General features: G+C 44.6%; 1 protein-coding gene across 6 annotated transcripts; it reads left to right on the top strand.

Annotated features, from left to right (window-relative positions):
- Positions 1-6,043: 6,043 nt before the first annotated feature.
- On the top strand, positions 6,044-122,320 carry cic (Putative transcription factor capicua). 6 transcript variants are annotated; one of them, XM_065448479.2, is made up of 21 exons: positions 6,044-6,339; positions 9,354-11,590; positions 30,025-30,171; positions 34,053-34,189; positions 35,917-36,102; positions 37,780-37,951; positions 47,793-47,842; positions 49,183-49,315; positions 55,546-55,853; positions 63,854-64,157; positions 68,202-68,292; positions 71,769-71,924; positions 75,389-75,453; positions 82,938-83,096; positions 85,190-85,345; positions 89,035-89,123; positions 92,875-93,641; positions 97,552-97,712; positions 99,292-99,453; positions 111,580-111,726; positions 113,750-122,320. In XM_065448479.2, the coding sequence occupies exons 2-21, from the start codon at positions 9,586-9,588 to the stop codon at positions 113,971-113,973; spliced, it is 5,619 nt and encodes a 1,872-aa protein (XP_065304551.1). In that variant the 5' UTR covers positions 6,044-6,339; positions 9,354-9,585; the 3' UTR covers positions 113,974-122,320. The 6 variants fall into 6 exon arrangements, with proteins under 6 accessions (XP_065304551.1, XP_065304553.1, XP_065304556.1 ...); XM_065448481.2 differs by lacking the exon at positions 6,044-6,339 and adding an exon at positions 6,365-6,584; XM_065448484.1 differs by lacking the exon at positions 6,044-6,339 and adding an exon at positions 6,596-6,731 and having other exon boundaries at positions 97,552-97,688.
- The last annotated feature ends 762 nt before the right edge of the window (positions 122,321-123,082 follow it).

The raw sequence follows: 123,082 nt of genomic DNA, 5'->3' as shown, positions 1-123,082 counted from the left end.
TGAATAAGCAGAAGTAATGGACATGGGCCTGTGATTTGTCATGTTAAGCTTATCACCTTTCTTAAGAACCGAAGCAATGTGCACCGTCTTCCAGTCTGTAGGAAGCTCACTGTGTTTAAATAATTATTTAAAATATTAGGCAAGTATTCTGCAATCTGCGCAACAAAATGTTTCAAGAACACATTAGGGATACCATCTATGTCTGTGCTTTTTTTGTCGTTCAATTTACGTATCATAGACAGCACCCCTTCACTTATTATCACTGGTATATCCGACATGGAAGCTTCCATGGTTTTCAAACCAACGTGGAAAAACACTGTGAAAGTATATATCAAATGCACAGCTGCATTAGTTATAAGCTGCGTTATTTTTAAGCTGATCATTTATTGTAATTTTTTGCATGGATTCCTTTGTCTGTCTGAGAAATGCCAAAATTTTGACGGATGTGTTTTAAGAAATTCAGGAAGTGAAAAATTGAAATAACGATGCTTGGCATGTTGCAGTTTAGTTGCCAGATCATTTTTCAGTTCCATGTAAGTTTTCTTGCACATATTCTGTTTCTTTCTCATTCGTTTTAATTTCCATTTAGTGTGTACGTTTTCACTGCTAACCCATGGGTTATTGCAATTTTTTGTAACCTTTCTCATAGGTATTTGGTACCCTTCATCGACGCTACAGATGTGTTCTCTTCGAAATAATTCTGAATGTGCCCAATTGCAACATTGTTTGATATTATAGTGGCACCATTTACAGGGACAGAAAAATAGTGCTTTCGTCACTTTTCCATTGCTACAGTCAATGCATATCGGTCTGACAAGCCAGTCATTTAAACCTTCATTCTGCTAATTCATCATCATGCATGTTCCGAAAAATTCAGCTTGTTTAAAATGCTCCTTTTGAGCTTTTTATAAACTGCACTTCATAATGGGCAGTATAAGGAGGGAAACTTGCAAATTTAGGAAATACTGGGATGTCAACACTGTTTTGTATTATTGGTGAAAAAGGCTGTCCATTACTTGGAAACTATCGGAGAAATAGTCAATATTCGGTTTGATTAGCTTTTGGCACTATTTGATTCATAGTCGATACAATCTCAAAAATTACTATTCGCACATCCCTGCTGTGCAGTGCTTACTCCGGTTTGTCACCGATACATCGCCAACATGACCACCACAGGATTTATTCCAGGGAAGCAGTAAATGAGCAGCCAAATTGGATCAGATGCTTTGTGGTGCGGTTGCCTTTACTTGCCCCACTGATTACACTACCAGGCCCTGCAAATTTGCTTTTCTTTGAGGGAGAGGGGAGTGCAGAAAACATCACAGGAATACCACATCAGCTTGCCACATCTTTTATTCATTCATTCATTTATCCATCATTTTCTCTCTTTACAGAAGAAGAAAAGGCAATTGCCAGTACAAAAGCAGACAGCCACTGGTTCAGCATTTTTACAAAGGTTCATGCCCTAAATTTATCTGCCAACAACATTCCAAGATCACAAACACACGATGACACCATTTATACATTGATTATTGCACTATACGACACAAATCACAAATGTGAATTGAGGTGGGAACATCTTGGTGGACGCCCAAAATGATCACTGGCTTCCTTCTCTGCTGGTTTCTGAAGGTGTGCAGTTAGGCAGGAGTATTCTAATCCTGTGCTCACAGCTTTACCCAATTCCTGGCACCTTTTATTTTCCTCGCATAGCTAAGCCTGCAATACACTGAGGCTTGAAGTCCCCTTACAAATTTACATGGCCACATACTCTCCCCGAGCTTTTACCTACGTGGGTTTCTTCATAACAAACAACCACCAGCTTGGCATTATTGTAACCTCATCTTGACTTCCATGACGAAGGCTTCTAATACAAGTGTGACTTTTTAGAAAGGGAAACACTGCACCACTAAACACCTGTGACTGCACATAACGATTAACTTTGTGCTCATGCGACACATATGCTGCATGTCTTTCAGTTGGCCATGCACAACCCTTACGATGAACTAATGTGTTGGGCACACATGTATTCTAGAAGCTGATCACCACCGCCAGATGTGCAGAAAAGGTGACGATGGCAGATGCTATCCTAGTATCGGAACATTTTGAGTGCCCTTTTATACATATTTCTTGAATACTGCTTCCAAATAGATTTGGCGGACTGGAGCAAACAACATACACAGGAGTTTAGATCCCATAAGTAAGGTGTGCAGGTTTTTCTACTAGTTTTCTGCACTTGGTGCGTAAACTAAACACAAAACTACAAATAAGGCACCTGCAATAACCCTCCTATAAATAAGGCACCTCGATTCTCATATGCCTCCTTTTATGTTCCCGTGGTTCATGATCTACAGAGGCAGACACCCTACTTTTTGTCTTTAGAGGCATATATGCATAGGTAGTCATGGAGGCATCGAATAATCAAGGAGTACAGGAGGCATATGTGAATACCTTGGGAGGTATCTACAAAGATTCCACATCTACCTTGCTTCTCCACAAGAAAACTAGAAAATTATCTTTCAATAAAGGGGTCGAGCAAAGAGGCACAATCTCTCCAATGATATTTCCTGCATGCTTAGAAATAGTATTCAAGCCATTAGACTTGGAAGGCTTAAGAGTGAGGATCAACATCAAATATCTCGACAACCACAGGTTTGCAGACAACATTGTCTAGTTCAGCAACACTGGGGATGAATTGCAACAAATTGCTGAGGTCCTTCACCGAGAAAGGTTAAAAGGGTTGAAGATTAGTATCCAGATGACAAAGGTATTGTCCAATAACTTGGCAAGGAAACAAGAATTCATGATTGTCAGTCAGCCTCTAGAGTCAGTGCAGGAGTATGTTTATCTCACAGGGGACCTTGATTATGAGAAAGAAATCTACAGAATAAAAATGGGTTGGAGTGCATATTGCAGGCATTACCAAATCTATACTGGGAGCTTAACACTATCGTTGAAAAGAAACATGTACAATAATTGCATTCTACTGGTGTTAACATATGGGGCAGAAACTTGAAGGTTCACAAAGAAGCTCAAGAACAAGTGAAGGACTGCACAAAGAACAATGTAACGAAAAATGCTAGGCATAACGTTGAGCAGTGTGGATCAGAGAGCAAACAGGGATAGCCGATATTCAAGTTGACATTAGGTGAAAAACATAGAGCTGGGAAGGCCATGCAAGATGTAGGGCAGATAATCGGCAGACCATCAGAGTTGCAGTATGGGTGCTGAGGGAAGGGAAGTGCAGTCGAGGACGGCATAAAATTGGGTAGGGCGATTAAATTAGGAGATTTGCAGGCACAAGTTGGAATCTGCTAGCGAAAGACAGATGTAATTGGAGATTACTAAGAGAGGCTGTCGTCTTGCAGTGCACATAAAAATAAGCTGCTGATGATGATGCATAGGTAGATATAACCAAGTCTTGAGAGCTTACCGATGCTGCTCCTGGTATCGATTGGAGATGTAGTACAATTCATTACATCACAAGTAATACATAGAACACAGCCTCAGGTGCATGCAATGCTCATACACTGTCTTGAGCACAAAAACTGCCACATTCAAATCTTTTGCTACACAATGCCCCCCACAAAGAGTGCACATCAGGCTTTTTCTTTTATGCCAAAGCCACTAATGTCTGAAGATAAATTTCCTGTAGGAATTTAGTTTATAAAATGACTGCCCTTACAGCTCATCTTGTGCATACATGTCAATGCACAGTCGCTGAAATGTTAGTGCCGAGGCATTCACTTCTAGCATGCAGTCATGTCAAGCATTCAATAAAGTTTGACGGGAAAATTGGGAAGTCTTTAGTGAACTTCAATCTGGACGCCACACTAGGCCTACCTGCCCTAACTTTTAACCCTGCAGTGGCAAATAAATTTGTTTCTCTGTCTCTCTCATAAGGTTACACGTAATTCTGTTACTTAGCTCACCTCGCATAAAACAAAAGGAAATTTCAGTTTCCAAAGAATCTTTGAGAAACAGTTTTGAGTCCGCAGCAAGCTGGAACTGCAATACAAGCTGTCCTCACGAGGCTAACAGCTTACTTGATGGATGTATCTCACAGGGGAACTCGATACATCCATCCAGTAACCTGTTATGCTCGTGAGGACAGCTTAGCATTGCAGTTCCAGTTTGCTGCATGCTAAAAACTGCTCCTCAAAGATACTTTGCAAACTGAAATTTCCTTTTGTTTTATGCCAGGTGAGCTAAGTAACAGAACTACATTTTCAGTACAACCATTCTAAGCCATTGCTGCTTGAGGTGCATCAATTTCAAACATTCATCACCATCAGCCTGTTTTATGTCCACTGCAGGACGAAGGCCTCTCCCTGCGATCTCCAATTACCTCTCTCCTGCGCCAATCAATTCCAACTAGCGCCCGCGAATTTCCTAATTTCATCACTCCACCTAGTCTTCTGCCATCCTTGACTGCGTTTCCCCTCTCCTAGTACCCATTCTGTAACCCTAATGGTCCAACGGTTATCTAACCAGCGCATTACATGACCTGCCCAGCTCCATTTTTTCTCCTGATGTCCATTAGAATATCGTCTATACCCGTTTGCTCTCTGACCCAAACCGCTCTCTTTCAGTCTTTTAACGTTCTGCCTAGCGATCTTTGGTCCATCGCTCTTTGCACGGTCCTCAACTTGTTCCCAAGCTTTCTTGTCAGTCTCTGCCCCATATATCAGCACTGGTAAAATGCACTGATTGTACACCTTCCTTTTCAATGATAATGGTAAGCTTCCAGTCACAAGCTGACAATGTATGCCATATGTGTTCCAACCAATTTTTATTCTTCTATGAATTTTCTTCTCATGATCAGGGTTCCCTGTGATTAATTGATCTAGGTAAACATACTCCTTCACTGACTCTAGAGCTGACTGGCGATCTTGAACTCTTGTTCCCTTTACCGGCTATTCATCATTATCTTTGTCTTCTGCATAATAATCTTCAACCCCACTCTTACATGTACTCTCTTCGTTAAGGTCCTCAATCATTTGTTGCAACTTGTCTGCATTGTTGCCTTTTTGTAATCTATGAAAGCCATATAAAGAGGTTTATTGTACTCTGCAGATTTCCCGATAATCTGGTTAGTGACATGGATGTGATCCATATTGTAGAGTATCCCTTCCTGAAGCCAGCCTGTTCCCTTGGTTGACTAAAGTCCAGTGTTGCTTTTATTCTATTGGAGATTATTTTGGTAAATATTTTATATAATACTGGGAGTAAGCTAATGGGCCTACAATTTAGTATTTATCTACTTATGTAACAACTGCATACTATGTGCAACCTTATAATAGCGACCCATTATATATCTTTAATTGTACAGGATTCACCCTGGTCAGGTGAAGGGAAGGGTACATCACTATTATTATTGGCATCGGGGGCCAGTGTCTTCGACAAACTACATGCAGTACCTTAACAGACGGGTCACTTTTGGTATTTACTTCCAGATTTACAAGCTACAAAACGTACTGTACTGTGCAATTTCCGGCAGTTTTGGTATTAACACTACTAATAATGCAACGTTTAATGAAAACTTTGCACGAAAGTTACTTTTCAGTGTCGAGGATTTTGCGAGACGACGGATTTCTCCGAGAAAAGATCGAACCATGTTGTTTGTAAGATTAATGAGGGAAACTCAATCCGCTTGACTGTTGGCAGCTACTGTGCTGCTATCTCGCCCCAACGGCTCCAAAGTGCAGCTAATATTTAATACTAAGGGCCACCAACTAGCACACTTTCGCAGATAAACGCTGAACGATAGGCATCTAGGTTATTTCCCACTGTAGGGCCCGAAGGTGCGCGCTGATCCCCTTCGGCAAATACGTCCTCGAGTTTCCGCCGCCTCTTAAGAAACAAGACTGGGGTGTAATGAAATCCCCTGCTCAGATGAAACAATGCTGTCTAGGAGCGATCGTCTTCTGTCGGCTGGATCCCCCCCCCCCCCCCCCCTTCCATATTCAACTCAACAACACACATTTACCCAGATTGTTGCTGTGCGGGCATCGAGGTTTAAATTTAGCCTTTACATATGGACGTGCGGGCACATCGCTGACTGTCGGCGTTTAGCACGCGGATGCGAGAAGCTAGCGTCGTCTACGTCACCGCGGACGTAGAGTCGTAGTAAACGAAACACTAAAGAGAAAAGGGCAATTGCTTTTACCCTTGGAAGGAAGTTCATGATATCATCAACGCACACCACTCCGCAGCCAAATATCGCCCATATGGCATTTCTTCTCGCCCATTGGCCGTAGTAGATGACGTCAGTGTTTCCTGTGTGCACATGCTGTAAACGCACAGGCCCTGGGCTAGACGGACCCGCGAGCTGCCAAGGTGAGTCCGATACGTGCTTTTAGTCGCTCGCTTGGGAGTCCGATGCTCTTGCAACACAATATGTGCAGCGGTCACTATTTGTTGCACTCGCATAAACATTCATAGCATTTGCGAGCACTGCACCTATTAAGGTTATTTTTCGGCCTCCGAGAATAAACAATGTGAAAGACCCGTGGGTGCACGACTCGCCAATCGGATGACAGAAATTCTTTCTATGGGTGGCACGTGACCTGTGTGAACCAATGGTGAGCAAGCACAGTACTAGGTAACCACTCATTCACCATTTTTACAGGGCTTGGTTATGCCGTGCACAATTGAAGTAATTTTGTTTCGTCCTGTTTTACAAGCACAGTGACATGCTTGGATAGTAGCCTTCATTACTCTTCGCGAAGGTAAGCCTAGGCAATTTTCGCCAGTTCGAAGGATTGTCATCCGGCGGTGGTCTGTGTGTCATTGTGCGTGGTTGCTGCTTGTGATGACATTTGTGCCGTGTTTACGGCATTATATCTATGAGTAATTGCATTCGAATTATGCTCTTCCCTGCTTGCGCAGCGGTTACTAGTTTAGTGATCTTGAGTGTGCACTGGTAGCATTTGCATCTGCAGCGCGGCAAGCGTGCAATTGCGACTTGTTCTAGCGTGCCCCCTCAGCTCTCGGAGAGTGCATGCAGCGGCAGCTTGGGAGAAACCCATATCGCATCGCGACAACTTTCGTGGCGTTTAAGCTACTTTCTCCGCTTGCATTTGGATGACACCACCGTAAGCTTCGTTAGGTGCGAATAAACAATGTTCTAATGTCACAGCACGGCGTGCAAGGATGTTTTGTCAGCTCAGCTGGCAGTTCCTATCGCTGCTGTAGCCCTTGTGTTTTATTTGTTTGTTTCCTGCGTGCGGATATGGGCCCGTTGTATAACACCTTGTAGCGTAGACACAATGCCGCTTCTAGGAACGTCGCATCTGCTGTTTTTTCGCCGTGAACGTTTAGTCAGTGGCCTGAACTGTGATTTTCGTGCGCGAGGGAATAGATGGACGCTGCAAAAAAAAAAAAAAAAGCGCAGGAATAGTTTTTGAATAGCTCGCGCACGCGCAACGATATCGTTAACCTGTAGAGCTGGTTCCCCCTTTGCACGAAGCTCTCTTGTATCTTTTGCACGCCTGCTTCGTGCCCGTGAAAGAAAACTTTTGCACGCGCTGGTTTGCAGGAGAGCTCGCAGCATAGTTCAGAGCCTCGAAGTGTGCTCGGAGTTGGTACGTCTGCCTTTTGCGGTCGCAATCGTTGTATTCCTGTCGCGTGCTGTGCGCACGTTTATGGTGAACAGCAGCCGTAAATGTTTTACAGAATAGCTTTGGCGTAATAATGCAAACTTTAACCGATCAAGCTCGGTTAAAGCGTTGCAACTGTAGAATTACTGCAGTTGGAGTTAGTAGAGTTTCGTTTATAGAATGCACGTAGCAGCGTTTGCCTGATTTTGGTTATGCAATAAGAATGCTTGTGTTAACTCAAATGCGTGCTTTCCTGCATATACCTGATACGAGTTGGTTGTTGTAAATAGCCTGAACATTAAGTTTGCCTCTGTAATGGAGATATTTTTGAGGTGGTTGTAATAGTCGTCGCAGTATAACTTGCGGTGACTTTGTGCTCTTGCAAAGTCTAGCGAGCACACACAATAAATGACTTAAATGTGCAGGTTGGTTTTGAGAGCTCTATTTGCGGCGATCTCGTAAAGAGCGTGCATCCATGTCGACATTACGACGCACGAGTGGCTTTTATTTTTATTTCTCTTGCAACAGGTGCGCTATCTTTTAGTGTCGAGCCTTTTATCAGTCGTGCGTAAAAGGCGCCTGTAATATTGTATGTCCAAATTAATTACAGACTGCGAGCACACTTTGCACATGTGCTTGGCATTTACAACTTTTGCATGTGCGCACACGTAGCACTTATTTACGATAGCTTTGCAACAGACTTCGAAGACGGGATGATCCCCGTCTTGGTGTGTTTTGCGTGGCACTTTAAAAATATTGTAATGTTCCTTTTTTGTGTCTATTCCTCTGCACTGTAATTACACCTGTTTTTAATAACACCACCCGTAGTAAGTAGTTACACTTTCCTGTGTGACTGAAATAATTTGTATTATTTCTGAGACTGTTCATAAGATGAGTCAATATTTTCCAGATGACGTATTTCTCTACCTTGCTTCGCTGCTTCTCTTATGCACAATGCCAGCTTTTAATGGCAAGGTTGACACCTGTGCAGAAGCAAAAGCCAATGTAGTTTCTTGCATTTTGTTTGGTTTTTATATGTTGTCACAAGTGTAGCCTCATTAAAAGACAAAATTATGCAGGAAGCCAAAGGCTTGAAGTGATGAACGTTAGTAGAACAAGGAATGTTGCTGGCGTCAGCATTTCAGCAAAAAGTCTTTGTTTTCATTAGGGCAGCAAATGATTACCCTAGTGTTTTTTATAAAGCACCGCTAAGGAGAGCAGTTGCAGCCCTGACGAAGACAAGAGTCCCCTTGTCAAAATGTTGGCCCAAGCAATATTTCTTTGTTGTGCAATTGTCCATCAAGTATTCCTCCTTGTAATTTAGGTAGACAGATATACATTGCTAGTGACATTGCATTGACGACACCAGCCGTGGTTGCTTAGTGGCTATGGTGTTGGGCTGCTGAGCATGAGGTCGCAGGATCGAATCCCAGCCACGGCAGCCGCATTTCGATGGGGACAAAATGTGAAAACACCCGTGTACTTAGATTTAGTTGCACATAAAAAAAAAAACAGGTGTTAAAAATTTCCAGAGTCCCCCACTATGGCATGCCTCATAATTGGATGGGGGTCTTGGCATGTAAAAGTTCATATTTTTTTACATTGACGATGTCAATACTTCACAAAGAAGCTGGGAATCAGTCTTAGTCGACAGTTCCCCCTATATAAGATGCTCCCCTAATTTCTCTGTCTGCTCTTGTTTATTCTCTAAGTTGTACTTTTTTGCTTAGTACCTGTTCTGTGTTCATACAGGTGAAAGCGGCCATGCCTCAAGAACTTCATGGCATCATCAGGAACTAAGCAGCCACCATGAAAGGCCACCAGCTTGAGTGCAAGGTCTGCAGCCCTGGATGCCTTAAGGCTACTCAACTGTGTTCCTTCAAGTCTTTCAGGAGAAAGGTCATACCCCATGTGGGAAAGTTTCCAGAGATGAGTGCAAGTTGTACTGGTCCATTGTAACGAAGTGTCCAAAAGCCCCGCAACCATGGAGAGAGACCTGAGTACATATCAGGGCTCACTTGACTTGAAGCGAAAAGCTGAAGAGAAGCTCCTTTTGGAAGGGCCTACAGTGGTGCAGAATATTGACCCTTCTTACTACCGCAAAAAGTCGGCAGAGTCGGGCTTTGATGAGGAAGAATCGAGGCTAGACGAAGAGTTGAAGAAGGCAGCCAGCAAATTGCCCAAGAAAAGGAAGTTTGACTTCGACTTCAGTGATGCAGACCCTACCTTTGGTAGCAGAAACTGCAGCAGCACAGCAGAACCCGTGCCTGGTGTAGATCTTCGTGACTGGAAAAGCCACCGAGTTTTAGTGCGGCTCAATGACTTGTATGTGCCAGCTGTGATCAAGGATGTTGCTAGTGACCGCGATGTGGTTGTTCAACTGGACAGCAGTCAGCATCAGTTGTTTCGTGTTCGCGATGTATTTGACACAGCACGTCTAGATGTGATCGGTGACCACAGTCCCTCGCCAGGCCAGGTGACAATGGGTATGCAGTTGTGTGTACGTGTGGAAGACAATGTGTATGCTGAAGGGATTGTTGCAGAAATTCGGTCGCGCCCTCCTGTTCAGTACTTTGTGCGCTTCATCAAGAGGCCCAGTGGTGTGTCATGTGATGGCGTGTGGGTGACGCGTGCAGGCTTGCGACTTAGGCAACCTCCCTGGTGGGAGGACATGGAACTTGCCTCTTCTGTGTCGTCGTCTCCCATGTTTCAGCGAGAACCGGTGCCTCTCCTCACACCACACCTAGTTGAATCCAACTTGGCATCTCTTCCACCGCAGCAGCCCATCATTCAGCCACACAGTGTGTCGGTCATCACAGATGGCATTCACAGGGTCATGCCAGTGAATCTGGCAGCCAACCTTGAGGTGGACAGAGCACTTGATTCGGTGGGTGCACCAAGGGCTCGCAAACTTACTGTGGGCAGTTCTCCCACTGCCGTTGGTGATGAGGATTCTTCAGATGATGACCTTAAGACAGGTCGTATTGAGTTTGATCCCAATCCCAGCCCATCACGTCTCAGTTTCTGTCAGGATAACCTTACTCCTCGCTCACGGCTGGCTACGTCATCTTCTGCAGAGTTGCGTGTGCTGACTCCACGTTCGCCTGCTGCGCAGCAGAAATACAAGAAGGGAGACATTGTATCTACCCCCAACGGCATAAGGAAAAAATTCAATGGCAAGCAGTGGCGACGTCTCTGCTCCAAGGAAGGGTGTACAAAGGAGTCGCAGCGACGTGGCTACTGCTCACGGCACCTCTCTCTCAAGGGCAAATCTGGCACAGCCATGCGCAAAGGCAGTGCACCAGCTGCGACATCATCATCAACTCAGCAGCCACCATTTCCCACTGGGGCAATGCGTACAGGCACAGGGAGGGAGTGGGAGGAGTCATCACGGGAAAGCATCAGCGGTAGCCCTGGTGACAGGGCAAGCAGGGTACAAGGCCGTTTTGACTTGGATGAGACGGAGGCTGCAAACATGCTTGTTTCGCTGGGAAACTCTCGGTCAGCCACACCATCTTCTTCAGCAAGCCCACCGGGCAGACCTGAGCTCTTTGCACCCATTCGTCATGCCGCTTGGCCCCCCGATACCCATTCTCCCGAGGGTGCCTTCCGGCCAACTACAGTGGTTGTGCACAGGCCGAGGGTGGTAAAGACCTCCGAGCCTGTCTCTGTGATTCAGCACTCACTGCCTCCAGAAAAACTGATTGGTGAGCCTCAGACGACTGCAGCCCAGATGGTCTTACTCCAGCAGGCACTGCAGCAGGGTCGGAGCTCACTCAGCGAAGCACTGCCTACGTACAGTGCCATACAGGTGGCACCACCAAAGGATTTGCATGCTGGTATCAATGGGCAGGTGGCAGTGGTTTTACAAACACCACAGCAGCAGCAGCAGCATCCAAGTCCAGCCCATCTCTTGCCTGTCATGCCTGTGGTAACCTCCAATGGAGAAGCACAAAAAGGCGAACCTGCCTTGGATGCATCCGGAAGCGGTGAGTCCTAAATATTTTGTGAAATTATTCTTTTAACATATTGCATCATAGCATGGTACCACTCATAACTTCATTTGGGCCCTGCATTGCAAACCTAGAATTGCGTAATGTGACTCAAATTCTGCTTGGTCTATTCTTGCCATTTGCCATGTGCACTGAGTGAACCTAGTCTTATGTGACAAGCTGCTTAAACCAGCTATAAAACAAAAATTTTATAGAATTGAATCCTGCTGCCCTGGTCTTGCTACACATTTCATGGGTGTTCTCATGTCTGTCACAGACTCGCTGAAAAGGTCCCCCTGAAACATGTTCTGAGCATAGTAAGGAAAGGTTGTTGATTTGTTAACAAGGCTCCTGTGAACATGTGAGCGAAATATTATTGAACTGCATGCATCAGGGAACTTAAAATATCGGGTCAGAATCGGTGAAAATGTGTTTGCCCTTTCCTTCACAATGTCATAATGTAGCTTCCTTGCAAGCAGCTAAACCCATAACTGCTATCTTGTGGTTGTGAGAACATTCTCGGTAATGCGATTATTGCTCATTTGAAATAAATTAAAAAATATATATGCCTGTGATCTCAAAAAGACAGAAAAGCAATTTGAGCTTTGCACTACTGCATATGTGAGTAGTTCTTTATCCGCTTTCCCTGTTCTACCTCCCCCCCCCCCCCACCCATCTTTTCCATTGCTGAACTAGGTTCAGGTGTCGGCAGACTGTGCTAGACAGTTACTGTGGCCAGTAGCAATTCCCGGTTCCTTCCTTTTTCTTTATCTATCTAATTATTCACATAAACAACCAATTACTGCTACTGCTGCACATGGCCTCAGTGATGAAGTGTAGCATAGATAATGCGGCCGCCACAGTATGCTGCCACGAGCCATCTAGCATTCAACCTTTTCGTGGGGCCAGCAGGGCATTGCTCCCTTGCGCCACTTTCCCATCTCACCTGTGTAGTTTCCAGCATGCTAATGGAAATGAAAGGAGGGAGAGAAAACCGCTGATCAGCCCGAGAACTGCGTCTATCTTCACTTGTGCTTGAAAGACTAGAAAATTTTTCCGGCAGGAGATTCGTTAAGTGACATGATTTAATAGCGATGTAATTCTATGATTAGTGCTTAAGGGCCCCTTTAATGAAAGAGTAGGTGATTATGACTTGGCTTAAATTTACAGCAAGCATGAACATTGATTAGCAGACTTAATGTCTGTTCATGGTTAAAAATGCTATGTATTTGTATGCATCACAAAATAAGGATTGCACTGCTTAGCAAAGGCAGCGCTGACATTAAATGTTTCATTTTATCTTCTCATTTTGTTTCAAGAATTGCTGAGTACAACGGTCAGACAAGATGTCCTGCACAGGAGAAAGAAAAGATATTGCAATGGCAATTTTTTATCTATGCAAGGTGAACTTTTTTCCCTTTATAACCATCAATTAAGTGCCAACTGTATACTTAATTTTTTTATTCAACCCCACCATAAAATATCTATATGAGAAGCGACCCCTTCTGACAGTGGCCACAAACATCAGGCTGGACGGCAAGCTTCAAGCGCTCTGTGCTGGGTTTATTACTGCGATTTATAATCTGTTTTGAAGGAATTAACATTGTGTAACGTCCATGTAGATATATAGGAAAAATTGCAGCAGCGAAGATTTGGGTACCCAAGTTCAAAAAGGGACACTAGTCTGTTGCAGTCTTACACTGTTCCGGTTTCCCAGATCTGTAACAACGAAAGATACAGTGCCTCAACATTCTAGATCATCATGTGAAACTGATGTCTAGCTGAACATCACATGAATTAGGGAGTGCCATTCCATCATGCGCTCTGAAGTTGCATGTGTGGAACATTACTATAAGACAGGTACCCCTAATTAGGACAGCTTATCAAATGTAACAGTGGGCGTGTTTTACTGATATTCCTTTTTCAGTTGTGCCCATAATGGTGAACTGACTGTCCTTTTGCTGAATGCATTGGTCACTTGAACGAAGAGATGCACTTTAACCATCAGTTGAATGCACGTCCCAAAAGACATCTTGTTTAGATAGGTTCAGAAAGCTTGTTCAGAGGAAGAAAAGGTGTCTCAAAGATCAGGACAGATGTGCTAAAGAGTTAAATTCCGTGTCTTGGGCAGATGCATAGTATGTCTGTGCAAGACCCTTGAACCAATCATCAGGTCTAAAATGGCATAAAAGGTTATTGCTTATTAAGTTGATTCAGTTCTACTCAATCTACTGAGAACAGTGCATGTGGCAAACACACTTTAGGTTAGGTTCTTTTACTCTTTGGAATTTGTGCACTTTACTGCAGCAGTTAATCTGGAACCTTGGAAGCAATTGGATAAAGGTAATTTTCATTGGCGTGGCTGTGCATGGTGAATTGAGGTGCACTTTGTGGCCCACTGGCTCAAGGGTGACATTAAAGTTCTAACTGTGTGCTTATGCTGCAAGGGAATTTTACTTTTCAGTGCCTTCCTTGTTCCAACAACTTCATTGAGCCTGCTTGCCATGCAGAAATTCAGACAAAATCAAAAAATAATATTTGCTGGCTACAGTTCCAATCCTTGGAGCTCTATTGTATTGCAACAGTGTTACTATTTTGTTGTTACCCTTTTTTTCCGTCGTGTACTCCTGATCTTTTCTGTGGCTATGAATCCATTGCATCCTCCATCCATGAATTAATCATGCATGTGCAGACATTGTTCACGGTCACATTGTGCTTCTGAAAGGCTAGTGCTAATAAGGTACGATATAGCGTGATTTGTGGTGCTTCAACTTTTTACTGCACTCCAGTGCATCATTTTCGCCACAACGTCTTGTAATTATACAGTTTGTGACAAGTTTGGTTTGATAATATGAATGATATGTTTTACCAGGAACTAGGCTCTGCTAGTTTCTGCTACTTGTTTGTGCTACATAGTAAAAAACACTGTGACTTTCTGGAGTGTCAAGTAGGCCACAGTAACTGTGGCAGACAATAAATGTCCAGCATTACTTATACAATTTGGACCATTCACAGCAATGCAAGAAGGGCTAGATGTAAAACAGATACATTTTGATAATTCAGTTGGCTTTGATGATGCTCACTAGAGCCTGTAGATAACTTTTACTAGTAGTAGTGTGCATGGATGGGTTCAGTGCCAGGTTCTAGAAAATAATTGATTGGCTTTGCACTTTCCAGCCCTTGCATTCAGCTTTCTCTTAAAAGCTTTGCGTGGCTGTTTTTGTGTGTTTTATGCTTTGCTTTCAACACTCAACAAAAACACGGGAATGTTATGAGAACAAAAGGAGCATTAGTGGTACAGTCGCAAGTAAAACTTTGTAAACCATGGCATCAGCAAAAAACTAAAATATATTAGAGTGCAGCTCCGTGGCCTGGAATTGGTTTAATAAATTGTATTTGTCAAACACATGTATGCAGGCATGTGTTCTTGATTTCAGCCGCAATATCCAGCTGCGAAAAAAAAAAAAAAATGCGGCACCTCTGGTCCCCAAACTTTTGCTCGTGACTGTATATCTGCATATTTGGCACAATGCATGACGGCGTTCCCGCTTTTTCTCGAAAGTGCTTATGACATTAAGCTGTTGTATTAACTAGCATGTTGTGTGCCATCGTTCTCTCTCCTTAACCAGAAAGTTCAAAAGTTTTCAGCAGGCATCTTTGCTGTAAACATGGCAATTGATACGCATGGGTCAGTATGCTGTGCCTCATCACTTGAATGCGTTGCAATAGGCGCTTCATAGTTTTTTTTCCATTTCATTGTTCATTGCTTCCCGCCTTCTATAGTACGGAGGTGTGTGCATTTGTGATGAACGTAGCATTTGCCATTTGCCCACACTTACTTGAGCTTGAAAGCATGTGTTCCACGCACTGTAATGGCAGATTTTCTTTCCTTGTTTTTTCTTTTTTGAAGCACAGAATATGAGCTACCTTTAATTTGTCACTGTTGCGTACACTGTTTCTTTCTGCTGTGTGCGTAGCTTGAGAAGGCCCTTTTGTCAGAGCTGCCATAGGCACTAGCAGTGACGCATGTTGGGTTCTGCGTGTTATTGTATTAATTTCATTTATTTGTCGAGTCTTTGAAAATGCGGTGTCGTGGCCATTGCTGTCAAAGGGCAATCCATTTCCCGCAGCACAGACAATGAAAAGTGCTCTATTTGCTTCGTTGCCTCTGCATTAGTTGGTTTTGTGTGCACCTATTTTGCCTCGTTTGTAGTGGCTACTGCTTTTCTGCGTATTATCCGATAGCCTAAAACATGCTAACTGCGTGGAGTGCTGTATTTACACTTGCACACTGCATTTGTTTTAATGATTGGCAGTGGTAAACTGTGTAGATTGCGTAGCATAATTTTTAATAACATATCTACCAACATTTGTTTTATCAGCATCTTTCATTCTTCTTTTCTAGTTTTCTCCTTTGTTATTTAAGTCGGCCACAAGTAACATGTGTCAAGAAACAGATGTCAGCCAAATCTTAAAAGCGAAACAGGAAATGGCCTTAATCTATTACTGTTGTTTTTTATGAGTGTTGGGCACATGCAGGGACAGCATGACTGTGCTGCAATCAGCCAGGGTCTGTTTGCCTTTTCAGACAAGTAACGCAGCTGCAGCATGTTGTAAAGCTGTGTAAGTTGCTAGATATTAGATCACTTTGGTTACATTTTATGAACTGATTCTTGAGGGTGCTGTGCATGGTGCCACACAAGTTCACATGATGTGAATGCAGTGCAGTGCCTATGCACTTTGCACCCCTTGCAAATGTCAGAGAAAAGTGCAGCAATGAGCGAGCTGCGTTTGCTAATCTGGGTGGTTAAGCTAAGGCTTTTTGACAGATGCGTGCATTGTAATGGGAAGGGTTGTCTTTTCATTATCACAATAATCTCCGAAATGGAAGTGGTATACGGTGGAAGCAGAGTGCTAAGTGCAGATGCAACTTCTTTTGTTGAAAATCAGAAGAAAGACGAAAGTAATTCAAATATAAGGACTTTAGCACATTGCAAGCTCACACCATGTGCTGACAACAAGACAGTCATCGAACTTGCTTTCTTATGCCAGAGTGACTTGTCGCCGAAGTGGAAGACATTCCATCTGCGTGCAACACTGAATAACTAGCACTGCGCCATGTCTGCTGCCAAAAGCTTGCGCAATGGCTGCACTTTCAAAGTATTGAATGCAGGAGAACCATGATAGCAGGCTGAACTGCCTCCTGCAAGATACCATATTGAGGCGCACAACACTGGCACAACTCCAGAATTATCTCTAATGGTAGTTGGTACTCTCGAGGCAAGATCAAAGTACTACATGCTTGCTAGTTTGCAACACCGCATGGTGTATGTCTCTTCTAGTGTCTTTTGCCTTCCTTATAGGCTGCATAATCATTCTAGGTGCATGGGAGTGAGTGAGCAGTTGAGCACCATATTTTTTCATGTTGAAGGGGTCTTGACCCACTTTTTATGAAAGTGGAGAAAGGCATTTGAAGTGAAAATAGGCTATTTCAAAAATACTTTGCCTCAAAAAGTACTTCAGTACGTTCAACAGAAGCAGAGTTATTGGCAATCAAACATGGCCTCCGCTGTGCTCTTGTTCCTTCTTCAGTGCCTTGCACTACGAAGGCTATGGCGGAGTGAGACGTGCCCACAATGCTCCACCTTCTAAATCTCACTGGGGCATGCAGTTCAATTTTCGTTTTGGATGTTAATGTAGACGCCACGATTTCCGATTTTGGTGCCTACAATGCATTAAACATAAGCCAAACGTGGTGTTGCTCAGCGAGCTGCAGTGCGCTTAGCCAGTTGACTCGTAGCAGCACCTCGGGGCGGCCACGGTATCTACGCTACGTAGCAGACCGCAGCTACCAACAGCAGCTGCATATGGGAATCCGCTTTATTACGAAATAAAGCATCCTGAAGAGAATGAGGAGCACGCTTTCGTTGAAAAGAGAGTCTTTGAGAGAAAAGTGACTTGACACTCCACTTACAAGCTCTATGCGCCACATACAACAGCAAAACTTGGCTGAGATGTTCACTGCAGCATATGCTACCTGCGGACTATGCTATTTCACCAAGTCTGGGCCGCTATCTTGTACACGTTCGAAATGACGACGCTCGATTTCGCCTTGTGCAATTGTCCAGGCGGCGCCGATATCGCGGCCTAGGCCAATCTAGTCCAATCGCGTGAGGTGAAATTGAACGGCGGCTTTTCGAATGTGTACAAGATAGCGGCCCTAATAGGTGTTTCGGGCCCTTTAAGAAGCAAAGGGGGTAGGAAGGCTGCCTTGTTATATATGCTGGTTATATAACTACACATTTTGAACTTATATTTAGTGAATAAGAGTGGATGCCATGTGTTTACTGGTTGGACACAGTACAGCAACAATCCTTTACTCTGCTGTAGGTGCATGGGAAACAACCTAAGATGGTCTTAACTACTTGGTACCTTTCACTACAACATTCTGCATAGCCCACCATGCAGCTTTGGGATGTTGCACATTAATATCAGGGGTGTGTGAACATTCAACATTTCAAATGTGAATCTCTTTAGTTTTTGTTATTCAAGCCATATTCTGTTTAGGAACTTGATATCATTGCCATGAATAAGATAAGAACTGGAATGAAAGAGACAGAAGTTGTGTGTCTTGGGTTAGGGGCTTCTGGTGACATGTTTCAAAAGGGTTCAACCTCAACCTTCCATGTTGTTCAGGTTGCTTTCACCTAGAAACATTATTAGAAAGCTTCAAATTTGGTCTGTTCCCATATTACAAACAGTTTATAGTGACTACCAGGTAAAAAGAAAAAAAGGCCACAGAGCCACTTCATATGTTTTGTTAACCTATCTGTGCCAGAACTACTGAGTTAATACTCGGAGGCACTGGTTTGAGAGGTAACATATGGAGAAGCACCCTTCCTTTTCCTTTTTTCCGCCACAATATCTTGCAAGTGTTTACCTGATGGACGTTTGTTTTGGGGGGGGGAGGGGGGGTGCGCTTCAGGATTGTTGCAGCAATTTAAGGCAAATAATCTTTATTGAAGGTCCCTATGTTTGCACTGAAGCAGCATGTTCTTTTTTATTTCTAGCTTTAATGAAATATTCTGTATTCGATTCGACTAGAAAAATTTTACTAAATATGGTTATGAGCATGTACTGGATGAAACAGACCTTGTTATTCTGTTAACGCCAAGCTGCACATTGGGGAGCCTGGCAGGCAGTTCATCAGTGACTACCAAATTGTCGGTTGCTAGTGCATTCATTTGGTCACAGGAGCCTCGTAACGAATATTATTTGGCTCAAGCATCTGGTTAGGATAGTTGACAGATCCTGAATAATAGAAGTTGCCATGTAAAGGAGCTTAACCTTTAGACAGAAGTTTGGTGTTCCTGTTTATACATGCCTCTGTGTCATGTTGCTTTCTGCAGAGATTTCCATTGCTGAAAATATAAATATACTGGGTAGGATCACTAAAGGGGCAGTTTATGCACAACCATCTGCCTGCCTTGAGACATTAGTTAATTCTTCTTTAGTGGCGACATTGGACATTAGGACGAAAGGCATAATGTCATGTCATTATATGATAAATATAGTAGTTAAACAGTCTCAAGTGGCTCTTCAGGCACAAGGAAAAGTGACAAATCATGTGTTGCATGTTGTTGCAGCGTTGGAAATGGAGGAAATGCAAGGGGCTAACTGTGCTCAAATATGTTGCAGTATCCCCATTTCATGAGCATTGGCGAACCAAAACTGTGCTGCTGAAAAGTACATCGGTGTGCCCTTGATGCACGAACCATACTTTGCATTATACTAGTATTTGAAATCGACAAAGTGGGGCTGCCACAAACAACTGCTATTCCCAGTCGCAGCGAAAAATTACACTCATCTGCAAGTGCTTTGAGCAGAAAAATAATGCCTCTCTATGTGTTACGAAAAATAACAATAAAGTGCTCGAGTGAATGCTGACTTACAGTAAAAGAAGAAAAAAAAGCTGCATATTAGAAACATTGCAGTCTGTCTCTAGTTTTGCAGGGCTGTGCCTTTAATGACTTAGCCATAATGCTGAACTTGGGGTTTTAAATATGTGAATCTGTAGTGATAAGGTTGTCGCTGTGGCACTTCGTGCAGTCTAGTGAACATTGTATATTGCAGCTACAAGGCCAATGCCACTTTCCGAGTTGATTTAAAAAATGCCATACTTTTCACAACAGTCAAACCTGGTGAGGGTGGTATTGAGGGCTAGCCTTCACCTATTGTCAACTAGTGCACATCTGCGAAGGTGAACTAAATGGTTGCTGCTCTGATTTCGTGACCTTGTCATTTGCAAAACACAATGAAGGTTCTATAAGATGCATTGCAGGGATGAAAGTGCTTTGCCAATTGTGTCATCTTGTGCCAAACCATCGAGCTGTGCCAACCTGTGCCAAAACACTAATTAATATGAAGTTGCCAAATTTAGCTGGACGTGCGTTGATTAGCGCTTAGCACTGCAATCCATTTCAGCGTAGGCATCTTTGGAGTGTGGGTGTGTTTGGTGGTATAAATATAACCATAGGCCACAAGAAAATTTAAACCATTTTGTGCTATGCAATGCATTAAGAACATTTTATAAAAGTGTTACGCGTTTGTTTATACGCGAACGAACTAAAGGCGATTTGAACTGGTGCTCATTTCACGGTGCAGCCGGGAAGGAAAGTCGCACTGAGTGAATGAGGTCGAACAGCCTGCTCAGCGTGTAACTCGTTAGTCTTGTAATACATTTTAGCACATGATTTCGCCCTGTATTTGTACATCTGTATCAATTAATGTGTGAATGCTTGTGCGTGTGACGTTCTAAATCTATTTTGCACGTGCATCACGTCCAGTTACCGGGATGATAGTGCAGCACACCGACAAACGACCAGCTTGCTATCGTGAAACTTGGTCACAAATTTTGATTGGCAACCGCAGTCGTCACTCAAATTAATTTGCCCTCGGGCTACACTACTTTCTGCGCGGCCACAGCACACAAATTCATGCTCTTACCGCTGCAGTAGCAAGCCAAGGATGTGAAATTTCGTATTTAGTCAACCTTAGCGGCCAAATTGTGACTAATAAAATGTTCAGTGAAACCACAAACCTTCGAAATTGCATTCATGGCAACAGTGTTCACAATGCAACTTGTGCTAATCGAGTCAAAAAATTTTGATAAACCACCGTTGAGCATACCAAATATTGGTTACCATTTTACATTGGCTCTATGGTGCCTGTGACGGAACCCTAAGTAAGCCCGAATAATCGAGCTTCCAGTGACTGATGCAGACTGGAAAGCCAGTGAACATATATATCCCCTTGTTGTTTTCAAAAATATTTTAGAGCTTTTTCTCTGAAAGTGATGTCACTTCACATTTATTCTGCTATCTTAACTGAAGCTCACCAAGAATTAAAAATTACCCGCCGTGGTTGCTCAGTGGCTATGGTGTTGGGCTGCTGAGCACGAGGTCGCGGGATCGAATCCCGGCCACGGCGGCCGCATTTCGATGGGGGCGAAATGCGAAAACACCCGTGTGCTTAGATTTAGGTGCACGTTAAAGAACCCCAGGTGGTCAAAATTTCCGGAGTCCTCCACTACGGCGTGCCTCATAATCAGAAAGTGGTTTTGGCACGTAAAACCCCAAATATTATTATTAAGAATTAAAAATTACCAGAGGGCACCGTGCGAACGGCGGTCACTGTACTTTAATGGGTGCTGTTCACGGTGGCCAGTGTGAATATTTTTCCTTCATTGTGCACGAATATGTTTAACGTAATAGTTCTATGGAAGCCTGCAAGGTGGAGAGAAGTAATTCATAAGCGGAAAATGAGACATCCACCCAAATGTAGCAAATTGCTATAAAGGAAACCCATATGGGTTCCTCGAAAGAAAAGCCTCGCAGTTGAAGAAAAATTCGTTCTGGTCCCAGACTCGAACCCGGAACCACTGCCTTTCCGGGGCAGCCGCTCTACCATCCGAGCTAACCAGGCGGCTAGCCGATGGCAGGGCAAAGTCGAAATTGTCAACAACTCGAAGCAAAGGCAAGAGCTTGATGTAATAGTTCTGTGGAAGCCCGCTAGGTGGAGAGAATTAATGAAGGGAAAATAAGACATCCACCTAAACGTAGGAAACTGCTACAAAGGAAACCCAAACGAATTCCTTGAAAGAAAAGCGTTGCAACTGAAGAAAAATTCATCCTGGTCCGGGACTCGGTTTCCTTTGTACCAATTTGCTACATTTAAGTGGATGCCTCATTTTCCCTTTATTAACAAATATGTTTAGCTAGCTAAATTTGTAAGTTTACTTAATCGATGAGATGCCAATGAAAAGTTGTGGATGATGTTGACAAATTACCAATAACAGCATTTTAAACAACCTAGGATTCGTGAATACTTTCTTTAACAAGAAAGAAAGCCCGTGAAATAAGTTGACATAAACGCACTGTGACAGTGGCATTTCTGCGCACTAAAGGCTGCATCAATATTTACACAAACCTCGTTAGATAGGAGCATGGGGAACAAGCTGTGCGCTTTTTTCTCACTGTGTCAGCAGTTTTTGGCACGCATCTTCGATCCCAATTGAACACAAAGTAGCACGATCTTGTGAACGGTCCACTTTCCGAACCTTTACTAGACTGTGGCCCAGGTTTACATGTTCGTAATACACACGTTGCACTAGATGACAACGTTTACGTCTGAGACCACTATATTACTGGCGTGGGGACGTGTTGTCACGAGGACTAAAATAATATTCTCACGCGCTTTCTTGTCCTTCTGTTCTTTATTTTTTTGTTGAAAAAAGAACCACGCAGGACTTGGATCACTATATACCCTGTTGGTCATATCTCGACATGTTCCACAACTTTTGAATTCACATGTGATTGAATAAGTAAAGTAATAACTGTTAGTGCATTAAAATTAAGCACTAGTTGCTTGTTCATAATGAAAAAAAAAAAAGACTAGCATTGACAAAAGCTATCAACATAGAATGGGCGCTGTTCACGAAAAGCCTTCGATCATATTTTTCTTGTCCATATTTGGTTGGCACATATGGTATGTAACTTAATGGTGGTTTCTGAGAAACCTGTATGGGTTTTTCCTTTTTTTTTTTTTTTTTGCTGCTTTATGCTACATTCAGACGGATGGCAGTTTTTCCCCGTCATGAATTTGCTTGTCTTGCGCGCTACTGCAGAACAGATCTGCAGCAACCTAATAGTGTTCAGCGAAGTCAAATAAGGAACACCTTTTCTTCATATGCCTGTATTTCACTCACATTGACGTTTACCAAGCTACTCCAAAACCCATATTTATTACTCCAAAAACAGACAATTCATGTTCCAAACCTGCTCCAAAGTGCCAGATTTGCTGCTCCCAGAGCTGCTCCTTGGCCGCTTCCATCCCTCCATTGCCAACTAGGTAGTATGTATAACCAGAAGTTTGAAATATATAGCTTGTTCTCTGCAAACGTCTCCATGATTTTGCATTCAAATTTAGATTGAGTGTTGTAATTTATGTTGAAATATGGAAAACTATTGATTACAACTTTCTAAGGCTTATCAGAAACAATGTAGTTTGTGGGACATCACCATGCAATCATCGTTTTCGATATGAGCTTAGTGGTGCAAGGCATTGTCATCATTATTTTGTGTGTTTGTTGAAGAGTCATTGGAACTGATCAGTAGAGCTTGCTACTTAATTGAACATTGTTTCCAAATACGTAAGCAGCTTGTTGACTGCAGACAAGGCACGAGCAGGCAAATGTTTCTATCGTCACAAGCTGCATGTGTACTTAACTTGAAATTTGAAACTATCTGCAAGTAAAAGTGGGTTGGACCTTGAGCAAACAAAACTTGCTGATTTCATAATGCTTAGAGCCCAGCCCTCAAAGCTGTGTGAATTCTTGAAGAGTCTTCAGACTACTCATTGTAATTGAGATGATATTGTAAAGGCCATTTTAATGAATGTAGTTTTTCTGCTAAGTGATTGAAATCTTGGGAGCATAGCATTATGTGTAAATTATTGCTACAGCAAAGGAAATAATCTGTCTTTATTGTTTTTGTCATTCCTAAACTTGTAACTTGAACACATTTACTTGATTAGGACAGTAATTAAGTAAACAAACTTGTGCCCAGTGCCCGGTGCTTGCAGACGACTTCGGGGTGAGTCGACTCTCTATCGCCTAATAGACTTGGTACATCGATAGCACACACAGTCTGTAGCAACTGCCAGAGGAGGTGAAACCAGCACGTCTCCTAGTACCCTCAGCCTTGGCGATGTCCCATCTCCTTTCTCCTCTCCCTGCTCCCCCGCATGCCCCTGCATGCCTCCCCCTGCGTGCGCTCCTCTCCACCTCCAGGTGCCCACCTCCTCCAGCGCTCCCTTCCCTCTCCCAGCTCAGTGACCTCCAACTTAATCTTGCCAATTTCACAGATGGGCATGTACGCTTGCATATAAAAGCAGTGCATGCTGTGTTCATGGATACTACAGTCAACATTGAGAACATGTTCTCAATGCTATCTTTATTCACAGCTGAAAAAACAATTGCATAATAAAGGAGGGACAAAAACATTGGTAAGTTCTTACAAATGTATGTGCTCTATGAATCATCGGGATCGATATAAATTCCATGATATATTTGCCACTTAGAATGTGTTCAGATTATGATGGGTGAAAATAAATGGAATTGTTTGCCGAAACAATCACCCGAGTATTCTGGATGTCATAACCAAAGACTCTGTTTCTGATGGATTGGCGCATTCTGATGTGGCATCAAGGACATTCATGCGATTGTACATCATCCTTTTGAAGCTGTAAAAAGCATGATGTACTAATTGGGGCTCCATGAAACAAGCAGGATGTCATCAGCACACTGATAAAATGTAATGCTTGCAAGTTTGTTAACATGCAGACTGAACAAATGAGGCAATGTGGTAGAATATTGAAGAACGCTACAGTTCAATTGGACATTGCCACTTCACTTGTATTCGCATTTCTAGTCTTTTTTTTTCTGTTGCAAAAATTGCAATATTACATTATTTTTTCCTCGTGTTGCATTAGGAAGGTGTACAAATTAAATGTGAGCATCAGATTTTGAGGGAAAAGAACATATTATGTTTATGTACCATGTTTTGCATTAGGATGAACAAGTTCACTTCAGATACCTCATATTCAGAAAGTTTTGAAATGCAAGGGACCATATAAGTGGTCCTGTAGTTTGAAAGTTTTTTTAGTTGTACTGTAGAAAAACGAGCAGTATGCACTGCTTTGAGAAAAACGACAACAACGACGAGTTTGGTTGAAGCCTTGTGCCTGTATTGCCTGAGCTGTGTGACCTCTTGTTGTGGTGCTCTACTCTCTGAAAGCTTCATTAGTTGCACTAGAACACCTCTCGACAATTTGGTGGAGGTGCTTGGCCTTTTACCGACCTGGAAGTCCTCAGCCAGACGCTCCCACCCGTTTCTGCCATGCCTGGGTACGCGGCACAGCCTGATCCTCGCCTGGCATAGCCTAGCATATGCTCCAGTGCTCTACGCCAGTGAGATCCTCCTGTCTTCAGCGGCACCGTTGATCATGACGGGGAGGATTGGCTCTCGTCCATGCTACCGCGCATGTGCTCATAACAAATGGGATGACACAGTTAAACTGAAACGTCATCTTCTATCTTTCTGGAGTTGCTAATCTCTGGTTCCAAAATCATGAACATTCTTTTTCCACCTGGACGGTGTTTATGTATTTTTTCAAAGAAGTCTTCGATCGCCCTGCTGTGCGCAAGCTCCGTGCAGAACAGTGCTTGCATGGTGAAGCTCAGCAATAGTGTGAAAACATTAACAGCTACATTGAAGATGTAGTTGACCTTTGCTGGTGCATTACTCCCGCTATACCTGAAGCTGAAAAAATAAAGAATGTCATGAAAGGCATAGAGGATGATGCCTTCCAAATGATCTTGGTGAAAACCCCTCAAACGATTGATGACATCATTACGCTGTGCCAGAGCTACGACTTGCTCTGCAAACACCTTACTGTGTGCCAAGCTGTCGCATCGGACGAACCGATTGTGGCCCTAACTGACATTTCCAGTGTTGCTCCCACCTACTCCTCGTTCCTCAACCAAACCAAACAATTTGTTTGGTGGGAAGACGTGTGCCTACTGTCACTTCTGCCTGCTACGCAGTCGTCAGAGTCCTCTTTGTCTCCGACGGGTCATACACGAACAAGTCAGTGATGCACTACCCCTTGCTAATCAGCCACTTCCAGCACCGGCTCCACTCACGTACTCTGCTGTCGTCGCCACTTCAACACCTTCATTTGCAGTTGCACACTACAGGCCCATAAATGGCTTCTGCGCGTCACCTTCTGCAGCTGTGCACTACACATCCTGAAGCAGCTTCGGCGCGTCTTTGCAGCCCATATGCCCTGCTCAGCTTTGTGCACCCCAACCTGGGCCCCCTGTTCACAATCCATGGCGTGCCCAAGACAACCGGCCCTTCTGCTTTGCAAGGGGCTTTGCTGGTTGCGTGGCACGGTTCTACCGCCAGCGGGATTGGTACCCTTCCGATACTGCAAGACCACAAGGGAATGCAATTGACTCCCAGTCCCGCTATGCTTCACCTGTTCTCCACTTTGCTTCCTCTTCTTCTTGTCCCCGAATCTTCAACACTCGTCAGTCTCCATCTCCCTGTCAACATTCACTGTGCCTCATTATCTGCTACCCTCCAGCTGTGGAGGAACACTAACAGGCGCAGTTCTAGAGGCAAGAACTGTGATCTCATTGAACTGCTCAAGCCCTCACTCAAACCCTGCGAATGTCATTGAAGTTTATGCCTAAGGTATCGCCATTTACGTGCTTGTCAAAACGGGTGCCGCAGTGTCAGTGATTGCTGACCAGCATCGCTGTACACTCCAAAAAGCCGCAATGCCTTTTTGCTACGTAAAAGTGGCGAGCCAATTGAGCCTTTAGGAGCATGCACCGTCCGTGCCGCCATACAAGACAGTTTATACCACATTAAGTTCGTTGTTCTTCTCCGCTGCTCTCAAGCCATCGTTCTAGGATCGGACATCCTTATCTCATCATGCAGTTATTGATGGTGCATGTGCAGAACTTGCAATGACTCCATTTTGCGGCATTCTTTCTGAAGATTTGCCTCTATCTCCTGTTCAACTGTTTGAGTGCTCGAGCTTTATGCACCTGAGATGCTTGAAAGAATGGGAAGTGCTGTACCCTGTAAGTGTCCACCTAGTGCACATGTCCATATTGTCTACTGCTGAAGTTCTGATTGGCTGGGCTCAGGTATGCATCAGAATGAGACAGATGCCCCCAGCCAATCAGCACTTCAGCAGCCGACAAAATGGACATGTCTACTAGGTGGACACTTAGTGTACTCCCTTTGTTTAGCACATTACTGTCACTAACACTGTTCAATATATATGACATGTTTTAAGACCATGAAGTTGTTAGAGGTATCATGGTTATCTGGCACACCAGTTGTTGCTGAAATTGGAAGACATGGTAACTATAAATCATGTTTTATTACACTCGGAAGAAGCTACTTGCCAGGCCAGTTTGAAAATGGACTTATTTAAGCTCGTGTGAACTGATCCAGCGAGAAAGATTTAAAAAAAATAAACAAACAAATAAAATGAAACTGCCAGCAAAGCTTGGTCAGTTGGTCCCAAAGTTCTGTCACCTAGATTCGTCATGGAGAGCCACTCCTGTTGATATGACTGATTGTAAATGCTTCAAATTTTTATTTGGTTGTGAGCTGCATTTTAATTTTGATTTATTTTGTTGCACCCATTACACATGATATTTCAGCATTTTTACCCCCTAGCATAGAACTGTCACTTGTGGCACCAAAAAAGAGATTATTTGTGAAAGCATGGTATTACCAAGTCCAACTCTTTAATATATGCCAGAACATTGGCTTTCTGCTACTGACAGTCCACGATTATTTCGTTTGTGCACATTTTTCATATACTTCAAGACGGGAAGATAATGCTCATTTTTTGGCATTCTGTGCCAGTCAACTTTACTGTGCTGCCATGCTCCACAGTGTGGACACATGCCTCAGAGAGTAATGTTGAATGTGATATTCAGCTCAGAGTATAATTAAAGTGACAGCAAAAGGATTGTTTTATAGATATGTCTGTATAATACTAGTGTCACAAGGCCACTTTCAATCTCAATTGAGCCCAATCTAGATCGAAATTCTTGAATGATCGGCTCCCTCCCACAGCATGCACAAAAGAAGTCAATCACAGCCCAAAATTCCAATCCCATTCGTGCTTGATCGCACTCGAAAGTGTGCTGCTTGACAGCATATCACCTATGTAGCCTCTATTAGAACCCCTGTCCACTTAAGATACTTTTTCCCGGGTTGCGAGGTGTCGTGTCCTTGACTCACTGACGTGAGTGACAAAACAGACTGTTCCTTTGTTGTAGCTGACATTTGTGCAATGCATCATGTAAAAACAGCACAACCTTGTCTATTCTTTCTTCGTCCATGTAAAGTTGCACTGTTTCTTTCATGACGAGACTACACCTTTAGCGAAAGTGCAAGTTCACTATGGAGCATCCGAGTGCTGTTTCAGCGCGTGCTCGGCAATTCGTATTGTGATGGCAGTACTGATACGCCATCACAACGAGAGAAACTGAACTTTATTGATGGTGCACTCTGTCATGATCACACAAACTGTTTGTTTTCCATGTTTGTTGGGAACCGCGATGTGCACGCAACGCAAGTGCGATGTGTATCGCTGAAGGGCAGCCAAAGTGTGCTGTGTGTGGCTGCAGTGACTGATAGGGCATCTGTAGACGCAAACAAATCGCCCTGTGGTGCTGTGGTCATGAAACTAGGCTATTTTACGAGTAATGATGTAGCGATCCGGGGTTCTCTTTCCCTTGCAATACTTAGATGACGCAAGTGAGGTGCTTCCTTTGTTGTTGCTTTCTTTTTTTCCCTTTTTTTTGTTTTTTATCTTCTGGTCCTTCTGCACATATGTGACACATCTGAGAGCAGTTTTAGGTAATAGGTCGCATTGCTAGGATTTGCTACAGCCAAAGCAGGCCCTCTGTTAGGCTATGTGTCCGCGTCTCAACGTGAACATGGCATTGGAGACCTTGGACTATGGCTGCCACATCACTGCGCACCTGCTCTATGCAGCTTAGTTCAGTGCAACCATCAGGTGCCTGTCATGGGTTAGTGAGTGTAGTTATTGTAAAGTGGCTCCCAAAGATGTGGGGGCTAGATTTGCACGATTGTTTTCCATGCCCTGCTCGCGCTTCCATTCGCCAAGCACGTAACAAATGTAACATGGCTGGTAACACACCCTCATGGTCACATTATCAAGCCCTTGTGTGGGGACTAACATCCAGACAGCTGTTTCCTATATTGGTTTTGTCTTTATTTATGTATTTGCTTTCAATTATTCAGTAGAAATTTCTGATAAGTTCTCATCTTTTTTTTTATAGCTCATTCACAGCTTTGCTGATTGGCATGTGGTTTGATAGATCATAATGCTGCAGTTGTGCAGTTGAAGATCCTGCGCTAGGCTACACATCAGTGCATGCAATAGCATATCTATATTTGCTGCAATAAGAAGTTGTGGAGTTGCCCTCCCTCAAATGTATACTTAATTTGAAGTCAAACATGCTTGAATATCTGTAAAACAGGCTAAACACGCACTTTCATTGGTGTTGTCTAGCCTGGCTCCTGCAAACACTAAGGGTGGCTTCACAGCAGTGGTTCGTGTGGCATGCAAGATGGCAGACCTCCACATAGCTCTGACCCTTTTGAAAGCGTATATAGAAGCTCTGATGGAATACGGCTGAAGTGGCTCCAGGCATTAAGAATGATCAATGAAAGTGGTGTGGACAGCATGTCTTGCAAGAGCTCAGCATTTCATTCTATATATCAGATTTGGCCGTGGGCTGAACTTAATGTAGGTGGTCTCGTGCATTGGTTTTCAACAAATAATAAAGAATCTATTTACACTTTCTGATGTAGGTAGTAATTAGAAATGCCTGGATTCTATACGGGCTAGTTTGAATGTGCATTATTAGCAAGTTTTGGAGCACATGCTTAGGAGGCAATATTGCATATTTCGGCAGGATGCATATTTCCTCTGGCTACTGCATGTTCAGCTCTGTTAACCCAAAAGCATGTAGATAAATTTTTAATTTATTAACCGTTTATGAGCAGTACCCATGGTGAATGAGGCGTAAAAATGGTTTACCACTAGTATCAACTGTTGCAGTTACTAAGTGCATGTTGTTATCACACTAGAAGTCTTGTAGGCTAAGTGGAAAATTGTAATTATAATAGCTAGTAATTGTGCAAGCTAGTTGTTGCTTTTCTTGGGCTGTCCTCCCTGAGTGTCAAATATTGCAGTCGGCTCAGCATATTTTTGTTCCATAGGTGCATGTGTCATTGTGTCTGCAGGCTGGAACGATGGCAAGCCCATTCCTGTCTTTCCTTGGCACTCGCTGGTCCCATTTCTGGGCACCCACCCTTCGCCACCCAGCAGTGCACCGCCCACTGTGACTACTGCCCCTGTGCCACCCGATGGTATTCAGCAATCCAGCAATGGTAAGGGGTGCCTTATATCCTGATCTGATGGCTCTGAAATTGCGCTTGCAGGCTATTATAATGATTACAAGACAGACTGTAACTGGTTACAAATGCATTTTAGACATAATTTCTCCTTTCATTCATGCATTCATTCATTCATTCATTCATTCATTCATTCATTCATTCATTCATTCATTCATTCACAAGTAGTCATTTTATTCTCTCTACATTAGATGGACTTGGACCTTGCTTCATTTTCCTCATTCATTAAAGCATACTGTTTTGCCACACAGTGGTACTTACTGAGTTTTCTAAAGGGCACTAAATCAATTTCAACTTTAAATATATACCGTAGACCACGCGATTAGGTAACTGAGGCACATTTCTGCTGGAGCCATGGCTTTATTTATTAGAATGCTTAAAGGGAGGCATTTCCTGGTGTGAACTGCTTCAATTTAGGAGTTCATAACAAGCACGTGGCTGGTGGCTGCAAAATTAAATGCAGTCATGTTTCTTGCATTTTTGTTAAGTAGTTACGCTATATTTGTGTCTGTGAGGATCCATAAAAACAGGAAAAATAAATAAGTCATGGTGCCAGTGCTTTCAAATTGCATACTGATTCATGCGAAGCCTGCCCTGGGGCCGTATTCTGTAACGGTTTGCATTAGAACCGGTTTGCTCTGGCTGTTACGTCACTCAGAGAAAGAGTGGAACGCTGCTGCATGAGGGAAACCAATCAATGAGTGGCGATCTCGCAAGTGGTGACGTCATCATTTTTGTTTGTACTTTGGGGATGATATAGTAATTGAAGGATGGTACTAGTTCAATAAGATATATTGGTTTGTGTAAGATACCTGCATGTTTAATTTCAAGTATTAGCTGTAAGCTTCCGATGCAGACAGCTACTGGTGGCTTAATTTTAGACTGCAGTGTTTTATTTCTTTGTTGCCAAATGGTGGGCCATACAATAAGCAGTCAAGGAGTTTCTGTCGGCATAGACTGCAGCTCTAAATGATTTTGTTTTGTCGGCACTGAGCTCCTTAGGGCAGACGATTGCAATGAGAATTCTATCCACACATCTGACAACTTCAAGAATTTTGCTGCGGTCAAGGAAGCGTTCTTTCACTGCGGCTTCCTCCTTCACCATGGAGGGAAATCTTGCCCACACTTTTTATTTTCCCTCAACCACATTGGCCCTAGTGATGACAGTAATGATGTGACTAACTGACAGTTATAACAGCGCAGTCGCTTCTTCATTCCAGATGCACTGCTGAGAACAATCTGGGGCAAGAAAAATGCAGCCCTCAAAGCATTTTCGTCACAATGTCAATGCTACTAAATGTTGTGGTCTGAGATATTCTAGCCCGTCACAGATTCATCACACTAGCCGCGTTTACATGAATGCGACAGTGTCGCATCGCATCGCATTTCTAGCGCATCACATTCATGTAAACAGCAGTAATGCGCTAGAAAGGCGCATCGCATCAATGCGCCAGGCGAGGGTAGATTTACGGGCGCGAGTCGACTCTCGCGGAGCATGTAAACGCAGGATCATCGCATTAGGAATTGTGGGAAGGAATTAGCCACCAACATGGCGGCGGTCCCGGCTGCCCGCTTCGAATTGAATTTGGCGTTGCTTTTGTAAAATGCACTTCGTTCGCAGCAAATGAATGTGTACACGGCTTTCGCTTAGTCTCAGGCCGCTTCGACGACAGGGTATTATGGATAACCTTGTGGTGTTTTCGAGATCGCTTCTCGTTTCGAACGAGGCGAAGCCTATTGAAACATTCGAGATGTCAGCGTTACCTATTGCTATAGTCGGAAAATAGCCGCAACACGACTAATGGCCTCCGAGATCCAAAGATCTCGCTGGCCAGCTAAAGCTGCAAAAAACGTGCGCTGCTTCGCGTCCGCTACACTATAGCGTATAGCGTACGCTATAAGTTGCGTACGCTAAACTAAAGCTATTTCTCGGCACTCAACCACCAACGTGCACTCGGCCCACAACCGGAAACCAGTTGCACCGGAAGTCGGTTGCACTTCACTTATACGACACCATGTGGCGCTACGTTTTTGCGACAGTTAAGGCGCTACATGTAAACGGCGCCGCATCACCTTTCCCAAATGCGCTTGGAAATGCGATGCGCCACTGTCGCATTCATGTAAACGGGGCTACTGTGTCTTTGAAGAGCCTAAAATGTCTTCAGAACTCTCCTGCGCTCATGTTGAACGCATCACACCAATGCCTCTCCTTGCGTTGTTGTCTTTCGGCAACGATTGCCAGCAAAGCACCAAAAGAATAGCCATTGGTGTCACTGTCTCGTTGTGCTGGCAAGTGCGAAACTAGCAGATGGCCACAGTTGCCTTAGCGACCCTTTAGATTATGCTCACAACCATGTGCGACCCTTGAGCAAACCACTTCTCTGCCGTTCTGCTCATAGAAGACGACGGGTGCGCTTTCGAAATGATTGACAACCTGTTTGATTACAACGAAATTTGCAGTAGCGCCCACCAGAGATGACGACAATAAAGCGCCGGCCTATGGCGTTCTTGAGAGCAAACCAATTCCAAAGCGATCTGTTACAGAATACGGTCCCTGGTCTCCTCCTTATACTGTGCTGTATAATCCAGACCCTAAATGGCACCTCAGCTCTGCCTCTAATGCCAAGCTCCTGTGTGCACTCAAGAGAAATTTCACTCAAGGAAAGAGCCCTTCTTTAGTTACCTTGCTTGCAGGCATCTCCTTGTCCACTTCCATTTTTGGTGATATTAGGTAGCTACAACAACATTATGAAACTAAACCAAGCAGTAGGCATCAAGTGGCTCTCCTAGTGCCTACTTTAATACTAAATACCACCAGCGCCTCATTCTCTCTTGGCTTTTGTTATTGACAGGTGTATGGGACATACGAGCGGAAGCTTTTGGAAAAATGTGGGCATAACAACATGAATAATTGTGTAGGGCACCTCGATGCAAGTTTTCTTAAGCAAGCAAGTGAAACATGGCATTGTTTTAGTATCTGTTTAAGCTGTGTTGTAAAACATGATTTGTATATAAGCCTTGAGTTTTGTAGCATCCATGCCACCTGTATGCAGCACTACAAATTGGGGATGGGAGACAAGTAATGATAGGCAAGTAATGCACACAATATGTCAGTGGTCAAGCAGAAAACCTTTTTACAATAAACACAAGAAAAAAAATTAAAAAGTGTAGGTTTCAAGCATACATTTATCAAACTATAAAACACAACAGAGCTGTAAAAACAAAGCAAAAAGGTGTCTTAAAAATTTATAAAAATAAAAAAACAAGCATAACATATTTTGCTATTAAGAAGGTTTTGCAGCTAGCATATAACTATATTACATTAAGTGCAACAATAAGGGATTAAAAAAAACACTATAGGAAGACCCCAAAGAATAAATGAACCGCTAAGAAATATAATCATGTGAAGTCATTATAAGAATGCGTGATTGATAGGTGTCATGATTTTTCATAGTCACTCTTGCAAGCTATGACATCAGGAAAGGTAATGCCAAAGATGACTAGCTTGCGGGAGTGTGGAGGAGTTAAATACTAGTGTTGTGCTGATGTTGTGGCAGTATGTTTACTCTTCTAACTTTATGCACTTGATGCGTTCATTGTATTTTTACTGTTAGTTTGGTTTAATTTATTGTGGCTACTTCTATGAGGTACTGAGTTATTAAGAAATGGCATTGAGACTTTAGAAGACAGAACTGTAATTTTACTTTGGCAGTAAAGAAAAAAATGTATCAGTTAGCACAGTATTAAGGGAAAATTATATTTACGTGCTTGCCAAACTGAACTGTCATACAGGAGATGTGGACACGGACCACTGCAAATGTTTTCTCTTTGATTGCACCATACCAACTTGTCCACAGTAAACGACCAGGAGGAAGGCGATGACGACGTGTTCGACAGCACAGATTCACCTACAGCAATCGTTGTGCCATCTGCCAAGCGGAGAACACAGTCGCTAGGTGCGCTCCCAAAAGATGACCCAAAGAGCCCACGCAAGGTATGGCTATGTGACTTGTTGCAGGAGAGAGCTTACTCTTATACTCAGCTAGATGGGGCACTGGATCGAGATGGAGCCCGATCAGGATTGAAATTCTGTATTGTGATTGGCTCCTTATTTCAAGCAGAGAAAGGAAGACAACCGTAATTTAGAATTTTGATCCTGATCGCGTTTGATCATAATGTAGTCATGGCTATGGGAAAAACTGCAGTATTTCAGAAAACACCAAACTTTAGTTAACCACTCTTTTGTGGAAATGTTTAATGAAACTGTGTTTGGTTGAAATACCTAAAAGCTGCAAATTTGAAAACAACACATGTGGTCCGGCAATATTTGTTATGGATGGGGTGTTTGCAGTAGCAGCCATGAGCAACTGTTGGGCATCACATTGATACCATCTTGTCTGTCAGTGATATCCCAGTTCTAATAGTTGAACCCATTGAGGGTTGATTTTTTCTGCAAAAATTGACTCGCAGGGTCAAATTTTCTTTTTATTGCAGCAGATTTAAAATATTCAGACTGACCTAGCTTGAAAAAAATTATGCTGCAATTTTTTTTATAGTGGCCATAATTTGGCAAAAAAAAATAATTTCCTAGGTAAACATGCACTGTTTGTTCATGAATACAGATGGGCTTCCATAAATACTTTTAATAACGATAAAGAATCACATACACTGAAATATATATATTCTGATTTGGCACTTGGGTGGTAGGCCACATTGGAGGAATCGCCGCTCGATTCGCTTTCAGCACAGAAACTGGCGCACGTGTGCGGGCTGCTCTGCATGTGCACATAATCGAACTGTGTATGTGAGCACATGCAAGAAGACTCGATGGCTGTGCACCTGTCAGAAAACCAAAATATGTCAGAAACTTGCAGTAACCCTCCATTCCGTCGCCAACAAGGGTCAATCAGTTTTCGTGAGCCGATGTCATGAGAAAAAAAAAACACGAACATGACAACATTGTTTGTACATAGTGCCATCATCATTTGTATATACCAGCACCTGCCTTTGAACAGAGGCAATCGCTCCCCTGTGAGAAACAGACGGGTGAGCATCCAGCGGTGACCCTTTGAGAGATTAGAAACAACATGGACATCAGTTTTTAGGAGCGAAACGAATGAAAACAGCCTGTGAGGTGAACCCAAAACTAACTGCTGCGTGCCCTTCGACGCGTCGATGCGCGTGCGGTCGCTGAAATGTCATCGCAAAGAAGCCATGCAATGAAAAGCAAGAGACTACGGAGCATATAAAGAATTACTTGTACCCACAAAGGGTGGCAGCACTTGCTGGGCAATAAAGAGTTGAAAAATTATCAAACATATAGATGGCACCAAGGTATACGGCATTGACCCTTAAAGGGTTAATGGCTTGCAGTCGGGTTTCTTTAATTGCAGCCAGATGCTGCCAAACGAGCTGTGCTTTGGGGCTCTTGTATGCAAACACGCGTGTGTGAGGAGCTTTTCCTACAATGCAAACAGGCAGTGGCCAATTGTTTGCTCTTGTATATTGTTTTGTGTATCTCATAACTTTGCTTTGGACCTCATTTGTCTCAACTTCAGGTAACTCGGACTCTATATTTCAAACAAAAATATACAGTCTTTAGGAGTTTCACTTGACTAGAGTCAATTGTAACTTGTTTGCCTCGCTGGCAGCGGCCTAAGGCACACATCACTACAGACACCAGGTGCACACCCTTCCCTTGCCAAATGGCGCTTAATGCAGGTCAAGGAGAAAGAACACATCAGGCGGCCAATGAATGCATTCATGATCTTCAGCAAGCGTCATCGAGCACTGGTGCACAAGCGACATCCCAACCAGGACAACCGCACCGTCAGCAAGATTTTGGGTGAATGGTGGTATGCACTAAACCCATCTGAGAAGCAGCAGTACCACGACCTTGCCTTCAAAGTGAGTTATGTGCTTGCTTTTCTTTCATCGCATATTGGGATAGGCCAGTGGGGTCAGACTCTGGCTAAGAGCAACAAGCATGGAAACTTTATGTTGGGCGATTTCGTGCTTGCAAAAGGGAAGTTACTACTTGCATCTATAGCAATTGTACTGACAGCACAGTTGTTGGATCGAATGACACTGCTGGAAGTCCGCATCTTTCTGGATAAACTCACAGCCCTTGTGATGATGCAGGAATGTGCTGCATGCTTTCAATTACACCCTATAGCAAGGAGCTCATCATGCTATCTGCAACACTCGTGATGGTATTATTAGCCTGATACCATGAGTGCATCATGACACTAGTAGCAGCATGGATTTCACTAACAGCATGTATAATCCAGCAAGGACATGGAAAGGCTTTGTAAATAAAGGACATGTGGCACTATGCTTGTTTATTTCCTGCATGCTAGTGTTCATGCTACAGCTGGAGAGAAAAGTGGTTGCTAAGACTGGGGGCAGTCTCCTACTGCAGATACCAAAGCTTTCTTTGTCAAGCCATGCACTTGAACTATTCCTAGGCAGAAGAGGAGCCATCATAACCTAAAATTTGCAGACAGTCTCCTTCTGAAGGACTGAATATGCCCAAAGATGCATAGCTCTAACGGTTTGAGAAGAAACGGTATATTCAGCATGAGTTAGCATCGTCCTAATCTAATTGTATAACCTCTTGTTTGCACTGTAAACATGTGTTTAATTCATGCTTCCATTTTCCTCATCGACAGTGCATTTTACATTTATTCTTCTCAAATGCCCTTTCACACTGTTAAACATAAACTGAAGGGTTGCTCAACTTGCTTACAAATGTCATTTCAGTGTCTGTGTCCAGCTGCACTGATCATTAGGAAACTACAGTGCACACACTACAAACGAGACACAAGGCGAACGTAACACACAAGCACTGACTCGCAGCTCTATTTATTTTTGAAAAGGAAGTTACGTATATATATATATATATATATATATATATATATATATATATATATATATACTCAGGCTAACTAAAGTGAGCATGTGCAGGAACATTCAGAATCAAAGTACAATGAAAATATAAAAAACAGCGCTTCTACATACACTGAAGAAAATCATGTGGTGCTCAAAAAGGTGAATTTCTTGTCAGTACTATAGATGTCTCACTTACGCACATATCGGCACACTTTTTTTTTATATGAAAGGCCTCGGTTATTTTGCGTGTTAGTTTTTATTAGCAAACGAAATCATAGTGCAGTATCACAAAGGACAGGTTCACAATGACAGCTTTTTCACTGGTTGCCTAAGTGTGAGTGGTTATCTTTGTCAAGCCATTGCCGATGCTCTTTGGGTGCGTGCGTGTGCGTGTGTCTGTGTGTGTGCGCGCGTGTATGTGTGTGTATAAAAACTGAGTCGAGAGCCAGCACTTGTGTGTTACCTTTCCCTTATGTCTCATTTGTTGTGCGCACGCTGCAGTTTCATAATGAATAGTAGCTACCAACTCACCCAACTTTCAGTACTTTTACAATTCAGCTGCACTGAATTGTAACTTTCTTGTGGCACAGGAGCGGGAGCTGTCGCTCTACCAAACTGCATATGGGGCCTTATACTGTTTTGTGAGCTACAGCATTACTCATATGACCATGCTCTTGATTGCCATGTGTACAGGTGAAAGAGGCACACTTCAAGGCACACCCCGACTGGAAATGGTGCAGCCGGGATCGCAAGAAGTCCAGCTCTGGATCCCAGTGCAAGGACACCATGCGCAAGTGCCTCAGCACCTCGGACGACCTGGGCGCTCACTTGGCTTCTGGGGACAGCAACGAACGCCAAGAGACTGGTAGGCTGGGGAAAGGAGGGCATAGCAACTCCACACTATACACAGGTAACAAGTGCTACCTTAGCAAGGGAGCAACTCGCTCAGTTATTGTCATTCAAGTTATGTACATCTTGCACCCACACACTGACGTGTGGGTCTGTCATCTACTGAAGGACTTAAGAAATGCTGCTAATCTTAAAAACCGCTCGACCCAAAACCAGCCCTATGACTTTGCCACGATTATTAGCAATAAATTTAACTGTGGTATAATTTTGTTGTAGTCAGCCTTTAGATGTCACCTTTCATCTCAAATGCAGTGCAAGTGTATATAGTAGATCACATAATAACCTCAACATGAAGTGGATCAATGACAGCACAGACGCCTTCAACTTGTTGGCACTTTGATGTGCCATTCACCTGTCAAACACCCTTCCCGGTATGATGGTTACTGAAACACAAAATTTGAAAAATTGCATAAGCTCTCACTCAGGTTCTGGGGTCACATCATCTCATGGGTTGTTGTTCTCTTGCTGTTTGCTTTGTATTCTTTTGCTTATTTGTGTTTGTTTTGTGTTACATTTACTATTGCTCCTTCTCACACTGAAAACTTGCTAAAGCCGTGCCTAACAAAAAGAAGTTGTATAGCCTAAGACCACAAGGTATTGCTGTTTACTCATTAAAAATAATTTGGGACATGTTAAGAAGAATGCTTACATAGGTTACCTTACAAAAGGGTAAACACGGGGAATGTGGGAGATGGAAATTCAAGGCTATAAGCGAAATGAGAACAAGGTCAAAGCTGGTGGGCGATGCCGGATGCCGCCGAAGCGAAATGTTATGCCCACATTTCACCACCTGGAGCAGGGAACAGCAAAGCGGTGCATTTCGATTACCGTATTTACTCGCATAATGATCGCACTTTTTTTGTCAGAAAAATTGACGCAAATTCAGGGGTGCGATCATTACGCGGGGTTAAATTTCCCGCGAAAAAAAAATTTTTTTTTTTTTCGTCCCGCGTTTGCTGCGGGATTGCGGGTGCGGGACACCAAAACAAAAATGGCGGCCGGCGGAGAAAGCCGAACGCGCCGAACGCGATTTTTTTTTTCTTCTCGTGAGTACATTACGTGCATTGAAACAGTTTCTTCCGTATCAGTGATGAATAATATTGTTAATATCGGCAAGTTTGCGGCAATAACGTACCCATGTCCACTTTGAGGGGACAGAAACAGGTGGGCGCGCTTAGCTGCCAGTGACATAAAAATGCATGGCCGACGTGCTGCGGAAACTGCGGCATCTGTCTTCACTACTATCCTAATACGACACGTTTCTGCCAAGGGTGGGCGAATATCTTAGCTGTGTTACAAGCGTCGGCGCATGAATAGGGTACACTTTTAACGTATCGGAGTAAACGTGGCGACTATCATTGCCGCGCGCGATTTGTTGTGTGCTCACGAGTGCAGATGAAAAGAATCGAAATGCGCCTTTATTGTTTTTGTTGACATCAACCATTATAAAGCCAACCCATAATAAAGGCAAGTTTGGTTGTACCTCTTTTTGTCATGGAAGGGCTGAAAGTGATGAAAGTAATGAAATGAGGCATCTACTTAAGAATGTTTGGTGCGTACAGGCCGCTTGGCTTGTCTTGAAGAGTCGTTCGCGTAGCATTCGACAGATGGTAAGCACGATCTATATTAGCTAGACTTAGCACACGACATATCGCTGCGGCAAGTTCGGGGTGCGATCATTGCACGGGAAATTAAAAAAAATGAATTTTGACGACAAAATTTAGGGGTGGGATCATTACGCGAGTGCGATCATTATGCGAGTAAATACGGTATTGCCTACTAAAAGTGTGCAGTACGCTACCAATGGCACTACGAACCTCGTGCTGTAAAGCAGATAGGTGAAGGTGCTTATCGCAATAGGCTTTGTGGCAATAGCTGTGAATACAGCATGCGATTACCCGGGCAGAGATTTGCGGGTACAGGAATAAGAAACTGCACACCTTCGTTTTTACATGAGATGGGCAGCTATATACGGTTCTCGATCGCACGCGCCTCGCGCCTTTTCTTGTTCGCATGGGATGTAGCAGCCGGAAAACATATACAATCACAGTCTGCAGCAGGGAACGGTGGCGCATTTTGCCAATTCTAATACAAAACTTTTAGTTTACAACACATTGGTCCGCTCAAAACTGTATTACACTTCACAAACCTGTAATCCTTATCAGGCGTACCTAGTGCCATATTTACTTGCATAATGATTGCACTCGCGTAATGATTGCACCCCTGAATTTTGTCAAAATTTGATTTTTTTAATTTCCCATGTAATGATCGCACCCCGAACTTGCTGCAGCGATATGTCGTGTGCCAAGTCTAGCTAATAATGATCGTGCTTACCATCTGTCGAATGCTACGCGAATGACTGATCAAGACAAACCAAGCGGTCTGTACGTACCAAACATTCTTAAGTAGAAGCCCAATTTCATTACTTTCATCGCTTTCCAAACTTCCATGAGAAAAAGAGCTACAACCAAAGTTGTATTTATTATGTGTAGGCTTTGTAAAGGTTGTGGTCAACAAAAAAAGGCGCCTTTCGAGTCTTCTCATCTGCACTCATGGGCACGCAACAAATCGCGAGCGGAAACGATAGTAGCCACGTTTACACTGATACGTTAGAAGTGTACCCTATTCATACGCCGATGCTTGTAACACAGGTAAGATATTTGCCCACGCTTAGTGGAAACGTGCCGTACGTATTAGGATAGTAGTGAAGACAGATGCCACAGTTTCCGCAGCATGCCGGGCCATGTGCTTCTATGTCACTGGCAGCTAAGCGCGCCCATCTGTCTCTGTCCCCTCAAAGTGGACATGGCTACGTTATTGCCGCAAATTTGCCGATATTAACAATATTATTCATTGCTGATACGGAAGAAACTGTTTCAGTGCATGCAATGTACTCACGAGAAGAAAAAATAGAAGAACGCGTTCGGCTTGCTCCGCTGGCCACCATATTTGTTTTGGTGTCCCGCACTACATACAACGGCAGCCGCCTATTTGTTGACCAGTTGTCATCCCGCAGCAAACATGGGATGAAAAAACATTTCTTTTCGCAGGAACTTTAATCCGCATAATGATCGCACCCCTGAATTTGTGTGACTTTTTTTCACAGAAAAGTGCGATCATTATGTGAGTAAATACGGCAAATAAACTTTTATCACTTCAGAACAAGAGTGCCCATTTCATAGGAAAAAGATTACCATCGAACATGCAACATAAGTGAAATAAAGATGTCCCTGAAATTGTCTTCTGTGGAATCACACAGACTGCTATCACTTTTGTCTCTTTTTCACAATGTTTACCATAGCTGCTCTCAATTATAATCTCTTATCAAACCTGCCCATTGTGTGTTTTGTGTCTTGACCATCTATTCACTATAAAACCTTTCTTTGGCAGAACTAACCTGTTTTTACATTCACATCTTGTCCTTGCTGTTAATCAATGGAATAAACTACTGTTTATGGTGTGCGGCCCTTCCACGGAAGTGTGAAATTTTTGTTCAATTTTTGATCCACGTATGGAAAAACCTGTTTAATCGTGCCATATATACCTTACGATGGGATATCTGGCGTCTAGCTGCAGACATCCTCTCTAGATGTCTTCATCGGCATCGCTGCTCGGGCTCGCGTGGAAGTCTTTGGCAGAGTGTTGTCCGGCGGCGGATGCTGAGTTGTTGTCGCTTCTTAAATCTCCGAAGCCATCCCTCGCTTGCTTTGAAATTCGTAGATGAAATGTTCATGTGGCGTGCGATTGCAAGGGCCTTGACGCGGAGCATTTCGGTTGACAATGCATAGCCATCTTTCCTGATGTCCGTGAGGTATTTCATGAGCTCCTTCTTGAGTGTTGGAAATTTGCAAGGCTTGCCGTGGAAGGTTTTCCCAGTCTTGTTTGTTGTGGCCAGCTCTTCCTTTTGGTCGCCCCAGTGACGCATGCACTTGTCGTCGACGTGGCAATTCCAGCCGGTTGCGCGTTTTCCATTCCATTCGGCGTATGCGACAACTTGAAGTTTGAATGCAGCATCGTAAATGTTTAAGCGTTTTTCTCTTTTCTATTGCAAGTGGTTGTGCTATAGACAGTCGTCAAAATGAACGGTGGCACAAAGGATCAATGGTGCCGGCGAGAAAAAGTGACAAGATCTCCCAGATAGTGCCGCGTGCCTGAAGCTCACAGGTAGCGCCGCGGGACGAAGTTGCAGGACAGATATTGCCATCTGGCAGCTCCCACGAAATGCGCCGTTCGCGAGACGCGACAACCCTGCTGTTTGCTGGCGAGCTTTTTTCTTCTTTTTTCAAAATTTTAACTGCCATGTTGGGGGGTGCGGGCCTTATATGAGCGCGGCCCTTAGTTGAGTGTATACGGTATATGGAGATATCGCCTCCATCACCAAGCATGACGAGTTCACACGCAAATTAAAGAGTCTTCTTGGAGGGTGGACGCTTATCTGCACATGTCTCATTCTTTTACATGCATACCTACTTAAAGTATTCATTATTGACATGAATGTTCAGCCTAGCTAGCTGATTCGGTATTATGCTTTCTTTTTTACTTAGAGCATTTTGTCTTTTTAAACCTTTAAGGGCCAATGACGTAAATATATGGCGCTGCGAACAAGTCCAAAAATGGACGATGCAAATATTTACGGCGCCGTCTGTGCGTTTAAGTAGCACACCAATTTTCTCCCTTTTTCTTTTCTGTCGTGTTCGGCTACTATGTGGGAATACATGGAATTTCTTTCGTGCGCCTCCTTCTCTCGGTTTTCATTGCATGGTTTGTTTTAGAGCTAGTTTGCTCCCGCGCATCACATTGGCGTGCGGGCGAGCGGTGGTTTGGGCTTTATTCCGCGCGTGGTTTCGGCTTCTTGCACTTCCCAAACTGATGGTTATCGTGTTACTAATCGCTCAAAGGGCGACCGCCTGTCTCTCGCTTGTTTAGTGCTCCCAGGGGTGCGCATAGGAAGGATGCCGCTGTGCATGCTGCTATGCATTTCCGTTGCTTTTTCTTTTTTGGGGGGCACTTGCAAAAACTAATTATTCCTGGTTGGCGATAAGATGAAGATTAGCGGAAGTTTGTCGCACGTTTTGCTTTTTTGATGGGCATACAACCACACAGTTTTCTTGAGTGTGCGCACCTGCGCAGTTCTATTACGCTATGGATGTACATATTAGTGTAAAAGCAGAAACATTTGAGTCTTGCGAAATATTCTTGCGTGCGCACTTCAAAGCCTTGAACTATGTGTGCAACAATGCACCAAATTTTTAATTCTTATATGTTTATTTCCTTTTTCACTGTTGTTATTCGTGAATGAAGAGTACATACAGTCGCCGACCGTTTATTCGGACCTCACGGGGACTGCGGAAATGTCCGAATAAACAGGTGTCCGAAAAAGCAGATTAAGGGAAAAAAATGAAATCCTTTATTTCCACGCACTTATTCGGGCTCGGCAGTAGGCTTGAAGAAATCGTGAATGCGCCGTTGCACGCTGTTCCGTTTACGCGCAATCAGACAAGCCTGAATCTCGGAGAGGGTCGTACGGTCACTATAGGCGGCTGAAAGCACAGTCACTGCTTGTACACGCTCCGCAGGCGACGGCAGCGTAGCACATGGTGCGTCAACTTCCGACTCGGTCATCGTCCGGCGGTGCAGCAGAAACCTGACGAATGATATAGCCGTCGTCGAGTTCTGCGCATGTCAGTACAGCAGTGTCGGCACCTGTGAAACTGTCAATGAGACGGTGTCCGGAATCGCAATGCAACCACTGCGCAAGTCTCGGCAGAACATTTTCCGCGTCGGTAGGGAGCACATCGGAAGGCGACAAATCTTTTAGGCCTCCCGGCACCCGCTTGCCGGCATTCCGCAGCGCAGTCTGCGCGGGCACTGTCGGCGCCATTGGAGACTTGACGCGATGTTTCCGTATGCCGCGTTAATCACCGAAACCTCGACACAGCACGCAAAGCAAACACCACCGCGCCGACACCAGTCACACAAACGAAAAAACGCGGCCTGCTCGCAGCGTCGCGCGCGAAGAAACAAACAGCTGCTGGATTGTCTTGACATGGCTTTCTAAGCTGAAACCGGAACTGCTGCAGAGCCACTCTATCGAACTAGGCAGAAACGATGATGATGAGCGGGAATTTCCAGTAGCGCCACTTCGTGGGGCACCAAGGAAGCTACGTTCAAAACAAAAATGGCGTTCAGCCAGTCGAACCATGTACCGGGTTGAGTCGGTGCATGGTGCTCTCGACCGAGTTGGGTCAAAGAGTGTCCGAAAAATCAGACGAGAGGTTGCGAGGTGTCCGAACTTTCGGCAGTTGTTATACATTATGGTCTATGGGGAGAATGGCGGTGCCGCGAAGCTGACCGAATAATCGGGCATGTCCGAATTTTTGGAGTCCGGAAAATCGGTCGGCGACTGTATATAACAACTCAACATATTTTTTTCTCTCTTTACGGTCTCCCTAAAAAAATTACGGTAAATATTTTTCGAAATAAGTCCCTAAGAAGAATTGGATTCTGCAATTAAAAACATCAACCCTGGGCGGTCGCATATGGCGAAAAAAATCGACCTTCACAGGGTTAATAGTTTGTATACGTTCCTGCTACAATCCATTTCTTTGTGTGTACCCTGCCTTATGTATTGATTTCATGTCTGTGAACTACGCACCCCCACCAACCTGTGTAATACTCTTGGGCCCTCAGGATACAATAATAAATAAATAAATAAATAAATAAATAAATAAATAAATAAATAAATAAATAAATACCCGTGGTAAGGGGGAGCGGACCCAAACTTCTCGCAGCCTTTGCTATGTAACGCCAATGTGAAGATATCATCGACATGGCACGGAACCGTATCTTTGGTCACCGAATGTCAAATTAAACAAAATGGGCATTTTTTTTTCATTAAAAATTTTTTTCCTGGTTACCCAGTAATTAGGAACATTTTGCACTTCCTTCCGAGTAAGAAAAATTCATTGGCAACTGTGCTTATTTGCATAAAAACTCCAATTTGAATGTATTCAAAACTTCTATACAACAAGGTAAAATGCCCATTTTACAAATCCGCTTATACGAACCCACTTATAACATGTCATGTCACATGTCATTCAAATGCCAAGAAAATCGCATTATTATAGCTGATAATTGTTATAACCTAGTTTTAGGAGCAAAGCAGAGGGGACAAACATTCAAACATTTTATTAAGAAAGAAGCACAGTTGAACCCACTTATAGCATTGCAGGCTTTAACAATACTCGAATGTAACAACGAGCAGCTACCTCGCTCTGAACATTGGTGTGTGTTCTGGGGTAAAATAAACTGCTTACTACAATCTTCGCATGCCACATTATTGGCCATAATAACTAAATCGGGCTAATGGGTGTTTGGGTGGGAAAGAAAACAAACTGAATGCAAATTCTAGGGAAAGGAAAAGGAAAAATGCGACTGCCACTTTTGTGCTGCATACCCTGGACAGCCTGTCCTAGTTGCCCCTCTCTGGTCTCCCTTTCACTCCTTCAATGGTGGAGAGAGGGTGAAAGGGAGACAGGAAAGGAGTGCAACCAAGGGTGTGCACAACAAAGGGTGTGGCAAAGCAGTTTGGTTCTTTATTTTCTTTATTTATATCGATATATACATATACAGTCAAATCTCGTTACAAGCCCCACATTAATGACTTCCTCAAATTTACGAATATTTAAAAAATCCCCGCCATATTGCCTATATTCTCTACGAAAAATTTCAGAATAATGTACATATTTATTTCCCCTTAATAACCGAGGAACATCAGTATTACGAATTCGGCTAAAAGTAACAGTGCCGCAACAAAACGGAGAGTGCAGTAGCTATCATCATCATCATGTCGAGTGCCAACTGCTTCACCACGAACTTCACGACAAAGGGTTGGCGATGTTCGCGCAAGAATCAACAGTGAATCCAGCTAGTGACGGCGCCAAAAACAAGCCAAAGCAGTTTTCGCTGCAGGTCAAATTGGACGTATTGCAGAAAATCGATGCAGGGAAAAAGCAAATCGACTTGTGCAGACAGCGTGGCATTGCCCCATTGACCATTGCGATCATATTGAAAGACCGAGACAAGATTGTCAAGGTTCACCAGGAATCGCAACTCGCTCCCATGAGGAAACAGCTGCTACAGGGAAACTTTCGAAATGTGGACCAAGCTGTTCTCATGTGGTTGAAAGATGCCAGACCGTAAAACATTCCCATGTCTGGCCCAATGCTCCAAGGAAAAGCCAGCGAATTTGCCGGTGCACTTGAAATAACTGGGTTTGACGCCAGTGCGGGTTGGCTTTTTCATTTTCGCCAAAGGAACAGAATAACTTGGCAGGTAGTCTCGGGCGAGGAAAAGGCTGCGTGCAGAGAAGGCGTATATTCCTGGCGCAATGATCGTTTTGTAGAGGTGACTGAATTGTACTCTGAAGACGATATTTTCAACATGAATGAGACCGCATGTTTTTATCAGCTCCTGCCAGATCGGATGATGCATTTCAAAGGGCAGCAGGAGGGAAAAGTCGCATCTTCGATTTACAGTCCTGCTTTGCTGCAATGCAACAGGCACGAAGAAAATTAAACCGTACATGGTTTTCTCTGCCCCTGAGCCTCTACAAAAGCTATGCAAACAGGTTTATACAGAGAATAACAAAAGGCACGCATGTTCTACTGAACATCACAAACAATTTGTAACCTGCACTCATAACGTTGTCTGTACATTTCCACTTTCATGCGAAAGAATGTATGTTGGTCAAACCGGCAGGTGCATCAATGAGAGATTAAAAGAGCATCGATATAGTGTCACTAGGGTAATCTCGAGTCATTTGGGTATTCACTGCCGAGATTGTTCCTGCAAGCCCATATTTGAAAGTACTTACATTCTGTATATGGCTCACAGCAGGATGACGAGGGAGATTGTGGAGGCCTGCGAGATTATTAGAAAAAAAGTTCGGAAGCAAGCCTTCGGTGTCGCTATCTGAAAAGGAGATACGATTCCTCGGTTTATCCTTGTGACCATTGCATTACATGTTACATTACATGCCTTGCACACGTGTACGGTTCATCGAAATGCACCGCTGAATGTTCTTTTTTGCTGTCACGTTTGTTTCCACTCGTACGGTATACATTTATCGATGCATGCGAAAATAAAATCTATAGTTGAAAGTGAAGCACTGTGTCTGTTTATCTGTTTCTTTCGACATCCTCGTTCAGTCACGCTTCTACTCGCAGAGAAGGCGCATATTCATTATTATTATGATAATAATAACATTCATCATTATTATGTCCAATTTACGGTTAAAACCGGTATCAGTATAAGTGGGTTTGACTCTATTAGGAAATTTAGTGAGTGCAGTAGCAAAGTAGCCACTCTTGCCATGAGAAAAATGATAGTGAGCCAAAAATGTTGCCGAACAAGAAGCGTCGAGCAATCCCGGCACCAGCTCGCCATGACATTAATATTGACAGCATCTAGTCTGTTGTTTAACAGTAAAGAAGGTCCAACCCACCCATTTCCGAGAGTATTTGCTCCACTAAAATGGTCCGAATAGGAAAAATATAATTTGAAATTTTTAATGTCATAGCGCTGTAATGGCAATCTGAGGTTTCAACATGAAAATCAAAAAAGGGAAGTGTGGCTTTTCTTTCATCTACAATATAATTTCTCAGACGATAAAATAAGAAAGATTTTAAAACACTACTTCAACAGTCTAAGCTAGCTGAACGTTGCTGTTTTAGTCTCTCGTTAACATATGTATTTGCACTTGATTTTTTTTAACATGACTGCCCTTACTTTTACAGATAATGCAAAAGAAGAGACCCCTGGCTCTAAAAATGGAGAAAGCAGTGATGTAAGTTTGTGAGTTTTCTTTCTTCAAGCCGTTCGTGGTGTTATGCTCAGGTGGTTCAAATATAGAGTGAATTTAGACATTGCATAGAAATATACATGAGCATGAGAGTTGACAGCTGTGCTGGCTCGGATGCCTGAATGATCTGATTTTCTAGAAGTCTGACTGATAATTGTTATCGCAATAAAAGTAGGAGACGTGGAAAACACAGCGTCCGACATGGCGTCGGACACAGTTGCACCCACCGAACGTCATATCAGACGCCGAATCGTACAGTGTGCCTCCTATTTCACAACAGCAAGTTCAGGGTGCAATCATTATGCAAGAAAAAGAAAACACTTCTTGATTGGAAAAGTGGAGACTGCGTTCATTACACGAGTGCATTCATTATGCGAGTAAATACGATAATTTCGGCTTTCCCTTCAACTTCATTATAACGAGGTTCAAGTGTACTGAGTTGGTTAAACTAGTCTTTATGGTAGGTTGTGTTCTTATGTGACGAATAGAGTGAGAAAGCTTATTGACCGTTAGTGTTGGTCTCATTTTACTTTCAATGAGAACCAGTGCAAAAAGCTGGCTTGTTTTTTGAATGATGCAAGAATTCAAGAGCTTCTTATGTACTGTTATTCAGAGGGTTTTGGTGTTGATTACAAGGTGTCAAGGGGGAGTGACAGTGATGAACAGTCTTTGTTGCGTGATGAAGACTAATCATCCTAATTAATATGATTAATTAGTGTAAGTTATAACTTTTCTTAATTTTAGCACAGACTACTAATAACATAACTAATTATAGTGCAGGACTAGATATAATGCATTGTTTAATGACTCCCGTTTATCTTCCCATAGAAAGCAATTTACACGCATACCACTTATAGTGCAGCTGCGCGAGGTGAAGTACTGCTTGTAATGTGGTTGCTGGAAAATTCCACAGAGAAGTGAAATAGCGAACGGACTTCTCATCGGGATACGCCGGCCGAGGGCGGAGCGACAAGGGTGACGCGCAGGAGGAAAAAGGAGACAAGGAGCGAACGAGCAAATGAAAAAAAAAAAAAAAAGAAATGAAGGGAGGGGGGAAATGTGGTGGCAGCGCATTTTTGTAAAAATGTTTTGGAATGTTTAGTTACATATTGTTGCTAAATATCATTTGATTTTAAAGCCTGCAAATGTGTTAGATGTACAAAAATTAAATTAGTTGTACTTTGGAATTACACATCACCCATAGAGTTCAAGTTGAATTCCCAGAAACAAATTTCGTTGACTTTTTTTTTCTTTAATGTTTCAAGATTTGAACTGCAAACACTAAACCCCAAAAATCTGCTTCCCACATTTTGAAATGTTTGCAGAATCCTCCTGTTGCACTTCCCTGGACTGAAAACACTTCGGAGTCTTCCATAGGCAATGTTGGCCTTGGAAACAATGAAAAAGACGGAGACGCATCCAGTGATGATGAACGGATGATAATTTGTGAAGATGAGGGTAAGCAGACTGTTACTTCTTGCACGTTGAGCTTGAAAGCAAAAAGTTTGGAATGCATCTGGTAATAATTAACATATGATAGCTTGTAAAGGGGAAAGTCAATGTAGTGTTACATCCCCGTAACAATATTTTGCTATTAAGAATTAAACATTGACATTGGGAATGAATAGCTTCAAGTTTCATAGTTCAACCTTAATATTTTGGCTGCCTTTTGAGATTAAAAAAAAAAAACAAACTGAAAAACACAGGCATAAAGAACGAAACTATGCTTGTCACTACAGTATCTGCGGCATGCTTTTTTGAAATGATACAACTGACTGTGGTAACTGAAGTGGACAACAGCATGTGAGAGCGTCTCCAGTGAGCACATGATTAAGCTGGACAGCGCTATGCAACTGTATTAGGCTTAGCACGTCGATGCTGCAAATGAAAGAAACTGCATGAAAGCAGCACAAGGAGCAGCTTCACACAATGCAAGCGGCTGAAGGATATGCAAAGGATGTCGTTTCAGCTCTTCACGCCATTCCAGAGCCATCCACGGTACAATTCGTGTGGCTTTCCATTGACGCAATGCTGCCATCCTGGTCCCTTTGTAAAGAGGAGATATCGGATCTTCAGAAAGTCAAAGCACCGTATTTTGTCTTGCAAAAATGAAAGCAAATAAATCGAATGAAAAGAGAAAGAGCTAGCGTCGCGATTTGTTACTGCTACTGCTTGCACACAGTAAGCACTTTTATCGGCTGACACAGATTTGAATTGCTGAACTGTGCATTTTGACAGTGGTGAGTTAGGCATTTCTTTGACCCAGAGACATTTGGCGATCGTGATAGGCTGCGTCACTGGCTCACATTTCTTTAGTTAAGGGCTGAAAATGCAAAATTGTTGAATATACCATTTGAAATGATGGCATGGCCATATAAAACAAAAAAAAGAAGCTTAGTATTTGCATGCAGTGTTGAAGAACTGGCTGCATTGAAACGGACAATTACAATAGCTTTTTTTTTTTTCAAGGACCAATGGGTTGGGAAATGAAAAAGCACAGTGAAAATCAAAACTGTTATATTTGGAACATTTCGATACATGTTTCTATATACAGTCACCGACCGTTTATTCAGACCTCACGGGGACTGGGGAAATGTCCGAATAAACAGGTGTCCGAAAGAGCAGATTGAGAAAAAACAACAAAACATTAAATCCTTTATTTCCACGTACTTATTCAGGCTCAGCAGTAGGCTTAAAGAAATCGTGAATGCGCCGTTGCACGCTTTTCCTTTTGCGCGCAATCAGATAAGCCTGAATGTCGGAGAGGGTCGTATGGTCACTATAGGTGGCTGAAAGCACAGTCACTGCTTGTACATGCTCCGCATGCGACGGCAGCATAGCACATGGTGCGTCATCTTCCGACTTGGTCATCGTTCGGCGGTGCAGCAGAAACCTGACGAATGATCTTGTCATTGTCGAGTTCTGCACATGTTAGTACAACAGTGTCAGCACCTGTGAAACTGTCAAATGAGACGGTGTCCGGAATCACAACGCAACCACTGCGTAGGTCTCAGCAGAACATTTTCCGCGTCAGTAGGAAGCGCATCGGAAGGCGACAAATCTTAGGCCTCCCAGCACCCGCTTGCCGGCATTCCCCAGCGCAGTCTGCGTGGGCACTGTCGATGCCATTAGACACTTGACACGATGTTTCTGTATGCCGCGTTGGATCACCGGAACCTCGATACAGCACACAAAGCAAACACCACCATGCCAACATGAGTCGCACAAATGAAAAACGTGGCCTACTCGCAGCGTCGTGCGCGAAGAAACAAATCAGCTGCTGGGTTGTCTTGACATGGCTTACTAAGCTGAAACCGGAACTGCTGTAGAGCCACTCTATCGAACCAGGCAGAAATGATGATGATGAGCTGTGATTTGCAGTAGCGCCACTTCGTGGGGAAGCATGGAGGCTCCGTTCAAAACAAAAATGGCATTCAGCAAGTCGAACCATGCACCGGTCAGAGTCAGTGCATGGTGCTCTCGATCGAGTTGGCTCAAGGAGGGTCCGAAAAATCCTACGAGAGGTTGCAAGGTGTCCGAACTTTTGGCAGTTGTTATACATTATGGTCTATGGGGAGAATGGCCGTGCCGCGAAGCAGACCGAATAATCGAGCATGTCTGAATTTTTGGAGTCCGGAAAATCAGTCAGCGACTGTAGTCGCCTCTCTGATTAAGGCATTTGTCGTAGCATGGTACCACCTTTCCTATACCCTTGTCATAGAAAGCTGTGCTTTCAGCCAATTGTGTATGCTGGTCTGCAGCTCGTTGTGCGAGTCGAACCAGTGCCCTCCAAGCCAGGGTTTCCTGTGAGAAAAGAGGTGGTAATCAGAGGGAGCCAAGTTCAGGCTGTACGGTAAGGGATCAAACATTTCCCATCGAAAACGTTACAGGAGCTTCTTTGTTGCAGCTGCACTGTGCGGGTGTGCATTATCGTGAAGGACAGTGCCTGATGACAACATTCCTCTTCGCTTGTTCTGAATTGCCTTTCATAGACGTTTAAGAGTGGCGCTGTACGAGGCTGCAGTGATGGTCGTGCCATGTTCCACGAAATCCATTGCTGTCCCAAAACACAGTAGCCATACACTTGCTGCTGGAGAAGGTTTGTTTGAAATTCTTTGCTTTCGGGGAATCGGAATGCATCCACCGTTTAAATTGTGCTTTTGTTTCTTCAGTTTCAAAGGGACCCATGTCTCGTCCCCTGTGACTGTATTCTTCAAAAATCTTCTTCAACATGGTAGCACTGTAGAAATGTTAAGGCTGCACCAATTCGTTGTGTTTTGTGATGGTCGGTCAGCACGTTTGGGACCCACCTCATACGGAGTCTGCGTTACTGGTCTCTCTCACTTATGATGGTATAGAGAGCTGACAGTGAAATTTTGGGAAACGGATCACTCAACACAGAAATTGTGGACCGACGATTTTCTTGGATTGGCTGATCTACTCGCTCAACAAGGTCATGGTTAACACTCACTTCCTTCCCTGTCCACCTGCATCATGAACATCTGTGCATCCTGCTTCAAAGTCCCTGTGCCATTGCTGCACTTTACTGTCACCTATGAAAGTTTACACATTAAAAAAAAAGTAATTCGTCGATGAATTTCGGCTGCATCGCAACCCTCAGCATGTAGAAATCGAATGACAGCACGGATTTCACACTTAGTGGGAGACTCTATTGTTTGAGGCATGTTTACATGCTCACTGCGCACTCAGAATTGACAACTGCAACTTCACATGATCTACGAGCATACTAGAGTCAATGTGCAACACATCTGCACACAGCAGTATTGGAATTTCACTTGTTTTCATTTCATAAATGATCGTACCCTGAAAAAAAAAATTACCCTCATAGTTGGTGATGAAATAATCGGGAGATGCAGATGAAGGCATGCATTTTGCGCCACTGCAACACTGAAGAAAGCAATGGAGCCTTGGTCACCACAAGCGCTTTTCAATCTCATAAAATCCAAAATAGTGAGATTTTACTGTATACATAGGCATATATAGGAGTCCAAAAAGCTGTCATAGCTACTGCAACTGTACGAAGCATAGCTTGCAACTGTACTTTAGATTCACAAAGGACTGCAAGGTCTTTCTTTCTCTCTCTCTCTCTCTCTTTCTTTTTTTTAAGCATGAAAGTGGTCTTCTACAAGCTCCACTAAAAGTATGTTCCATGGACGTACGTCACGGAATCCGCGAGATGACGATACTTTACCATTTTGTGCTAGGAAAGTAGGCATAGAAAGATTTGCTTTATTGAAGGTGCTCTTGGTGATGTATATATCGTGACACGCTGACGAAGATGATGATGTCGGCTTGGTCGGAAGAAGACGATGCTTTGGTCTTCACACGCTGTCTACCATCTTGTCAGCTGCTACGATTATTGTAAATATCCTATTAATATTTGCTGGCTGTTTTTAACCCAGTAACATTTTTGGTGGAGGTAGCAGGATCATTATCAAGACGGATTTATGCAGCGGGCGTTTCGTGGCTGCATCTACAATGCCAGCACAAGGTGAGGATGCTTCAGGCCCGTCGGCACCCACACCCACCGTCATTCTAGCACAACCCCGCACCCAGAAACCTTTTCTGGCACCGACGACACTGATGTTGAAGACTGGCTTCAACTATATGAGCGGGTGAGCTCCAGAAACTACTGGGATCAGACCATCATGCTCACCAATTTGATATTTTATCTTGCGGGCACGGCACGCATGTGGTTTCAGACCCATGAGGAGTAACTTACCAGCTGGGACATTTGTAAACAGATGCTCAAGGATTTGTTTGGCAAGCCTGTTGGACATCAGTGCACCGCCCAAAAAGACCTCGCTTTGCGTGTCTAGACGTGCATTGAATCCTACCTCACGTACAACCAGGACATGCTCGCTCTGTGCCACAAAGTGGATCTGAAGATGTCCGAACCTAATAAAGTTGCACATGTCATTAAGGGCATAGCAGATGATGCCTTCCACCTCCTTGTGTTCAAGAATTCTTCCACTGTGCAAGCCATTATTACCGAATGCCGGCGGTTTGAAGAAGTCAAGAGTCGCCGCATTGCCCAGCCATTACCCCGCCTTCCCAACACGGCTGTTACGTCCCCCTGCGATGACCTCCGCAGTCCGCCCACGGCTAATCGCTCTGATGACATCCTACATATCATCCAACGTGAAATAGAAGCCGCATCTCCTGTCACAACCCCAACCCATGGCCCCAATAATTGCCAGGCGACCATCTCGTTGATCTAGTCCATCGCGTACCAAGAATTGGCCTACGTTGGCTTCACCAATGTCTGCTCAGTTAATTGACTTGACCACACCCCGTCCAGCGCTGTCATACGCACCCACAGCCTGAATGCCCCAACGCGGTATCGCAATCCGGCTGAATGGCGCACTCCAGACAAACCTATATGCTTCACTTGTGGCCGTATCGGCCATATTTCATGTCACTGCCGGTCTTCGTGGATTTCGACCCCCTGGCCCTACCTCCCATCCCGCGGCCCTCATGCTGCTCCTCGGTTCCCCCCGCAAATGCAACCAGTACATTCTGGCGACACTTCTCTGCCTACCCGCTCTAGTCGCTCTCGTTCGCCACATCGCCGCTTTTCCCGATCGCCCCCATCTCGTCGATCACCATCCCCTAGTTCCTTCCGGCGCACCCTTCCGGAAAACTAAGGTGATCCCCGACCACAATCACAGCTCGGTGGTGCTGCGGCAGCTCACATAATTTTCGCGTGTCTGTTTATCTTGGAAGATGTGTGTGGGCACTGTGCTTGATGCCACCTTAGCTCTAACTACGCAGTCTCACTGCATACGCACTCACTGTTACGTCGAATATAGCTATAACACCTGGTAGCCTCCAGGGGCTGTATTCTGAAATGCTCACCTTCCGCGAAACTACCACCTTGGCCACGCCTCCGCCAACGGTGCGCGCGGATTGGCTGTTTTAGCAAAACCGGAAAATAAACAGCGCAGTCTTGTAGTTCCGGCCTACGTCATTTTAATGTCATGGTGACGATGGATGCTCTCGACATGTATTGAATAGACAAACATGTCTTTTGACGTTCGGTTGGTGGTGGAGCGTAGTAGATATGAGAGACGGTTGTTTATACTGGTCTTTTCGGTGGTGCCTTACACGCATTGTTTTGCGGCGATATTTGTTGATTCATTTAAAATAAAACATTTCAAACTTCCTTTTTCAATTTATTTTACCTAAAGTGGCTGTAGCCAACCATAGTCAGTGCGCAGAACCCGTAGTGTGGCCACTACACTTGAAAACAACACACCCGAGCCGCTCTGCATTGCACGGTGTACTGTCTCATGCGATGTGAAGCCTTCGAGAGCGCTTGTTGGTAGTGCACACTGACGTCACGAGTAAGCAGTCGCTTGTTTTACTGAACCTGACTATCGCAGTAGCGAAACTGTCGCGGAAGGCGAACATTTCAGAATACGGCTCCAGGGTGTTGTTTACGCTGTGTAGCAGCACAGGCCTTGGATGCTTATTGGTGTAATTGCTTCACTCTTCGTACAAAACTGTTATTAATAAAAGGCTGTGTACATTTATGGACTTGTATTTGTGAATGCGCAACAAAGCTGCCACTTAGAATACTTAGAATACAGATTTTGCTTTCGTGTTATGACCAAATCCTCTAAAAGAGGAATTGACCAATTTTTTTCTTGGGCTCCTCATCCTAGGCGATGGCGATCCAGTCATTGACCTCCAATGCAAAGAAAGGGTGGTTGAGAGTGATTCAGAAGGGGGAACCTCTGACGCTTCACCCCGCCTTTCGCCTGTGGGAGCTGGGGCACCATTGGCCGAGGGCACCCACAGGCCGACACCCATCATGAGGGAGCCCATGTCCCTGTTGGAGGCTACGCCACTGGCCGCTCCTCGGCCTCTGGGTGCTGCGGCCACAGCCTTTCACCCGACAGGCGCTGTCTTCAAGGGTGTGCAGTCTCCAAGCAAACGCAACTTGGCACTAGAAGAGAGGCATCGTGAATCTGTAAGCATCTGTTGGCGTAGCCACAGCCTCGTCTCACACATTTACAGTGTCGTTTTAGCTGCATCGAAGTGTGCAAGTGCTAATGGTCCATTGCTGGTGGTACCTCATTGCTGTTCAGCCTTATTGGAAATTACACGCACTGAATATTGTCTTCTGAGCCACAGATGGTGACATGCTAATATGTTTTGAAGGGCTGCTCAAAACCTCAACACCTGCCTTTGTCTTGCTTACGACGCAGTATCGTGACAGCTAGCAATAAAGAATTTTAAAAGTGCTCCTTAATTACATTTATTGGCAATTCGAATAATTTCTACACAACCTTCTGCGTTTTAGCCGATTGAAGTACCATATTTAATCTAATGTAATGCGAGGGCCTACTTTCCACACATGCGAAATAAAAAAATAATAAAACCACGAATTAATGCGAGATGAACAAGAAGAAGACGTACCTTTATTCTAGTAACCACAATTCGGAAACAAGTTCTCTCCACTTATCGTCATCGTCTGAAGTGGAGACAGCTTTCCTTGGGCGCTATTCTTGGGTGATCCCTTCCGGAGACGATTTCACTTCCACAAAATTTTGCATGACTCAGCACCAAAAGCGTTTCTGGTGCTGTGCCAAGCTTGTTATCAGTGCAGCACTATCACCCATATGCTTCGAGGGGTTGGCTGCTGGTACGTGCAGAGTCTCGCAAAAGCAAAACTATCTCCATAAATGATCGCACAAGGTCACGTCATCTTTCAGCTTGTTTGAGATAAATTGCTTTTAAAGAGGCCACACAACCATTTCATTTGGCAATGGTACCAGGCAATTACAAGGTCCACAGAGCCCTTGCAACCGGCCTCGCATTTAATGAGGGTTTTCCGCTGGTCCGGCCATCCATGAATTGTTGACATTGAGCTGCCAGCCACGGCAGAGTTTCCTCCTTCTTGGCTATCAAAATTGCTCGTCTCTCGAAGTGGGCATAATATCAAATGCGCTATGTGCCACAAATAAGCAGAGTTTAACTGCGAAAGACCACAGGGTACTGCAGCACAATAACCTTAACACCACTCACAAGTACAACGAAAATGGCATCGATTTCAACAATAAAAAAAATTTTGACTGTGGTCGACTTGTCTGCATTGGATCGGGACTTAAAGGTGCAGGTTGCCAACGCAACTCTGAAAATCGTGGAATTTAAAATATTTTTTTTTATAGGTGCTAATTCTGCCGGTATTCGAATGTAACGCAAGGGTCGAGTTGAAGCAACGTAAATCATGCAAGAAACTAGTGTTACAATCAAAGGAATACGGTAAGTTCACATACATGCAGTCAGCAGTATAGTCGACATTAAAAGCCGCATTGCAGTTGTCTGCAGTACATTGAATACCATATATGCATATCGATGGCCGTAACAGCCACGCGTGTGCTATTGTCACATCCCCAGCTTTAGACAAATGGTCCCAAAATATTTTGGTGACTTCATTTCCGTTTGACACATACATCATTAACGCAGTAGGTGAAAAGAACTCTTTTGTAGAAAACAATGATCCAATCTAGCCATGTTGAGAGTTTTTTGAAGGTAGGTGCATTCTCAACACCCTCGACCTTCCAAGCCCTTTCCTGTATTGCTATCTGTGTCAGCTTGTATGATTCTGTGAGGTGGTTTAATTTTGTGAGGACAAACAAATGAACGTTGGCAAAAAAGCACGGTCTTCCCTCGGGTAAAAAAAAAAAAAAGCACACATTTTTTCCCCCAGAGTAATACCGTATTTACACGATTGTAAGTCGACTCGTTTGTAAGTCGGCCCTCCCATATCGCGTGTGACAGGAAAAAAAAAGAGCGTTCCTGAGGGCGCATTCCATAACGAAAATTTATTTGTAGCTGACATGGTCACTGGACTACTCGTCTTTACTTGTGCCATCGTCCACACTAGTGCTGCCATCAACATCACTGCTATGGTCCCACAGCGCGTCTTCATCCAGCAAAATTCTACATTTGGCAAACGACCGCACTACGACATCTTGTGGAACAGCAGCCCACACCCAATTCGCCCAACTACACACAGCCGTCAGGGAGGCTCTTTTGACAGGTCCCGTTGGCGTAAGTTCGCGGTCTTCTGCCGCCAGCCACTCGTACTCACAGCAAAGCAGGTCCTTAAAAGGCGAGAAAGAGAGAAACTTTATTGCAATTGAAAAGATTTGAAGGAGGGGTGGTCGGAGCCTCTCAGTCCAGGGCCCCACTGGCCTCTGCCCCCTGCCTGACCTGGCTAATTAAGGACTCTGGTCCTGCCAGGTCGGAGCGGGCGAGCTGTGCCTCCCACTGCTCCATTGTCTTACTGGCATTTGGCCTATGAGGGTGCTTAGTGCACTCCCAGGTTATGTGTGTTAGGGTAGGTTTGCCACCGCACCAAGGACACTTGGCCCTATAACGAGTGGGATACATGGCGTTTAGCAATTTTAAATGGGGGAACACCCCAGTCTGTATTTTACAGAAATCGGCGGCCTCTTCCCCGTTGTGTTGTGGGTGAAGCGGCGAGTATTTTCTGCGGACTCTGCACTGATGAGCAAGGATTTCTTTTGCATTAAAATTGGTGGAATTTTGTGAGGGATAGTGTGGGTGGTTGGGGTTAGAAGAGGACGCCGTTGCTCGGTTAGTGAACCTTCGAGCTAACGCGTTAGCCTTTTCGTTCCCCTGTACCCCCGCGTGGCCCGAGCACCAGAGTAGGCGATGATGGTGGTTGAAGGATTTGGGGATTATCGCGAGGCTAGCCGCAGTCACGTGTCCCTTGAGAAACATGCGACATGTCTCCTGGGAGTCCGTGACCACGACTGAGTCCCTTTTCGAATGCTCCGCGTGAGCGAGTGTGATCGCCACTGCTAATATTTCAGCCAAGGTGGGGGATCCCGCCGTGGCCGACGCAGTAATTTGCTGTTGGCTGATAGCGTTCACGACTGCCAGGGCGTACCTCCTTTGGTTGCGCTGCCCGGTCGCCTCTGCATACAGAGCTGCGTCCGTGTAGTGTGTGTTGTACCTATGGTTATTAGAGTACACTGATTGAATGTGTTGTGCGCGTGCTTTGCGCCTTTGTTGTACTCGGGATGCATATTCTTTGGAATTGGCGCTACTGTAATTTTGGATCTCATCAAAGGAGGGAGAGGTACGGCCTGCTCTGTGAGATAAATGGGGTATGCTTGGGTATTGAGTCTAGCCAATATTGCCCTACCAGTTTTTGTGAAGCTGAGGCGCTCCCTCTGTCGCATTAGGGTGGCTTGCCTCAGTTCGTCAAAGTATTGTGCTTTCCCAAAGCTAACATGCGCTTCGTTGAAGTACATTTAGGCAGGCCCAGAGCAGCTTTGAAAGCGGTTCGGATTATTGTGTTACCCTGCTTTTCCTCCTTCCTGTTCAGGATTTGGTACGGTAAGCCATACGTTGTCTGACTAACCACTAAGGCCTGTACGAGTCTTAGGGTATCGTCTTCTCGCATTCTCACTTTTCGATACGTCACGCGACGTATCATTTGGGCTATGTTGTTGGCTGTGGATTTGAGGGTCTTGAGTGTCTGTACTGCTCGCCCATCGCTCTGAAGCCACAAACCCAGGACTCGCATCGTGGGTACCTCTCAGACTGATTGGCCCTCAACCACGATGTTAATCGATCCTCTGGATTTGTAGCCTTTCGCGTGTATCCGGATAACCTCAGATTTTTCGGGTGCGCACTTCAGGCCACTCCATGTAGAAAATTTCTCCACCGCCAGTACTGCGCTTTGGAGCGTATATTCCTTATCCCCTAGTTAAAAGGTGAAGATCTGGGCTTGTTTGATGACCACGTCGCACTTCACTGGCAGGGACCGATCACGCATTTCAGCGACGTATGCCGCAAACTTGGCCTACAGCTCCGGAAGGCGTCCCGATTTCAGCCTGGGGAAATTCTTGCCGTCAATTCTTGCTTGCCGTCACAGGTGAAAATTCTGCTTCGCTGCAGTCGCCACTCTCGCACCACCCATTCAGAAACATTGAACTTGCGGTCTGCTGTGCAGGGATTTGTTTCTTCGGCGAAAAGGATGACAGCCCTCTTGAACGCTGCTGTGAACGAGCACCGAATGTTTCGTGGGCCTGGAGCAGTCATGAAGACTGAGAAAGCATGGAAGTACGGTCGCCGACCGTTTATTCGGACCTCACGGGGACTGCGAAAATGTCCGAAAAAACTGATTGAGGGGAAAAAATGAAATCCTTTATTTCCATGCACTTATTCCAGCTCGGCAGTAAGCTTGAAGAAATTGTGAATGCGCCGTTTCACGCTGTTGCGTTCACGCAGTCAGATAAGCCTGAATCTCGGAGAGGGTTGTGCGTTCACTATAGGCGGCTGAAAGCACAGTCAGCGTGTACAGTGGAACCCCGCTGTTAAGTTCCTCACTGCTGCATTTTCCCGGCTGCTACGTCGTTTTCATCCGGTCCCGGCATAGCTTCCATAGGATCCAATGTATAAGGAACCCCGCTGTTATGTAGTAGCTGTGAAAACATTCCCGCATGATGCGTCGCAGCCCGAACCCGCCTGCGCTAAAGTAGGCAACGCGCTTCAACCGCCATTTTTACTTTTGACGAGCTTTGACCAGGCTTGGCCGGGCTTGGCTATGGAACTGGTTGCAGGAAGCCGCACGCCAGTTCGAGAAGCCGCCACTAGGTGGCTATTCGTGAAAAATGCTCTCACTATCATTACTGTGATTACGGTCCCCGCATGGTTTGTTGGACGCATGGAGGAAAGAAACTGAGGAGAGGCCCTACCCTCTCCGCGCGCTACGAGAAAAGTGTGGAGGAAGTGACGTAGTACATTCTCCTCTTTTTTGCTGATTTTTATTTCTTTACCGTAGCGGCCACGCTTTTCGGGCCACAATGGCGGCTTTGTTTTGGTTCTGTGCGCTCACACGTGTTACTCCGTAGGTTTCGTACTGTGGCAAAGGTGCCGTGCGGGCAGGTTTCCGTTGGTCTTCGTGTTTGGTTGCGCTGCGTTATCTGGACCGTGCTCTTCCGTATGTTGCTGTGGCAAGGTGGGACAGGAGGAACTAAAATTCGTGAAATGAACGCGCATGCAACGCTGTACGCAATGTGCCGCGCCGCGGCAATGGCTACGGACGAAGGAACATCCACGGGTAATTTTGCCCTTTTTCGCGGAATCATGCTAACGTGCTAACGATTGCTTAGTATTGCTGCGGAGCACGCGGGTCCGAGTAGCACGGTTGCGCGCAGCGCGGCATGGTTTCGCGAGAAATGTAAACAAGAGAGGAGAGCTGGCTCGATAGGCGGAGCAACGTCACTAGCAACGCCAACTTCCTGCTTCACTTTAGCTTCACAAAGAGTGACGTCGGGGCCTCTCCTTAGTTTCCTTCCCTGTGGTTGGACGGGTCGACTCACTGAGGAAGGAAACTCGGGAGAGGCCCTGACGTCACTCTTTGTGAAGCTATAGCTAAAGGGAAGCCGGAAGTTGGCGTTGCTCCACCTATCGGGCCAGCTCTCCTCTCTTGTTTATGCGCGCGCTCCGCAGCAATAGTAAACAATCGTTAGCATGTTAGCATGATTACGCCAAAGAGGGCAAAATTTCCCGCGGATATTCCTTCGTCCGTTGCCATTGCCGTGGCGCGGTGACGACGACGAGCACGAGCCGCATGATGCCGGGGAGTTACGAAATCCAAGCTTTGGAGAAGCCGTCGGGGCTATGGACCTCCTCCACAGGTACGTCGCACCTCACAGCGACGCTGACAGCAATGCGGCCTTCCAGGCTATTGAGAAACGTGTGGCGATTTCTAGCAAGCGAAAGAAACGGCAAGCCACCATTGCAGACTTTTTAAAGTTCTAAGCGCACTCTGTGGAAATTGTGGGGTTCTCCTCCCGTGCTCTTCGGACAAAGGAACGACAACACAGTAGTGCAGACAATCACAAGGGCATTTATTGCACCTTTCTTAGATCAATACCTGCTTGCCGAGTTGCTATCCACAAAACATGCCGATGGGCGCGCGACAAATCTAGAAGTCTGATTCACCGCGACCGGAAGCGAGCGAATATGTTCGCCCCATGCTGGATCCCAACGCCTGGTCGTTCGCGTGTATAGTCAAGCGAATCGTGGCGCGTTCGAAGGCGGCCACGTGAGACGGTCTCGCCGAAGCATCTGTCGGTGCGCGGCACGGCACGTCCGTCCTGCCTGCTTCCTGAACCGAGCAAGCGTCTTCCTTTCGGCGCCCAGGTAACCTTGCCTGTCGGCGGCGTTAGCAGCGCAACACTCACGCCATCTCTCGCACTGCGCCCCAACCACATCGACCGCCACGGGCATCACGCAGGCCACGCGGCGAAGCCGCATTACAGGAGACGCGCTATGCGGGAGAAACATCAGGGGAAACGCGAGGGTCGCGCATTCCCACAAAATAAATTGTCTATAGTTGAAGCTGCACTTTTTTCATTCATTTTCGGAGCTTTTCTCACTGTTGCGTTTTCCCGGCTGTTACGTTTTTTTTCCTCGGTCCGGTGAAAAACGTATGGACGGGGTTCCACTGTACACGCTCCGCATGCGACGGCAGCGTAGCACATGGTGCGTCATCTTCCGACTCGGTCATCGTCCGGCGGTGCAGCAGAAACCTGACGAATGATCTTGCCGTTGTCGAGTTCTGCGCATGTCAGCACAGCAGTGTCAGCACCTGTGAAACTGTCAAATGAGACGGTGTCTGGAATCGCAACCAAACCACTGCGCAAGTCTCGGCAGAACATTTTCCGCGTTGGTACGAAGCACATCGGAAGGCGACAAATGTTAGGCCTCCCGGCACCCGCTTGCCGGCATTCCCCAGCGCAGTTTGCGCAGGCACTGTCAGCGCCATTAGACACTTGATGCAATGTTTCCGTATGCCGCGTTGGGTCACCGGAACCTCAACACAGCACACAAAGCAAACACCACCATGCCGACACCAGTCACACAAACGAAAAATGTGGCCTACTCGCAGCGTCGTGCGCGAAGAAACAAATCAGCTGCTGGATTGTCTTGACATGGCTTACTAAGCTGAAACCGGAACTGCTGTAGAGCCACTCTATCGAACCAGGCAGGAACGATGATGATGAGCGGGGATTTCCAGTAGTGCCACTTCGTAGGGCAGCAAGGAGGCTCCGTTCAAAACAAAAATGGTGTTCAGCAAGTCAAACCATGCACCGGTCAGAGTCGGTGCATGGTGCTCTCAATCGAGTTGGCTCAAGGAGTGTCTGAAAAATTTGATGAGAGGTTGCAAGGTGTCTGAACTTTCGGCAGTTGTTATACATTATGGTCTATGGGGAGAACGGCGGTGCCGCGAAACAGACCGAATAATCGAGCATGTCCGAATTTTTGGAGTCTGTAAAATCAGTGGGCGACTGTATCACATAGCCGGCACTTGAGTCTAACGCGTCAAACGTCAAACTACGAGTTACGGGGAAAGAGAAACATGTGAGCAGTGTCTGCTCTTCCCTGAACTATTGATACTCACTGCAAGCACCGCCATTCTGGGGGTGCTGCTGTGACTGGAACAGCGGCATTTCCATCAACTACTGGCACCCCCCATGATTGTTGTGTGTGCTATAAAACTCTAAAAAATGTTGAAAAACTCTTCCGAGGAGCGAACAAATGCACGGGATAGCGAAAACTACTGTTTACAATAGAGCAAACATAAGATCGTAACTACATTGTATCTCCTCTGATATCTTGCTGGTCTCGCTTTTTTGTTAGTGCCATGTTTTGGTTTTGATTGTAGGTCGTTATGTAAGTGAAATTTTAAAGAATAGGTTGACTTACATTTATGTAAATACGGTAGCCTATTCTAGCTTTAAAAGAAAGCATGGAAGAACAGTGTCGCTATTATACACAAGTCCATACAACAGTCAAAATTTTCCGTGCATGTGGCCAAAGCCATTTTGAAAAGTTTTACTTGTGCATTCCTGATCGGCCATCAAGCTTATTGCATCATGTCGAAGCCATCATCTACAAACAAAACTGCTTCCACCGCAGGTTTCTCCATTGCGACCGATAGCATCCAAGCCTCCTGCAGGCATGGAGACCATGCGGCATGCACTGCTAGTTCCACCCACCTCCACAACGGGTGCGCAGTATGCCATTTTGAGCCCACCATTGAGCCGGACTGAGGGTGGCGCTGACCTGGCAGGACTTGTGCTGCGGGGCCCATCCTTCAGCGCTAGCCCACCCAAAGGGCCCAGCAACATTCTGAGGCCCATGCAGTTACCTACTGCCGCCACTCAAGTCCAGTACCTGCTTCCCTCCTTTACTGTCCAGCCTGGATCTGTAGGGGTCAAAGGTGAGTGAGAGATCTTTCTTTTTTCTAAACAGCGGTAGCCATTGTGCATTCTGAAACGGCTTGCATATGTCATAATTTTTGCCTGTGAAAGGGCAGTTTGCCTCCTTGTGCTTTTGCCATGCAATGTTTAACTTGTATCATCCTCCACTATTGCCAAACTCTCTTTAAAAGTCCTTTTAAAGAATGTTCCCTGTACAGCGCCTTACAGCTTCTAATGTGCAGTCGAGTCTCAATAATTCGAACTCGAAGGGACTCGAAATATTGTTCAAATTAAAAGGACTTGTTCTTGAAGTATTCGTGTACCATAGTACAATGCACGAACGGTACGAGTCGTGAAATATAGCAGTGCACAAGCACACAGCGAGTAAGGTGCGTGAAACTGCCCATGCTGGCCAACACTGGCTTCCCGATAACTGCAGAAAACAAAACCTCAGGGAGTGGGCTAAGCTGGCACCGGGGGCGGGGGGAGACGTGTGCGCATGGAGACCGTTGTAGGTGAGGGAGTTGAGACAGAGGGTGAGGGGAGCGTAGCTCATCATCATCATCATCATTTTTTATTTTCACCACTCAATACAAGGTGAAAAAAGGGAGAGACGGAAAAAAAGCCGAAAATTCTTCGGCTTGACAAAGCTCCGGTCTCCCAGATAGGCACGGTAGCGGCTGGTGTAGCAATGCAATCACTCATGAAGTGTGGATACAGTCAAACCTCGATATATCGAACACGGATATATCGAATTATTGCGTATATCGAACAATTTCTATATCACATGGAAAATCGCATGCATTTTTAATTCTTTATTTTGTATGGGGCCGGATGTAAAATGGATATATCGAACTCCGCCGCCCCAAACCAAGTGCGCTCTGTTGACAGGAGGCGAGCTTTCCCGCAACACTCTCGAAGATAGCGGCAGCGCGATCGGCGTTTCAGACTGCTGCGTACGACAGCTGCCCACATCGGTTGCGCCGAGGGCGCCATTTGAACGTAGCGGCGTACACACGCGGCGGCTTGGAGCCAGCACGGCCGCCTCGATCACGCGCGCGCGGCGAGGCTTGCCCCCGCCGTGCGTGCGTGGAGCCAGTTGGGGCGCTTTGTCGGTGCTGAGCCACACATCATATGCATTGCGGACTTCGTTGGCGGTGACGACAGCACCGGAACAGTGGCGGAGCTAACAGACATGGAGATTGCGGCAGAAGTGACTGCTGAGCGGCCAAACGAAGACGCTGCCGAGGCTGATCCAGCAAGCTCTGATATTGCCCTGCTCTCGACTGCAACTGAGGCTGTAGCTGCTTTGGCCGTTGTACGCCGCTACTGCGGTGCAATAGAAGGCACTGGACTGTCTCTTGTTGACCGTTTGGACTATGTTGAGGACGCCGTGGTCAAGCACGCGGTTGCCAATATGAAGGAGGCTACGCTGCTTCAGTACTTTCAGCGAACTAAATAAATACTTTGTTTGAAGCTTCATGTGAGTATCTATTGCGCCACGATTGGTTCATTGATTGATTTGCGCTAGTTTTTTACGCGTTTTCTACGGGATTTTATATATCGAATTCTGGCTATATCGAACTATTTTGCGATCACCACGCTGTTCGATATATTGAGGTTCGACTGTATAAGAGTATTTTTACACAGAAATACATAGACATTTTCGTGTTATTACATAGAAACTAGTTATAATACAGTTGTGTCAAATAACTCCCAGTATACAATTACAATCTGTTATCTTGCGTTTTATTATTTAACACAGACTCCGTCGCATATATCATAAGAATGCAAAAGCAATGTATACATATATATATACATAAATACATACACATACATAAATAAATATAACGAATTTCACAGAAGTGTACAACAAACACAAGTTACCATCAGGAAATGTTCTTCCTTTTTTCGAAATTAGTTTACATACTTGCAAATACATATGTGCGTCCAGGTTCCAAGGAGGGAGGGGCAAGAGGGAAGTTGCAAGTTGCAAGGAGGGGCAAGATGGAAGTGGATTTGCTTTCCCGCCAGCTTCATGGATGGTGCTAATTAGGTACCTCTGCCACCTAAAACTTCCACTGAAGCAGCGGAGTTGCTGAGGCCGGACTGGGCCTCCACGCTGCTTCCCTCTGTGTGCTCGCATGCTTTTCCTTTGTCTGCCGACAGATCGATGCTGTGTTTACGGTCTTTGTCTTGCGTTCTTAACGCGTCATGTCTTGTCAAGATAACGAAATCGTTGCCACTGATCATAATCATGTTGGTGGAGTCCCTTCTGTTGTGGGGTCACCGCGTTCAATGTACAAGTAGGATAAGGTACTTGAAGCTAAACATTTTGACAGAATTACCTGTCTGGTTGGGAAATTGATCAAGACGTTCAGACTTACCAAATAAGTGAATTTTATTAACCTGACATTTTGGAGCCCATTGGGCTCCTTCTTCAAGGGGTATTCTTCGGGGGTGGCAGTGGGCAGCTTTAAACGGGACTTTCATAAAAGGAAGGGGCGCGTATGGTAGGTAGGGAGACACCTGACAGACGGGAAGGGGGGGGGGGGGCGAAAAGGTGGGATGGCTGCAGTGGTGCTGGTCGGCTGGGATGACCGATTCTGGGGGAGCTTGACCCGCGAGTGTGCCATTGATGGTAGGCGATGGGGGGGGGGGGTAGGCACGGGGGAGCGCAGACGTTTTCATGTTGGTGACCTTGAGCGGGGATCAACCTGGCTGGGCGTCCCATGGCCTTATCGACTGGGTGTCGACAAGGCCATGGATATACACAGAGAGTAAGTTGCCCTTATCGCGGTTTATGTTACCCCCCCGTATTCTGAAGGTGTCATGACTCCAGTAGGAGCCTTTTCGTGAGTTTGTCTCTGTTTGGGTTTCTTGGAAAACAATTTTGTTGTCGGCGTCTTCAGAATGTTTGGCGACGGCGCTGCGTATTCGGTTGAATGTTCTGACGTCATTTTCGTGTTGTCTGATTCTTTCATTTAGATTTTTGGTTTCCCCGATGTTACGACGCTAGACAGTCAGCACAGCTGATTTTGTAGACGACGCCTAGAGCTTTTTATTTTGCTAGACAATCTTTTGGTTTAGCGAGGAGGATATTGAAAATATTTATCGATTTGTACGCAACTTTGAGGCCTTCTTTTTTCACTATTCATCTGAGAGCTTCACTGGTACCTTTGACGTATGGGATGAACACTCATTTCCAGGGTAGGGGAGAAGTCAACGGGTGAAGGTCCCATAGTTTGTTTCTCCTTTTTTATTGTTGAGTTGTTTTTCCAATGAAGTGGTCTGTGTAGCCATTCCTTTTAAGTTTGTTTAGAACCATTCTCTTTTCTTTCTTTTGATCTCATTCTGATGAGCAATGAGTTTGGGCTCTTTTGAATGAAGAATTTACTACAAAAGCCTTGTGGTTTGCCAATGGTTGCATTCGAAGTGAAGGTAGTGGCCCGTGTGGGTTGGTTTGCGGTAGACTGAAAATTTTAGAATGCCATCTGTTCATGTAACTTGTACATTTAAGAATGGGAACAATCCATTCTGTTCGTGCTCATATGTGAACTGTATATCCTTGTCTATGGAATTTAAGTGTGTCTGCAGGTTTTCGACTTGCCCCGTCTTCACGATGCAGAAGTAATCATCCACGTACCTGAGGAAAACTTTTGGTTTCGGGGAAAAGGTACTCTGAGCTCTTTCCTCAATATTCTCCGTGGTCAAGTTAGCCATGGCAACGGAAATTGAGGCCTCCATGGGAGTTCCTTTAACCTGCCTGTAATAGCTGCCTCCGAAGATGAAGTAGGTATTTGACAGGCACAGTTTGAGAGGGTGGCAGATCTCGTCGGGAGCCTCAGTTCAAATAAACTGGATGTGTGAATTTAGCTTGTTCGAATTAACAAGATTTAACTGTATAACGGAAATTTTTAGCACGGTCTGGTGAGAAGCTCATTAAAAAGATGACCTTTTTCATTTCTATATGAACAAATATTTGATTTTGTTTCTGTGGCTTTGTAATGCTCTAACACTGTGAACTTCATTTCTAAGTCTTAAACCCCTATATCATGTTGTAGGAGTGCTTCAGATGGCCATACCATCTGGAAGTATCCAACTTGGCACGCCCAATACAACTGTCGGCAAGGTCTTGGCATCACCACCAATTGTGTAAGTTACTTGTCTAATACCAGCTGGTGTGTCATGCTATGCATTCATCTTTGTTTAGCACGTCCAGTCAACGTTCGATTTTTCTGACTCTTTAGAAGGGCTGCAAAACCGTCCAGAAAAAACTGGCAGTCCAAAAAAATGAATGCATGCCTTTTACTGCCCCCAAGGGCTCAAATCTCCACAAGCATCTCTGAAATAGCTGTGAAAGCCTGCCAACACATTTATTAGACATATCGGTACATGTACTGGGGTAGGAGATGACGGGTGCACGCATGTGTAATTAAGGAATATACATACTGTGTCCCATGACAATTGCCCCTTCCCATTCTTGGTATGTTTCACCGCAAAACTTTGTGTATGCTTCACCGCGTAACATTTCTGCATTAAGGCGAAGCTGACTTTCTGGATCTGGCATTATGCAACGCGTCGTACTTTGAAGCCGCAGGTGAGGATTACAAAGGCAGAGTCGGCGCCGTTGCTAACAGCAGCGAATTGTTTTAATGAGCAAAAAAGAAAAAAACTGCATCGAAGAGCAAGAAGCTTGGTAGTGAGTCTCGAAGTAGCCAGGTGTTGCCGCGGCGGTGGCTACGGCTATCTGCGGACCTGCGTGTGGGAGCACCGGTTTTAGGTGACCAGATAGTCAAAATGGCTTCGATTAATGTCGTTTTTCGCAAAAAGTCTGGAAAATCGTATGTGAAATGCTTTTTGAATCCAAAATTTCAGACGTTCTTATTAGGGGTCTGCGAATATAACAATTTTTGAATACGAATTGAATATGAAAGCTTAGCTTAGAATAGCAAATCGAATAATGATATGCATATGCATTTATTAGCAAGCTGGTGTAATTTGTTATGTTGGAACATTGCAGTTGCATTGTCAATCATAAAAAGCTAGACTAGTACGCCGTTATACTAAAGCATTGTGTATTTAGCTCACGTTACCTAGGAAATGTAGTAATTCCCACTAGCTGTCCTTGCCAGCCTGTACCTTGTTATACCGATCAAGTTCCCGCAAACTCAGAGGCATTTGACCCTGTGCCAGTCGTCACTCGTCGCACTTGCCGTCAAACAATAAGCTCAAAATTGAGGCGTGACACTGCAAACAAAATAAATAAATAAATAAATAAAAACACTTGCTCTAAATACACCCGTGCTCCTTGCTATTGAAAGGCTGGCTTTTCCACAAAGTTTAGACATTTAGTGGCTAAGTTTGTTTTGCATGTAAAATTTTTCTAGCAGCACGAAGTCACGAAATTCAGCATGAAATTTCCCAAATATTTTTAGCTTAGATAAAAGCAAATGCTAAGAACATTGTTTGCTCCCACATAGCCAGCAATATATTATTGAATTCGAATATTCATATCCAACTGAATATTTAAACATCTTTAAAATATATTTTCCAAATCAAATACAAATACAGGGTGTCTACCCACTGGGAATTCTCAGGGATTTTCAGTAGTTTTGAAAAACTCAGGGAATTCGTGCCTCTATCAGGGAAAATTAGCGGTAATTTTGTTGAAAGGGTCGAAAGTCGCGGTAATGCTGGCTCGAGTAATAGACAGGAATCGTAATGAATCGTCGTTGACGTCCTGTCGTTGGCTGGAGGAGTTTCCAGTGTACAGTCGACGACCGACTTTCCGGATGCCCGATAATTTGGACGGCTTCGTGGCACCACCACGTACCCCATATAGTATCGGAACCTCTGCAATTTCGGATGCAAGAACCCTTTCTCGTCCGATTTTCCAGACTTTTTGCCGTGACCGCAGGTCCAAAACGGCATTAATCGAAGCCACCACCGCTGCCGTTTTGATTACCTCGCCTCCTCTAACCGGCGCTCTCGCACGCAGTTCCTCTGGCAGCCGTAGCCACCACTGCGGCAACGCTAAACCTAGCTGCTTCGACGTTAGCTCTTAAGCTTCTAGCCGTTGGGTGCCTTGTTTTTCATTGAAAGAATTCGCTGCTGTCAGCAATGGCACCGACTGCGCCTTTGTGGTCCATGCAATTGGATTGGAAGCTCGGAAAGCATGGTGCGTTAGATAACACCGGTTCCTGCAAGTTAGCTTCGCCTCAGTACATAAATGTTAGATGGTGAAGCATATGCAAACGTATTGCGGTGAAGCATTACAAGCGTCGGAAGGGGCAATTGTTACAGGTCACAATATGTATACCTTATTTATACGCGCGTGCATCCGGGATCTCCTGTTACAGTATGAGCACCGGTATGCCTAATATGTGTACCGACAGGCCTTCAGAGCGTTTTCGAATGTACTTGTGGCGGTTTCAGTCCTTAAGGTCAGTAAATGACATTCATTTATTTTTTCCAACCGGCTGATTTTTCGGACGTTTTCGCGGCCTCAAGGGAGTACGAAAAATCGGACGTGGACTTTGCAACTGACCAAGAAGATGCTGCAAATGGTCCGTGAGGCGAACGAGTGGCGGAAGGAGGACAAGGACAGAAAGAACCTATGTACTGAGGAATGAATGGGAAAGCAAGCGTGCTGCCGCCGTTTTGAAGGAGCTTGAGCTCAAAAAGAATGTGTTGGCTGATGCTGGGATGCAGGTGTCCATCAACTATACCAAAATAAACTCTTTAAAGCAGTGAAACACAACACTGAGGTGTCGTGTGCGGGCTGAGAGTATGTCAGGACAGCTGAGGTTGACTTACGAGCTCTTGAGAGAGAATCTTAATTGTGACAAAGTTCGGGCATTATACCACTCAGCTTGTTATCAGTTGATAGAAATAGCTGATATTCGAGAGAGAGAGAGTAAACATTTTTACTGGGTGAATGCAGCTTTGGAGAGGCGTCCTCATTCCAGAATGCGTTGAGCTCGGGCCGCATCCTGAGCCCTCGCATTCAGCCGTTGCTGATCCTCGAGGTCGGAGCTGGACAAGGCTCTCTCCCAAATTATTTGCTTCTGTATGCATCTCTTTTTTATTCGTATTTGAGGATGTCCGACTCTATTTGCAATGTTTTTGAAGACATTTTATTTGCTGTGCGTGTTACTAACCCCTCCTTTCTATTCTCTTTTTGAATAATGTAAACACTACTCCTTAGTATTCAAACTGGATTAAGTCGGTTTTTTAAAAAAATTTTTTCATATGCTTACTAGAGAGTGACAGCGTCGGGCGACGTGGTTTCAGCCCGTCTTGACATAAAACATAGTTTGCGTCACTCAGGGAATTTTGCAAAGGCGCTGAGGGAAAACCTGAAAAACTCAGGGAATTTGGAAATGCCAACTTGGTAGACACCCTGAAATAGTAAAAATTGAATATTCAATAATCTTTGAACTTTTCGAATATTTGCACACCTCTTGTTCTTGTACATTGAATTATCGGGCATCCAGGAAATTGGTCATTGGCTGTATTTGTACAATTTTCAACATGCCAACTTTTGGTTGTCATTACTTCTGAAAGATTCCTGAATTATTTCATTGCGGCACTCCTTTCTTTCTCCTTTGGGTGTTAAACGCATGCAGGGTGTCATCACCGCATAGCCCATCACTACAAAGTGTCATCGTGGACGCTGCTAGCACCTTGCAGCCCCCACAGATACAACTGACTCCTGCTGAGCCGTCATCCATCCCTCGTATGCAGGCATCTCCGAGTGCCCAGTGCCTCATTCTGCCTGAAAGGTGAATGTTCGTCCACTGCAAAAGGGTGCTAATTTGGGCTAGCTCATAGATATTGTAACTTAGTACAATACATTACAATACAATACAGTGCAATATTCAGTTTATTAACCAGATAGTACTGGATAGCTACCTGGGCTGAAAGCTGTGTAGACAGCTTGGTATAGTAGCAGTGCCAGGTATGGGACGAATGGAAGGCATGAGCAAAGTGCTGACTATCATCTAGTTTTATTGCACATAAAGGAACATATGAATGTGCCAGAATAAAGAAAAGAGGTGAGCAGCGAATAACCAAGCAAAATAGCAAGCAATATTTGGTTTGAATTTGTATTTTGTTGGTTGTTTGCTTTTATTGGTTGCTTTCCAGTACCTTTATTTGGTATCTTAACCCTTTGAGGGTCAATGACATAAATATATGGCGCCGCGAACAAGTCCGAAAATGGTCAATGCCGTAAATTTACGGCATTGACCGTCTGTACGTTTAAAAAGTGCGCCAATTTCATAACTTTTTCTTTTCTGTCATGTTCTGCCACTATGTGGGAATACAGGGAATTTTTTTTGCGCACCTCCTTCTCTCAGTTGTCGTTGCATGGCTTGTTTTAGCACTAGTTTGCTCCCTCACATCTATATACTACCGCTCGCGCATTGGCACATGTGCGGGCGGGCGGCGGTTCGGGATTTGTACCGCGGGCGGTTTTGGTTTCTTGCGCCTGCAAAACTGATGACTATCTTGGTACTAATCACTCAAAGGGCCTGTTTCTCGCTCGTTTAGTGCTCACAGCGGTGCACATAGGATGGGTGCCGCCATGCATGCGTTTCCGTTGCTTTCTTTCTTTTTTTTTTTTCTTTTACATTCGCGACGTCTCTGGTTGGCAATAGATGAAGATTAGCGGAAGTCTGTCACACATAGTGCTTTTTTGACGATCACGCAACCACACAGTTTTCTTGAGTGCCCGCACCTACGCAGTTCGGTTATGCTATGGATGTACATATTTGATATTAGTGTAAGAGCAGGAAAATTTGAATCTTGCAAAATATTCTCATGTGCACACATTGAAGGCCTTGAACTATGTGTATAACATGCATCAAAGTTTTAATTCTTATAAGCTTATTTCCTTTTTTATTGTTGTTATACATGAATGAAGAGTACATATATACCAACGCAAAATATTTTTTTCTCACTTTACGGTCACCCTAGAAAAATTGGGGTAAAGTTTTTTTGAAATAAGTCCCTAAGAAGAATTGGAATCTGCAATAAAAAAAATTGACCCTGGGCGGTTGCATATGGCGAAAAGAATCGATCCTCAAAGGGTTAAGCACAGCAAAGTTTATTTGGCAGTCAGCACATTGTCCCTGCTTTTTGTTTGTCCTGTGCCTTCACCATAACTCTAATAAGCTATAACATGTACCAAAACAAGTAAACACAGGCCTGCATTCCAATGTTCATACCTCCTGACATATGGAAGCTCAAGTCCTGAAACTTACCTGTTATCTTGTACATCGAAGTACAAATGGAATGTTTAAATTAATGGTTTTTTAGGCATTGGGAACAAAGTTTGATCGCTTGAATGTAAAAAAAAAAAAGGGTGTCACAGGATTCAGATGCCAGCAAAAAGAAATGCGCACATTAAGTTTTTTTGCAATTCTTGTCTATTCATACATACAGAAGCATTAAAAGCACGTACCCGCCGCGGTTGCTCAGTGGCTACGGTGTTAGGCTGCTGAGCACGAGGTCGCGGGATAGAATCCCGGCCACGGCGGCCGCATTTCGATGGGGACGAAATGCGAAAACACCCGTGTACTTAGATTTAGGTGCACGTTAAAGAACCCCAGGTGGTCGAAATTTCCGGAGTCCTCCACTACGGCGTGCCTCATAATCAGAAAGTGGTTTTGGCACGCAAAACCCCATAATTTAATTAAAAGCATGTTGCACAATGTTGGTGGTGCAGATGCACAGCACTCCTAAAACAAATCTGATGGAAGCTTTGGCATGCAACACACTGCCTGCAGAGACTGTGTACCGATGCACACCATATTTTTGTGCATATAACCTGCATCGAAAATTAAAAAGATTTAACTTACAAAATAACTTGAGAAATGCAGTAAAGCGGGCTGCGAAATATATTAAAATTTCACCTTGGGATGTGGCTTCAGCACATTGTGTGCCATGCTGTCATAAAGCCACACTTCAAAGCAAAGTTTTTGAAGATTGAAATTTTCGTTATCTCCTTGGGGACCCTGCATGTTGAAACTCCCTTCATCCCTTTTTCATGGTTGGCATTTCACCTTTTATTTTCAAGTTGCCATTTTGCATTTCTGCTCAGTAGTTACCGAATAGTGCATGCGGTGTCGGCAAATGAGAACTGTGATCACAGTGAACTGCAGTAGACGGCATTCCCTTACAGCGTAGCAGAAGCTTAAGCTTATCAGCATCGCCGAAGAGTTGAGGAGCAGAGCTGCTGCCCGAAGATATGACGTGAATGGGCCATGCATCCATGAATGAAAACTGTTATTAGGAAGATTTGAGCATTGTTGCATGCAGTTATTTGTGCGGGCTATGTGCGCTGCTTTTCTTTGCAGGATGGTGTAACTGGGGGTGTGGGTTATATGCAGAGGTGAGTTATACATGGGAAAATTAGGTACATGACACAAAAATATTGCTGTCAGCTGGGAAATTCACTTGACGAGTCAAGGCCTGAGATGTTTGGCAGAGTTATGCGGAAAAGTGAGGCAAATAGAGAAAGTACAAAGGAGCAGAGAAATTTACATGCTTTCTTCCCATGGTCGTGACTGGCAATTCTCTCTTTCAACACAGAAAGTCCTTAGAATAGCTAAAGTAGGGCCATTTATTGTTGAACACTACCACCAGCTCCTCTACTGTGCATTTATTTCATTGATGGCTGCAATCATGTGACAGCAACTGTAATGGTAAATATCCACACATTCTTTGCGCTCGGTGGCATGCATGCAGGTCAGCCTGAAGGAGCAATCAGTCCAGAGCATTCAATAGGATAATATGGCGAAAAGGGTGCTTGCTGTGCATTCTTAGAGAAAACCAAGCTTATTGTAACATGCGGTAGCCCAATGGCTATGGCATGGCACTGCTGAGCTTGAGCTTACGGATTCAATCACTGCTGCAGTGGCTGCATTTCGATGGGGCCAGATGCAAAATTGCCTGTGTGCTTTAGATTGAGTCCCCCACTATATGGCATATCTCATGATCAGATTGTGGTTCTGCCAGGTAAAACCCCAGGATTTAGGTAATTTTTAGGCTCGTTCTGTGTAGAATACAGTGAAGTGCAGAGAGGAGAAAGAGCAATGCAGAGTTTGTGAAAGGGGCAAGAAGGTGATACTTGCTGCTGACGTTTTGAAAGAGGGAAATGTGGAGGAAGTGCTAATTTGGTTATAAATTCACTGTGCTGTAAATTCATACAGGACTGTTGCATTTTTTCACCCTTTTCTACTAGGTGCAACAATTCACCATCTGCTTCTCCTAATCCTCCAAAGATCCGTTGTGTCATTCCATCCAAAGGTATGGACCTTTTCTTCTCTGTGGTGTGTGAAGTCCGTAAAAAGACGGATGTTTCCTTTCGGCACAATGTGTGGCATTCTTATGGTGCACTCTTACTGGCATGAACTGGTGGACAACATTCCACGGCACTGAACGAAAATCTGCAGAGGGAAAGTGCACACATGTGAATACTCCTGTGCATTGTCTTGCAATCTCGTTTTCATTTGTTTTTGTTGGTTCTGTTCCAGTAATGTTTAGGGCTGGGCATCAGCTAAGATATTCAGTTCAGTGAACTAGAACCAGTTTATTATTGCATTAACTAATTTATTGGATTTGTGGATCTATGTCATGAGCTCAAAAAATTAGGAATTGGCAGTTTATGCACATAAACGTTGAAGATAAAAACAAACTCTGCTACAGTGAAACCTCATTAATATGTAGTCAGCTGAGAACGATGTTTAGGTATGCACTAAACTATGTACGAATTAGCCACCAATGCCAGTGTAAAAGCTACTTGCTTGCCGGAAAAGAACTACATCATGATGCTCTCAAACGCATATGCTCAGACAGGCTTTATTTGTCAGTAGGCAGCAAAAAAAATCGGCAATCTTCACTTGCTTCCGTTATGGCCTTGCTGAGACACCTTTGTACTTGGTAACGCCGCGAGCGAGTTTGTCTGCGAGGCCCCGCTTCTCTGCAAAAGCTCGCATGATGCTCAAAGCGCGCACCGGGTCAGATAATGAAAGGCTGTCGTCTACTTCCACATCGTCATTGTCGTCATCACTTTCGCTTGAAGATGGGTGAGGTGCGACGGCAACAATACTGTCGCTATTTGAGAGTTCAGCAGATGTAACAACGTCGACGTCTCGATAACATAAACATGACACGCTGCAGCAAAGCCCTTTGATCCCCACGACAACATTATGACCGCAAACACTCTGACAGAATGAAGAAGAAATAATTCATGCAGGCACTTCTCAGGGAGTTGTCCAAGAATGTGTAAGTATTGTGCCACTTGCTCATTGCCATGCAGCCCAGTGTCATTATCAATCTTAAGAAACTTCATCCGGCCAGTACAAACAAACGGGGGTGCTGCGGCGACACAAACTGGTACGGACGGCAGCGCAAGGTGCATTGATAACGCAAGCAAAGTAATGCAGGTGCAGTGTCCAGTGTGCTGATGATGTTCCGATCATTATAAGCCGTTATCGCTCATTAGCGCCTTATCCATCCGCATCGAACCATTGTGATCCGTGATCACAAACGTACGCTGGTGGTGCCTGCGTATATTGCACGGCCGCACGGATCATATCTTGAAAACGATCTGTGATGTGGACAGAGAGTGCAGACTGCCAATATACGCGCACTGTGTTTCTGCCGCTGTGTGCTGAAGACAGATGCATGGGCCCACATCTTGAGAGCGATCTGCGAAAGGGGCAGGGTTCGGCTTGTGCGTCTGAACACAGCTTTGCGAGTGCTGTGTTCTTGCTGCTTCGTTAGCGCTGAAGCGACAGGCAGCATGAAGGTGCAGTCGCTTGCTGCTGCGGGCTTTATCTTGAAAGCGGTCGTCTTACGGAATAGATGGACGGACGGACGGATGAAAGGACATTTTTCTCATTGGGTCAGCATAGAAATGTCTACGTATCTTTAAAAAAAAAAATTGCTCTTGCGCAGTTACTACTTGAATTGGATCGGGTTCGACGGTGACAGTGAATTCGCACCCCCTACCGACAGCTTCTTTTGTGTTACAGGAAGCCAATCTTGAAGGCCATGCTTTTGTGCACTGCAACTAGCAACAGCTGTATGAGCAGAAAAGACGTCATGGTGGCTATGTTTCAATGTCACTATTGCTGGCAGCTGTCGTTCGGGTGTTGCAACATGAGAATTGAACATCTGCGCACATGAGGTTTTGCCGATATTTTGCCTGTGTGTGTATAACAAGAAAGCAAACTGTACGCACTAACCGTTTGGTGGGCACTTAGCGACTCTGGCTTAAGCAGCCAGCCAATACATGGGTTTCAATGGGGGCTGGGTGAGGGAATCTTCACAACTACGTTTAAACCGCAATTACGCATTAAGTGGGCACGTATTAACGAGGTTTGACTGTATTTGAATTGTTAGTTGGGTTTAATAGCATGTCATACTCATTCAAGGTAAGAAGCTTGTTAACATTCCCCAACGGCAGAGAGTTTCTTTGTGGAGTTGCTAACATTCGTTTCAGCTGCAGTGAAGAGACGTACATATGGCATTGATGTTGCTGGAACATACATCGCTATCTTCGCAATGATTGTTGTGTTTTGTAGAAAGGAGCTCTGCTTTTGTCACCACTGCGAAGGATCCAGGTCTTTATCTGTGACTTTTATGGTATGACAAACCAACAAGGATCGCACATCTCATCACGGGACGCTCCACTCTATGTAGTGTGTTACTGGCTGTTTTTTCAATGGCCATGCGCCAGCAGCTGCTGCAGATACTGGATTTTCCCTACGTTGGCATGAAGGGCAGCATGCATTGAGTGGCTTTTGTTACAAGAGAACCATAGGTGCCATCTTGGTTCAAGCTAAGCAGGGATGTTGGTGCCATTGCTTGCCGAATTTCGCTTACGTAACCTTAACTGGTAGATAATTTTTTTATTAAAGCATCAATTAACTGCCAAATTAAGTGGTCAGTTGCCCTGTTCTACTAATTTTTCACAAATTATCATTGCTTTCTCCCATTTGACTAATAGTTATGCCCTTTAAAGTGGCCTTGAAACACTTTTTGAACATAGTATGAAATGTTGCTGATTTGTCATAGAGGCTGCTGAGAACATGTGATCCAAATACAGTGGAACCCCGTTCATACGTTTTTCGCCGGACTGAGGAAACAAACGTAACAGCCAGGAAAAACACAACAGTGAGGAAAGCTCCAAAAAAATGAATGAAAAAGGTGCAGCTTCAACTATGGACAATTTATTTCCACAGAGTGCACTTAGGACTTTAAAAAGTCTAGAATGGTGGCTTGCCGTTTCTTTCGCTCGCTAGAAATCACCACGCGTTTCTCAATAGCCTGGAAGGCCGCATTGCTGTCAGCGTCGCTGTGAGGTGCGACGTATCTGCAGAGGCGATCCAGAGCCGCGACGGCTTCTACAAAGCAAGGATTTCGCAACTCCCCGGCATCATGCGGCTCGTGCTCCTCGTCGCCACCGCGCCACGGCAATGGCAACGGTCGAAGGAATATCCGCAGGAAATTTTGCCCTCTTTGGCGTAATCATGCTAACGTGCTAACGATTGTTTAGTATTGCTGCGGAGCGCATGCATCCGAGCAGCCCGGTTGTGTGCAGTGCGGCGTGGTTTCGCGAGAAATGTAAAAAAGAGAAGAGAGCTGGCCCGATAGGCGGAGCAATGCCATGAGCAGCGCCAACTTCCGGTTTCATTTTAGCTTCACAAAGAGTGACTGCAGGGCCTCTCCTGAGTTTCCTTCCTCCTTGAGTCGACCCGTCCAACAACCATGCGGTGACCGTAATCACAGTGACGATAGTGAGAGCATTTGTCACGAATGGCCACCTAGTGGCGGCCTCTCGAACTGGCATGCGGCTTCTTGCAGCCAGTTGCATAGCCAAGCCCGGCCAAGCCCGGCCAAAAGTCATCATAAGCCAAAATGGCGGTTGGAGCGTGTTGCCTACTTTAGCCCAGGCAGGTTCGAGGTGCTAAGTTGCGACGTATCATGTGTAAATATTTTCACAGCTACTACGTAACAGCGGGGTTCCTTATACATTGGATCCTATGGAAGCTATGCCGGGACCGGATGAAAACGACGTAGCAGCCGGGAAAACGCAGCAGTGAGGAACGTAACAGCGGGGTTCTACTGTATTACTGTACAGTGAAACCTCGTTAAACCGTAGTTGGCTGGAGCTCGGAAAAAGTATGTACTAAACGGTAGTACTGCTTAACCGAAATAGCATGAGATTGCCCACTTACCGTATTTACACGATTGTAAGTCTACCTATTCTTTAAAATTTGAAAATCTGACGTGGGGGGGCAGGGGGATCGACTTATAATCGAAACGAAAACATGGCACTGAAAAAAAAAAGAAAAAACGAGACCAACGGGATATCACGAGAGCTACAACGTAGTTACAGTAAAAACCTTGTTAAACCGTACCCACTTAAACAGTAGTTCCGTTTTAAAAGTAGTAAAGTCAGATCCCCGACTCAGCGGCCATTGAACATAATGTGTTTTGCATCCGCATAAACCATACCAGCTTATTGTGCATGCATCGGTTAAAACGCAGCGTTTCCACTCTTCGTCACCCAAACACGGCGGTGCGTCGTCTCCATCGGGCGGCCTGGCATAACAACACGCCTCAGATATTGGAACGGCCTCTAAGCGTCCAGTGCATTTACGCGTGAAGCCACATCAACATCTACATCATTTCAACGCCATGCCAGAGAGCGTTGTGGCATTGTGCAAGGGAGAACTCGCGTCATGCCGAAGCGTGGATAAAAAAGACGCCGGGTGCTCAGCATAGAAGAAAAATTAGACATCGTCCGTGCTATCGAACGTGACACGAAGAAGTTGGTGCTGGCACGCGACAGGGATCTGCTGTTGACTACAGTGTGTGGCATTTGGAATGCGAAGAAGTTGCTCGGCAGCGCTGCTGCGACGGTGAAGAGATGTTGGCTACGAGGTTCGACTTTTCGCCATCGTTGCCTATGTTGTTGCCGAAGTGTCGACTAGTGACAGTGATGAGGACGACACGGAAAGCGACAGCACGGGTGATTCAGGCCTGACAGTGGCAGAAGCTGCTCGTTACGTCAGCCTCATGAATGCAATCGTCTCGACGAGAACAGAGCGCGATAATGTAACTATTCCAAACGAAAAGTATTCTGAACTCTAGCACCCGGCAATGAAAAAGGCGCCACGGGACTTTGCAGCACTACTGCGCGCTTGCATGGAGAATACGTAATGCCAACGAGGAATCTGCCATGCGAGTGTTTGCCGAGAAGAGGGGGCTGGCTGAAAAACTGGCACGCAGCTTCAGCAAATTTGTGGCCGCTGTCGTCGTGCTAGGCGCCATGGCATCAAACGTAAATAACACTTTTGTTACGCGAAGTGAATAAATACTGCATGTTCTTTCCCTTTTCATCATACTCTCTCTGAATTCTGTTTTTGACAGGTACCGTATTTACACAACTGTAAGTCAACTCGAATGTAAGTCGACCCTCCATATCGCGTGTGACAGGGAGAAAAAAAATGAGTATACCGACGGGCACATTCCATAACAAAAATTTAGTAGTCGCTGGCATGGTCACTGGACTACTCGTCCTCACTAGTGCTGCCATCGTCATTGCTGCTGTGGTCCCACATTGCATACATAAGTGCATTTGCCATGATCACCGACGCTTCAAACACCACCGTTGGTGCCGTTCTGCACCAATTCATCAACACTGCGTGGCATCCACTCGCCTTTTTCTCCAAGAAACTGAAGCCTGCGTAGTCCCGCTACAGCGTGTTCAGCTGTGAATTACTCGCCGTTTACCTGGCTATCAGACATTTTCGCCATTTCTTAGAAGGCGATGCATTTATTGTTTTGATTGACCACAAGCACCTTGTGCATGCAATGAACCGTTTGGCATCCTGTTACTCGCCATGCAAAAGTCGACACCTTTCCTACATCTTTGAGTTTACAGCAACGTTCCGCCACATCAAGGGCACCGGCAATGTTCCAGTCGACGTTCTGAGTCGCGTCAATGCCGTTTCCACATTGATTTCGGAACCTTTCATCATCGAGGTCTACTTATTCGCAAGTCAACAGCGTGACGGCTCCGAACTTCGTACATTCCGGAATTTGTCAGCATACCTGAAGTTGGAAGACGTCGTTGTGACCGCAGATGGTACATCTGTTGTCTGCGACACTTCTACCGACACACCTTGACCATGCATTCCGGCATCCCTTCGCAGACGTCTATTCGAAACTGTCACAACCTGTCGCATCCTGACATACGCGCGACACAGAAGCTTCTCTCCAATCGTTTCGTTTAGCCTCGGCTTAAACGCGCAAGTTCGTGATTGGGTTCGCTGCTGTTTGTCGTGTCAATGTTCTAAGACCCAGTGTCAACCCATTCCGCCGGCCAAGTCTTCTCTTCCACCGGATGCTCGTTTTGACACTGTACACCTGGACCTCGTCGGCCCTCTCGCACCTTCGAAAGGTTACTGCTACATACTGACATGCACCAACCGCTATACACGATGGCCAGAAGCTACACCTATATCTGACATCTCAGCGCCCACTGTTGTAGCAGCTTTCGTGTCTACATGGATCGCACGGTTCGGCTGCCCATCCACAATAGTCATGGATCGCGGTCGGCAGTTTGACTCAGCACTTTTCAACGAGCTACTCAAGCTACTCGGAACGGCACGCTTTTGCACGACTAGTCCATTGGACTGCTTACCACCCGCAGTCCAATGGACTAGTTGAACATTTTCACTGGCATATCAAGGCCTCCCTTATGGCGCACGAATCACCGGAGAAGTGGCTCCTGCATTTGCCCCTCGTCTTACTTGGCATTACAGCCACACTCAAGAACGACCTAGGTTGCTATCGCATTCCCTGCGATTTCTTTGTCGCCACCACCAAAACACCTATGCCATCACCTGCCGACTTTGTTGCCGAACTGCAAGCTTTCTTCAGCCAGATACGCCCCGTACCTACACGTTCGCAAAAAGCAAGGTCTCCGTACGTTTCTCCCGCACTCGCCTTTGCAGCCACACTACGCCGGGCCATATTGTGTTCTTGAGTGTCGTCCGACGACTTTTGTCGTGAATGTCAATGGCTGCTCAGACACAATTGCCATGGAACGTCTCAAATCCACTTACATTGAAGCACCGGCGCCATCGGCTCCACCAATTTGCGACGCAACCCTGTTGCATCCTTTGATGCCGCACCGCCTCCGTACATGACACCCAAGACCAATGCCAAGACATGCCACGTCACATGAACTTTCCATCGTTCGTTGAATTTTCCTCCTCTCTAGGGGGGAGCCCTCTGTAGCGGCAGCAGCATCGGCGCCGCATTATAGTTATGTAGACGCTTGCGTCTACACGAGGCACGAGCGGCTGGCACGCTCCGGCACGGGCTAGTGTTCCAAAAGGGATTTAAAAGAATGCTACACTATGAGAAGAATTGTCAGTCTTTCCTCTCCCGCGAGAGCCCGAGACTTTACGGGTCTACGTGGTCGCTCGTCGCTGCAGAACAATACTAACCATAAAAATTTGAGTTTAACGAACTTCTGAGGAAATGGTGCAACAATTCTATGGATGTTCCACATTCACCAACTATCTTGGGCTTGGCCAGAGGTGGGTTTTGGCAGCTATACGAGTATACTCGGGCACAACACTTCAACGGTTAAGAACTGTTAGTCACTTAACTCTTTGAAGAGAATGTGCCATGCCATGTTGGTGATTTCTTACCACTGCTTGAGTCTTCTGCAGCCCTGAGCCTTATCACTGTGCTCCTGCTTGCAGATGGTCGGGGCTCCCCACTGGCTATGCTAACCCCTCCCTCTGCTGCAACCGTGCCACTCAGCTTCAACAAAGCACTGGCTTCCTCTGGAGGCACTCCCCCCACCAGCTCACCTCTTGCTTCTTCACCAGCACGATCTCGTGTCTCACCATTTTTCACTGGTGAGTAACACCTTCCAGTAAGATTCTTCGTCTTTATTCAAGGCATAGCCTGATCTTCAGATACTGCAGACTCCATTTGAAGTGTACTCTGTGAAACTAGTATTTAGAATGGAAACAGCTCCAACTATTGCGGTAAGATTTTAAATGATATGTACCAACTAGCCGAACAGCAGACTACAGTCGACTTTCATTACAACGGACCTTGATAATCCGACAAAAAAACATCCGTTTTATCCAAAGTCTGTAATATCCAAAATGCCTCACTTCTGAAATTTTCGTTTCAATGTCTAACAACTTTATTGCAAAAGTGAGTGACAAACTTCTAAAGTAAAAAGACAAACAAAAAAAGTTGCAGTTTCACCCGAAAGGCGAAGCATTGATTGCGATAGCAAACTAAGCAAGATAAGCACGGCAGCAAGAGTGAGCGAATTGACCTTCGTGTTCTCTCGCTTCAACGCAAACTAAATAAACGTTGAAAGCACAGCACATACGAAGCTACCTTCTTCCACTGTGCTCCCTACTGATGCCAAAATTGTTCTGCCGAGAACTGCGCAGTGGTTGCATTGCGATTCTGGACACCGTCTCATTTGACAGTTTCACATGTGCTGACACTGATGTACTGACATGCGCAGAACTCGACAATGGCGAGATCATTCGTCAGGTTTCTGCTGCACTGCCGGACGATGACTCTGAGTTGGAAGATGATGGACCATGTGCTATGCTGCCGTCACATGCGGAGCGTGTACAAGCAGTGACTGTGCTTTCAGCCGCCTATAGTGACCATACGACCCTCTCCAAGATTTAGGCTTATTTGATTTTGCGTAAACGGAACAGCATGCAAAGGTGCATTCACTATTTCTTCAGGCCTACTGCCAAGCCTGAATAAGTGCGTGGAAATAAAGGATTCTTTTTTCTTAATCTGCTTATTCGGACACCTGTTTATTTGGACATTCCTGCAGTCCCCGTGAGGTTCAAATAAACAGTCGGGTACTATACATGTCTACAATCTCAAAAACACAGAAAAATAATTTCGTCTTTGCATTGCCGGTCTACACTTGACAACTGCACGTAGCTGCATCTGCCAAGCATGACGTCTGAGATTGAAGCAGTGTGCTGTGTAGTGTAGTCTGTAGAGGCTGCCATTGAGTGCTGCAACAAGCTGTTTCACCGTATTTTGCCATATTTTGCTGTAGGCTGCCTGACTGGTTTCCTTCTCGCTCTCGCTCCGTACACGGAGCAGTGGAGAGATAAAATATTCTTGGCTTTTCCCTGTGTAGCTTCCAGCGCACTAGTGGGGACGGCAGAGAGAAAAAGCCATGCATTGGTGCGATAACTCCACTAATACTTGAAGTATTCAAAAAAGTATTGCGGCATGAGATGCATCATATGGCATCCTTTAATAGTGATGCCATTCTATGATTAGTTAGAAAAGTGTTTCAGGGCCCCTTTAATGGAGTGCTGACATATTTTCAACTCTTCATTTTTTTGGTATAAGTTAATGGTAATATCTCTAAACCATAGAAATAGAATCAAGTGGAAGGTCTTGCTGCAAAATTGCGACCTTTATCTCAACCATTGTCATGCTGTCACTGCAGATAGACGAAAGTGCAGTCAATGCATCCCCTAAATTCTCATGGATGACTACTAGGTCAACTAGGCTTTGCTGGTTTGAGGTTAGCGGAACACCAGTGATGTGGCCAACAACCATGCCGGTCACATCTCAAAACAAGTTCACGGCAGAATGCAATGATATTACAGCGTTCTTTTCAGCGACAGTGGTTAGCTCTCGGTCAGGATTTGGGAATGCCTGCTGTATGCACTGCAACCAATTTTTACTCTGTTGTAGAAGAAGAAAGAAAAAGAAAAAAAGTCAGTTGGGCCCAAATACTAGTTCCTGTTTTTATTGTTAAAAGAAGCAGCATGCTTATTCGAATTCAGCAAGCACAGTATCTTTTTAATGCAGCCCAAGACACGAAGAGTCATCTTGCATGGCTCTGGCCTAAATCACTGATTCACGCATTCTGATGCCTTTCTGTAACACAGCTTCTGTGCAGATGTCTCAAACGGCAACCCTGCTTCAAATCATATTGCAGGTGTCCTTTCCATGAAGTCTGGGAACTTGACGCCTACCGAGCCAAAGCTAGATTCAAGTCCCCGGTCACACCGTAGTTCTAAAGCGTTGGTTGCATCACCCGCTACACCCGGTGCAGAAGCTCGAATTCCCCCCAGTGACAACTTGACTGACGCAGGTGAGGGGGCACTGCTGCACCATGGTACACTTTACTGGAATTTGCGAACTGCTGAAGAGGTTTGCAAGATTGTATATTTTAATGTACTTACTCGAACCTAACATGAACTTTTTTTCAGATAAAGTATGTCCCCAAATAGCCTGCGCATTACATTTGGATATCGTACCAAAATTGTGTTCAAGGCATTGACAACAGCCTAATGCCAGAGCCATCAAATGCAGCGTCATTGCCATCGCAAAATGGCAACAGAGCACGTTTTTGCTAAGATTCTTGGCTCATTTTAGGTGTGTTCATGAGGTGCTGCACCCTATAATTCGTTTCAGTGATGCAGCAATGGCACCCACTGAACCATGCTGTTAATTTCAAAGGGTGTAGGAACAGTGTGGGGCTGGCTAACAATATTGCTGCACCCCCCTCTACCACCAGTGTGGACTTGGTGCAGGCGTACAAGTGCAAAGCAGCAACCCAGCAGGTGCCCCCGCATACGGGGTGCAAGCGCCCTTAAAACCATGCTTACGTGCGTCTGATGTGTCTATGCAAGATTGGGATGTATTTACGCTTCGGAAGCCGATCATACCTGCAGTTTAAGACTACAAACTTGCACACTTCATGTGCATTGGTCAGCTAAAACGCAATGCTTGCACCACGTCTGCGCCTCAGCATTTTTTTCAAGTGTCCTGTTGTGCCTGCACCACAGATATCGAGCTGCACAATTTCCAAACTTCTCATGCACCACTGTTAACTGGTTCAGAGTGGTGCAGGCAAATCAGACCAACGTTTCATGCTCTACTACGATCTAAAGCGGTATTGTTGACAATGACTGTCGAAAATACAGTAAAATCTCGTTACTACAAACACCACATTAACAAACTTTTCAGATTTACAATTTTTATTTTTTAACCCCCACCAAAATGCCTATATTTTCAATGAAAAAACTTTCAGTACTGCGAATTTCAGATTACCGAGTATTTCAGAATAACGTACGTAATCACCAAGATGCTTCATTATTACAGTTTCGTTGGAGTTTCGCTACCGAATCCCTGAGGCTTACACCTATCATCATCTGCAGCAGCAGCAGCCATGTGCTGGGGAACCCGTTTCAACGGGTACAGCCCCAGCAGCATCGGCATCAGCGTGAGCGTCGCGTATGGTCATGTTTGGACTCTCCTACTACGTCATAAGCCTAGCGTCACCACGTTGGTAGCGATCGGCAGGAGCTGCGAAGTTATCGGTGCTGTGATTGTGTTGGGGGGCGTTGGCTTTTCTGACAATGAGTTCTCCTGGCCCCTGCGGTAAAAAGAAGCGACGCCAGTTTTCGCTCAAAGAAAAAGTGGACATTTTGACGCAGCTGAATGCAAGTCGACCTGTGCTGGGAGCGTGATATTCCCCCATCAACAATGGCAACGATGCTCAAGGATCGGGAAAAGATCGTGAAATAGCACGTAGAGTCACAGCTGGCTCCCTCAAGAAAGTGCTTGCGGCTTGGCAACTATCAGAACGTCGACGCTGCCATGCTCACGTGGTTTAAGGATGCCAGACAAAACAATGTGCCCTTGTCAGGCCCGATTATTCAAGAGAAGGCGCTACAGTTCACGGACGCCTTGGACATCTCCGGTTTCAATGCAAGTGCCAGGAGGCTTTACCGCTTCCAGCAAAGGAATGGCATTGCGTGGCAGGTTGCTTGTGGTGAAGAAAGGCAGCAGATGCCGAGAGTGCGGTTGCCTGGCGAAACGAGTGCTTTCAAGAGGTCAAATCTTTCTCTCCAGACGACGCTTTCAACGGCGATGAAACGGCATTTTTATTTCGGTTGTTGCCTGATAAAACAATGAACTTCAAAGGTGACAGGTGCAAGGGCGGAAAGAAATCACGTCTCCGTGTATCAGTTCTGTTCTGCTGCAACTCCACGGGCACGGAAAAACTCAAGCCGCTAGTTGTTGGCAAGTCTGCTAAGCCACGTTGCTTAAAAACGTTGTCTTGTTGCCTTGCAACTACCGAGCCAAAAAAAAAAAGCATTGATGACGTGAGAATTGTCCACTCAATGGCTGCTGCAGCCCGACAACACAACGAAGAAGACAGAAAAATTATCCTCATCGTTTACAATTGCTCGAAGCATATAGTGAACGTGCGATTGAGCAGCGTGCATTCATAATGGGAACAGCGCGAACAAGACGACGACGGAGTGAAAGGACACAGGACGAACGCTGGTTCACAAAAAATGTAGCCCGATGTACAAGAAATATACTGTATTAAAGTGGAAAGTTGGGCGAGTTGGTATACATTCACAATGGGAACAGCGCGAACAATATTTATTCAAGCAATATGCAACTTGAATTTATGCCCCCGAATTGTACTTCTTTGCTCCAACCTTTGGACCAGGGCATCATCAGATGTGTGAAGGCCAAATTTCGGAAGCGTCTTGTGCAGTGCCTCCAGATCACTATTCGGCTGAAGCTGCCCACACAGGTAAACATCCGTCAAGCTGCAGAAATGCTTACAGGGTCGTGGTGGAACGTGAAGACAAGCATGATCAGCAACTGCTGGCGAAAGGCAGGCCTTTTAAAGGCTTCACCTGTGCCACAACACTGCGAGGACACAGAGGAGCTCAACCCAGAACTGTGAGATGAGCTTACCGAGAAGCTCCCCATCGACACCGCGGTGACCTTCGATGATTACATTGACAGCGACAGCGTGGCGGCTACATCCGCGGAGCTCACCAATGAAGACATCGTGAAGAAAGTGCGTGATCAAGAAGATTGCAAAAGTGACGAAGACGATGCCGACACTGGATCAACACACGAAGAGGAAGGGACTGTTTCCAGCTCAGATGTTTTAGTTTTTCTCTAAAAAAGACGCTATCATTCCTGGGGCACTGTAAAGATGTCCCCGAAGACGTTCAGAGGAAGGTCGAGGATGTGGAGGCATTCGTCCTGCAGCGCTTGCTGTCCACTCGCCAGAAGATTACAGACTTCCTCAAGCAATAAATTGTAGTTAAACTGTGCCCAGCATTCTCGTTTATTATTTACATACGGGCACGCGCATTTGCTGCAAAGGTACGTAATTTTCGTTGTTGTGTTACATTACTGACATGAAAATATTGTTTTTTCAGTACTACGATAATGCAAACAAACGAATTAAATTTGGCGGTCCCACGAAGTTCGTTGTAACGAGATTCTACTGCACTATCACTTTTGCGTGATTTTGCTCGACTCGGCACTGAATGCGTTGTCATCGACCACCAGTGTTTCTGGCGCTGTGCAAAGCTCACTATCTGTGTACAGTGCCAGGAAGGCTGTTGATCGCATACTTCAAGTCCAGTGCAGAGACTCGTGAAAGTGATACTGTTGCAGTATCTAAGATGATCGCTCGAGAATGCCGCCTCTGTGTGCTTGATATCAGTGGCCGGAGACTCGCATATGGCAACAACGATTTGCCACTCTCATTATGAAAGCTTATCTAAAAAAAAAAAACAATCCCATCTGCGAGGGAAAATTCTGCATGTCTTGTTTTTTGCACATCTTGTTAAGCATAGAACAATATACACCAAGACCTTAGAATATTTTGCATCACGAGTAGGTCCTTTCCTTACATTAGTGTATTGAAAGTGTTGTGTAAGTAAAGCTGTACGGCTTGAGCAGTACATTTCTTTATTTTACTGAATGCGCAATTTCTTTTTTCTTTTTGGTATACAGACACCAAGGCACTCTGCAGGGGGCTTTCACCAGAAAGATTGCTCAAGGCCGGCAAGACAAAGAAGCTTTTGGAGGCTGGTGATGTGACGGTGAGCATAGTCACCTTCCCTCATGCTTGCTGCCCTCTTCATTCAGTTTCCCGATTTCTCTCTCTGTGCCTCTTCTTCTATTACAGTCTAACCCGGTTATACCGAACTTGCAAAAAAAACGCCTATCAGTTTGATATAGAGCATAATTCGATATAAGTCTGCTAAATAATTGGATGTCATAAAAGCACACTACAGTAAACCCTCGTTAACACGAACTCGCATATCTCGAAATATCGGTCAAGTCGAAAGTTTTCCACGCCGCGCCTTCCCCACCCATAGGTGTTATGTATTTGCACCCGTTTATCTCGAAGCATTTTTCGGGCGTAATACGGATATCTCGAAATTTCGACCGGGACGGCTGAAGGCAAAGGCCGTTACCAAAAGGTTATACAGGCTCCGAGCGAGCGCTTGGTTCCTACTAAAGTGCCGAACTCGGTCGCGTTCTAAGGGCGAATACAAAATTCCCGCGGATGCAGCCGTTTTCCGTCAACCACGTCAAGTAACCTTGGAAGCAGTCACGTGGTGTGCGCCGCTTGCGCGCGGGGGCTCATGGGTTTTATCGAGTAGTCGCGCCACTGCATTTCGCACGTGCGGACGTAATTGTGCGTGTGCGATTCTGTTCTTCGTTTCGTCGCGCTGTGCGCATGACGCGTTGACTGTGATTTTTTGTGTTGTTGTGTGGTCAACGGACGACGACGATGTCCCGCCCCAAGCAGTGCAAGTCTCTGACGCTGGAGAAAAAAGTCGCGTTAATCAAGGAAGTGGAGAAAGCGGGAAGATCCAAAACGAGCATCGCCAAAGAATTCGGCATCCCTATGTCGACGCTATCGACAGTTTTAAAAAATCGGCAGAAGATCTTCGATGGCTTCGAGCAAAGTTTTTCCAGCAAGTGGAAGCGGATTCGGGCCTCGAAATTCCCGGACGTCGAAGCAGCACTCATGCTGTGGCTCCGGAATGTCAGGGCAGCCAACCTTCCCGTGACAACCCAAATGATGATGGAGAAGGCAGACGCTCTGGCGTTGCAGATGGGCCACACAGACTTCAGTTGCAGCAATGGCTGGTTTGAACGATTTAAAAAAAGAAATAACGTAGCCTCGAAGCCTATCCACGGCGAAAGCGGCACTGTTGATGAAGGGGCTGCAGACACCTGGCGCAACCACCGCCTCGCCGAGCTGCAAAAGGCTTACGCGGACAAGGACATTTTCAGCCTCGACGAAGCAGCACTGTTCTATAAGATGCTGCCTAGCCGCACATACACGCCGAAAGGAGAAGCGTGCTGAGGCGCTAAGCAGCGCAAAGACCGAGTGACGATACTTTTCGGAGCCAACTCCACCGGCGATGAAAAACTGCCGCTGCTTGTTATCGGCAAGTCGCTCAATCCAAGGTGCTTCCGAAATGCACGGCTCCCGAGAGATGCGACTTACCGCGCCAATAAAATGGCCTGGATGACTGCAGCGCTCTTTGAAGAATATGTACGTGCTCTTGACCGCAAGATGGCAAGGGACGGCCGGAAAGTGTTGTTCGTTGTGGACAACTGCCCCGGCCACGGAAAAATCAACAACTTGGAGGCGGTCACGCTGGAGTTCCTGCCTGCTCATATGACGTCCGTGCTCCAGCCGATGGACCAAGGAGTCATTGAGGTTGCTCGCAAGTTTTACAGGAAGAGTCTCCTGCACCGCATTTTGTGCTCTTACGACAGTGGTAAGAAGTACGAAATAGATTTGCTGGGTGCAGTTCACCTGATCGCTGAAGCCTGGCGACAAGTGCGTCCATTAACGATTGCCAATTGTTTCACGCACGCAGGATTTTCGCGCGCCGAGAAATCGCTCGAGCCAGACACTGACGAGTTCAGTGATTGCGATGAACTTTGCGACGAAGTCCGCAAAGCTGCCGGCTGCGCCAGCGATGCCGAAGACGGCGAAATCTTTTTTGAAGAGTACGCGCTCTACGAGTCGGACGTGCCCGTTACCGGAATGTTGTCCGACGCCGACATTGTTGAAATGGCAGTGAACAACGGTGACCACGCTGACGAAGAACCACCTAGAGAAGTGCCGACAACTGCAGAAACAAGGAACTTACTACGTTTGCTCCGCAACAAAGTTGAATGCAGCGGCGGCGAACAACGGCTCATGCGGTGCGTTCAGCAGCTCGAGGAAGCTTTTCTCGCGCCGAATGCCAACGCCAAGCAGGCAAGCATCACCCAGTTCTTTCCAAAACAATAAAATTGTTTTTCCTGGGAATTCTGTGTCTATTGCAAAAGCTCCCCTCGTGCTGTGGAGCGTTTGTTAGCAGTGCTGGTTGTCACTGGCTCTTTCAGTGACCCGGTCACTGAAATTTTCGGCATTTTGCTTAACTCGAAACTCTGCTTATCTCGAAATTTTTCCCGGATTTTACAACTTCGAGTTAACGAGGGTTTACTGTATTGCATGTTGCCTCTATTCTTAGCGATATTTACCTGAGTAAAGTTGACAGCTGCTTAGAGAAAGCCTTAGGCGATAGTGCTATCAAGATATTTCGTTATGTTGATGATTACCTGATTTTCTGCAATAGGGAAGAATTTGATTCTGCTGCTACCTCAGTAAGTGAGCAATTTAAACTTTATTGAGGAGGATTAAAGTTTACCAAAGAATTTCCTGAGCGACGCGTAATTCAGTTTCTTGACATTTCCTTGGTCTTCGAACAAAATCACGTTTGTTGGCAGTACTCCCCAAGATCTTCGAAGCCGTTGCTAAACTTTCCGTCCAAGCATTCCAAAGTAGTAAAAAACGGAATTACCATGTCGTTCCTGCACACACAAAATGAGCGCCAGCTTTAATGCGCAGTTCCGGCGCCTATTAGAAGCAGGTTGTCCTAGGGTAGCAGTGGCCACTGTGGCTGAGCGCCTAAAGAAGTCGGTTTCGAGGGGGACGGACATGATTAGAGAAAGCAGTAATAGCAAAAAAAAAGAGTGGTGGCTATTCCGTACATTCATTCAGTGTCGCACAGGCTTAAAAACGTTGCAAGTAGATATGTTAATGTTGCTTTCACTGCTTCCAATAAGCTAGGTAAGATATGCGCTGCCGTACAGAGGGAAAAGAAGCAGGTAAAAGGCAAAAAAAGAAGATATTTGTCCAGTGAAGCTCAATAAGAACAACAGTTTTACTGACTGTCGTATGGGTGTGTTTTATAAAATTCCCCTTAGCTGGGGCCAGTTCTACGTAGGGCAAATGGGATGGTGTATCAGTCAGAGGCTAATGGAACATAAAAGGTCGTTAACTGGTGGATCGCCTTCTAATCTTTCCCTACATTGCCAAGATTGTAACTGCACGCCAGAGTTAGATGAATGTGTGATATTGTACAGGCATGAGAATGAAGATACGCATCTTATGGTAGAGGCATGGCATATCTATAATGGTGGAAGTGCGTGCGTGAGTCAGCCTTCGATTGCTTTACATGGAAGAGATTAAGTGCCTTAACAGTTATGTTTCGCGTAGACCGGCACATGTACCCGACTGACACGTGGTGATACCATTCCTGAGCTTGCGCAGATTAGTTTTGTGTCTTATTTCTTTTTTTGCCTCGTTGCTCCCTTCAGTCGATAGTCGGCGTTCGTGTTGTAAACTTCTCTACTCTTGTGTCCTGTCTGCACGCCTCACATCTTTTTTGCATACTGAATACCATATTCTCTGTGTGAGCCATGCCACCCCAGTGATCCTTTATATTTAACATGGTTTAGAGAGGCGAAATTAATACTGTCCTGACCTTTTTGCAGCATACATCCAGCCCTCGCGAAGGTCCTCCGACTGGTTCCAGCCTACTTCGACCCAGCTTGGATGAGCAGCAGTGGCGGCTACCCCAGGTGCCGCTTGAGCCGATTTACTCTTCCTCTGCCTCGTCCTTGGTGGTTGAAGCAGCAGCTCCACAAGAAGGGAGCCCTAAGCAGCAGCCATTTGTGCTTGCACCAACGCCAGCTCAACTGGGCCGTGCACCGGGTCAACTGCACCAGCGCAAGAGCAGTGGTGCTGCATCATCCTCTCAGTCCTCTTCACCGTCCGAGCCATCCTGCCTTACAGATCTCAGTGACAACACTAGTCAGTTGCAGCCGCTGTGCCCACCAGTGGTGAATGCCACGGCTGAAGAGGGCCGTGTCAACCGGGAAGACGGTGCTGCTCCCAGGGAAGACAGTGCCACACCAGCAAAAGAAAGTCAGCAGCAGCAGCAGCAACAACAACAGCAGCAACAACAACAGCAGCAGCAACAACAACAGCAGCAGCAGCAGCAACAACAACAACAACAACAACAACAACAACAACAACAACAACAGCAACAACAGCAGCAGCAACAACAGCAGCAGCAACAACAGCAGCAGCAGCAGCAGCAGCAGCAGCAGCAGCAGCAGCAGCAGCAGCAGCAGCAGCAGCAGCAGCAGCAGTCCGCAAAGGAACCTCTGCCACCACCACCTGTGGCCAATGCGGGACCAACTGCCAAGGAGGCCAAGAAATCGGTGCTAAAACGAACTGTCAACGATGGAATGGACAAGTGCGTAGAAGTTTTTATTTTTGCCAGTGTTGTGTTTAATGAGTTCACCCTTTTTGATCAATTTCAAATGCAATAGCATTTCTTGCAGCCAGTGCACACCGGTTTTGCACTCATCCTCCAACCTCCCGACCTCGTACTCATCACCAAGTTGGCAACTCTCGTTGAGAAAGTTCAGACGATGGCGTGGGCCCGCTTAGATTTCGCGTGTGACGCCCCAGTAGCATGGGCCAGCTATCCGTTTCGAGACGCACTGGTGACGCACGCTGGAAAGCAACCTCCAGTTTGACACCAGACTCCGAGATGACGACTCCCGAATCCAAAACCATATGCACACAATATTCAAGTGACGGCGACATATGATGCGACAGGCAGACACTTTCGCGTTGTGTCATGAAGGAACCACATGGACGCAACACCGTGAAAAAAAGTAGTGACAAATTTTTATTGTAGTCTGAATAAGTACGGCTGTGCGCACGTAAAGAAACTGCAAATGTACCAGGAGGCCAATGTTCTAACCAAGTTGTAGTGAGGCTAGCTTTAATATGCTGCCATCAGCAGTGGAAATTCATTCTATGTCACCAGGCCGTCAGAGAGAAAGGCCGTGGCACCATCTGGTGAGTTTCTCAAAACACTTGCAGTCTACGGTGGTGTCTGAGGCTTAAAAGCATCAAAACAAACAATTAATTTCAATAATAATGTCAAGACAATGCCAGTACTTTGACCTCAGCTTGATAAAAGACGAAGTGATGGCTGATTTTAATATTTAGTTTTTCAAAGCAAGTTGCAAGAGCAAATTCAGATCAAAGGGGGCTGACTGGTTGCTGCCATGTTGTTGCACAATCACACTGTCCCTGCCAGAAGTCAATGCGGGGACTTCCAGGCGACAACCAGAAATTTTCTGGTTGGCCAAAAGCCGGAAATCCGACAAGCGACAGCGACTGATCACCCTCAGCAATGGCATAACCTATCGCTTGGCACCATCATTTGTCGTCGTTGGTTGAAAATTGTGTGCATGTCATTGTAGGTTAAGCCTTCGCGATCATGACTGGCAATAGTAACATGTTCCCACGGCCTCAACAATCGAAATATAGGTACATAGACTTAAGCACGACAGTGAGCAAGAGCTTGTAAATATTTCTGTACTGCTGGAGTTGCAAGAAATGTTGAACTTACTTTTTACATGAAAATATCTGAATAATGGCACTTTGAAGACAAACTGACCCCAGAGATGAACCAGTTTCTGTTTTTGCAAGAAAAAAAACAAACGTTTCTTAGATTTGTCAACGTCTGGCTTATATTTCAATGTTTTGTGCAAATCTTTGAACTATTCGAACTATTCATTTTGATTTCACTTCAATTTTTCCTTGAACTAAGAAATTTGTGTTTGCAGAAGCCTACCGAAAAAGTATTTCATCTTTGCACTTCCGGTCTACACACAACAGTTGCACGTAGCAACATGTGCTGCACGTGGCCTCAGATTGTACTGGCGTGCTGCGTAGCATAGATTCTGCAGTCACCATGGAGTACTGCAGTGAGGCCTCTGGCTGCTGACAACCACGTGCTCTTATTGGCATCTATAGACCGTTTTTTCGTAGGTGCCTCCATATTGTGAAGGCAGTGGCGCCGCCTATGAGCAGCGCCATACTGGCTTGGGTGAAAGTGGTCTTTTGCATGGCAGGTATATGCTCGGCGGTAAGTTCTGGCATTTGTTTTTGCAGTCGTGTGGTCTGTTTAGTATGACGTGCGTCTTCTACGTGCTAAACGGTTCTGTGAGACGTGCTGAAGTGGTTTAAGGTGTTGTGGCCAGAATTTCTGCTGGTGTTGCGGTGGACGGAACACGCAGCGGGATGTGTGCGCACATATTTGAGCCTACAATCAGCCTCGGAGATCAATTGTGTATTTCTGAATGTTCCAATCACTAATGTGACCTTATTGCAATATTATCCTCTATTTCTAAGCTGGGGTTTAGGAGCCATGAAACATACGCAACGATCGTAACAGCGTGGGTATCGTTCTGCTACGATAGGAGCTGTGCTGTTATACTTTGACAAGCGTTCAAACTGTTCGCTGCAGGTTACATTGCGTCTCTAGTTGGTTGGATGGATGAGGTTTCCACCCATGAATAAAATAGTTTTGGCTAGTAATAGCAGCATACCTTAGTCTGAATTAGGCTTGTCCAGCAAAGCGACCGTTTACAAACTGCGGGAGCGTCCTAAGCAGTAGTAGGTGCTGGATTACAGATATAGTTGCTCTATATAGCGCATGGTCCAAGCATATGGCATCAGCGGTTATATATTTATAAACGTTGCGTGGCGTTAGCCCGTTTTCTCTTGCTTTTTAGAGAAAGAGGATGATAACTGAACTTTTTTTTTTCAGTTGTGTTCATTCAGTTCTCTATGACGCACTCACGTATTACGGGAATTTCGCGCTCAAAAATAGCCATCGCATTCTTTTTATGCGAACCCTCTCATATATTATGGTTGTATAGTGGCCAAAAAGGCAATGCCGAAGCACACAGCTTATATATGTATCGTGCTGGCTCACTAACCGCAGTGATTGCTGTGTTGAGCAGCGCCATGGGCCTCATGCAGCAAGGCTAGCGTAGACATACGATAATTTCAAGCATACTGGATTTGAAATGCGTGAGAACGATGCCAGTGTATCACAAATATTTGATAGCGCCTGGCGCTCAGATGTTTCGTGGCTGCCTTAGGTTGGCCGTGCATGAGCATGCGCTCTTATGTTTTATGTTTTACTCCCTATGCCAATCGATCAGACAGTGAGCTGATTTACCATTTAATGCTGGTAATACAGAGATGCCGGTTTTCTTTGTTGAATTAAAATCGATATAAGCAAAATAGTAAACAACACATACACGCACCGCGACTGATAATGCGCGTACACCGCGGCTGATAATGTGCGTACACCGCGGCTGATTATGCACGTCACATTTTTGCGCCCCCAAGACATATTTCTGCCTACAGTAGTTACTGATGCACCGAAAGGCTTCCCTGACGTCCTTATATGAATGAACATGGCATAAATTTCACAAAGTAAGATCTAAAACATCTCGAAATCGTTCCACAGCATGCGACACAATACTTTCAAGCAACGCTGCGCTGGATCGCCCAAGCCAGAGAGGAGGAAAGGCTTTCTGCGTGCCCTATCCTCGCCCGATGAAGCAGTCTACAGGTGATATAGCTCCAGGTGTGCGGCAACACAAGGCAGTGCGAGGGCCATTCTCATTTTGAGAAAGCAGTGTGCATGCCTGAACTGGAAGTAGCGTCGTGTGCGCAACTTCTCAGGTGGGGCCATGCCCCCTTGCCTTCCCCTCTGTGTGGCTTCCTGCGTGCTAGTGGAGATGAAAGGATAAAGGAAGGTGCACATCAGTGAAATAGCTATCTCTAACTCTGCTTATACCTGCCGTGGTTGCTTAGTGGCTATGGTGTTTGGCTGCTAAGCACAAGGTTGTGGGATCGAATCCTGGCCATGGCGGCGTATTTCGATGGGGGTGAAATGCGAAAACACCCGTGGTACTTTGATTTAGGTGCACGTTAAAGAACCCCAGGTGGTCCAAATTTCCAGAGTCCCCCACTGCGGCATGCCTCATAATCAGATCGTGGTTTTGTCACGTGAAACCCCATAGTTAAATTCATTTTTTAACTTTGCTTATACTTGAAGGATTCAAAAACATATTGCAGCAGGAAATTTGTGGGGTTAAGTCCTTTAATAGTGAGGCCATTTTATGATATAGTTAGAAAAGTATTTCAGGGCCCCTTTATGGGGCTTTAGGCAAGATTGATAGAGGAATTATTTAATATATGCTCATTTTGTCTCACCAGCCCTTGTTAAGCATTCCCACTACCATCACTGCTTTACCCTCTCCTTTCTGCATGTGTCACACCAACAGGGTGTTGGAAGAAGTGAACTTCAAGGCCCAGTTTGCCAAGCTGCCTGAATACAAGCCAGAGGAATCGCCTTCCGGAGCGGCATCTCTGCCCTCATCGCCGTTTGTGCAGACCTACAGGAAGCGGCCAAAGCCCTCCGGTGAGGAGATGTCGCGAGATAGATGTGAGCATGTTTCTCCTGCCCTGCAGATTTGTATGCTTTTGCACGTGAAAATTCTGAGTGGATTCTCTGTAGTAACTGCGGTGTTCCGTTGCTCAGCTTGGGGAGGTCATGGGTTTAAGGTCAAATTTGAAGGAGGGGGAATACAAAAATACTTATAGGCTGAGCATTGGGTGCACATTAAAGATCTCCAAATGGCTGAAATTAATTACTAGAAGCCATCCATTATTGCGTCCCTTGTAGCAGGAGTATTGCATTAGGACATTACACTGTGGCAATCAGTCATAAATAATTTAATGAGTGGTTTATTTGTTTGTGCACTCACTGCTAACGAGACAAGACCTTATCATTAGGTAACTGCTATTCTGATGTTAATGAAGATCAAATGCTGGATCTTTGCACGTGGCATGCTGCAGTTTTATTAATGACCTCTTCTGTCAAACGAATGAATATTTTGGTACCTCAGCATTAGATCATTGTGTTTGTCTTAATCTTTAAGGGGCCCTGAACCACTTCTCATGCAAGTGGAGAAAGGCATTTGAAGTGAAAATAGGGTAGTTCAAAAATACTTCGCAGCAAAAAGTACTTTAATGCATTCGTCAGAAGCAGAGTTGGCAATCAAACATGGCTTCCGCTACACTCCTGTTACTTTTTCAGTGCCTTGCACTGCGAAGGCTATGGCACAGTGGGGTGTGCCCACAACGCTCCGCCTTCTAAATGTCACCATGGCGCACAGTTCAAATTTAATTTTGGATGTTAACGTAGACACCAAAACTTCTGCCTTTGGGGCCTACAATGCGCTAAACATATGCCAAATGTAGTTGTCCTCAGCGAGTGGCAGTGCGCTTGGCCACTGGGCTCATGGCTGCACCCCACAGCGGCCGTGGTATCTATGCCATGTAACCGACCGCAGTTAGATGTCAGCTGTTGGCCAATAGCAGCTGTTCAAAAACGGGAATGGCGAAATAGCACGTCCAATGACGAAATAGTGCATCTAGAAGAGGGTGAGGACAGAGCCTTCTGCTGAAAAGAGAGCATTTGAGAGAAAGGTGACTTCACAATCCGCACGCGAGCTCCACGCACTTAGCTGAGATGTTCACAGCAGCGTATTGTTAGTGCATTTGCACAGGACTGTTGCGCGCAAGAGAGAGACGAAGAGGAAGTGATATACTGTTTCCTGGAGCTGTGACCTTTGTACCAGCCTGCACGATTAGCTTCTCCCTATGTAACTTTTCCCCATGTAACTAGTTGTAAATATATTTGTGCATCGGGCTTCCTCTTTGTAACAGTATGCTACCCACAGACTATGTTATTTCTCCAAGCCCGAGGACTGGTTCAGGGCATCTGCTGAATCCCCGTTCTTGTAGGGCTGCACCTGCACAATTGCATCACCGGCAAAGTTTTTCTGCAGTTGTATGTTTTAGACACTGAGAAATCTTTCTAAGCCAGTGGCACGCAAGATTGTGCCACTTGTTCTTATTTATTTCATTGATAGTGCCTGTTGCAAAGTGAGCCACACGGAACCAAAATTATGTGCCACAATGACGTAGTGTGCAATGACAACACTGGCCCGAAAATGCAGATATGGCCGAGGACAACGGTGATCCGACTGGGTCCAAGTGTGCTACTGGGTCGTCCCCAGTGGGCACACCCCGCACTCCCCAGACTGCAGGCCCAAAGCTGGAAGGCACCAAGTTTTTTGGACCCAGCTTCAACCTTGACGTTCTGGCAGACACTCGAAATGGTTCGTATGGAAAGGTTTTGCTAATTACCAGACTCTTAACTGCATTTGAATTTGTAGTTACAGCAGGAAAGTGGCAGGTGCAGGTCGTCATATTCACCTGCACTTCATCCAGAGGTGTGAACGTTGAGTGAACATGAGTTAGTGTACACGATTCTCAGTGGATGTGAATGTCGATTTGAGTGAAATGCCAGTGAGCTTAAGTTGTTGGCTACAAGTTGCTTGTTGGAATGTTATGCATTCCAGTTGTAATTGACACTGGGGCCATATTTTCCATGCCAATATTCCAAGTTGATACCACGCTTATCATAGTGGCAGTATTAAATCTGTATTATGTTCACAACGCCATTTTGGTCACTCACAAAGGCCTTTTCTAAGTAACAGTGACACTTGATACATTTTAGAGCGATACTCTATGACATAATATGGATTAATATTTGCCTTTAGTATCTATTTAAGGGGGGACGCGGCTTTCGCATCGCGAAAAATTGCCAAAAAATAGATTTTTTGAACGTCACGTTTTCAGTTTCTATAACCCTTTTTCTATCTGATACCCAAATATCATCACTGTAAACTACTTAGAAGTGCTCTAAGAAATTCGTTTTATCAGCCAAAGTGGCCTAAAATCTCACAGAAATCAAGAAAGAACAGCGTTTTTCAAGCCACAATATCTCCAGAACGGTGCGACCGGGCGCCACCATCTTGGTCTTGTTGGAAAGCACATTTCTGCATCTTCAAATTTGCCGCTTCAGCGATCTCCTCCATACAGAAACAAGCGCACAAAAAGCAAATGATTGAAGGTCGTGCCAGAGTCTGTGATTGGCCACGCCCGCCACGTGACTCCAGCGCGGTTCGCCATTGGTCCGGCGCTCGCATCGTCTGCTCGGCTCTTTGCACCTCGCGAGTCTGGACGTCTCCACTCGCCGTAAACTTGACGTGTCAAAACGTGCGCTACATGAACATCGCAGTAGCGTGGCCGATCCCTACGCTTGTGGACGTTTCAGACTCGCGGCTAAGCATTCCGAGCATCGGCGATGCGGACTTCGTGACCAAGATTCACGCGCAGAATCCTCAAACATGCTGCTAAGCCTTTCAGCACTTGGTGTTTTGGAATTTGTGACAAGGCACATCGCGCACGCAATCTTCGGACACGCGGCTGAACATTTTGCGCATAGGGAGTCTCCGACTTGGCGATCGTGCATCAGCGCCTCCGACTGCGCGAATAAGCACATCGAGTGTCGACTCCTCGAGCCCGCAGCTAGGAATTTCGCGTGTCGAGGTTCGGCACCTCGGACTGCGTGGCTAGGTACTTCGCACATCGGCACCTTGAACTGCGCGACTAAGCACATCGCGAGTCAGCTCCTTGTATCTGCCGCTAGGCATTTCGCACAGTGGCAGTTCGGACCCGCAACCAAGCATATTGTGCGTTCACTCTATTATCATATTGTCATGATAGCTCGTAACAATATCTATCATACCACCTCTTCATAGAGAGAACCTCATCATGAGCTCAGTTCACTAGACCTTTTGGGCTGGCACAGACACCTGGGTGCAGAAGTGATCGAGGCATCATACAAAAGTAAAATTCTGGAAAGCACCTAGCAGCTGCATATCTATCACTGGCTCTCTGATCCTAAGTTCTACAGCCATTGTCAAGTAAAGATTACTTGGGAGGCTGTTAACACTCAGAGCCTTCATTCAGTAACATGGTCAATTCTACCAAAAAAGAAAAAAGAAGCCTCACTGATTGTACTAGAGATTGCTATCAGTCAGGCAGCCTGCGGGTACAGGCTGCCTGAATGTACACTGGAACTAAATTCATGCCCACACAGAGTTCTGCATGTCACTTGGTTTGAAACCTAGGCACCATGCTCCTTGTAGAGCAGCAGCAAAGAATGCCCCATGAAAAGAAATGTGTGCGTGCGGGGGGGGGGGGGGGGGGGCGAAGCACACCAGACCAGAGGCCACATGTTCAAGGAGCCCCACATCACAAAACACCCTAAAGACTACAAATTTGGTGCCTTTTAGAGAACTGAAAAGAAGGTGAAACTTTGAACGCTGTTATCTCAAAACTGTTTTTCTGCCTTTCTGCTCAGTTTCTGGAGCTGATTTCCTTATTACCGTTTAACATATTTTGACTCCATTTTTTTTTGTGTGTGTGTTCCTTGGGCTGCAGTGCAGGTCGTGACCTTCTCGCTTTCTTATCTTGACCCTTTGTAAGTCTACGATATGGCTATTCGTCTACCCTGAAAGTGTGCTTGATGTGAAGGTAACAAAAAATATGGCACTCCAATAAATGTGTGTTGCGAAAAAAAAAAAAATGTAAGAATGTCACGACCTTCAGCACGCATTTAGCTATGCAGTCAACACTTAACAAGCCTTCTATCACGTTTTTTAAGTTCCCCAGGCTCTCCAGGAGGTAGGAGGGAGAAAAATTCTGCTCAATAAAATTGAATAAAATGTTCTCAAGATATCGTTCTGAAACTTTTATGGAAGCATCAGGGAGACACTCTAAACATTTGTGCCAATTTTCATCAAAATCCATGAAGAAATAAGGAAGTTGATTTTCAAAGCCACGTCCCCCCTTAAAGTCTTGCTTTAATTAACTCTTTAACACCAGTTCGAAGGCATAAGCCTTGCTATGTGATGGTGTGCAGATATATAACCTGCTGTGTTTAGTGCTTTGCAAAAAAAAAAAAACCATTTTTAAAAGCTTTATGTATGGCATGCTACACTTGATTTATGCTTTTCTTTATGTGCATTGTCTTCACAGCCTGAAATGCAAGTACATTTTTTGCATGTATTTTGAACTGCTTGACCTCCCGTGGTGGCTCAGAGACTGTGGCTTTCTGCTCCCGAGGATGAGGTCATGGGCTCGATTCCTAGCTACTGCAGTAACACTTTGACGGGGATGGAATACAAAAACACTCGTGTACTTAGGTTTAGGTGTACATTGACTGCATTTTATGAGCCTACATCATTGCGGTACCCAGTAGCTGACGGATTTTTCGGACTCTGAAAACTCGGACATAATGGATGTTCCGGACTTTGTACATGCACCATCAGGGTTCTCACAGAGCTAATGCATTCTTGTGACTGATATTTTTAGATGAATTTAGGCCCCAAAGTTCGATTTTTTCAAACTAAATCGCTCGTACCGAGCCACGCTACCCGATCTTGGACGCTGCCTTGTTGGATGTTCTGCTGGTTTGGCCTGGCTTGGCCTGGCTTGGCTTCCAGTGGCCTGCTGTATAGCCTCCAAGACTGACAGGTGCACGCTATCAATAGAAAGCATGTGCCATCCTCCCGTCTCTGAGGCCATACCCATTCCCCTTTGGCTGACAAAACGCTCCAAGGGACTGCACTTTTTCTTTATTTCTTTTTTCGGTTAGCACTATCATCATAATCGCTATGCAGGATCATTTCTTTCTTTGTTTTTTTTTTTCTTTTTTCTTTTTTTTTCTCCCTCCCTAAAGTTTCGGTTGCTATGCTGTTTGTGGGTGTGTCCATTGAGCAGGTGTGTCTCAGTGACGTCGCATATTTGTGTGTGTTTGCGCAGCTTTGCATTTATGTTATTGGCACCACCTCTTGTGCCTTTGTGAGGGCAAAGTGCTGCAAAGAAACGTGGCTTGTTTCTTCTATCTCAATGGCGAACTCCGTTGCCATAGATCGCCAACACGGTGATGCCATGGTGACGTCCTTGTCGACTGTATATGGAGACGACTTCACTCTTGCACAAATCCAAGCAAAATGATTGCCTCCAAGCATAGTATGAAGCAGGGCATTATTAGAAATTTTTTTTAAAGCTACTCTAAGCCTAATAGATATATAAATATTTTTTTGGTGGAACGAGCTTTTTTAAGAGTATTTCTTGGTCCCTGCAAGGTCTGGAAAATTGGTTGGCTACTGTACTGGTAAATTTTGCTAGTAAATTCCGCGACAATATTCCCATTTTCAAACCATTTTGAACAAAAGTAGTGCATCCGCTTATTTTGTCTTCTACATAGATGACTGCACAGTGTTGGCATTCAAAGCCGTGGTATTTGTTGCCCAATTGCTGCACTTTTACAGCACTTGTAGGTTATGGTTGTTTGATCTTTGTGTTCTGCTGTATAGAATGCAGCAGTTTGTCAGCACTCGCAGGCTGCATTTATTGCAGTCTCTGTGCTCTACCATGTAGATAGCAATGCTTTGTCGCTGTTCAAAGGTCGCGTTTTTGAAATCACACTCTCTGAGCACCTTTTTGGCAGAAGGGTTCGAAAGACAGTGCAATCCCTGTGACAAAGCTCTGTGCGCCATTTCATTCATGAAATATCACACTTCATGACCTTGCTTAGCAATGGAAGAATGGATTAAACACTTCCATAGGCTGCCAGAGTTTGCTTTGCTGACTAGTTGATATTGAAGCACAGTAAATTGAAGCATTTTTCGTGTTTCTGACGGTACTGTTTGCAGCAATGAGAAATACATGTATATTGCTCATTGAAGAGGTGCAGTGAGGTTTGCATGCATAAAGTGTGAAGTATATTCGTTGAAAACTTTTTAGAAGTGTTTTGGAAAATGGGAAGTCTTCCTAGAGCGAGATAACACTCTAATGAGAGGGCATTCTTAAGGTTTCGAATATTTCTTTATTTTATTTAGAAAGCGCCTTACAGGCTGTGCATATGGCATTGAGTAAGGGGGGCATCACAGCAATAAGATGTAGGCATAAAAAAAAACGCCGGCAGAGTACATGGTGTAGGCATGGGTATGCACTGCAAGAGGGTAATTGCAACATAATCGAACATTAAAAAACACAGAAACATAACTGCAAGTAAAATACACACAAGACACATCATGTGAAAAGCGTGTGCAGGTGATTGTAGAACTTGGAAACAGCTTCACTGGAAATACCATTCAGATGAAATTGGGCACAAGACAGAGCAGATAATTTTGTTCAAATATGCACATGTGTAATTAATATTGACCCTGCTGCATATGTTGACAGATGCCATTATCCTGTGCCAAACATTCGAATTGTGCCATTCTACTCCAAAGCACAAATTTCTAATGAAGTACGAATTGACTTGAGCGGGGTATGCGCCTTTCCTGGCAACCATGCAGCAATAGCCGTGCGTTGGTGTGATTTTGGATGTTGTCAAATTCCACTATACTGTCAGCTCAGATAGGCCAAGAGGGTTGCTGTGGCCTCTCTGATAGGCTCAAAATGCCTCCATTACAGAATTTGGCATCATGGCGCAATTTGACGACATCCAGAATAGCACTCCTGGACTCAAAGCCAAGGCAATTACTTTCAGATATGGCATCTGCAGTGTGGGCGTTAGGTGGCACATTGTAACTTCACCTTATGGAAATTAGGAATGTATTAGGCATGTTTCTAATTCTTACACATTCGCATACTGTGCGATCAGCTAAAAATAATTTGAACTGGCTACCTTTGAACGGGCACCCATGAAAAAAAAAATGGCACTGTCAGTTGAGTGAATAAGTCGTGTGAGGTCTGTTCAGTCATTAGCTCATTTTAGTTGTGCTCATACATTTTAGTGTTCTTTAGGTATATTCGCATCAATGGCAAGCACTGGTCATGCAACCTCCCATATCCATTTTGCCAACACACCAAGTCTGGTTGCCGACTTGACAGTTCATCACGGCGACAAGCCACCTGCTTGCTCTTGTGAAACTCAACCACAAATCTCAAGTTGCAGCAATGGTCGTCACTCAGATTTGGATCCTGCATCTACTCCATTTTTCTGCACGACCACACGATGTCAAATCAAACCTTTCAACCGTAGAACACAAGCCAGGAATACAGTGTTTTGGTTTTAGTCAACTTCAGTAGCCAAATGGCAGTCATAAAATGTCAGAGAAAATGCAAACGGCGTAATCTGCACTCGCGGCAACGATTTTGACATTGCAACTTGTGCCAAACATATCTGAAAATGGAATAATTCATTGTTCGATGTCCAAAATATCTGTTGCTGTTGTAATACATTTGCTCTATGGAGCCTATGGCAGGGCCGCGAATAAATTGGAGCTTGTCCAGAAAATTGACCTGTAACATATAGCCCATGATATTAGGTGTGTGGGCTGAGCGAAAAATCAGTGATCTTTATTCTCCATATTGCATCGTCAAAAAATATCAGTGCTTTTCCCAGCAAGGGATGTGGAAAACTGGCAAACATGCATTGACCACGTAACCTCACATATATTTTGTGACAGGTTAACCGACTGTTTTAGTAAAATGTCACAAAGAATAAAAAATAATGGGCTGCTTTACACGAATGACGCTCACTCAATACTGATGGGCGCTGCTCATGCTTGTCATGGGTCTTATATTAATTGTGCATGAATAATCATTCAGGTGTAGTTAGCTTGTTTATCACCCACCGTTATCAATATGGTGTCAATGCAGAAGTTGTGAAAATGCCGAGAAATTATCTATAGCAACCTTACTGTCTTCAACAGTTATTGTATCTGGTGGCAAAGAACTCCCGATAAATGGAAAAAGAAAACAAAAATGAAAGAGTTGGCACAATCTGTTTGCACACCTGGGAGTTTAGCAGTCTCAAATGTACACTGTGCGAACTACAGGCATAGTTCATCACATTACGGTCGTGCTCTTTCCTTGACGCATCGGTTAATTCCTGTGCATATTTTCGGTCCTTACCAAATGCAAAGCCTTGGTTAGAATGTGGGTAAGATGTGCAGCATACTGGATGACAAGGTTTACTTTTGAAATGGCTGATATCATTGGTGCAGGGGCACGCTGTCACATGGCATTTTTTAAATCTTTTGCTGAATCCTTCTTTTTGTTGAAAAAGAAATGCAGCAAATCCAACAATTTGAAATCTATATACAGCGAAGCTTTGTGCAAGTGCACAAAGAGTCGAAACAAGTACATGCATGTACACGTGTACAAACAAAAATTCTATCGAACCTCTTGTTAAGCGGAGTTGTTGACTACTAGAGAGTACGACAGATGCCTTGAACGTATCATGGTTTCAGAGGCAGCGGGGGCATACGTGTGTAGCGAAATTTGAATACATTCTGTCTGCAATCAGCGTTTACATCTTCATTATTGTGCAGCTGTAGATTCGCAAGGGCAAGGGCTTTTCTGTTTCTTTCCCCTGCGCTGCCATTGCCGCGAATGCATGGCGGTGAGTGCCATCTGGTGGTGCTGCAAGGAACCTAGTGGCGCATGCAGTGCGCATGCTGCGCTGTGATTGGTTGATCTATTTGGCAAAAGAACAGCCAGGCCGCAGCTCCCATGGTCACGAAACCCGGCGAGGTTCGCAAAGAAAAGCTTTGCTTTAAGAAAAACAACTGTGCACAAACTCTAGATCGCCTTAAACACTGTTTTCACTCATTTCTTAACATCCATCACAATCTTTGCTAGGACACATTATTAACTTAGTTAATACTTGAACATAGAAACACTTACGACTAGTATGAACTTCAACACCAACATAGAAGGAGCACCGTTCCTGCAGTGCCCTTTGTTATTTTTTATTTCTTGGCTACATTTAGCTAGCACAGACAATGTGTAACTTGCCAATGTGTAACTTAATACTGATCTGCAAAGTCAAAGAACAAGTTTTCTTAATCTGCCCGTATTTCACCCGATTGAGCTTTATCAAGCTTCTCCAAACACACATTTTCTGCTAAAAAAATTGGCAATTTGTGCTCCAAGCATGCTCCAAAATTTCAAATTTGCTCCTCCCAGCGCTGCTCCAAAACGCTCTTGGCTGCTTCCATGCCTGCATTATGAAATACCTTAGAAAAATATATTTGCATAAATTTGTAAGGAAACCATGAATATAATGTAGAAATGGGTATCTTTAATGACCGGTAGAATACATAACAAAAGTGTAGTACTTCCAAGGAGCAGGGAGTACAATATTGCTCTATAGGTCACTCATGCTTTCCTGCGGTTGTACTTCAAGTTCCTGCATTCACTGTTGTTCCAGCACTATGCTGTAAGCTCAGAAAATTTCAGCACTAGTTCTGCGTTACTGCTTCACGCGTGAGTACATGCAATATACATACAGCATTTCAACTGGAAGTCGAGTAAGGTACAAGCTTAGTGAGTTATTGGCATCCATATCTGAAGTAGTGACCAATGCAACAGTTATCGAAGTAGTTATCTGTGAAAAACAATAGGCACAGTAACATATAGTTAAAAGAGCATTGCGGGCAATACCCTCCCATGTGCACAATAAATGGAGGCTCTCTCTAGCCTCCTGTGTCCACAATATGGGAGGAGAAGGAGCACTGTGTAGAGGTAAAGGGTAATCTTTGCTAGCCAGTAACTGTACACATACTGTATTCCCAGGAATCTAACGTGCACCTTTTTTTTTCAGAGAAGATAGGCCCAAACATTGCCTGTGTTTTACAGTTGGATACGAAACCAAAACCACAGTCACTGTGTTGGCAACAGCTTAGCGTCAGTGCCGTCAGATGCAGTGTCATTTCCATCACAGAATGGCGGCAGAGCACATTTTCATGAAGGTTGCTGCAGGGTTTGTTTTGTGCTTGACAATCAGTCGCTTTTGGAGATACAGTTAAACCTTGATATAACGAATTTCAATATAACGGAATTCTCAATGTAACAAAGTATTTAACTTTTCATAACATCAGGGTGTCTACCAACCGGGAAAACCGGGAATTCTCAGGGATTTTCAATAGTCTGGAAAAACTCGGGGAATTTGCGCTTCTATCAGGGAAAATTGGCTGTAATTTTATTGAAAAGGAAAGAAAGTTGCAATAAACCTGGCTTGAGTAGGAGGAGTTGCCAGTGTTTAGTCAACAACCGACTTTCCGGACGGCCCGATAATTCGGACGGCTTCGCGGCACCACCATGTTCCCCATAGAGCCTATGTATAATAACGTCTGAAATTTCGGGTGCAAGAGCCCTTTGCCATCCGATTTTCCAGACTTTTTTCCGTCATGGCAGGTTCGAAACGGCATTAATAAAACCACCACCACCACCGCAATTTTGATTACCTCATCACTTCTCGAACCGGCACTCTTTCACGTAGATCCGCTGGCAGCCGTAGCCACCACCGCAGCAACGCTAGGCCTAGCTGCTTCTGCGTTCGCTATTTAGTTTCTTGCGGTTCTGTGCCGTGTTTTTCATTGAAAGAATTTGCCGCTGTCAGCAATGGCACGGGCTCCGCCTTTGTGGTCCTCCGCGATTGGCTTCGAAGCTCGTAAAGCACGACGCGTTGCATAATGCTGGTTGCCAAAAGTCAGCTTCGCCTTACTACAACAATATTACGTGGTAAGTGAAACGTGTGCAAATTATGGCAGGGAAGATCAACAAGCGTGGGAAGGGGCAATTGTCACGGGACACAGTGTGTATTCCTTAATTAAACACGCATGCACCCGCTGCCTCCTGTCACAGGATGAGCACCGATGTGCCTAAGAAATGTACTGGCAGGACTTCAGAGCTTTTCCTGATGTGCTGCGCCAGTAAAAGACATGCAGTGGCATACCAACTATTTCTAGAGTGTGTGTGGGGCTCCAGAAAGCTCTATAGAGCTCTACACAGCTCTACAGCAGCACCGAATGCAGCCATTTTGCGAAGCAACATAATGTTGCACGCAATGTTTATATAAACATTGGTTGCGCATACCGACGGATTACCGATTTCGCTTGAAGACGGAAGTGACACAAGCTATTTCCGCCCGAACTCACACTTCGGTGGCGGAGCAAGTGAAAGCAATCTGGAGGGGAGCGAGTTGATCCGAAACGACCACCAGAAAGCGCAAACCCGCGACAGATCGACCAGTGAAATGCGGATTCGTTGCCACGGAGCAAGAAATCCTGCTCCGAACCGACCAGTGAAAAACGGCGTAAGAACGAGAAGAAAGGTGGTTAACTGAGGGGCTCGATTTTTATTAATCATATCATGAGAAGCCAAAAAACGAAGACACCAAGGACAACATAGGGGAAATTACTTGAACTTACTAATTGAATTAAAGAAATGATAACAAAGTGTTTGTTATCTCGATATCTCGACATATCAAAGTGTGTTTGTATGCGATTTCAATATAACAAAACTTCACTTCTGCCGCAAAGGAGTGCCAAGACAATAAATGGAAACTTCCCGGACGCAGATGGTCAACTGATCGAATCACAAGTAGCTGCTTGTAAACTCGCCTCTCAAATCATGCACAGGGGGACAAGAACAATCGCCAAAGTGAAGCTGCATCATGTTCCATATGAAGTCCAAGTGCATTAAGATCCTGTTGTGCCCTGCGCACTTTGTGTGAGGGTGAAACAAGAAAGATGGTGGCTTCACGAGTGCTGCCTTCCTGCGTGAGCAAAGGGAAAGAAGATGAGGGGAGCGAGCTCGCGTCAATTGCCGCGATCAAGTGTGCACAAGGGGAGGGCAGTTGGCGCACTTTACAATTTCTGGAACGCATCTCGGCCGTGGCTGCGCATGGCTGTAAACATGGCTGAGCATATACGCAGCCGCACACCCTGCTTTAGAGGTAATCAGCCGCGTGTGCAAAAAATGGGTATGTTGAGACAGCGTGGCATCATGCAAGCTGTCTTCACGTGCGTTTAGTATTGGAGGTTGCATATCTTGAGTTTTGGTGACTCATTGGAGCGAGATGCAGACAGAGCATTCGCTCCCCGCTGCCAGCACTTTTCATGATAGCGTTGTCCCATTGTGGGCGACGCTATCAGTTGCGATGGCAGAGTGCACATGAAAGCGTGGCTGGCTTTGCTTAATTTGTACCGCCTAGGTGAAGATATCATCCACGTGGCATGAAACCATGTCATTCGTCACCGACTCCCAATTTCATCAAAATGAATTGTTTTCTCATTCAAATTTGCTTTTCTTGATTGCCCAATAATTCGAAAAATTCTGCAGCCCCTTTTTATGTAAGAAAAATCGATCTGTGACTGTACTTTTTGCATAAAAGGTCGAATTTCAATACAACGAAATTTCAATATAACGAAGCAAATTGCTGATTTTACCTACTTCGTTATATTGAGGTTTAACTGTACTACCACTTTCATGAGATTTCGCGCCAGATGCACCGACGTAACAGCTGCTAGCATTTCTGCCACACTGCCAAGCTGCGCGCACTGCCAGAAATGCTCTTGGCTGCATACTTAGACAAGTCTGATGCAGAGGCATGTAATATCTCATGCAAGGGAATTGTAGTAGTACCTACAATAGTGATTGTTCTCGTAGATACAGCACCCACGTGCTTGGCTTCAGTGGCCAATGGAGCACAAATGGCGATGGCGACGCTTCGCTTTCATTGTAAAGCGCATTAAAAAAGGGGGGGTGGGGAGGGCGGTTTCCCTAGTGTGAAGGTAAATTCTGCACATCTTGCTTTTTCTTTGTGCAAATTTTTCTAATGCTATATTTTTCTTTTGTAAATCGGGTGCATGTCAGATTCAAGTGCGCTTATTTTCTTTATTTAAACTGCGCATTAGATTCAGAGGTGCATTAGAGTCGTGTCAATATACATACAAGAAATTATAGTATATAATAAAGTGGTTTAAAAATGTTTTGCACTGATATCGGCACGTAGCGATCTCGCACTTATACAATACATCACATATAACAAAGGTAATTTTTTGTCGCACGTGACTTCGCTGTAGCAAAGTTCAACTGTGCTTGTTGAAGGGTATTGTGAAGTGATGCCTTTTAATGCCAAATTGTTAAATACATTGCGTAGCTTTATTACTGATGGGGTACTTCGTTGGTGCTAGTGATAAGGAGCAACTTGCACCTGCGCATCTTGATAGGATAGGTGACTTCAGAGAGCTGATGTTGGCCTAACCAAAATAAGGATTTCTTACTGTGTGGCAGGATTAAAACTAATGGTTCTCTCAGACTGTAATTGGGTCACTTTCGCTTGGAGTGACATAAACTTCAAGTTCTTGATTTTATGAAGAAAAAGAAAATATTTCCACTGAATGGCATATCTTTTAACTTTGTTTTGCTAAGTTCTTGTCAAGCTTGTACATATGGCAAGTTACATAACTGCAGTCTTGTTCATTTTGCTCTAATAATAGTAGTCGGTACTTCACATGCCAAATGGAATGGCATGCGGCTGACATTTTTTGGCAGCCACTTATTAATTCGCAATGACTATCATGCAGATGCGTCGGATGGTGATGTAGGCTCTCCACGAACACCTAAGACACCAGCAGAAGGTGAGAAGAGTCATTCATCACTACGGCGTACACTGGAGCAACGGCGCCAGCTTGTCATGCAGCTTTTCACCGAGGAAGGCTGGTTCCCTTCAGGTAAATATCTTTACCCTCATGTTGTTTTTCGTGTTTTTACGAGGTACCCTGAAGACTAGGCATTATCATCTACTAAAGGGCAGTACGGCATATGGATGCCACGACAGCGTCAATCCTTCTTGTGTACTTCCCTGTGCACAAATGGTGCACTGCACCACATGTAAAGCTGTCCTATTTGACCAATTTGGGTCAGCTGGCCGCTCAAGCAACGAGCGTTCTGTTTTTGATATTCACTTGGCCGGACTCGCCTTGAAAGCATAGCTGTCATGCAAAGTTGCAGGGGGCTGGCGGTCACTGCGCCATTATCAAGAGATCACTGTTCATCGATGTTTTATTTAGGTCATCAATTAATGCTGATAATGGTTCAAGGTGATGTTCTACCTTCCAAACTTTGTATTTTTTCGGCTGGACCATCTTGGAAAACAGAACTTTATGGTACTCGGAGTGCTTTGCCTTGTGTGGTTTATGTGCAGCTGTAACAGCGAGACCTTTTCAAATTGACAGCATGCTGCAGTCATTTCTGCTTCAAGCCAACTAGAACGCTTTGCTTTCGTATGCAGAATCCACTTCTGTCCCGCTGGTTGTAAAATATATTTTAGGCTCTCGAAGATAAAATGGCAGTGACTGCGCTCGCAGTTCCAGAATGGTAGGTGATCGGAATCGGGTGCCGTTCATGCTGCATTTTGTTCTTTATTTTAATGTTCTTAAGGAAAATTTGCAGCTAGGTGTGAGAAAATGCTGGAAACAAAAATGAAGATTCTAAAAACACAGTTCTTGGAACAAGGCGATGCCAAATAGTCGCTTTCGACTCCAGCTTATGTGTCAATATTTTTTGCACGTATTGAAGGGAAAGTCCACATATAACAAACTACTGACTTGCCACTTTTCATGAAACTAATGAAGTTCAATATAAATGAGTTTACTGATTTATTTTAGTGGAAACAGATTTCTTGTTTTAATTAGATTTAACTGATGCGAGGATCCTCTACTCATTCTTTCAGCATAGTGGACACTAGGTAGGCAAGTAGCAGTCGTACCCTGTTTGCTACTGAACTAAAATAAAGTAATTAACTTTTTAATTACTTGTTTTAGGACACTTGTTGTAATGGCAGAATCGCAGTAGGGTGTTGCAGAAGGCTATACAGTCAGCGTCTGTGGACTCCGTAGGGCCACGAGAACGTCTGAAAAATCGGGCAGTCCGAAAAAAATTAATGCATGCCTCTTACTGCCCCGAAGGGCTCAAATTGGGACAAGCACGTCCAAAATAGCTCTAAGGGCCTGCCAGTACACTTATTAAGCGTATCTGTGCTAGGAGACGGCGGGTGCACGCATGTATAATTAAGGAAAACATAATGTGCCCCAGGACAATTGTCTCTTCCCCCGCTTGGTATGCTTCACCGCAAGACTTAGTGTATGCTTCACCACGTAACACTGTTGTACTGAGGGGAAGCTGACTCTCGGAAACCGGCATTATGCAACATGTCGTGCTTTCTGAGCTTGAAAGCAATTGGCGAGGATTACAAAGGCGGAGTCGGCGCCATTGTAATGGAGGCGGAGTCGTAAGGTGTAAGGCCATTGTAAGGCGGAGTCGGCACATTGTTGCAAAGAAAAAGATGGGACCGAACAGCAAGCTTTGTAGGCAACGTCGCAAGTAGCAAGGCTTGGTGTGGCCGCTGTGCTAGCTACAGCCGCCGGCGGATCCGAAAAACAGGTGCCTGGAAAATCGGTCGTTGTCTGTCATTTTTTAGCAGACAGGCAAGTGTAACTAGACTGTAACGGTTGGTTGTTGCAAAATATATGGTTATTTTCAACGATTTCAAATTACTGAAGAGTTCCTTCTTGAAAATGAGAAGTTCGTGGAAAACGTTCTATTCATATTCAAAATTTTGAATATTCGCCTTTCGTTAGTCACGACACATGCACACACTACCAAGCTGACGCATATGTGGTGTGCTCAGTTTCAGCCACTTGATAACTAAACGATAACCTGTTCATAATATGCTATGCTGTTTTGTTGTTACAGCGCAAGCTACGGCTGCCTTTCAGCAGCGGCATCGGGACGTGTTCAGTAATAAAAACACACTGCAGCTCAAGATACGTGAGGTGCGTCAAAAGCTGATGGCTCAAAACAACCAGGCCAACATTGCCACTACGCCGAGTGCTCATGACACTACCATTGAAGCACCTCCAGCCAAGTCGGAACCACCAAACGCCCCAGAACCCCAGACCCCACGGACAGGGACATGAAGGGCTCAGGGGACGCACACTAAGTTTGAAGAGGCTGCTGGGTGATGGTGCGGGATAAGAGAGGTGTCAGGCAGTCTGATGCAATGGGGCTCAATTTTATTTTTTCTGTTTTTATTGCCCTCGCGGCATGCACTCTGCAAACCAAAAGCAGCTGTGGAGTTGCATGCTGACGATGCAAGGTTCTTATTTTTACTGGTTTTTAATTGAGTTCCAAGAGGTGTTGCCACTGCGAGCGAGTTGTGTAGAGGCAGGTTTTTATGAATCCCTGCTACAGCCCCAGCGCAACTTTTATTGTTTGTCTCTGATGTTGTTTGAGGGCTTGTTTAGCACCCTGCATTAAATTCTCAGATCCGCAGCGAAGTGGCAAGATTGTCATGCACCTCGTGCAGGCTATCAATGCGGTCTGTGTTTTAGAATGAGCTTTTTGGCTTGTGGTGTCAAGGCTCTCTGCAGGTGGACATTGTTGTTAAATAGTGTACATGGGGTCATTGCAGTATATTGACCTTCCATGAATGCCTGTGTTGGCATGTGTCTTGTGTTCGGTTGCACGCATATAGTTGTGTTGCACCTGTGATGTGTACAAGACTGCATTCTTTGGTGGTTCTCAAGGTTTGTGTCACACTAATCTGAAGGATCTGAACAGCCCTGTTGCATAGCACGCAGTTTAGCCCTCCAGTTGTTTAATACATAGGCAGGTTCAACTACACTGTGTTCATGTAATGTGCGCACATGATGGCTTTCATTGTTTGTTTCCCCTTTTTTTTTGCTTTTTTCATCCTGCATTACCAATTTAAACATGGGGTTTACCTTGAGAACTTGGACTGTGTGTTGTTGCTAGTAATTGGACAATGCAGGGCAGTGCTGTCTCTTGCTGTTGACCATTTAAATATGTAAGTGGCACCTCTTTCGCAGATAAACCATGCAGTCGAAAGCCACTTTTTGTCATTAATTGCTCAATGCTGCATAAGGTATGCATCATTCGGCAACTATTGAGCCTAGTGTATATATGTGGACTAGATGTTAATTCCTTCATTAGCTGCTTCCATCTAGACATGCAATGTGAGTAAATTTAATTATCACTCAGTCAAATGAGGTAATTTAGCATAAACTTTTGAACATGCAAGTTTTGTTTTGTGCTGCACAAAAATCATTGCTTAGGTGATATTATGTTTTGGTGTCACGGGCATGAGCAGCAAGTACAGATAGCATAAGCAAGGTATAGTGCTGTCTTGCGAATATTGGTTCTTTTTCTAAAGAGCTGGACTTTCACCAGAACGACTGTAGGCTATCTGTTGGGGCGAATATACTGCAAGAATTGGTCAGTGCAAAATTGGGTCGGTTGCACTTCTCTTGAAGTTTTATATTTTTGTAATTAGCAGAATGGTTGCTGCTTGAAGAGCCACCTTGGAAAGGATGTGTCATGTCATGGAAAGTTTGTTGTGTTCACTTTATTTGATGATATATTTTCAGTGCTCAGAGTTCTGGGCCTTGTATAAAAGCTGACTTTTGTGAGAACTCGTGAAATGATTGATAAAATGATAATGTCGTGTAATAATTTGTCTTCTTTTTTTTTTCTGCCGTTCTTGATGGAAGATGCATGGAGCTGTTGGTGTATGTTTGGTGTGCCTCCCACAAGGGCGTCGATGTGAGAATGCAGCACATACTTTTTGTGTTCATAACATATGGCACATGCATGTTTTGTTTCTGTGTATTGTATCCGCCGTTGCTTGTTTGTATCATTTTGTTATACTTTTGTGCATAGCATTCATTTTACGTGTGAAATATATACTGCATGACTTTTGTTGTTGCATGCAGGCACTTCGCATAATGTGGCCTGCCTTCTTTTTTTTTTTTCTCCATTGTATCATTTATCTTGCATGCTGTCCTCTGTTGTTATGCTTTTTTGTTGCTTCGTCATTGCTTACTCCTTACAATCTGTCCCAGATTCTTGCTCAAAGCAGACACATTATAGGCAATTTTATTACTATTTTTTTTTACTACTCAGTAGTTAGAGCTGTCACTAAGCGCTGGTTCAGTGACAGCGAGGTCAGTTACAGTAGGCCCTGTTAAATTGAAATGTCATGTCTCAGTGCATTGGCCAAGTTTGAATGATGGCATAGTGCTGAGTCAGCTCCCATAGGTGCCATCTATTTTTCACGCCTGATCTTGAAACTTCTCCCCTGCTGACTACAACCCTGCTGACCAAAAAATTTGAACTTAGTGTTGAGCAAACTTGAACTCTTAAAACACAGCATATGTCACTCGAAACACACACAAGTTGCTGCAGTAGCAGTGACTTCTTTATTATTATTATTGTTGTTGATGTCCTTCCATAATTTTATTTTTAGGCAACTGATGGGAAGCAAAGAAGGAAAAACAGGTGGCAGTTTACAAAAGCTGTTAATAATATCCCATCTCCTGGTGACAGAAGATGCCAATTTTTTAGTCCCTTTTGACTGGCACTTCTTTTGAAGATTTAGTTAATATTGACAGTGGAATGGAAGTCTATGGTTATGCGATTAATTATTATTATTAGTCTATGAATGATGACATGACCACATGCTTGCACACCATGTACAGGGTACTTGATAAGTGCTTCTGAGCACAGCGAAAGCTAATGCCACAGAAGTGCTGCTGCGCAAGGCCACTGCCACAATGCCATTAAAATAAGCAAGCGTACTGTGTGGCATGACATGTCAGGCATTATTAATTGAATACAAAAGCTTCATAATCCTGGTATACTTAAAGCTTCAAATTGACAATATGTAACCGGTTCACTGAAATTTTGCTTACCTAGAAAAATAACTTCGTTCATCTCCAAATTTTTTAAAAGATTTTGCCACTTTGCGCTAAATAGATCAGCACAATGCGTTGGCTGGCTAGTTGGTGCGAATCCATGAATACTTTGTTTAGCGCCAAACGACAGACACAACACAACAGTCCTGTCGTCTTTCTTGTGTCTGTCGTTTTGCGCTAAACGAAGTATTCATGGGGCTAAATAGTTTTCAGTACAGCGATAGTATGAATGAACTCAGTTTGAGCCAAAGCAAAACATGCCATAAGAGGCAAGACAATCAAACTGCAAATTGTTGTGGAGTTCAGTGATTGTAAGCCATTTGGCTAGCAAATAAATGATTGTCTGCCAGAAAAAGCAGGACACATCAAAATCTGAAGGATTGTAAGGTTGTGCACTTCCATTTTGCATCTTGTAGTGCAGAAAGGCCACCCAATACAATATCTAAGTTGTTTAGATTTTATAAAGTACATTGAAGTGAGAATGCTTAGCTCATCACCATGTGCAGGTGTCTTAAGTTTTTAGTGGAAAGTTGGAAAAAGTAAGGCTTCCAGCATTGCACTTGATTAGAGCATGTACTTTGCCTGTTCACTGCTAATCGTCATAGGCTGTGTAGTTAGTGCAGTTCAGAAGTAGATGCACATCTGGCCTTCTACATAAGGCACCCCATTGGACACCCAAGAGGGTGCGTTAAGGCTACTTTGGTTAGTGACATATGGCTTGATTCGTGCTTCTGAGGTTTCCTAGAAAGTTGATCATGGAATAACATATTTTGCACGGCTATTGACGTTGTAATCTCGATATGAAAGAAACTTCTTTTGCATTTTTCTCAAAGCTCTTTCAAATCAACACTTGCTTTTTAGCATTTCACATTGCTTTAGCTCCTCTCGAGAGCATTGAAATTAAGTATATTTTACTGATTGTTTTAAAGGTGCTTTAATATATTGAATTAGTTTTATTTAGACACTGCTTCTTTTAGTACAGCTTCGACCTGGTTTAGCTTGGTTTTGCCTTATTTAGTCCCTGTAGAGTACTGGACACGTGTGGCATGGTTCTGACGTCCAGAAGAAAGCCAACAAGTGCCTCATATTTTTTGTTTTAATCTGCCTTTATAATATTTGCCTCAGTTTTAAACCAGTAATTCTAATTATTCATTACGTTAATAGTTTTACAGGATAATGATTTCTTACCAAGTAAAATGTACTGCAGTTGGGTACGCTTATTCTTGCATTGTTCCTTGCAGTAGGGACAGGGACTCAATTGCTTCCAACCACTGAGTCTCCCCAGAGAATTGAGCCGGAGTGGTAGAACTGCTCTATTGGTCTGTGTAAATGTCTGTATTGCAAAAAAGAAAGAGAGGGCAAGTAGTTTAACCTTGATATTAAAGGCCCGTGGAATTGGTGAATTGCCTTTCTGCGAGTTGCCAAATTTCGTCCTCTTTCAGTAAGAGTGCATAGATTGATGTTCTCATAAGGCTGTGTTGGTGCTGAGCACTTTTTTGTGCCAGAAGACCAATTGTCAGTTCTTCAGATAATATTCTTTACACGCTTCCTTGGAGCCAACACATTTGTCTTAATGTGGCAACATTGTGTTGCAAACTAAGAACCTTCATCACTGTTTTCAAATACTGCAGTTAACCCTGTGCACCCTGCCAAGTTTGCCTACTATCATGCACATGAGGCCGCTTTCATTGTGAAAGCACTTTTAAAAATAAATTAGACAATCTTCATGCATTTTAATTTTATTTGCACAGTATGGTGCACTGCACCATTTATCTAAAGAGTATGGTGTTACCCTGCAGCATACCTTTTATTTTGTATGGCTGGGTAGCCTGCACATGCCTGAGAATGCATTGCTTGGACAGTCAACAGGCAGGGTAAGACCTGCTGTGCTTAGGCTTGGGGTGGTGTCATGTTGATGCACAATTGGTTTATTGACACCGATAAAGGTTCCTGCATAGTTACAAAGTAGTGTGCAATACCTGCAATTTCTTGCTTGTTACTGAAGATAAAATGCTTGCCTCCATTTGAAAGTTTAACTTGTAACAGACTTTTATCTCTGCTGTTTATAAAGTTTTTTTGATACGCATACAGTTTGCAACTATGAAGTCCCATATTCTTGTTTACCGTCTTGCTGTGGAAACCAGTACTGCATGACATCTGCATTGTATGGATTGTCAGCACAAAAAGATATTGAAAAATGTAGTGTATGTGTGAATCCACTGCTGGGAATTGCATTGTACAGTAGTCAAGTAAATTTGCAAGAAATTGCTTGTCACGGTGATGAGAGGCACTGTTCCACCCACACACATACATAGATATGACCGATCAGAAAAGCTGAGCATGTGTACTAAGCCTGCTCACATTGTTGCACATATTTTCTCTCGTTTGCTGACATACATGCTGTCAAGGTGAGCATATATGTCTATCGCTTAGGGATTGCAAAATTGTTGGTAATAAAGATGAGGCTACACCCTGTTTTATACCACACCTGTTGCATTTTCCAGCATTTGCTATTGTGTGAGCATCAACCCTGTGTAACTACACCCTCCCCTTTGCATTAAAAACTGCAGCCGGATTCACAGGTTTTCATTATAAGGACACTATTGCTGACCAGTCCAGTTGCTGCTCTCATTTCACAATCATAAGTGGCTGGAATTCTATCTTACGACAGTTTTTTTTCCCCCTACCAACAGCTGCATGAATGCAGGCCCTGGTATTGTTTTTACAGTGTGCCGCTTGCCTGGACATGCCTTGAGTGCAATTATGAAAGAAATGCTTGTTTTCGTGCCATATAAGAGGTTAGCGCCACTACTGATGGGCATCCAGTTTAATGTTTTCAACACACTGTTCATGCACATAAATGCTGCTATGGTTGTGTCATCCTGTAAAGTGGAGTGCAAGTTTTGTAGTTGCATACTAGCGAGACAAATTTTTCATTGGAAAAACTTGAAGGTGGGCAGCCAGAGAGAAAAATTGGAAATGTTTATAGGAAAGAAGCTACATCCCTAAAAGATAGTGTTTCCGATCACTTGCCTCACCTGCTGGCTACTTCAGGTACAGTGTATGTCACAATTACAGAGATTGGTTAATACTCATACCAACAGTTGTCACATTTCTAGTTAGACAGGCCAGCATTCTCAACAGATGTCTGCCTGCCTGCGATGCTGGATCACTCTACCAAAATGTGTCTGCTTACAGCCCAGCTAACCCCATAGTTTTCCATGTTTTCTGTACAATTTTTACACAAATGTTGAGGATCGCATACAGATGATGCAGAAAGCATGTAAAACTAGTGGTCTGCGTGTGGAAAGTTTCGTTTCAGCAGCGACATTTGTGCAGTAACACCTGCTATGCCGAACATCATTAGTGTCCTGTTAAATGTGACATTCACTGTGCCACTCGGCTTTCCATCATGTGATCACGCAGGAAGGTTGTGTAAGGACTAAACTTGGAGCACTAACTTTTCCAATTTTGTTGTGTATACAGTTGTGGCATTCACGCTATAGTTGGGTGCCGAGGCCTCTGAAAGTTAATTGCGACCTTTGTTTATTTCTCCTAGCTTCTCTTACTTTTGCAACTATCTCTATTGCTGTTGCAGCTACCTTTACATGTATTTTCATCTGCAGTCTTCTGCTACATGTGCAAGAATGCAGTCTGCACTTGAAAGCCTGGAGTTATATAGTGTGCGCTATGTGTATGTTTGTGTGTACCATGCTGTTGTACCTAGCACGAAGACACTTGTGCACACTATTACACTTACCTGTAGCTACCTACCATGGAGAGATGCACCAACTCATATTTTTAAGACAAGGGGGTGTTTTTAAGACATTTTAAACATTTTGCTGTGTATATATCGACAAAACATAATTTTTTTTCATCTAACTAAGCTAGTTGTTGCTAGGAGCCGCTAGGACTCCTTTGCAGAAAGTGGTTGATGGTGAGAAGGAAATACTAGAAAAATTTTGTTTTTTCCCCCATTTTTTTTCTTGGCTGTTTGGACTGTGGAAGTTGTTGGTCGAGAATTTTGCTTCGATTAAGCTTTATAGCAAGAGGCCCACCAAGGCAAATTGTGTGGTTGCTGTGGCCTGCTGTGTACACTGTCGTGTCATCAGTTGTGTAATGCTTGCAGATGTTCTCTTGTTCCTTTTGCTTTCTTAATGAAGCCAGGCTGTTGTTGGAAGCTTGAGCCTGTTTGCAAGTGGATTTCTGCATTAACAGTAATTCATTCCTGCAAAGGCTATATTCATGAAAACATCAAAATTTCACAAGTAAGCAAAAGGCAACTAAAACTGTCGTTCGTGAATTTCCTGAGAGGTATTTCATTGCCCGAATACCAGATGCGAACTCGCATTTGCAGTTGAAAAGTGGTAGTGGATTAAGCAAAAAAAATCTTTAAGAAACAAGTCCTTTCTGATTGACACAGCTGTATAAACCAGTGAACCTATCGTACAGGTTCAGTGGCCAAGCACAAGGTCGTGGGTTCGACTCCCAGCTTGGTTTTATTAAAGGCTGAAAGCAAGAACTTGTGCTTGGTGAGTATTTGGGAAACATTAAAATGCTTTCAAGGTTAATCTGGAGTCGTCCAATGTGGCACCATGGTTCTTGTTTCGGTATGTTAAACCTCCATTACTCAGTCTGCTATATTATAAATCGATTATATTGGTATTCAAGTTGAACCCAAACTCTGCACCCTCTAGTGGTCTTATATTTCTGGAATGTTTGTCAAGTGGTGGTTGGTTTAGATTTTATGCTGGATGTTGAATGTCATGCACCTAAGCAGGGGTCTTGTAAAAACCTTTGCCTTCCTACCACAAGAAACTATAGGCTTGACTGGACGAAAGAAACCCTCTTGCAAGCAGGCTTTGGTATTTCTGATGAAATGAAGAAATAACAGGTAGGATTGGGTGTGCACAATTGAAACCACCAATAAAAAAGACAAAGAAGAGGTCACGTCTTGCAAGTGCCAATTCTGTTCAATACTTGTTCTGTTTTCCCATGGCATCAAACTTGAAGTAACAATCAAGTCGGGAGATGTAAATAGATACAATGGTTAAATGTATGTTTAAGAAACCCTCTCCATCTGAAGGGGCCAATAAGGAAATTGTTTTGCAATCCCATATGAAGAGCATCTTTGCTGGCATTGATATTGCTGTTTGTGCATTTTTTTCACTTGTCATATACTTTTCTTGTTGCTTCATATTGTTCATGTTGTGTATGGTGCAGTTATGTTTAGCAGTGAAAAAAAGTGTGTTGATATGGCAGATCTGTTTTATTCATCTTTCCTGTTTGAGCTCTCAAAATCAGCATTTTGGAATTGTTTATTGCTCTCTCTCTCTCTTTTTTTTTTTTCTGTGATACTTTCTCCAATACAGATCTTAAATGCAAAGAAGGGGTATTACATGTGTGAGTCGTATTGCCTTTCCATTTATTTCGCTACTTGTAATATCATATGTTACAGCTTAATCCATTCAGCTTAAGGAAAGAAACTCATGACAATTGATATGTACAGTGCATGTAAGTATGAATAAATTACCCTTCAGTGCATTGTTAATTTCTTGGAACGTATCATTCATACTGCCAAAATACATGGCTCTGAACTCTGTATGTTCGATGAGATTCTGCCTGTATGTGGTCATTTACTACCCACAAAGAGTGCACCACATTTGAATGACGATGTCACTAGGTGTCCACATTTTTATTTCATGCAAGTACAAGACAAAAACCAGAACCCATCTATCTATGACTGTCAACGTCAATGCAAGAACATTTAAATGCAAACGTGCTTGAAGACCTATTATAAGTATCATGGAATTCATTATAATGGCCATCATAGCACCAACACCCACAGTGTGCACACGTTGGACAGCATTGTGGCGCACTCTAGGGTGCCTAGAGGCCAGCAACCCAGATCCAGCAAAGGGGGTAGGGTAGGCACAGAAATGCCCGTACATTTAAAATCTCGGCGTAGCTCCAACTTGGCGTCCAATGTGCTGGCATGTTGTGCCCCACTGGAAAACACCATGAGAATAGCAAATGACGCTGCATTAGACTGAACATACACATCATTTGTGTCATTAGAAATTCTGTAAAATAGGTACTGCGTTTATGTGAACCTATAAAATGCCAAGAAAAGGTTTCCCCTATGAAATTTATGTCGAGAGCCTGTAAAGAGGCCTGCAGAATCTTTATATGCCTACCAAATTTGAACTTTGTCTTAACATTCTCTATCTTTAAACCTTGTTAACCATTGTTATCATAACCAATAATTTTGCCATTTATTTTGTCTTGTTTAGGTCAAAAATTTCAGAAGAAT

The sequence above is a fragment of the Dermacentor albipictus genome, chromosome 4 (genome assembly GCF_038994185.2).
Source record: "Dermacentor albipictus isolate Rhodes 1998 colony chromosome 4, USDA_Dalb.pri_finalv2, whole genome shotgun sequence".
Lineage (NCBI taxonomy): Eukaryota > Metazoa > Arthropoda > Arachnida > Ixodida > Ixodidae > Dermacentor > Dermacentor albipictus.
The sequence above is the reverse complement of the archived record's forward strand: the minus strand, read 5'-3'. Positions and strand labels throughout refer to the sequence as shown.

Excerpts from the sequence above, each read along its gene's own strand:
- cic (XM_065448479.2), top strand. The coding sequence starts at position 9,586 with ATGGAGAGAGACCTGAGTACATATCAGGGCTCACTTGACTTGAAGCGA. Across the intron at positions 36,103-37,779 it reads ACCACGACCTTGCCTTCAAA|GTGAAAGAGGCACACTTCAA; the intron begins GTGAGTTATGTG and ends CCATGTGTACAG. Across the intron at positions 85,346-89,034 it reads TGACAACTTGACTGACGCAG|ACACCAAGGCACTCTGCAGG; the intron begins GTGAGGGGGCAC and ends TTTGGTATACAG.